General features: G+C 36.1%; 2 protein-coding genes across 7 annotated transcripts; both read left to right on the top strand.

The window, feature by feature from the left end:
- Window positions 1–25936: 25936 nt before the first annotated feature.
- On the top strand, window positions 25937–133417 carry neto1l (neuropilin (NRP) and tolloid (TLL)-like 1, like). Of its 6 annotated transcripts, none has more exons than XR_003672549.1 (14): window positions 25937–26261; window positions 26463–26548; window positions 28476–28532; window positions 28612–28746; window positions 30642–30890; window positions 97162–97203; window positions 97443–97570; window positions 111797–111879; window positions 113207–113352; window positions 121802–121915; window positions 122991–123621; window positions 126321–126395; window positions 132994–133047; window positions 133138–133417. XR_003672549.1 is itself a non-coding variant. In XM_028435047.1 (12 exons), exons 1-11 carry the CDS (start codon window positions 26521–26523, stop codon window positions 133016–133018), a joined length of 1638 nt encoding a protein of 545 aa, XP_028290848.1. In that variant the 5' UTR covers window positions 25937–26520; the 3' UTR covers window positions 133019–133047; window positions 133138–133417. The 6 variants fall into 6 exon arrangements, 4 of the variants coding, with proteins under 4 accessions (XP_028290848.1, XP_028290847.1, XP_028290846.1 ...); XR_003672548.1 differs by having other exon boundaries at window positions 25937–26322; XM_028435047.1 differs by lacking the exon at window positions 126321–126395 and having other exon boundaries at window positions 25937–26548.
- Window positions 133418–135286: 1869 nt separating this feature from the next.
- timm21 (translocase of inner mitochondrial membrane 21) lies at window positions 135287–138863 on the top strand. Its single transcript, XM_028434674.1, has 6 exons — window positions 135287–135728; window positions 137024–137086; window positions 137164–137261; window positions 137371–137444; window positions 138264–138369; window positions 138494–138863. Exons 1-6 carry the CDS (start codon window positions 135422–135424, stop codon window positions 138620–138622), a joined length of 777 nt encoding a protein of 258 aa, XP_028290475.1. The 5' UTR covers window positions 135287–135421; the 3' UTR covers window positions 138623–138863.
- The last annotated feature ends 5316 nt before the right edge of the window (window positions 138864–144179 follow it).

Genomic DNA, 144179 nt, shown 5'->3' with positions numbered 1-144179 from the left:
TCATTCCGTCTTAGTATTTTCCCATAAATATCCGCCGTATTTTAATGTAATAATAATTAAAAGATAAATAAATAAAAACATACCTCTGCCTCTCTAAACTGAACGCCGTCACTAGCCTCGCGAGATTTTCCACCTGAAATGGCCTGGGTGGCGGTTCTCGTGAGATTAGTGCTGACAGCGGGATGGGATGCACATATTTGGACTCGAGTGGACCAGACCTTTCCGTTGACACCTCGTTTGGCCCGAGTATCTGTGCCAAATTTCATTTGTTTATACCAAAGAGAACGATTTATTTTTTACTAATCTGCTGCACCAATATTGTTAAAATAAGCTACAAAGTTACATTTTTTAACATTTTAGGTTGGTGGTGTGACTTTTTGTCAATGAAAAGGTGAACTTTGGCTCTAAATGGGCTGAAAAACAGTGAACCAAGGCCCTGAAACTGTTAGTAAATGAACGGCGTAGTCGATACGCACCACCTCACACATGTTAATGAGCCAACGATGTGTTCACACTCTGTTACTGATTGACTTCCTTGTTCCAGCGTTGGTTCTGAGATAACGTCTGATATTAGGCAAATGAGTTCCTGCTCCAGCGGGCTCTGATCTGATAGTCACGACTGAAGGTTAATGAACGTGTTATTCATTAAGGGGGGGCGGGGGGGGTCTTTTGAAGCATGACACTATGTTTGGTGCGCGTGACCTCTGACCTGTCACATGGTTTTTCCTGCTGAGGCGTGACTCCTGAGAGTGAGATCACACACAGCCAGATGTTTGGGTGGAAAACAGAAACCTCATTAATCAGGGCAGGTTATGTTCTCCTCGGTGTTATTGGTTTACTAGTAATTAGAAATGTGTAGATATTACACCTGTGCTCAAGAAAACCCAAAGTCAAGTTTATTTTTGGAGTATTCAGGGATAAAAACAAAAGAAGGGATAAAAACACACTGATTGAAACTCAAACTTTTTAATCAAGTGTCATGATCTGGTTGTGTCCTTTTTCAGCTTCCAATATCTCAGGAACTACATCACATAGGAAACTGAAATGTGGTATAATAATACAGCTCCACCTACTCTCTCAGAATATAGAAAAATATCTCCTATACATCCTATTTGGTGGACATGTGAAAAACTTATAAACAGTAAATTATTAAAAGACACAAAGTCAAGCTACAATGAGCTCATGTCAAGGATTTTCAATATTCGCGAGTGGTGAAATAACACAAAGTTTGGGTCCAAGATAAAAAATGAAAAAGTTGCAGAAAGAAAAATAGTTTTATATCCCAATAAAGAGTAACCTTTATATGTTAAATTAAATCAGATCATATTTTTTCTTACATTCCCACATGCAGTTATGGGCCAATGAAAATAGCAAAAAGAAAAGTGTTTTTTCATATTTCCAGAGCGTGTCACCCAAGAACCAATGCATATATGTGATGATTTTATTGCACCCACGCTTTAATTAATAATTCCAGGTAATAAACCTGCGTATACAAAGCCTCAGTGGCTTTGATGTGTACATTTAGTAGTGACGTGTGTCTGGTCCACCACCAGAAATAAACCTTTGACCTGAAACTTTTGGTTATTTAAAAAAAAAAAGAAAAAACACTTCTCTGGGAAGCTGTGGATGTGTTTTGATCCTTTTTGTTCAACTTTATGATTTTACAGAACTAAAGCGAACATTGGTGCAAGACATAGTCAGAGGCAGAAGATGCCATTTTTCAAAAAATAATAGGTTTTTCAAAATAAACGAGCTATTGGATGGAAACAAAAACTCTTTCACGGCCCAGTTGTCGCACTAGTGGATTCATATGTTTAGCTCTCATCATCGTTTAAATCCTTCAGTCATCACTGATGAATGGAGAGAGAAATAATCGTTTTTCTGAAATATTCCTACGAAAGGGAATAATGGCCTGAGGCAACGTCACTTATTTGAACAAGCAGCCACAGCTGTGTGTAATTAAACAGATGTAATAGAATGTATGCAGATTAAAATAACTTTTCTGACGTAGAATCACACAGTCTTTGATAAACGTGCAAAGCTAGTGCCGAGTAAAGGAAATATCAGCATCCTGGACTGATTCCTGAACACATTTCAGGTCAAAACCAGCAAATTCTGCTACGTTTGAAATATTTTACACACAAAACTAAATCAGTGAACTGTAGAAGGTTAATGGACTATTTTTGGATCAATTTGATCAACCGCTAAAACCACATTTAAATGCAAATTTTTTTCTCCTCATGAAAATATAATTTCATTGTTAAATATAAATGCTAAATCTAAATGTTAAAAATTAAATCTAATTGTCACATTTAAATATAAATGTTAAATGTAAATAATAAATCAAAAACGAAATGTTACATCTAAATGTTATATTTAAATATAAATGTAAAATCTATAAATATAAATGTAAAATCTAAACATTAATTGTTAAATTGAAACCTAAATGTTAATCTAAATGTTAAATATTTAATCGAAAATGAAACATTACATCTAAATGTTATATTTAAATCTAAATGTAAATTGTAAATATTACATGCTAAATCTAAATGTTAAAAATTAAATGTAAATGAAAAACAATAAATTAAAAAGTGTTATATTTAATTATAAATGCAAAATTTAAATCTAAATGTTAACTTTAAATGGAATTGTTAAATATTAAATTGAAACGTTCCATCTAAATGTTATAAAGGTTTAATATAAATGTTAAATCTAAATGTTATTTGCTGTAAAGCTGGTCAAAAGTAACATAAAAAAAAAAAAATCAGATACGTTTTTTAAACATGGTTTGTTGCTAAATGTGGCCAAAAGATGCTGTTTGTTTTAGCATGCACAACTTTACAATTAGCGCCCCATACAGTGAAATATCGCGATATATTGCCACATCAATTTTTCTTCCACCCCTAGTACACATGCAGTGAACCTTGACCTCAATCTGTTTGTGTGACTATGGCAGTTATAAACAATAACATCAACCCAAAAACCATGAAGTAGAAGAAAAGTTTACATGTGAATTGTTAGATTTTTCCCAATGAAAATGTTACAAACCATCATAACAAAGTTATTAAAAGGAGAATACAGCATTCAATCACAGATAACATGTTGTTTTCCTTTAGTAGCTAGAGAAGCGAGACAATGGAAAGCATCCACCATTAAAGCCTCGGAAGAATTGACTGTATTGTCCTCAGAGCAGAAATATTGATGAATGGTTTAGAAACAGGCTTGTCAGTCGCTCCTTATCTCCGTATGTTTCATTTCCATTCACACAGGCTGTTTTCCATCTGCAAACCATATTTGTCATGTATAAATTGCATTAATAATTACTTGTTGACTGTGTGATCACAATGAATGATTATCAAAAAGCTAAAAAGTACTACCGATACAGTTAATATTCGTGCGCCGTATTCAATTAAGCAGCTAATAAACAAACCTCAGAGGCGTTTTTTAAATGAATCAGTCAATTAGTTATTCAGCAGTCTGGCTCGGAGCGCTGAGTTCATTTCACAATGTATGAATAACGTTGAAGATTTTCATTCAATTCAGTTCAATGGAAAAAACACAACAAGAGGAAGCATTTCCAAGTGGTTTCTATATTGTTGACGTTTGTTTTTTTGTTTTTTTCATACAAACCACGTCATGCTTTCACATGAATACAAATGACATTTTACTGAAGAACAGGTCCCACATCCCCCGTTATTCATCTTTGATTGCGTTGCTGTTTCTGTTGATATGCAGGTCTGAGAAGATGATAAATAACAGGACGGATACAGTATGTAGAGGGGAAGAATGTTGAGTGACGGCTTCAGTTGGTAATTTGTTTTCTGCGTGGCCATCAACACAAGGCAAACAATCATTTCTCTTCTTGTCTTATAGTGTATTCTATAGCTGAGGCAATTTAATCTGATTGTTTTTCCACTTTCTTTCTTTTTTTTTGTGCTCGACATTCAACCGAGTGCAGCCGTTTGTAGAAACCGATGCAGGGATTAGAATTCAAGGAAGTTTCTGCTTTTGTTTCAGCCTCTGGTATTGATCGACTTCCTTCTCTATCAAACACAGTCCTGGAGGCATGTTGAGATCAGGGGTTCTCAACCTTGGGCTCGCCAGATGTCTTTAAGAAATTAAAAATATTGTCTAAACAATTCAAACCCATTTTTACCCTTTTTCTGCAACTACACCAAACTTGCCATATTTTAACCTGTTTTCATCACTTTTTCTTGCCATATTTTTCCCACTTTCAAGACATGTTCAGCACTTATAAACCATTTTTCCACCTAATATCACATGTTGACCCATTATTTCATGCTTTTTTTTTGCCAATTTAACCACGTTCACGATTTGTCAAGCCCATTATTTGCCAGTTTAAACAAATTAGTTCTACTAATTGTTCATATATTGACACTTTAAACTCTTATTTTTTTTACCACTTCTTTTGTCCATTTTTGTCCCACTTTAATTTGCAACTTTTAACCAAGTTTTAAAAATCCCATTTGACCTCCTTTTCCACCATTTTTGGTCATTTTTATCCCATTTTATTTTTGATTAAAACCAGGATTTCCATCTTTAAGATGACTATAATAATAATAAACGTTCCTGGATAACAGTGGATATCATTCAGATGAATAAATAAATGTGGTTATCACAGATTCATAGAACAATGGACCATGGCTCAGGTGGTAGAGGGTCGTCTTCTGATCGAGAGGTTGGGGGTTCCATCCCAGTACCTGACTATGTGTCGAAGTGTCCTTGGGCAAGACACTGAACCCAAAGTTGCTCCCAGTGGTCGACTAGCGCCTTGCATGGCAGTCCTGTCCCACTGGTGTGTGAATGTGAGAGTGATTGGGTGAATGAGCTGATATGTAAAGTGCTTTGAGACTGTTTCAGTGGTGATAAAGCTCTATATAAATCAAGTCCATTTACCATCATTTTACTGACTTTATGGATGGACCCCAAAAATCTCTTCCCTTTATCCCCCTTATAGATGGTCCTGTCTCCACATGACTGTTCTTCAATGTTCATGTCTGTGTTCAACCACCTTCAGCTACAGTGGGGGTCCCCGCTCTCTGGAACCTTTATTTTGGGGGCTGCAGAGCTGAAAAGGTTGAGATCCATTGGTATAGCTGTCTCTGCAACAACACACTTGATCCTAAAACTCTATTTGTTTGTTTGTTTGTCCGTAAGCAGGATTAAGTCAAAAGTACTTCATGGATTTTTACAAAATTTTAACCAAAGATTGGCATTACACCATGGAAGTTGGAAGTTCAGATCAATATATTGATTCTGGATCAGTTCCAAAAATAAAAAGTCATCCATCATCATTGGCCAAATTCCAAAAGTTAGTTTATTTGTTCATAATCGATCTTTATTAAATGTGAATCAGTTATGTTCCCACATTTAGTTTCATCCAGATCTGATCTGGATTGTGCTTTTCATTACAAATTGTCCCCAAAGATTGGGGTGCTCATACATTTGGACTTATTGTATTGTTATTAAAGATGATATAAGCTTCTTCCAAGCCTTTAAAGTGTGAATGATCAATGGTACCATGATTGCTGATATCTGACAAAGAGGATATTTGGCCTTGGCAGATGTTTCCGCTCTGTAAATGCTCCCTTGTCTTCTACACATTCAAAATCATTGGACTTGTATCATCCAGACATGCTGGAGAACCTCCAGGAATTTGGTTTGAGTTGAAGAAATGTTGGATCACATGTAAATGTGAGATAGAAAAATGTGAATCGACTATTCTGCCTGTAAATGAATAGCATTACTCACTGCGAATGACTGCTGTGGAACACTATTCAGGTTTGTGCTCATTAATATGCATATTCACAGTAATTACACCCAGCTCTCACTGGTGATGTGGCATGGAGACACACACACACACACACACACACACACACACACAGGGCTCACATATGCAGCAACTCAAGTCGTCATTCACAAGTCACTGAAACACATGCAGTTTATAGTGATGTGTGAAAAAAAAAAAACCCTTCAGAAAGTCAGAATGCGTGGGTTTTCCCAGCATGTGGTGTATAAAAATGGACTTGGACTTGATTTGATATAGCGCTTTATCCCCACACTGAAGCAGTCTCAAAGCACTTTACATATCAGCTCATTCACCCAATCACTCTCACATTCACACACCAGTGGGACAGGACTGCCATGCAAGGCGCTAGTCGACCACTGGGAGCAACTTAGGGTTCAGTGTCTTGCCCAAGGACACTTCGACACATAGTCAGGTACTGGGATCAAACCCCCAACCTCTCGATCAGAAGACGACCCACTACCACCGGTCGCCCATAACAGATTAGTATACAGCCAGGATCAATGCACTTTGATATCATTGGGGGGGGGGGTAAGATTGAGGTTGATTTCACTTGGCACATTCAGTTAATGACTGAGAATGCAGAATGTCAATTATGATATAAAAGTTCCCATCATTTTAGAATGAAATGAAGTTTAAATCTATAGCGTAAGATAAAGACATAGGGCTCTATTCTCCCATGTGCGTAAGTCCAAAAAGCCACGCAGCTGCGCTGTTTGTGGCTGTGTGCTATTCTCCTCCTGTACTTAAATCAGTCGCTGCGCGCCTTCATCCCAGATACGCACTGTGGGTGGAGCAGCCCTGAAATGTGGGCGTTCCCATTCAAATCTGGCTTTACGCGCATTCTCTGGTGTGCATAAGTCCTTTTTTTCTTACACACTTCTAACCCTGGAATAAGTGCATCGCCCCCATAAGGCGAAACATTATATTGCACTAGAAATATGGACTTAGTTACATTTGTAGCCACATGGATTCGTGCGTCGCGCAGCAGCAGCTGTGATCACTCAGCTGCTGCTGCGTGATTAATTAAAACTCTGACTGACACAGACTTCTGTCCACGTTGGTCACAGTGATTCAACTATTTTCATACTATGTTCAACGTAAAGTCACAGTTTGATCCACTACAGAGTGAAACAAGCTGGTATATGCAGATGAGGATGGACCACAAACTGTTCCCACACATTTTACTGAGGCTCAGGTCACTTTAAACTATTTATATTTGAAACTGTATATTATGGAAGTTAATAGTTCTGTTTCACTCTGGACGCTGTGTGGATGCGTTTTTTCATCATATCTCCATCATCTAACTCTGTCACGTTTTACAGCGATGATGATGATGATGATGATGATGAAGACGATGATCAAGGAAAGAGATTTTAACTGTGACTCAGTCACACTGCAATAATCTGATCAAATCAACCTGTTACATTGTTTATCAATGAAGACGTTTGAAATTAAAAGTGAACTTTATCATTTTCACGGATTTCAATGACATTTACATTTTAAGCTTTGGGAAAACTCCATGTTACGTGATTGTAGACGACCCTAAAAAAAATGACATCGCCTCCTTTCCTTCAACCTGCCTTCATTCACACATACGCGCTTTTTGGCTCCTTACTTGTGGTGGGCGTGTTGTCTCCAGCCGCTTTAAGTAAATAATAGGAGGAAAACACTTAGTTCCTTGTGTAAAATGATGCACGACTATAGGTTCTGCACCTAGAGATGGGTGTCAAATTTGGTTCTTTTTTAGGTACCGACCGAATTCCTAGTCCTGATTCAAGTAAAATTAAACGATACCATATTTTGGTGCCTAAATGCATCTTTGTGACTGTGAGAGAGTGGAAGAGGAGGCAATTTCTTGTATAGTACCTGAACACAACATTGCACGCACAAGAGCATAATGACGACAGTTGGGGTTTATTGATGGTTGATAGAAAAAAGTGTAAAGTATGGCTCTGCTTTTTAATGTTCGCTGCAGACTCTCCTTCACCTCGCGGCTACACGAGCCAAATTAAAAATAAAAAAAACAGGCTCCTCCCACGCACGGTTCTTACGACAAATAGGATTAGAACCAACTAAGCTCTGGCACTAGCACTGAACGAAAACTTGGTTCTTTTTGCTGACAAGGGGTGACGGAAAGATGCTGACTCAGCTTTCAGAGTCGTAGACTCAGGAATCAGACCGGGCTTCGGCCGAGTTATAAATCAGTTCATTTTTGCCGTTACCTCACAGGTTTTCATCTATGTGAACAAATGCAAGTGAAATACTTGCAATATAGAGCTCTGTCACGTAGAGCTGCTTTTTAATTTGTGCAATATTTAAAAAATAATCTAAAAAAAATAACAGCGTAGTTGTCGTTCAGAGTTTTCATGATGTGTGAAACAAATGTTGCTACAATGCAAACAGTTGGATGTTGGTTTGATATATTTGTTAAAGTTGTTTGTTACTCTTATTATGCAAAATTAAAATAGTAAATTAGAAAGTTTTGAAATTTTATTATTTACCATTTATTACCACACAAAAGTACTGAAAATCGGTATCGTTTATTATTACGGATACCGGTTCACAGGTACAGAGTATCAGTTCAAATGTGAAAGGTACTTAGATCTATTACTGTATCAGATGAAACTAAAGATGTTACCTTGCTTTCCTCACAGATTGGGTAAAAAAACCCAAAATAATTTTATTTTCCAAAAGAAAAACAGACAAAGCCTGAATTTGTTAAAGAAGCACATTTATGGTTTTTTGAGTAAAAAAGTATTTTAGAGATGATAAATATTGCTTTTATTCTGTTAGGATATGAGAGAAAAAATATTACTCTGTCTGCTTCTCCAAAACACTGCAACATCCTCTTGGGTAGGACTCACACACACACACACACACACACACACACACACACACACACACACACACACACACACACACACACACACACACACACACACACACACACACACACACACACACACACACACACACACCTTGAAACTCGCCACAAAGACACAGTGACAGTTTGTTGTGACAAAGGCTTTAAACACATGGGAGCAGAAATCTTTACTTTGAGTTTGGTCAGACTGCAACAATAACACTGCAGTGGAACTAAATAATGATGTCTTCCCCTAAAACTAAAAAGTATCAGCAGAAAACGATTTACTTTCAGAAGCTCCACCGGTGCTGGAAGTCTAATTGCATTGTGTTTAATAATTTCAAATAAAGACCAAAAACTAAGTGCATTCCACAGTGTTTTTCTATATTACCATGAATTGTGCTGGATTAGTGGAGGAGGCTGTTTCATAAAGGTCTCGCTGAACAAAGATGTAATGCAATTGTCTTGTGGGGAATGCAGAAGTTGTAATTGAAAGGCAAATTGTTCGTCAGCCCTCAGCGGGGCTTCTTCTTCTGCTGTTTTAAACTCCACCATGATGATGATAGTTTTGTGTATGCTTCCTGAACCCCCACTGCTCCATGGGGTGGTTTTCTCACCCACAAAATGGTTCAATTATCCAGTGAGAGAAATCCATCCACTCCAACCACACACCATTAACTCAGCTGGACTCATGGGGAGGAAGAGTGGACGACTTACAGCCATGAAGTCAATCTGAAAGCACAGCCAATCAACCGTCTCTAAATACAGCATTTTCACCTTCCTGTTGTGATCTTTATCTTTAGTGGAGCAGAAACGTCATGTGTTTATCTAAGTTTCTTCATAACAAACTGGCTAAACATCTTAAAAGGATCTTTTACTTTTTTCTTTTTTTTTTTTAAACAAATGTGGCCTAAAACTTTTTTTTTAAATTAACTTTTAAAAACGGGACTACTTTATAGTTTTAGAGCCTGCGTTCCTTCATCTTGTAATAACGTGATTGATGATGTCACACGGCCCCACTGCCTGTAAGCATCCCATAGATTTCACATTCAGCCTGATTTGTACCTACTGTACCCACGTGCTATGGTTTTTTCCTGCTTTTTGTACTTTACTCTCCTTTAAGGAATTCAGTTCAAAATCTACTTTTTCCCCTCACTTGTTTTTCCCATTTTTCATCTAAATTCAGGGCGCCTCCAATGCCCGTGGCGACCCACAATTCTCCAGTTCTTCTCTCCCATGTTATTTGTGACTCTTTTTCCATGTTTTCTTTAGATGGGATGATACTGAAATGTTTGTACGGCACTTTGTGGTTTTTACCTGTGAAAAGTGCTCTATAAATAAAGTTTACTTACTGACTAAAGATCATTTTTCGGGTCACACAACTGTTTTTATCCTCGTTCTGTAAACAAGAGGTTTACATCGGCATGTTTTACTTTTCCTGATTATTTACAGCATCCGAAAGCAGCACAAATTTGTATTTTGACTGAAAAAGCTGTTAAATGATCTAAAAATCAGGCTGAATGTTTCACTCCATTAGAAAACAATGGGATGTTTACAGGCAGTGGGGCCCTGTGACATCATCAATCATGTGATTTCAAGATGGAGGAACACAGGCTCTAAAACTGTATAGTAGTCCCATTTTTTTAAAAGTTAATTAAATGAATATAGTGCAAAATAACGTGTTTTGTTAGACATAGATCTACAAGTACATTTCAAAGATTTTAGACCTTTTGTAAACACAGTGGAGGATCAGATAATATAGATTTCAATCAAAGGTAATTTGCTCAAAAACTAAATAAGACTAAAGGTTGTAATTGCTGCTTGGAAGTTAGTTTTAATCGCCACTCTCAATGCTACCTTTGTGGACATATTTGGGCATTGCATTGTGGGATGTGGAGTTGCGGAGACAGGAAAAGAACACAAACTTAACTTCTGTTGCTTATTTCCGTATCTGTATTTTTCGGACTATAAGGTGCACCGGATTATAAGGCGCACTATCAGTGAATGGGTCTGACTGGGTCTATTTTCATACTAAGGCGCACCGGGTTGTTGTAGTTGTTATTATTATTATTGTTATTATTGTTATTATTATTATTATTATTATTATTATTATTGTTATTATTATTATTAAGAGCTATTAAGCGAAACAAAATAGTCACATAAGTCAAACTTTATTCAACTCATTACCAATAACTCTCAACATTGTTCAGGTTTAACACATAAAATACATAACAATACACTCACTTTTTCAGTTCAGTATGTTGAAGCACAGTACAGGTATATACAGTATCACTCCACGAGGCGCCTGACTACAGTAGCCCTAAAGCACCAAAAATCCATCAAGAGGTGCAGCTTCAAAGTTTACCAAAGTTCTACGAAAACATTTTGACATATTAATTTCATATATAAGGCGCATCTGACTGTCAATTTTTGAGAAAATTAAAGGATTTTAAGTGCGCCTTATAGTCCGAAAAATACGGTAAGTCATATTTCATAAATTGTCTTTTTTTTTTACCTAATTTTGCCATCAAACACATACAGCTTGTCTTTGAGCCTGTGTTTGCAGCTGAAAGTTAACAATCTAAAGCATTTATCTTAATAAAAACAGTGAAGGACAAAGCTGCTTTGTCACAGTTTAACTCTCGACCGCCCCTTACCAGGTAGTCTCATTAATACTCTGGGCTGATCATTACTGTACACCCACTGGACACACAATAATAGCTCTGTTACATTTAGAAAGATCCTCATATTGATTTTTTTAACTGACAGAGACACAGGGGTCACACTTACTTTGGTGCAAACTTTTCCAAACAACTCACATTCACATTAGCATATGTTCAGCCAGGCGTTTTATTGCTTCAGTTGATCTTTTTTCTCCTTCGCACCGGCAGATGTTCTAGTGGCTATCATCAAAGAGATTTATGCAAGCTGATTACAGCCGGACTCCCTAGAACTACTGGATGAACATATTTGGGCCATAAATGGACCAGGGCAGACGAGTGAATCTGAAAGAAGAGAATATTTGGAGTTTCTGCTCAAAATATTAAAAATGTAAGGACGAAATCCAAGAGAAAAACTTCAAATGCAGGAAAAATGACTACACGTTATGAAATGTCTGGACTCATCTGAAGAGCTTCTCTTTTTCTTTTTCTTTATTGCTGCAGTACCAATATTAATTTGTAGTCTGAGCATCCCTGGCTTTAAATATATATTTCAAATATGGACAAAAGCTTGTCTTTTGGTGCCATTAATTAAGTGTATCTCATCACATTATCTGCATAAAAATGACTTGCATTGCTCCAATTAAAAGAATGAAGGCGATTACTGGTGAACAATTGCATTTTATAATTGTTCGCAGGGTTTATACCTTAAAATAGCGCAGGAAATATCTTAGACAGCAGCAGCCCTGATAAGTTCAACCAATCATTTCCTTCAAGCCTGTCTGAACGATTCATTATAACAGCACAGAAAATGAATCATCTTCCTTTAATAAGTGCGTCACAAATAAAGTGGGTTGTCTATTTATTTATTTTTTTAACAACCTATTCTAGAGTGTAGTTTCAGAATTTTTAAACCCTTTTATGTAACCATGCATTTGTATTTGAGATTAAAGATTACAAGAATGGCAAAGAAAAAACTGTACGGTTATTCTCTCTCTCTTTAAAAGTAAAAAGCAAGCACAGTTCTGTTCTGGACGTTTGGTACAATCATGATTCAGCAATACTAACGTACTACTCATACTAACGTACTACTCATACTAACGTACTACTCATACTAACGTACTACTCACACTAGCGTACTACTCACACTAACGTACTACTCACACTAACGTACTACTCACACTAACGTACTACTTATACTAACGTACTACTCACACTAACGTACTACTCACACTATCGTACTACTCACACTAACGTACTACTCATACTAACGTACTACTTATACTAACGTACTACTCACACTAACGTACTACTCACACTATCGTACTACTCACACTAATGTACTACTCATACTAACGTACTATTCACACTAGCGTACTATTCACACTAGCGTACTACTCACACTAGCGTACTACTCATCCTAGCGTACTACTCATCCTAGCGTACTACTCATACTAACGTACTACTCACACTAACGTACTACTCACACTAACGTACTACTCACACTAACGTACTACTCACACTAGCGTACTACTCATCCTAGCGTACTACTCATCCTAGCGTACTACTCATACTAACGTACTACTCACACTAACGTACTACTCACACTAACGTACTACTCACACTAACGTACAACTCACACTAACGTACTACTCACACCAACGTACTACTCACACCAACGTACTACTCACACTAGCGTACTACTCACACTAGCGTACTACTCACACTAGCGTACTACTCACACTAGCGTACTACTCACACTAGCGTACTACTCACACTAGCGTACTACTCACACTAACGTAATACTCACACTAACGTACTACTCACTCTAACGTACTACTCACACTAGCGTACAACTCACACTAACGTACTACTCATACTAACGTACTACTCATACTAACGTGATATTTAGCCTCTGTGTGCTTCAGGTTTTTGACGCTGTGGGTTCCAAATGCATCTTGGGAAACTTGTAAGTATACTTCAGTGGGAATGCTCACCATCTTAATCATACTTATAGTATATAGTAGACAGTATATGCTCATTTGGTGATGTCGAACTGTGTATCTCTATCTCTTCAAAAGTAAAAAAAATTATCTTCTGAGCTTATATCACAGCGCAGACCAACTCTGCTCAGCCGTGAGTGGCAGGTCCTACAAGAGACGAACATTAATAAAATAAAACAATTTCAACATTAATGATTCCAAGTTTGCACATTTCCAGTTATAAATTAGACAAAGTATGGAAGGCAGCAACAATAATATCCAAGCAATACGTGACAGATACTTAAATGTCCTTTTATTTATTTATTTATTTATTTTTCGATCAGATTTTATTTCATTTGTGGGATTTTGTGGAAAAATTGCAGGATTTTAGAAAAAAAACTTGAGTTCTTTCAACAACAATTTACAACTGAATTATTTGATCATTTACACAATGATTCATGGGCCAAATCAGATGCTCTGAGGGGCCAGATTTGGCTGCCGGGCCTTGAGTTTGACACGTGATATAAAGTAATGCTTTAGTACAGATGGAAACAACGTGTTGAAACAATGAAAATACTGCAAACCGTTGGACACATGTTTGATTGTTTTATTTATATTTTTTTAATTTAATTTTTTTCACACATTTTACATTAAAATGTGTGTTTTTTTTCTCATAAAAGCTAGGATATGTAGAATGAAACAATCCAAAAGTGCCTAATCTATTTTTGTGGCTAATGTCAGTGGAAACATCTCGTTACTTATTTTTGAATTCTTGGTCAATAACACAATTTCAGCTAATGTATGAACTTTTACCTACGAACGGCCAATGATGTATTTTTCTTTATCCTTCAGCAGTTTCTCTGTTGAAAATCCATTTTCAAAATAAACGGGTTGCTTCTGTGTGGCTGAACATTTAGCTGACAAACGCTGTAAACACACGGTCCCAAATGACAGACCTGGCCTGAACAATCAGTCACCATTCACTTTCTGGAAACATTGGGTTTTAAATGCAACCACTTGATTAGATGGAGAATGAATTCAGGACCTCAGAGACCACTGTTGTCGTCACTCTGGCTGTGGGTTGTCAATAATAGACGAACAGATCCAGTCCAAACAAGCAATTAACAAATAACCTTCTCTGTCTCAACAGAGCCAAACACGACAGAGCGAATATCTTCTATTGACGCGTTTAGAGACGTTACATTTCTTTGCTATTCGTAGCAATGATGCATTAAATTACTGAGCTGTGTGTGTGACTAAGCACCACAATAATCAGTTTCCCTGAGAACGCAGAAAGGGAGTATTTACTCTAGTTATAGCTATCTGGGGATGTTTATCTCATGTTTTAGCTTCGCTATGAAGTTGTCCATCCATCGCTGGAAGTTAAAAGGACAAAAATGACAACACATTTTTATTTGTTCGCATTAAAAACAATATTGGCAAAAACTTGTACCTTCCTAATGATGAGTAAATATACGTTAGCGCTAAAAATAATAAACTTCATATCATATAGGGAACTATAGCCTTAGTTAGTTAGGGTGACCATATTTTAATTTCCAATATAGTAGATAAATAACGTATTATTGTCCATAAGGTTTAAAAAGGCATCAAATTTAATGTACACATGTAAAGACCAGCTACAGAAAAGCAGAACAACATTTATTCATCCAGAAATTTCACTTATTTTACCCATAACTTCCTATATCCTTTGTTTTTAAATCCCTCTCTGAACCTTCATGGACGTTTCATCATCCAGGAGGATCTTCATGCTGATGTTTTTTTTTAATTAAATCCACTACATGTTTACATTGAGGTGTTAGCTGCTACATGTTTAGCACTGAGGTGCTAACTGAGGCTAGAAGAGCTCTGGTGATCAACAAACTCTTTCTTGGACAATTTTTACACAACTGGGCTTTAGTTTTCCACTCAATGTGTTTTATTTGAACTAAAATTAACACACACAAAGCATAGCATGGCTTCTTCTCACATTTTCCCATTGTAGTCTGTGCATCAGTATTATGGGATTACTGGGAACTTGTGCGATGAGAGAGGTACCACGCTGTATGGAGTGCAAAAAGAAAAAGTGCGTTAATTTTCTTGTAGTTGATTAATCACGATTAAAGCATTAAAGTCCCGCCCCTAATTTTTAGCTTTGTGATGAAGTTGTCCATCCACAGCTGGAAGTTTAAAGGTCAAAAAAGAAAACTATAGAACTTTGTTAATAAAACTTTTACCTTCCTGATAATATGTAAATGTATGGCAAAGCTGAAACATAATAAACTTCATAATATTGAGTTGTTGGTGTATCTATTAGATCAGTTAAATTTTAAAAAAATATTAACTCCTGTGGTTCTCCTGTTTCTTGTGTTGTGCATCAGTATTATGGATAGTATCGGGAACTCGTGCAATGAGAAAGGTTCCGTGCTTTTTGGAGGCCAAAAAACAATATATATATATATATATATATATATATCATTTTTTTTTTTTTGTGTATTATTTTTCTGTAATTATTTAATTGTAACTAATGCGTTAAAGTCCCAGCTCTAGTAATCATATTTCTACAAGGTATAAAAAGGAGTTTTTCAGTGTTACTGAATACACTTGCAAACTCTCAACTGATGCAGCACAGGTTCTGTTTCTAACTGCATGAGTATACACACACACACACACACACACACACACACACACACACACACACACACTGATAAGTCAAAGTAAGAGTCGGTTTGGGCCTGTGAGGCACCTTTCCTCTCCCCGCAGTCCGCTGCTAGCTAAGCCTCTGTTAATTTCTCTCACCACCTTGGCCACCTCCTCTATAGTCACCATTAATCACCTTCTCCTCCTCCACTTTCCTCTCCTCTACTTCCTATTCTTCCTTTCTTTCTGCTCTCCTCACTTCCTCCACCCCCCCCCCCCCCCCCCCCTCCCCCCCGACAACCTTGTTTTTTTTGTACGTATTTGCAAACATTACGTTCACTCCCTTTTTTTCTACGTCCCAGTGCTGGAGCGTTTGTGTAGAAGCTGCAGTGATTAGATAATGTAATGGTGAGCGCCGCAATAATGTTGACGAAGAATCTCTTATGTACAAATTACACAGATAATGTCTGGGAGCGAGGTCGAGGGTCGCTGCTGCTGATAGTTCCAGGTTTATGATGCATTTTCTAACGGTTAAAAAAAAAGAATGAAAAAGCTAGAGTAAATGTTGACCATTTCACATTAAGCCAGTGTGAGACCAGAGTCCTTGCTGTGCACAATGTAACTGATAGCAAAGGACACTTCCATCAGTTTATCTTCTTCTGTATCAACATTAGCTTTTTACACACCATTACGCAACAAAAAATAGGTTCAAAAATGTGATACTTCATTTTCAGCAAAGTGTAATAAAGCAAACGTCCTAAATAATCTGTATATCTACATATTTTTACACAAGACAGCTTATAAAAAAGGATGTATTTGAACGTTTGGCCATATTGCAAGAGGTAAAATATTTAAACACCATATTGCATGGTTTTGGATGACCTATTATTCACCATCTGCTCTATTTGGTAGTGTGTTCATTTCAGATATCCATTTCATTTTGAACATCGTTGCTGTGATTTATGATTTACGATGAGAAATAGTGCATTTTTCCATGTGCTTCCATGTTTTACAATAAATGACAACGTTGTCCCTATTATTCTGTTGCGTTTAATAGAAAATATCATAGAAAATATCATTATCATTTCAATTCTGAAGCAGTCCAACAAACTCATTTTAGTTTTTCCTACTGTAATGTGTGCCCTCTTTTTTTTTTTGGACAAATGATCTAAAGAAGTCATACATATTCTAAGAATAAATCTAAAGGCACTGGGATAGATGGATTGATACAACTAAAAACTATTTTCTGTGGTTGATCATATTTTTTAACACATTTGTTTTGTCTCCGTGAGGTTGTAATTGTTCATTTTACCTCAACAATTCATTTAAATGATATATTTATTATATGAAATAACATTTTATGAAAAAAAAAAACAATTTCTCCATGTTTTTCGTGCTGTGTCGCCTAAATGTGTGTGAAGCTGCAAGGAAAGAATAGCAATAGGATTTATGTCAATGGGATTAATCACCTTATCCATAACCTATACCCTGAATGAAATGCAGATTTCTGAGGTTCTTTGAATGCAGCATCATTATTTTCCCAAACTTGCCTGTTTTCCAGAGTTTTGGCCTCTGAAAAGTCACTTTCTGTGGAACTCTACAAAAAAGAGTAAAACAAAACAAATCTCCACATTTCTTCTACATAAACAGTGAAAATTATGAATTATAAATTATGTTGCTAATAATCTATATGAATTATTTGTTAATATGGGCCCAGATTTAACCAGAAAAGCAGTCATACCTAAAGGATGGAATGATAATCTAGGTGACAGAAATGTATAAATATTTATAAACAAGCAGATATTTATATTTGGTATTTAATCCAATAATAACCAGGAATAGATAGTCATTTTGTGTGTTTTTTAGTCATTCTGTGTATGTTTGTTATTGTCTTGCTTGTTGGCATTGTGTGTATTTCTGTAGTCTTTTTGTGTATTTTTCCTGTAAAATATGTTTTTTAGAGTCATATTGTGTTTTTGTGCTGCCTCTGGAGTAATTTTTGTGTATTTCTGTTGTCATTTTGCTTGTTTGTGAGTACTGTGGGTTTGCAAAGTCATTTTTTCAGTTTTTCTTCTCTTTCTGTGTACTTTTGTTGTCATATTCTGTAATTTTGTATATTAATATTGTGTATTACTGTTTGTGTGTTTCTGGAACATTTTTTTTGTTTTTCTTTTGTCTTTTCCTGTATTTTCCTGCAATGTTCTAATTCTTTGTATTCTTGCTCTTGTTTTATGTATTTTTCTGTCATTTTGTACATTTACTTTGGGGGCCGCATAAAATTAGACCGAGGGCCGCATGTGGCCCCCTGGGCCTCCAGTTGCCTATGTCTTGTTTTGAGTTTTAATCTCTGCTCTTTGGTTTCTTTCAATCTTCAGCTTCTAATATGTTGTGGTTATCGCCTTTAAAACTGGCTTCAGTCCATGTTTCATAATTAAAAAGTGAGGAAAAAACGTGTTGTTGTGGCAGTCCATCCTCACACCAACGTTGGTGTTATTACACACTGAATGTCACTCCACGGTGTCCATGTCGGCTTCCCACGGAGAAGATAATGAGGTCAAAAGATGAAATGCAAAGTGCTTAAGGGTCTCTTTCACAAAGAGCTCATCATTGCTCCCTCTATCTCAATAGCTTCTTATAAACAGGAAGGGTCCAGTCATTTACTTATTTTTACAATCTACGTTTAAAACATCAAAAAGAAAAAGGAGATAGTGTTGGAGCATAAATGTGTGGAGTAATTAAAGAGACATCTACGCTCATTGGCAGTGCAGCTGCTGCTCTCGGGCTCAGATTAATTGCTGGATGGTTAAAGCCGATGTGATTGAAAGGTGAGATCGAGTGTTGAAAAGATAGCAGAGAGTACGTGTGGTGCAGTTCAAGGAAAAACATAAGCACCATTTAAAATTCCTCACGAGAAAATGAATCAATCACTCATGAGTTCATCAGGTGTGAAATGTGATTTTTTTTTTCTTTTTTTTTTTCCAATCTCGAGTTCAACAGCTGCATCATCAGAGCTTCCTGTTCCAGGTGTTGCAGGTATGAAGGAAAAATCAGCTTCCAAAAGTAGTTTTAGTTTGGTCAAAAGTGAGGGTTTAAAATCCAAGACTGTTGAGTAAATGTCATACTACCGCATACTACTCATACTAACGCATACTACACATACTACCGTATACTACTCATACTACCGCATACTACTCATACTAACGCGTACTACTTATACTAACGTACTACTCATACTAACGCGTACTACTTATACTAACGTACTACTCACACTAACGTACTACTCACACTAACGTACTACTCACGCTAACGTACTACTCACGCTAACGTACTACTCACGCTAGCGTACTACTCACGCTAGCGTACTACTCATGCTAACGTATGCTACTCACACTAACGTATGCTACTCACATTAACGTATGCTACTCACACTCACGTATACTACTCACACTCACGTACTATTCACACTAACATACTACACACAATATGTTCCTGGGGCCAGCTTCAAGCTCAAAATCAAACATCCCATTTTCAAAATAAAAGCATTTCTTCTTGTCTTGCATTAGTTTTTTTTAAACACTTTTGTAAATAGCTCATTTTTCCACATTGAGCTTGTTTAGGGCCGTCGTTTAACAACGAATTCACATTTGATGCAAATCGGAGTTTGTATGTACAAATGGAAGCATTTTATATATTTTTTTCCCCAAATTCACAGCTCTGCTCTGCAAACACCATAAAAGTTACCAAAAATCTATGGATCACTTTCGGTGTCCCACTTCTTTAGATGATCTCCAGTGAAACGCCCTAGGAGAAATGCGTTAAAATACAACATGAGCGAAAATGGCAATTTACAATTTTCAATTCAAGATTCTGGACTTCCTGTGTGTTTTTTGGCGTGGTCTTAATAATATTTTTCACTTGTCTTGTCATGGTCTACTTCTCTGCCAATTTTCATGAATCTACGATGAATTACATTTTTTTGGCAATTCCTATCTCGTAATGCTTTTTTGGCGTACTTGGGGGCAAATTTAAAATTAAATTGGAAATAGCCACTATGAGAGCAAGAGGCCCTTTGCCAGCTCGTGGTGCTCAGGCCTAAATATGGTGAAAAGAGTTTTAAAGTGTCAATAATGGGTCAACATATGCAACATTAGGTGGGAAAAGTTGTGGAAAGGGTTTATAAGTGCTGAAAATGTCTTGAAAGTGTAAAAAATGTGCAGAAAAGGCGTTGGAACTTGATGGAGAAGTTGCAGAAATGGGAGTAATGTAGCAAAAATGCATTAAAAGGAGCAAAAATATCGCAAGAGTTTAGTGTAGTTTCAGAAAAACAGGCAAAAATGGGCTCAAATTGTTAAAAAAAAATTCTTTGTTTCTTGAAGGTGTCTGGAGACCCTTTCCCAATGTCTTGTGACCCCAAGGTTGGGTCAGAACCTTCATATTTGGAGAATCAACAGATATTTAGCCTGAGTGTGATTCAGGTTTTTCTCCTTGTAGTACCCAAATGCATCTTGCGAAATTTGGAATTATACTTCAGTGGGAACGCTGATCATCCTAATCATACTATAGTGTATAGTAGACAGTATATACTCATTGAGTTTGCAGTGTATAGTATATAAGTGAGACATTTCCAACTCAGCCATATCTCATTGCTTCTTTTACAGACACCAAATAGCGCTAGCATTGTAGCGTCCTGTTTATTTTTCTACTAGAGGAACATTATACAGACGAGGCAGGAAAACCATGTGCTAAACTTGATAATTAACATGTCACTGAAGTCTTGAAATATGTTAAAGTGATGTTAAAGTAAGTAATCTGTTGTCAAGTATCAAGTATTCAATGTCAATTACTTGGCCTCTGGTTCAAATCTTTGTGCAAACAACAAGAAAAGTACATTTATAAAAGACAATTTCCTTGACTGCTTTGTTCATTCTTTACAAAATAATCTTTGAATCACTGGTGAATCACCTACGTGGGTAAAAACAAAACAAAACAAAACAAAGAAAGAAATGATTCACAAGACAAGACAAATATCTTCCAGTGCTTTTAGTCTGGAGCTGATGCTCTTTGTCATGTTTATGAAGTGTTGGAGGGCTCAGATAATGTTCATTTAATTACAAAACGGAAAACAACAAAGTACAAAATAAGGATGATCAAAGGCACTAATTATAAACTGGAGACAAAGACTACAGACTGCTTTATTTAATTCCACTTTAGGTCTGGGGGTCTGATTGGACAGGGGAAAACGTGACGTATTCACGTCTATGAGGAAAAATGCAATAAAATGGGAATAAACCGGCCACCTAATTAAGATTTAAGTTTAATTCAGAATTAAATTTGCATTTGGAATAATGTATCTACAAGGTCAGTTTAAAGAAGATTTTACTCTTATTCTAAATTAAAGAGGAATTAAAGCTCCCATGTAAACGTGGCCAATGACCCACATTGTGTGAAAACACTTAAATAGTGAGGGAAGATAATCAGGAGATGAGGAACACCTGTGACGAACGCTATGGCAAGATGTTTTAACTAGGGTTAGGACTTTATTGAATTAATTGGAATTAAGTCATTTCCGAAAAATAACACACTAAGAAAATAATGCAGTTAATCACTTTTTTTTTTTTTTGCACGATTAGATTTTTTTTTTTAATTGAGTCCCACTCCTTGTATTTTCCCATTTCAGATATCAACAACTCCATTCTGGATATGTCCGACATATGCGATTAAATGTTAAAAAGGCTTGCTCTTTTAAATTTTAGAACATGTATCGTAATTGAATTCATTTAATTTGTCATCCTAATAAATAATCTACATTTTTTTTCTTTCTGTAACTGTGAGGGAATACAGTTAACTTTGTTTGTATTCTAATTACTTAATGCTTATTATTTCATATCTGAGATTACTTTGATCACTTTTGTCCAGCAAACTACACTTTTTTTAATTTTCCTTTATGGAATTGAAATTGATTTTTTTTTTTTTTTTTTGAATGTCAGTTTTCTCACATTTTGATTTGGGGATGAAAAAAAATATTTCACTTAGCACTTTTATTAATTCAGTTATTACTTTGAAATTGCCTGAATCTCTCAACATAAACTTATTTTAGAATAGATATAGAAAAGAATGGAGTACAGTATATATTTATTTTGTGTTTTGCAATAAAAAGCTCTCAAGGTTTAAATGAGGTGTCTTTCACACTTTAATCTTCATGGTTGGGGATAGTATTGGGTAGTTTAGGGAGTGTGCAGGGAGCATTATGCATCCTATCACCTCAACTAAAAAGCAGCCTCGGGTCATTTATGGAATCAGCTGATGGAAACATTTTTCCAACCACCTCCAGGAAAGGTGCAGAGCCTGGATAAAGGAGGACTGACTGTCACCTAAGGCTCAGACAGCCAGTGTAGCATCAACAGCATTTACACAATTCCTCCGAGCCTCCAATGACAAATATATTGGATTTAATCCATGTTTTTGGTGCAATGCATCATTAAAAAGTTTAATTTCAGTCCTGATTTACAGCTGTAGCTTTAGTTTAGAACAAGAAGTGTCGTTACAAAGCCAATAACTGGGCAATTATTGCTTTTTCTGCAACTACAACAAACTTTCCATATTTTAATCTATTTTCATCACTTTTTCTTGCCAAATTTTTGCTCCTTTTAATGCATTTTTGCTGCATTACTCTCATTTCTGCCTTTTTTCCATCTAATTTCAAAGACTTTTCTGCATATTTTTAGCATTTTAAAGAAACTTTCACTTATAAACCCTTTCCATCACTTTTCCATCTAATGTCACATATGTTGACCCATTATTGTCACTTTTAACCTCTTTTCAACATATTTCATGCTTATTTTTGCCAATTTAACCATATCCACGATTTGCATGCCCCTTATTCGCCAGTTTAAACTCACTGTTCCTACAATACTGACACTTTGAACCCTTTTTACCACTTATTCTCTCCGTTTTTGGCCACTCCAATTTGCAACTTTTAACCGATTTCTGTGGTTTTAAAAATCCCATTTCACCCCTGTTTACACCATTTTTTGTCTCTTTTTTCTAAATGACTTGATAATATGGTGCAAAAAACCAAACTTCCTGGATAACAGTAGATCTTATTTGTAAAAATAAATAAATGTGGTTATCATAGATTCATAGCAAGCATGCACACAGATCTATGTATTATTTTCCTTCGATAGTCCATAAACGTGCACTTTAAAGTGATTTTATTTTAAAGTGATTTTAAAGTCAGCTTCTTCATCATCTCCTCACAACTGAGACAGTCAAAAGTGGTTAGCGTCCACTACATTTGTTTTTGTGCAAATATTGAAATCCGTTTAGATTCTCATACCTATAATGCATTTAGGTTGTGCAAAAAAAGACCTGTGACATTTAGACTTTGATTCAGCTGTTTTGTTTCCTTTGTAAAGGGTTTGGTTTCAGGAACACTTTAGGCTTCCTGGGAGTTCGTTGAACAACAGCATCTACAGCTTCAGCCTTTCTAAGGAAGGTACAGTGCTGAAAATACACAAATCCAATATTTTCCTTTAAAAGGCAGAAAAACGCTCAAAAAATCAGAATGTCACCTTCACTGTGTTTACGTCTTTAGTGTTGAGCTATGGAGACGAGCTTTTGTTCTTGATGCTCGACATAAATAAACCTTTTTTAGTTATAACCATCACAAGTTGATAATGTTAGGATGTTCACACCAGGTCTCAAATGTCTGTATACTGTAACATTACAAAGCAAAATATGATGTTTTTAGAAATATATATAGAATAATTAATAATACAAATAATACAAACCATTTACGAGCTATAGAATAGTTTGCATACAGCAGTGCATATGTGTCAAACTCAAGACGTAGGGGCCCAAATTCGGCCCTTTGGAGCATCCCATTCGGCCCGCAGGAGGAAGTACAAATGACAGAGAAAAAATTAATTATTGTGTAAATTACCAACCAATTCAGTTATGGTTATCTCTCTGTATCCCGACATTTCAACTTTCATTGCGACATTTTGACTTTGATCTCGACATTTCGACTTTATTCTCGACATTTCCACTTTATCCTTGACATTTCGACTTTATCCTCGACATTTTGACTCTGATCTCGACATTTCGACTTTGATCTTGACTTTGATCTCGACAATTAGACTTTGATCTCGACATTTAGATTTTGATCTCGACATTTTGACTTTGATCTCGACATTTTGACTTTGATCTCGTCATTTTGACTTTGATCTCGACATTTTGACAAAAAATGAAGCCGACAAAAAGTATGATGAATATTTTTAGTCAAGAAAACTAACTTTGATCAAAGAAGCCGAATTGAATCAAATACATATTACTCTTTTACTAGTTTGCAGTTCCCTCTGTTTTCAGGAAGAATGTTGTCATATACAGCATATACACTATATATATATATAGGGATCAAGTCCAAAAGTGCCACTGCAGCAGAAGCAGCTGAAGATGGATATTGTCTTCTGGGTGCCAAAACTATTTTGGGAGCTCGAGCCCCTGAATTGTCCCTGGGCAGCCTGTGATCAGCTTTGTCATCAGGTGTGTGTGTGTGTGTGTGTGTGTGTCAGAGATTGGAAACATTCCTGACTTTAACACCTGGGGAAAGCAATGTGTCTGTGTCACTTTTAGAGGGAATTGCACGTTTTTTTTTTTTTGAGAAAATGGAAACATTTGAAGGTAGGAGTGGACTGAAGGTAACTTTGAAGCAGGTGGCTGTTGTACGGTTCTAGTTTGTCACTGATGGACTTGCAGTAAGGAACAGAGCGGATGTATTGGATGAATTAAAACCAACAAAACGTGCGGTTTTATGCTGCTTTCTTCTATTTTCTTCCACCCGTCAGGTTTATACAAACTGACTGTATATGTCTATGTGGAGCCGAATGTAAAATCCTGGTCACTGTTTCATAGCTGACACAGTTTGAACATTTAGCTCATTTTCCTTTCATTTAAGTCACAATTTCATGTAAAACAGCATGTTCTATATCATTGTTAGAAATGTGTAAACATGAAAAATAAATCTAAACCTAAATGTCAATATAAATATAAATGTTACATTTATATATAATTGTTAAATCAGTTGTCAAGTGTAAAGCTAATTGTTTAGGAACCTAAAAAAGTGTGCAGGTCAGTGTCAGTCAATCACTTTCGATTTAGATATAAATTTAATATGTACATTAACATGTATATTTACATTAAACATGTATATTTACATTAAACATGTATATTTACATTTAACATTTACATTTCGATTTTACATTAATTTATCATTATTACACATTCTTAACAATGGTATAAAACATATTGTGTATGTATATATATGTGTATATATGTTATATGCCAGATTTTTCAAAATTTAGAGTTCTTTTTTAACAATTTCAAATCTGAGCTTTACAAATATTGTGGATTTTAATTATTTATTGTATTTGTAGGGGCTGGGATATCTTTAACTGAATTAGTTGATAATTTACTAAATGTGTTTCCTGTCATATTAACTTTCTGAAGTGGACTGAATTTGATGCTCTAAACGGCCAGATTTGGCCCCCGGGCCTTGAGTTTGTCACACATGTTAGACTAATTAAAAGTAAGAAAATGTACAGTTTTTTGCTGCTTTTAGCAGCTTTATTGTATTGATTCTGACATGTCTCTGTATTTCTTTGTTCATTCCATTTATTTCCTGTGTGTGTGTGTGTGTGTGTGTGTGTGTGTGTGTGTGTGTGTGTGTGTGTGTGTGTGTGTGTGTGTGTGTGTGTGTGTGTGTGTGTGTGTGTGTGTGTGTGTGTGTGTGTGTCCATTCTGCAGCAATAGCACGCACATGTTCACACGCACGCCCTTTCTTCCGCGTGCACGTGTCGGGAGAAGTTTTGAATGCGTGCGTCAGGAGTGTCTGCGTGTGCCAGGGACTGCGGAGAGGGAGGGAGGGAGGGACATTAACCCCAGCTTCTTTCTGCGGGGACTCGACCACTGTTGGACAGGAGCTGCGACACGGAGAGGAAAGGAAACACGAGCGCAACGGATGAAACCCAACCGGAAACGCACTTAAATCTTCGGGCTTTCGCTGCTTTTTTCAAGCACGCGCGGCGCGTCTTTTTCCTGGTGATTTTTACGCACCGCCGCGGAGATGAGCGCCTGGTTTTACGCGCTCTCCGTGGATCCGCTCTCCTGATAGAGGGACTAAACACATCTGTCCATGATGTTTTCCAAAAGAAGATCGCAAAGGTGGAGCGATTAGAGCTGGGCTGATGAAGGGACTATTAATCCGTTCAGTGCACCAAACGCACCAAAGGGTATTAGAAACGTTTGGATGGAAATCGTGTTTGGAGCTGTTTTTGGTTTTATACGAAACTGGTGATTAGTTGTGACGGGATTCTTTCTTTTTTTCCTTCTTCTGATTTTATGTTGGAGAGAAATCATTTTCTTTGGGGGTTTTTTTTCTGAGTGTATTTTTCAGAACTCTCATCTCTGTTGTTTTTTTTTTCTTTTTCAAGTATTCCCAAATCTAAATGGAATTAGTTGAGTCTGAAGCCGTTTGTGAAAGGAACAGACATGGTACATGGACACAGCTTCCATCACGGTAAGACATCCTAATGTTCATCAGCCAAGGCGCTTTGATACAAAACCTAGAACTGGCAACATCTGTTTTATTTGACTTCACATTTAGGTCCAACAGGGGGGAGAAAAAAAGCAGAAAGAAACAAACACATATTTATTTAGAGATTTTATTATGAAAGGAATTTGTGACGCACTGCATTCATTAGCCAGTGAACCCTGGAACAGGTCACAATGTGTGTTTTTTAGTGGTGTCAGTGAAATACGGTTTTCACACTTACGGAAGTGGATTTGGGCCAAATTTGATAGATAAAGTAATTTTGGGCAAATCAAGAATAAAGTTGAAACGTTGAGAATAAAGTCAAAATGTCAAGATTGAACTTTAAATTTCGAGAATAAAGTCAATATCTAGAATATTGTCAAAATGTCGAGAATAAAGTCGAAATGCTGAGATTAAAGTCGGAATGTTAAGAATGAAATTAAAATTTTGAGAATTATTAAGGTCAAAATAACGTGAATAAAGTCAAAATGTCGAGATCAAAGTTGAAATGTCGAGAATAAAGCTGAAATGTTGCGATGAAAGTTGAAATGTTTAGAATTAAATAAATCGAAATGTCGAGATCGAAGTCGAAATGTTGCGATCAAAGTCGAAATGTCGAGATCAAAGTCGAAATGTCGAGATTAAAGTCGAAATGTCGAGATCAAAGTCGAAATGTCGAGATCGAAGTCGAAATGTTGCGATCAAAGTCGAAATGTCGAGATTAAAGTCGAAATGTCGAGATCAAAGTCGAAATGTCGAGATCAAAGTCGAAATGTCAAAAAAAACTCAACATAACATTTTGTGTGAAAAGTCCAAGGTTTGTGAATAAAGTCAAATCTACAGAAGCTGACTAGGGCCAATTCATTATATACTCCAACAGTCTCCATCCAAACTGGTCCTAATATGTTTCCGTAGCTCCTCAATAGTCCTAGATGGGCTGAATGCTCCACCTCTTCATAACTTCTCTTCAAAGTCCTTAAAGAGAAAAGAAGCCTTGTTTATGAGATGAAAAAGAAAGAATCTCTTTGTTATTAAACCCAACTTTGAAGTATAGTTTAACACATTCATCGATACATGGCCATGATCTGATGTTTGTTGTCATATGTTGATTTGGCCCTAGTCAGTTTCTGTTTGACTTTGATAGCAAACCTTAGACTTTTATCACAATATTGTAATTATAATTCATTTTTCAAAATTCTCAACACTTCAGGATTTGCCCCAAATAATTTTCTCCATCAAAATTTTAGCAAATTTGTACATTTTTGTTTGATTTTGAAGCAGAGTGCTCGAAGCCTAGTAAAGCCAGTGTTTTTAAAGTTACATTGCAGCCTTTTAATCGTATCTATACTGCCACCTAGTGGCACGGAGGAATCTGTAATCCAACTTGATTACAAATGGTAACCACCGGTAAAAAGTAGATTTGTCTTTTTTAGAAAATCTTCCACTTTTATCACGATATTGTATTTTTAGTTCATTTTCGAAATTTCGACTTTAATCTCAACATTTCGACTTTATCTTTGATTTGCCCAAAATAATTTTCTCCATCGAAGTTGACCATAATCTCCTTCTGTACATTTTCTATGAAAGGAATAGCTAAATAAGGCAACAAATAATATTTTAAAAGGTTCAGTTTGAAGTTCATGGTTACCAAATAATAGTTGGAGACATGATTCAGTTGTGCTGTACAATGAAATACATAGTAATGTTTTTGGTGGCTGTACGCCTGCTTTAAGGTTACAACTCTAGTCAGATTAGCATAATACTGATGCACCCTACATGAAATCCAAAACCAGACATTTTTGCTGAGTCAAGCCACGAGAACAGAGCGAGTCGAGGTGGGAACAAAAAGAAGAAAAGACATTTGTTCCACAGTGTTCTCTGTAATAACTAAATCATGGCTTTGCTTTCACAGTTGTTGCAAGTCTACTCATACTTGGTTTGTCTGGGGCAACGAAGAAGGATTCAGCAGGTAATCTCCACCAGCTCATCTTCATCTGCTCTCAAAGCTTTAATCTCTTCAATTCTGTTTTGTTGTAACACATTTGTAGTAAAGAACAATTCTGGAGTGAAACCTGCGGGTCAATGTGGAACATGGGTGAAAGAAGCAGAAGGAGGGCTTTTCACTTCCCCCAGCTACCCCAACAAATATCCTCCAGACACAGAGTGTGTTTACATCCTTGAAGGTACGTTATCTTTCCTCCAGCACAGAACCTGTTAAAGAGAACCTGTAAAAACCATTTGTTCTCATCTAAAGCTTCCTGGTGTTTAACCTGAGGGGACAAAGTATCTGCTCAGTGACTCAGTGGTTGAGTGGAAACGGCTTTTAATGGTTACGTTTAACACTTAAATTAGATTACGATGGTTCGTAAGTAAATAGGGAACAAAAATATCCAAGTTTGCAGTGCTAGAACATTTACTCGTATTAAATCTCAATTTTTTTCTAAAACCAGGACAATTTTCCAAAATTATCCCACAGAAATCTGGCAAACTACATTGCAAATTTTGGGAAAATTAGTTGCAAATTCAAGGAATTCTGACCAATTGCTTAAAGTCGCTAGCCCTGATAATATATTATTAGATACATATATTGTGTGTGTGTGCGTGTGCGTGTGCGTGCTTGGATAATAAATAAAGCAGAGAAGCTGATTTTCATCAAGACTTTTAATCCACTTTGTGTTTTAATGAAAGAACATATTTAATTTGACTCTCTTTACATTTTATTTTATTAGATATTTTTCATTGTTGGAATGTCAGTGCGAAATAATTCTTTTTGTAATTTTAATTGTTTAATTCTTTGAAGCATTAATATTAATTTATACAAATGCAATGTTTTCATTTTGTGGTTAGTACATATTCAGAGCCATAATGTGACTAATAATTTTCATAATGATTTTTTTTGGTGTTTCAGTTTTCAGCCTTGGTTTTTTTTTCTTTTTCGGTTTCGGCCAATAATTTTATTTTATGTGCATTTCTATTTACCTATTTACTCAAAAAAGAAAGGACAAAGGCTGAAATTGGCGCTGAAATTTTTATTTTAGTATTCAATGTAAACTCTCTCTTATTGACGTTTTTGGGTAAAGTATCGCTATTCACATTGCATTGTGGGATGTGGAGTCCCGTCATTGGTTGAAGAAGTGTCTACTTCGTTCTTACTATGATATTTTGTTTTTCTTTGCCAGAGGAGGACAGCAATTCACTTTTTGTTCTAATGTGTTAAAATGTCAACAAACGGAGCGTTCACGGTGGAGATGAAAAAAACAAACACTTTAAGCGGAAATTTGAACCTTTATTATGACTTTTTTCCTTTGTCTGCACATGCTGTCAAAGGTCAACACTACAAGAAGTTCAATCTTTTATAGACAGCAATGCATGTTTTGTTATTGCAAATAAATAAATGATTTTATTTTATTGCATAATTGTGACCATCACCAGCCCTCCCTAAGGAAGGGTAAGAAACACTTTATTAAAGGGAGGATATAAAAAAAGAGGGCAGTGAAGGGGAAGGGAACAGGGAGGAGGGAGTCAGGGTAGGATTATGACACCCCTCCTGCTTTATTGCAATAATTCCCCCCCCAAAAAATTGGAACAGACAAATGTCATCAAGACTGCCTTTTTAAAAATATACATAATGATGAAATAAGTCAAAAAGCAAAAAAAGAAAAAAAAAACACCACCTGATACAAATGAGAAAATAAAAGGGGGAAAGCAAAATTTAAAATACATGCATGATCGGAAATGAGGGATAAATAAAGAGGGTCACACATGTTTTGATGCAATTATGTCATTGTGTAGTTCACTTAGTCTATTTTCAGAGTACATTTTATTCATTTATTGCAAGGTCTTTCTAATTTTTTATGTTATTTTATTCTAATCCTAACTCCCTAACCCTGAACCCTACCTAAACCCACTAGATTCCTCCACCTAACCCAACATAGCTCCAAAGGTGTCATAATTTAGCGAACAACACCTAATGACAGCCTTCATGACACGTTATTCATGCTAATGACAGATAATGACAGCGTAACGTCAGCCTTATGTATAAAACTTAAAGTCTAATTGTGTCCATGGTGTCCTCCAGCCCCCCCGAGGCAGTGCATCGATCTACACTTTGAGGAAAACTATTCCATCGAGTCGTCTTGGGAATGTAAATTTGACAACATCGAGGTCCGAGATGGTCCGTTTGGTTTCTCCCCCATGCTTGGACGTTACTGCGGTCAGCAAAGTCCTCCGGACATCAGGAGTAGTGGGCGATACCTGTGGATAAAATTTGTTACCGATGGAGAACTGGAAGCTGTGGGATTTTCAGCCAGTTACAACTTCACTGCAGGTAAGATGGTTTTTTTTTTTTCTCCTATTTGGTAGTGATTTGTTCTGCTGCACAATCCTGCTTTTCAGCTTAAACAGCAAAGCTTTGAAAGAATGAGAATTTCATTGGGAACATTTTATTGATTCCCTGTCTGCACAGCCTCGTTATTTCCACAGATTTGATGCTGCCATGTGGACGCTACAATCGTATACCTCTCTGTTTTCTGTCTATATTTAATGGTGGACAGTAGTTAAAGCATCACACAGGGCTTTAACTTTCCCTATTTGCCTTTTCTCTGGTCCATAGCTGATTACTAAAGCACTAATACAGGGGTGTCAAACTCATTTTGGTTCAGGGGCCAAATATGGACCAGTCGGATCACAAGTCGGATGCAAGTTTTAGGCAGAAAAATGAAAAAAATTCATTATTAATGTGCCCAAATTTGCATTTCTAGTTATAAATTAGACAAAGTATGAAAGGCATCAACAATATCAAAGCAAAACGTGACAGATACTTAAATGACCTTTGATGCATTTAATTTTTTGACCAATTTTTATTTAATTTGGGGAGATTTTGTGGAATATTTTGAGATAAAAGTGTCAAACTCAAGGTTTGTGGACCAAATCCGGCCCATTAGAGCATCAAATATGGCCCGCTTGGGAGAGTAAAAATTATATAAAAAAACATGAAACATTTTGTAAATGACCAATTAACTCCAAATAAAAAACAAAAAAAAATCAAGTAAAATATGGAATATTTGCAGAGCTCAGTTTTCCATCACATGATAGCAGTCATTTTCAATCTCAAATTGGAAGAACTCTTAATTTTTCCAAAATCAAGCAATTTTTTCTCAAATTAATCCACGGAATGTCCCTAAATTCCCAAAATCAGGGAAACTTAACTGAAAGTTCTTCAGGGACTGATTTACTCACATTGTCATTTATTTAGCATTTATATGTGTATATATATTTTAAAACCAGGGCACATTAATGTGAAATTTGCGGACCACTTCAGATCAAACTGATCCGTATTTGACCCCTGAACTAAAATTAGTTTGACGTCTCTGCTCTAAAGGGCCAGATTTGGCCCCCGAGCCTCGAGTTTGACACAGGTGCACTAATACAATTGATGAGAAGAAGAAAAAAGAAGGGCGTAGCTGTGATTTAATATTCCTTTACTCACACTTGAGTGAGTTTAATAACACTGTCAACTCTTAGTGTGTGTGTGTGTGTGTGGCATGCATGTGTCTGTGTGTGTGTGTGTGTGTGTGTGTGTGTGTGTGTGGGATCTAAAAGGCCCAGTGCCAGGAAACATGAAGGGTACGGCACTTTATCACCACCTCCATCACTCATACTGTATCTCTCTGTGTGTGTGTGCGTGTGCGCGTGTGTGTCATGCAGTACATTGACCTTTGCTTCCAAACATAAACCTACATGTTTGGAGTCGTTTTGTTCTTAATGTATTTATTATTATTATGTACAACGCAGTCAAAAGTTTATCTATGATGACGTTTTTAGGGACGTCATGTGTGTATAAATATATGGTTGGAGGGGGGGGGGCGCATACAGGTAAAAATACACAGCAGGGACAGTAGTTCCAAAACACTCTGAAAATAGACACACACACACTTTGAAGAGCCTGACAGGAACACTTCTATATTTTCTGCTCCTGAATGCATGTTTCATGCTGCACTATTCACATCCATTATTCCAACAACCTTACCTAATGTTCTGCTCTTTTCATGCAGTGTCTCCATGTTTGTTTTCACCAAAGCTCATTTTACATTTTTTTAAATGTTGTTCGATTCTCACTTACTTGTTGAGGGTCTCCTTGTTTTCAGTTTCTAAATTCCCCAAATTCTGTTTCATATTTGACTGATTTCTGTCACACTACACCAGTGGTTTCTAACCCTTTTTTTTTTTTTTTTACGTGACCCCATTTTGACATCTGAAACAGCTGGTGACCCCAAAAGACATTTTTTTCTCTCTAGAATTAGGTTTTTTAAATGTGTGTCTTACTGTGTTGCAGATATAGAGTAGCTAGGATTAAGATACACCAGCTCAGATATTTTATCCTGCATTTTATTTCAGCTATATTTATATTTTAGAAAGTGAAATGGAATAGTTGTTGTGTTGTATTTGAAAAAATATTATTTAACTTTTTTTTTTCAATCAATTTCAAGCGACCCCATTTTAATTCCAGGGTCCCCACATGGGGTCACAACCCCAAATTTGAAAAACATTGTTTTTCACTTTAACGTTTCATCATCTTTACATGTTTAGTGTCACTTTACTGCAGTGTTTTTCAACGTTGTCTGGAATTAAAATGGGGTCGCCTGAAATGTTGAGTAATTAATACAAAAAAATTACTGATTACATTATTATTATTATTATTATTAAATGTTTTCATAAAAAGAAAAAATAAGGTCGTTGCATATAAAAGGAAACGTGAACATACACATATCTGCTTTTTATTAGTTTCAGTTTCTCATGCTGAGAGGGACAGATTGTGCTGACTCATGTTTTTGGCTGATTTCCTCTTAACTCTGAGTTTCTCTCTCTCTCTAACCTCCACCTCCACTTCCTGTTTATTGATCAAGACGCTCAATGATAAGCACACGTTTTTTGCTCAAACCGACATTTTCATTTTATGGTGACGCATCGTTGCCTCCGCTCACGTCTATTGTTTATTATTAAACAGTGGTCGCACTTTAAACCTTAGTTTGTGTCCTTTATTATAAAAATACAAATAAATAAATGATAAATAGATAAAGAAAATAATTTGTCTTTTTTATTCCAGCTAATGATTTAACAAAGTGTGAGTTCATTTATATATATATATATATATATATATATATATATGTATATATATAACAGCAGCATCCACAAATTAAATGTTTGCATTATATTTTCACCTAATGTATCTTTTATTATTGTTAATTAAACATTAAAGCAGCTTCATTTCTATATTCAGCACTAGTTCTTCTCATTAAAACTACACAACCACCAGTAGCTTTGTTTCCATTACCCATAGAAATGCGTAAAATCTAAATAGCGTAATAAAAACTAGTAATGGAAACACCCAAATTATAAAAAATTAAAAAAAACTCAAATATCGCAAAAACGTTTTTACGCTTTAATGAGGACGTTTTTCCAGACGTTTCGATATTGAAATGTGTCGCAAAAGTGCTACGGAAACACTTTTTCCACAAATAAACGTCACAGGACGAAACGTACCTGGTCACATGACCACTTCTCTCTGAGTAAACATAACGTGGTACGTGTAAACAGAAGAGGAAACCAGGACATTTCTTAGCGTGATTTCTGCCACATTAGGCGTGAAAGAACAAAGGAATACAGAGTGTTCTAAGGAGGTTCTGAGCGTCTGTTTTCCTACCGTGAAATCTCATGGGATGAGATTTCACGGTACTTGAAAGCGCAATTATACTTTGATCATATTTAGAAATATCGCTTTTATTTTGCCAAATCCTGTAATGGAAACTCAGCTTCAAAATCCACTTTTATCCGATTTTTTATGAAGAAATGTTGAGATATTGTTGAGGCTTGTGCTGATCAATGTCACAATAATTACAAAAAAAATTACTACACTTGAAAAATTGTAAGTTTTTTGTCATTTTTTTTGAGGCAGCAAAAGGAACTCAGTGTTTTAACCTTTTCTAGTTCCTTATATCAAGTATCCATCATTTAAGTTTAACACCTAAATGTGTGGAACATCTTCATTTTTTTTTTGACTGGATTATCTGAACTCTAAAAGTGTGAATATGGCCTCAACTCTGCAAAGTGTGCTCAGTCTCCATCTCTCCTTTAATGAATGGAGTGTAAAAAGTTGCTGCAAAGGGACATTAATCAGCTCCTCGTGAAGTATTTTCTCATTTTAGGAGGAGAGTAGAGGAATAAAGTCTCACACTGCTTCTTTTATTTTCTTGAATCTCTTCATGCACTGATTCAACACCAGTGAATGAAGAACCAAATACAATCTCATCTAATGTGATGTTTTATCAATACTCATACATTTTTTAATGTGTTTGTTCAATGTAACTATAGTTACTATAGTTACGAAGGCACTGAAAACTGAAATAAACAAAAGTTGAGAAGCCTAAAGGTGTGTTCACACCGAACGCGACTTCAGCGACTCCGGCGACTAGATTCCAGTCAAAATTAATGTAAATGACGCGACGTCAAGCGACCTCCCTTCAAGCAGCGTTTCTAGTGACTCAATCGTGCGATCTGAGTCACTGGAAGTCGCTCAAAGTTGAACATTTTTTTACTTTTCAAGCGACTTTGAGTGATGTTGCAACATCCAATCGGCAACGGCTTTCTGCCTACGTCACGTCCCTAGTCGTCACGTCATTGAGGTAGATGCAGCGACAAAAAGCGCAACTATGTTCAAACGACTCATCGCGGGAACGCAACTTAAGGTGGATAATCAATAGCTGTCTGTAAATTTCATCTATAAATGCCTGGTTTTGTGAATCTTACATGTTTGCTTATTGTGAGTTGTGCAGTGGTCCCCAAATAAGTGGGTGTACTCTCAATGTTTGCTCTTTTCTTTTAAACAATCCCAGAAAAACACTAGGTTATAGAAACAATAACGTACAATAATTCTATTTATTTTACTCAAAAAGTAGAATTTGCTCATTGTCACATATAGTTTCTGATCTCCTGGCCTATAGACAAAGAACAGGCAACGATGTATTTTGGTTGAATTATTCCTTAATCTATTCTCTGACCTGTAATTCAGTAGTTTCTTTATCAGATGTCTTTAAACAGCTGAGTTGCAGCAGATAGCGTGGACGAGTGTTCCCCTAGTATCAAGGGTGTAAGAAAAAATTGGTTTGGCGATATATCGTGATATTTCACCACGCGATTATTGCATCAATTCAAAAAGTGTCCAAATTGATTTTTTTTAAATCATGTTCGTAGCACGTAAACGCCTGATCATTAGGTGTCAGTGAACCACATCCAATACATTTTAGCCAGTGGGCGTGCACTGTTGCTGTTCCCACTCAACGGTCTTGAAGCCAAAATACGGCGATTAGGGGCGCTGCCAGTCTGTGCAGTAGGAGGAGCCCTGGTAACATGCCCCGCCCATTTAGCTTCCTGCCCTGATGAGTTATGCAGCCCAGCTACGCCAAGAACATAATTATCTGTGCTGCTGGAAATTCTACCAACGTCTTCTTCAGATCATAGAGGTTAATACAAAACCACCATATATTTACACTCAAATATCTAAACGTACGTATTTAAAAAAGAAGAAAATCACGCGTCTCTGCATTCCTCCACAACGTAACTGCTATTCACAAAGAGAGCTATGCAAGACCCTCTGCTGTCAGTCATCGACATATATGACGTAAAATCCCGTTTTTCAGCCTCAAATAACTTATTTAAAACAAACTTGACAGAAAAATGAGCACTTGAACACAACGTAGGGTGATAATAACTAGTGATCGCAGCAGAGTTTAGGTTTGGGAAGAAAATATGTGACCAGTATTTTAACTTTACACTTTGACCCACATCCCATCTGTTATCACTGAGGAGGCGGGGTTTATGACCTGTACATATATATTTGGACGTTTTTTTGGATCGTTATGATAATTGCGGCATGAAATATTGCGATATATTGCTGAATTAATTTTGTGTATACCTTTGATACACCGTATATGTACCCGTGTATACTATGGTATATGTCAGTGTTTATTGTTAAGCAGTTTAGATAAAACTGTGATTTATTTGAAAAAGAAAATAGCTGATTTTTATTAACTATGATTTGGTTAATAAAAAATGTTGCTTTGCTTAAATTCACTCAATGCTTTGCGTTGAGCAGCACATGGACTGTGCTGCTGCTGCTGCTGCTGCTGCTGCTGCTGCTGCATTGTGACAGGCTGCCTCGTAGTAAATCCATATAATGTGAAATTCCCAGTGAGTGACTCCACTGCAGCAGATTGTGCAGCTTTGGAAATGTCAGAGCATGGATTTTAGCTGCATTCTGCAATTTGGGGTTGGCCTTGGGCGCCTTCACATTTGACCCCCGGGGACTGGTAGATTAAGTGCTGTTTCAGCACCTTCAGCTAAACCTTGAGTAAATAAAAGCTGAGAGTATCTCCTCTGCTGCTTTACTGAGTCAAGACCTGGGGCCTCACGTACAAAAGGTACGTACGCCCAAAAACGTGCATATGTCAAAATCCACAGCAAAATCCTGATGGGCGTGAAAATGTGCGGTCTTTCACATCAAGTACTGAGGTGGCGTACGTACGTTTCTACGTGTTTGATGCTTTAAATTCTAAGGATTTATGAGGCACATGCACTACCAAAATAATACAATGTATTCACACATGAACCACCATCATTTACACATGTTTTGTGTGTTTTTCATGTGTCAGCTGACCTCTGAGCAACACACGCTTACGTCTGAACACTTGAACGCTTTCAGTCCAGCCATCATTAGCAGCCACACACACACACACACACACACACTCTCACTCTCCAACACACTGATCACAGCGACCGACTGGTATCAATAGACTATTCATATGCAGCGCCCCTCATTGGCCAGTTGAGGTCACGTGATAGGTGCGCCACGTGACTTGAAGTTACATCAGTTTTATTTCAGCTCATATTTATTTTTAGCTGCCCTGCTAACCGTTTTATTTTAGCCCTAACCCTATCAATATCCCTAACCCTAAAATGTTTGTTTTTTTCATATATGTATTTGTAAAGGTGGAATTTGCCGTGTTGAATATGTTGAAATGAAAAAATATGTATGACAAAGGCAGGATTTGAACCCACAGCAGGGGAAGGAATAATCCTTGCGTGTGGCACCTTAGACCACTCGACCCTGGCACATTACGAGGCTATTGATACATTTCCATGTCAATAGACACTTCCTTAAATCTATTATCCATTCATTCATTTTCAGAGCCACTTGTTCCTGTTAACCAGCTGTCGGTCTAAAAGCTTTTAAAATCTCTTTTTTTCTGTGTTACTGGTGGTCAGAGAGCAGCTTCTTCTGATCAGCTGAAGGGAATTCCCGGTGCTGACCTCATTTCAATATGATTTGCATATGTAAATGTGGGCGTGGACATACAGTATGTGCGCTCACATTCGCATTGATTCAGATGTTAGGTGCGTGGATCCCGTCCTACGCACAGATTTAAACATCTAAGTTTTTACGAGGGTACGCCTGTGTCTGGATGGAAGTCTTTGTGAATGAAGCCCCTGATGATGAGGCGGATCCAGCTGTGGAATAAGGAATGGATTTTGGAAGTATTTTAATTATTGTCTTCCGTTAAAAAAAAGACTCCATTGTAAAATTCCTATTGGTGTGTCATTTAAGGAACCTCACGATTCGATTAGGATTCAATTATTGAACAATTATCGTGATTTTTGATGTATTTTTTTTTCTCACTTTGTGGCTTTTTCATACTTTTAAACAAGGTATACATGTCTGTATTCATTCATTAAAGTAACCAAACAGATGTCCCTCCATTATTTTGTGTTTATGTCAAATCACAAAATCCAACAGTAATCGTAATACAAAAAAATAAATAAATACAACAACATAAGTATTAATAAATATTAGCTCTTTTAGCTTATTCAGTCTGAATCAACACTAAAGCTTTTGTATTCAGTACAAATAATTGGGCTTCCAAACCAAATCTTCAAAAAGCTGCATAAATCCCACAAGAAACTAAATGTTTTGCTATACATGCACAATCAAAGCAGCTTTAAAAACATATAAAACCTACAACATCAGCTCTCATAACACTTGTGAAATGTGGGTGTCATGTGTCATTTAGGGCTGGGCGATATGGACCAAAATGTATATCTTGATATTTTTTCTCAAAATGACGATACAGGATATAAATCTGGATATTTTTAACTCAGTGTAAGTTGTAATTATTAACAAACAGCTGCACAATTTAAGGGACAGCACGTGTGAGTGAGTTCTGTAGTGTGGCTTGTTTAGATGAAGGTCTGGGTTAGGACGCACTCAGAAATCCATCAAACTGAGCTTTTTATGTTCTGAGAAGTAGAGAAAGCAGCAACTCCTAAAACGAGTATTTTAATACAAAATAAGGTATGAAAAATATTGCCGACATCGTCATTTTTTATATCGCTAAAATATAAAACTCAATATAATGCCCAGCCCTACATGTCACATCACAATTAATCTAACAATCGATGTATTGGCACACTTATAATAACAATAGTTTATTTTATTTAAGTTATTTTGATTTTGTAATTTTAGACTTTTACTATAGAAAAGCTGCAAAAGAAGTTTCCAAAATGAGACAAAAAATATATAGAGGGGGAGGGTCATAATAAAACTGAACTGAGAAGGAAAATTGGAAATTGAATTGTGGAGATTGGCTGGTTGCCCTGGTTCAGGTCGTGACTGTGAGCTTCTGCTCGCTCTTATTCACACCACTGCACACACACATTTACTCCAAATAAAGTTACTGAGCTACACTCGTGAATATCGTTTTGTCCCATCAGTAGAATTTTATTTCATATCTTCACATTTTAATGGCTGATAGTGTCTTGCATGTTGGATTTTTGTTGGACAAGCTACACACACACACACGCACACACACACACACACGTTTTTAATCTAACTTGTGTCTTCTGATGTTTCAATTAGATTTAAATGGACTTACCAAGAGGTGCATTTATCCCATTGCTACTGTGTTTTTGCTGCTGCTTATATCAATATATAATATCATTTTAGAGCAAGTGATTTCAATCGAGTGAGTTGAGATGTTCACTTAAAGCAGCTACTATAATGTTTTCTAGTCCCAAGTAAAATTGTTGTTCTTTTCTGACATACAGTATGTTATGGTTTCCTTTACTCAGACAACTTTTTTCAGGACGTTTACTTTGATCTTCTGACAAGTTGCTTTGATGTGTGCTTATGAGGTCTTTCTGTCCCCGTTTCTGGAGAAGAACCCATAAGAACACATCAAAGCAATCAGCAGACGCCTCTGAGGAAGACTGATCTCCTGACGTTTCCACTGCCAACTGTCAAAGTAAATTTCGGAAAAAAAAAAGTTGTCTGAATAAATCAAACCTTAACATATTTTTATATGTGATGAATCAAACATAATTGACTTAAAAAATAAGGAAAAAGGTGAAAATCGCTGCTTGAAAGTTTGTTTTCTTCTTCATCCTAAACACTGTGTTTGTTGGCATTTTCAGTGGATTTCAGTGGATTAAGTGTTTTCACTTAATTCTAAATAAAGATTTATCTGGGATAACAGCTTTAAGTAACAGGTAGTATGAGGTGGCAGAAATCTATAACCAACAACAAGCTTTAAAAGACTACACTACACTTGCACTTATCAAACAAAAACAAAATTAGCCATATAGTTTGTTTTCTTTTTTAAAATGTTGTCATGAAAGATACCAGAACAAATATGAGTCATTAAACATGGGACGCGATGTTAAACTGCTCAGTTGTGCCAAAAGATGGTAGTCAACATGAGGTTTACCATGTGAGAGTGGCGTGAGAGCTGTGTCTCAGATATGGGGAGGATGTACATTTTGGGACACCTCATCAATAGTGTTCCTTTAAATCAGGGGGTGTTTCAGCCTTTTTAACACTAGGCACCCCCATCAAAGGTGGTCAGCTACAGGGTGATCAAGTCTGAGTTAGCATCCCATAACTGTTTCCCACTCTCTATCTCAGGGCTCGAGACTGCGACCAAATTGGTCGCATATGCAAGTATTTTTTCAGTGTGTGCGATGGAAAATTTCATCTGGTGAGTAGGGCCTTATTTTGAAAATCCAAAAGGAGGAAACGGGAAGTGCGTGCTGAGGCATCCAGGCGTGTGTAGCAACAGAGCGCATGTGGGGTGCACCTAGTGGATGTGAGTCGGGGGGGACGAGGAAGAGCGTATACGCTCGGCGAGGGCCAGTCCTTTGACTGATACTGAGGAGGACATCATCAGAAATCAGCACCGAGGGGCCAGAACTGATGGACTATGATGCCAGGGCAGATGTTCAGCTGTGGTTCTCCCAGGGGAAGAGGGTTAGGAGACCCCACTATAAGAGCTGGACCCTCTGAATTGAATTTCATGGGGTGAAGCAATGCAGATGCTAAGTTGATTATGCTACTGTTAAGTGAATTCAACTCCAGCATTTCAGCAAAATGAAAAAACAGAATACATGTAACCTGTTGTGCTTTGCTGTCATTTAAAACATTTTTGTTCTTTTAAAATGATATATAATAATTGAGTTTTTGTTACAGCCACTTATATCACAAATAAAAGATTAAACGTTAAAGGAAGACGAATGAAACAATAAATGTTAAATAAATCCAAAATTAAGTAAAAGACTGTTAAAAATAAGGATTAGATGCAAACACTTCACAGTAGTAAGAAATAAAGTAAAGTAAGATGTCTATGTCTGATTAAATGAAATTTTGTGCTGGTGCGAACCAACTGTCGCACCAGTGTCACCACTGGAAAAGTTTGTGTCGAGCCCTGTATCTGCAGCTTTAGGCCACTTCACACTCAGTCTGTGCCCTTTGATCTTTTCCTTTGATGTTCTGTGTGGCTGGGTAGAGTCCTCCACTGATTTGACTGCATGGTTGCTTTGTAGGAAGTGCTGGTCAATATGATTCCCTTGCCTCTGCTCCCTCAAACATCCTTAGTTTGATTCTTAGGTTCCAGATTACAGGTTCAATCTGTCGTATTCAGAAACGCGTCCCTCGTGGTGACATTTATGTAATCAGAAGAAAAGTAATAAACAAGAACTATTTGAAAGCCTTGAATATAGTCAAGCTTCTTGTCCTCATACTGTTAGAACTCGTAGTTGTTCGGTTTAGTATCGAGGCGTTCTATTCCACCCCGTCAGTTTTTAAATACAGTAAATGAATGACATTCAGTAGCAGTGACAACATAAGGCAAACACAAGTAACTCCCCTAGCCACAGCTTGTTAAATGTGCTTCAGCTTTTCCATTCTCACACCTCCCTCCCAGCACAAATCAAATAAAAACCCTGTCAAACTTTGTCCCACACATCTACCAACACCTAAGGCAGATGAAGTAAAATTTCATTTTCCATGGTCCAGCAGTGGTAGCTTTTGCACTGAGGAAGAGATAAAAATCCACGGGTGGAAATGTGAAAACGAGAAATCTCCCGTAGCATTTTTGTGGTGTGCGTTCCTTGTGTGCCACTTCCTATAAATCATATAAGGTCTTCTTCCCTCTGGGGTTGTGTTGTCATTAGTGTTCCTACTGAGTGACTTAATGACTTAGATCAGGGCTGCCTGTAGTTGCCCTCATTGCTTTGGTTTAGTCTTTTCTCTGTTGGGGAAACAGTGTAGGTGTGGATTACTCGCTTCATTCCCGTGAGTATTTCTTTGTCCCCTGAGTAACATAATGAAGTGGTAATGTTGCCCTACTTCATGGTTTTAGAGGAATGACAATCTTTTCTTCAAGTGATAATTCTCCTGGTTTAAAGCTGCAACGATTAGTTGACATCATCAATAATGTCGACTACAAAAATGCGTTGACGCGCCGTTTAAATCTTGTCAATTATATGATATGATCAAATCCAGCCCACGGCCACTTCTTGCTTTCTTACCAGGAGATTAGTGACATCACTGTACCGCTGGTAATTCCCCAATCTTTCATTTCTAATCACATGCTAATGTGTTTGTTAGCATGGGTTGGGATTTGTTGCACGAGAAACTGAAATTGAATAGTTGGTATTGAATTTGAAAGTAACAACTTGAAACTGAATTAGTAACTTGAAATTGTATTTTTTTCCGGTTGGAAAAAAATGTGTAAAACTTTCCAGGACTACATTCCAAAAATTCTATATATTTCTGCTTTTCAAAGTCAGATTCACTACACGGAGACACACATCCGGTCCGTTAGGTTGAGCAATCAATCACTGATTTATGGAACTCTTGTTTACGTCTACAAAAACTCCTTTACGACCCGTTGAGGGTGTATCCATATAAATATATATATATGTGTGTGTATTTCTTGAACAATTTTAAAAATACAAACTCACAAAAAAAGAGAATAAATTCTGGGGAGATATTTCATTTAAAGTGTCTATTTGATCTTTGGCTGAGAAAATAAACATATGTACATATAAACTTAAATACATACATACACAGGTGAACATAAACACACACCTAAAATTAAAACATTACATTATTAGCAACATAACTTCCATTAAAATGTACTATTTATTTTCAGGGCTAAATATATATATATATATATGTAATAATGGATTTTATTATAGATATCTATGGTAATAATTGTGACTAGTCGACTAATTAAACAAATAAAGGATAGATTAGTCGAGGACAAAAATGCTGGTAAGTTTACTGTGGATGAAAGGATTGACGTGGAGGAGGTAGACTATAGTGAGATAGATGTGGTGAGTTAGCATTGCAGGCACACGTTCTGCAGCTGTGAAAGAGGTCAGTGGTATCCGGCTTTCCTCACTCATCAGCTAACACTGCCTCTTTTCTTCTGACTCCTCCCTGTGAGGCACAAAGCAACGTGTCACTGATCTCTACCCCCGAATAATCATTGGATTTCACTTCAACTCATGTGGAAACCACTAAAATTTTACCTTCGAGGAAAATACAGTGGGGGTACACTTTAAGATTTGCTAGAAATAACTCAAAATCCATCTGTTTTCTAGTTCAACAATATACATTAACTAAAGCACTGTTTGAATGGTAAATGACTGTTATTAATACTTTTATAAAGTATGCTCTGCTGCAAATGGCAAAAGCATTTCATGGAACTAATAAAAATAATAGAATGAACATGTGCACACTTGCATATTATTAGGCCAGGCTACCGGACTCTAAACACCCTCACTTTGTTGTTGTTGTTGTTGTTGTGTACACTAGTTAAAATCACTACTCCTCTATTATTCTTGAACAGATCAGGCTGAAATTTGGTAGCTATAATCTATGAATGTGTACGCATCAATGCTCGGAGCCTGATTTTTGATTTAGGGCCCAGGGGGGCCCCAAGGAGCCCCCTCCCAAAAAAAAGAAAGTCGATTTCTCATTTATTTACGAGTCAAATATTACGACGGTTGGTGGTACCAAATTATTGGCCCATACTAATATATAAAGGGGGCCCATTACCTTGTACGTGTCACGGGGGTGCCAGGTGGCCCACCCCCCATTTTCAGTCATTTCCAAATGTATGGGAACATAGTTGTGTGATATATTGTTTCAAAGGTGATTCAACATAGATTATGATTATGCCTCGCACAATTTGATTATTGGTCCTTTTTTTTGGCAATTTCCATGAAAGTTGTTTTCTCATTTATTTGTGAGTCAAATATTGCGACAGTTGGTGGTATAGAATCATTAACACAGACCAATATATTACTCTGTATGTGCCACGTGGGCACCAGAGGACCCCCGGGGACCCCATTGTTCAAACGACTTCTCCTCCATTAATGCTCTTTGAACCTGGCTGTAATTTAACATCTCAGAGACCTTTTTTACTTGGAGTCATTTAACTGAATTCTCGGGGAACGTTTCGCGGGCTCGGCTGTAGTTCATCCAAATTACTTTTTTCTTATAACGCTGCATTTGAATTGCATGACGCGTCGCCTACTTTTACTACTATTTAAAGCTGCTGGAGACAAACCTTTTTTTTTTTTAATATCAGAAAAAGATTATTTTTAGGCCTCATTAATCAGTAGATTAAAGATCATTTGTTCGAAAATGATCATTTGCATTTTTTATACATTGGTGGAATGTAACTTATGTGCAATACCCATGACTTTATCTTATTCTATTCTTTTATGTAATATATTGTTTTTTATTCTTGTATGTATTGTTTTTTACTCCACTCCTTTGTCATTGACAGCTGTAGTGTGTTTGTGTCTGCATGGTGGACTTGACTGGAGAAACGTATTTGTCATAATCGAACAAACGGTGTAGGAGGAGTCGACGCGTGACGGATGAAAAAACGGACAGATCGTCAGTAATTAAATGGCCCATTCTCACACTGGTGTAACTTTCTCTGGCCTGTTTTCATGGTCCTTCTCTGTGATCTCACGCTGAGTGTTTCACCAGCTTTTCACTCAGGGGGAAACCAATCAGAGTTTATCGCTCTGGTGGAACTTAACTCACTATCCAGTGAGATAGCTGATATTTATGTCCTGTGGCTGTTTCTAGCTGCTGCTGCTGCTGCTAGCCAATTACAGAGCAGATCAATCAGGGGCTCTGCCTGCCTTGTTTCGTCCGATAGCCTAGCTTAGCTTAGCGCTCTGCAGATGTTGCTGGGGTTGGGGGGCGGGGACAGGGACAGGGACTCGCTCTATTGTAGCGGGAAGTCGTCGCTGATGTGAACTGTGCTGTGTGTTGGGGAGTTTATTTATGACCTGCTAGGAGAAGTGTGCAGTTACTGTGTACTCAGACATTATGTACCCATGCCCTTGTGTGCACACAGTACATACCAGAACATATGGTGGTGTGCACGTTCACTACATTGTGCATCGTGGCTGCTTTCCTGTTCAAACCCCAACGTCCCCCATGTGCTCCACATCCACACACTGGCGCTATCTATTGTGTATTCACATGGTGTTTGCCATATTGCGCGCACACACACACACACACACACACCCTTCTTTGGCACAGTGGCCTGAAGCTTTTTGTTTCATTTGAACCATTAAAGTGGTAGATTGCGTCCGTCACGCTGAGAGCTCCACTCTCTCCATTATCCAGCATTAGACCTGTAGAGAGGAGATTGAGCCGTGTTTTATCCCTGTTCATGTCACAGGTTCAAAGCGTCAGAAACGTCTTGAAGAAATGTTCCAGTGGACGGTTGCTCATTTCTTCTGATTGTCATGGAAATAATAAGGCAGGTTGCTCTTACAGCTTGATGGGCTCTTACTTTAGATTTGCTCAGCTGTACGATATTTAATCTGAGAGCTGATGGATTGATAAAAGGAATGACAAAACGTTCCAGAACACCAAATCTCCTCTTTTCCAGATATTGTCAGTTATCTGGATCAGTGATCCTGATCATGGTATCATCATTATTCACACTTTAAAGGCTTGGAAGACATTTTTATTCCCATTAATGACAATACAGTAGGTCACAATGCAGAGGTGTAGTTTTTTAGATGATTTGTACATTTTAATCTGAACTTTTACTTTTACTCTACTACATTTAAAAGTAAAAAAATACACTTTTACTCTGTTATTTTTGCCACCTTGTTACTTATTACAGATTAAAATATGAATTATAATGAATAAATAATTAATGGGCGTGTCTGGGAGCATGAAAAGAACAACTTCTGGTTCACAGGTAACAGTTGGAATGGGCCAAATTTTACAAACTCGTCAGAATATCTGGTTTTCCCAAGGACCCTGAACGCATCTTGGGAACATGTTAATTTTAAAGAACCGTAACTCCGCTAATATTTGCTCTATCGGTAAAATTCCACCAGTTTCTGAAAGCTCACTTTTATCAACGTTGTTTTGAGTTATTGTATTTGTACTTTTATTTAGTTATTTTTTCAGGTACTTTATACACCTCTGGGCATCCACATTTTTGACGTCCGTCAATTACAAACGGAGAAATTTCACCAGCGATGCGAGGTATGGATATTTTAATGTTTGAAACTGATCCAGAATTGATATATTATTTATCCGGATTTTCTCAAAAAACCTAATGGAATCTTCCACATAGGCAAGTGCTGGCCTGGGGGCCACATGTGGCCCTCGGTCAAATTTTCTACTGCCTCCAAAGTAAGCGCACAAAAGAAGACCAAAAACATGCAAAACAACATTGAATAGGGACGTGCCGATATCAGCCAGAAAACGAATATCGGATCACCGACATCATAACCGATATAATAATTTATTTCTTATTTATTTTATTCAAATGTAGAATACTGTAGATATTATGTTGAAGTTTAAAATGTATGTAACCAATAGGTTAATAATAAATAGGTCAGTTTTTCTCATCCCTACTGTTGCTGACTATTGATCTCTGTTTGAGTGACATCACTTAATCAAACCTTTTCTAACATTCCACACTACAAAATAAGTCATAAAAGTATGTATGATTTGTGGTGTTATCATATCGAATCCATATCGGTATCGGCCAATACTCAAGGCTGCAATATCGGTATCGGATCGGAGGTAAAAAAACAAGTTGCATCGGACATCCCTAACAAATACATTAACAGCAAAATTACAAGCAAAACTGGAGAAAAGTACATAAAAGACACAAAACAATACCAAAAAAAACTCAAACACATAAAATGACAAAATAAATACACTAAATCAGGGGTTCTCAACTGGTCTCACCCTGGGACCCTTTAGTTTGCCGTGATAATTAAATCGCGATCTACTTTTTTTTCTTTTCTTTTTTCAGAATTCAAACAACTAAAACTAAATTTAGTTTTTCAAAAATAGCTGCTGAAAATACACATATATATATATGATCTTTTTAAAACATAAATCTATATATGTTCCTGTTCAACATGCATTTCACAGCATGCGTGTCAAAAGAAAAGTTTCTTTCAAAATAAAAGACATGAGAGAGTAAGTATTTATTTATTTTTGGCCAGCTGCTCTCGACCCACCCAGTACAGGTCCCCGACCCACCAGTTGAGAATCACTGCACTAAATTACTCCAAAACACACAGAACGAGCCAAAAATATACAAAACGACAACAAAAATGCACTAAAATTAAGTTACTAATCCTTTTTCTCTAAATGCTGACATAAATGTTGTTAATGTGGCCCTCAAATTAAACAATCACTTTTTTGTGGCTCCACCCTGATAAAAGTTTTTCATCTCTGTCCTTGCTGGAGAAAATGTATAAATGCACTAAATGTTACATTTTCACTAAGAATACCTTGCTTCAGTCCACCCTGTGTTGCTCTGGAATCCAATATTCCATCTCATCTTTAAGCAAATGTCTAATTCTAAAGGGATCTAAATCACATTTATTGTAATCTAATAGGTAATGGTGAACTTTAGTTGTGCTACGTGGAGAGTGATGTGAACATACAACAATGATGAAGGCCAAGACCATGATGGGATTATGAGATGAGGAATGCCGGTAATCCTTACAACGTTTCAGAGCGATCAGACAAATAAGGTTTGCCAAATCTTTACATAACGTACGCTGAGCGACGACACTTTAGATGGAATGAAGTTCAGCTGAGGTCATCAAGCAGAAGCTCACAGAAACCCAAGAGGAACGATTTATAGGATTTCTGGAGCTCTTCACAGGTTCATTAGTCCATTATTTGTCTTTGGTTCAACATGTTTATATATATATGTTTTAGAGTAGTAGAGTTTCTCCTTTCTCTTATCTTTTACTTAGAAAACTATTGAAAAACATCTATAGATCATAATTATGTGATAAACACATTTTAAATAATCTCATTTTGTGAGTAAGTCCTGAATAGATTCATTTCCTGTCATCTTCTTCCTGATGTGGGACATAAACTGACTCATTTTGTGGGTTTTTGGTGTCATTTTGTTGTTGTTTGTCTGTTCTTTTTACTATAAAGTATATTTTTCTCTCGTTGTGTGTTTTTGATGTCGTTTGGTTGTTTCATGTGTCGTTTTGTATGTTTCTCTGTTATTTTTCTGTATTTTGTTGTGATCTTGTGTGTTTTTCTCGCCTTTTAGTGCGTGTTTGTTATTTTTGTCTCTCTTAGTGTGTGTGTTTTTTGTTTCATTTTGTGTTTTTGGTGTCAGTTCTTTTTATTTTGCAGTATATTTTCCTCTTATTTTGTGTGTTTTTGTTGTTGGTACATTATCCTCTGTGTGTGTGTGTGTGTGTGTGTTGTTGGTATTACTGTATATAAATCATTATGTCGTATTGTACGTTTCTGTGTTTTTGTTGTCGTTTTGTGAGTTGATGGTAATATTTAGTATGATTCTCATTTTAAAGTAAAAATAAACATTATAAAACCCCATATTTTTAGTGCTTGCATTTGTTAATTTTTCCTTCTCTCGCTCTCTCAAGTACCCCCTGTAGTGCCATTGCGTACCCCTAGGGGTACACGTACCCTCATTTGAGAAACACAGTTTTAAGGGATGTTTCTAATGTTGTAATGGTTATTTAATAGTTCATCCCATATGCAGCTCATTCATAACCACAACTGTTTGCTGGTGACGAGTTCTGCTTCTGCCGGTTTCTCCTGGTCCTTATGAAGGATTTTTATCACACCCAGAGGATCCATTAGGTGCGGCCGCAGGCGGCTAAACAGCTCTTTCAGGAATGGCCAGGTTAAATCTGAATGTTTACTGCCTGCTGCCCTAAAGCTTTGACATTTGGTCGTCTGGAAGTGTGAAATGCATTGCTAGGTTATTTTAGACCTCGCTGCTAAGACGACAATGCAATTTTTATACTAAACTAAGTAAATTAGGGTTTTGCTTGTTGCATTTGGGTCATTCCATTATAAAAAAATATATAAAATGTAGAAAATACAAGAGAAATGTGTTCATAATTAACAGTAAAAGGTTTTTAATGCATATTTTATTAGTGAAAAACTAATGAACAACAAATGATTATCATACACAGAGACAAGCTACAATGGCCTCATGTAAAGGGTTTTCAATGTTCACAAGTGGTGAAATAACCCAAAGTTGGGTTCCAAAATTAAATATTAAGAAGTTGCATAAAGAAAATGTGTTTTATATCTCAAGAAAGTGTTTTTTGGGATATTTTGGTGATTAATATTTTAAGTTATGGACAATATAGTGAGAGGTTTTGTCATTTTTCGCTCGTCCTTATTTTTCTTCCATTTTCAGCTTCCAATATCTCAGGAACTACATCACATAGAAAACTGAAATATGGTGTAGTAATACAGCTCTACCTACTCTATCACAATATATGAAATATCTGCTATACATCCTATCTGGTGGAAATGCCAGCCTCTCAAAATTGGTTGGGGTTTCTGGCTCAAACATGTTTGAGCCATTAGCAAACAACTTAGCATATGCCTCAGCTTCCTGTAATTTAGACCATCCAAATCGGAATGTAAAGCAGATTTTTTTCTATATTCTGAGAGAGTAGGTAGTGGTGTATTACTATACCACATTACAGTTTCCTATGTGATGTAGTTCCTGAGATATTGGAAGCTGAAAATGAAGAACGCACACCCTCCTCACAAAGTGTTAATCTGATCAAACTAAAAATGTACAGTGTGACTATTGAATATTTAAGGAACAATTGGTAACATTTTCAATTGATAATGAAATCATCCATTCACGTGTTTTTATGAAGACAATTGTCTCTTGACTACTTAAGCCAATCAAGACCTTCTTCTTCCAGTCTTTGTGGTCAATTAGCGACGTAAGGACCTGGAAATGTCAGGAAGTCAATCACGCGTGTTGGTTGGTCTCCGTTTGGCTCCCGTACGTAAACCAACAGCCTTCTGAACACTCTGCAATGCTGGCATTTCATTTTCCATTTGGCATGCTCGATTAATCTCAGAACTCCTATACAATGCGACGCACGTGGCCACCCACTGCTGCTGGCTCTCATCAGTCCCTGATGCACGGAAAGTGGCAAAAAAACAAAAAAAAACAGCAAGAAGGATTCTGTATTAGCCCAGATGCTGTTAATCATGGCAATAACTAAGTGAGAAAAGAGGAGAACAGGGAATAAAGGCAATGAATGGGCAATTCAGAAAAACTGACACAGATTGTGGATTCAGCCGAACAGTCGAGGCCTGACAACAGATTAAGGCTCCTGCAACGTCCCCTGAAGGCTTTGCCGTAACGTACAGATTCCATGAGAGGACGCTGGCTTTTACCTTGTGGCGTTTAATAATCCTCTGTGCCTAACATGCATACAAATGACGATTCATCTCACGTACTGTACATACACTCATATAAACGCAAATCCTTTTCCTTCTTCAACAGTCTCTAATAGGCTTATAGAGTCTAAGCTCCACATCAACAAACTGATGCAGATGAATGAGGGCACGAGTGTTTGTTCGCTTTTTTTTTTTTTTTTTTTTTTCAACACTGTTGTTTAGCGTCATATCATCCGGGATTGAAATGGAAACCTGTTGACCTTATCTGCTCCCGTACATGCATTACCAATTGTTCTGTTTAATGAAATATCTGTTGTTCTGCTGCTAAAGGGAAAATAAAATACAAAAAAAGTATTCATTCAAGAAGCATGACGATGAACAGACAGGTTTGGTGTTGTATTCAACTCTGGACCAGGTTTCTTTCAAAGTTTTTAGCGCTCATTAAATGGCCCACATCACGTGTCAAACTCATGACCCGGGGGCCAAATTTGGCCCTTTGGAGCATGTAATTCGAAAGTAAAAATGAAAGAGAAAACATGAAATCATGTAATATTTGCAGGTGCTTCCATCACACGATTGCAGTAATATTTTATGTTAAACAGTTGAAAAAACTCAAAATTCCTACAAAATCCTTAAATTTTCCTTAATTAAACAGAAATTGGTCACAAAATCTAGGAAATTTGCAGTGAAGACCCTGTTGGGACTGATATCTGTCACTTAATGCTGGGATATTGTCAGTTTCCTACATATTTTGTCAATAGAGCAATGGAGGGTCCCCGAAAATCTCCAAAATGTCGGCATGAAATGTGTTTCCGTGAGTTTTATGGAACAAATGATATTCTACTTGGTCACATTCTCACTTTAAATGTAGATTATAGTAGAAAAAGATTATTCTTTGGTCCACAAACGGCAGAATGAAGGCGCTCACAATAATTATCAGGCAGAAATACTGTACATATGATCACTTCTTGTTCTCCCAGAAATGTGTATTTTACTGTACAATCTAATATAAATATACAGTACATTAATGCTTCCTTAAGTCTTCAGAAATAATGACAAGATCATAAAACATTTTTGGGGCTGATTCAAATATGTAAGTGAATCATCTTCATTACAGTAAATCCTTATAAATCGTATATCGTTCTAACGAGTGGAAGAGGCCAAACTGTTATATCTTCACCTTAATGTAAAGGTTTATGAATAGGACCAGACTGAAGAGTCGTTCCATCTCTTCAGATATTCATGTAACGGCTGAAATCAAGCGTTATTTCTCTGACATTATTCAACGTGTACAGTTCAACAACACAAATTTACCAAATCTAGCGGCGATTTCAACACTCGGTTAAACATCTTCACAAAATGTGAACACAAGTGGGCTGAGCACGTGAAAAAGCAACTGCAACATGGCTTTTAATGAAGAATTAATGAATGTTGGAAAGCTTTAAAAATTAGAATAAAATAAAGAATACAAGATAAGCTCAAAAACAGGTTCTGAGAGTGGGTGGAGCTGTATTACGAACCACATTTTGGTGATGAATACTGTTTGTGAGGGGTGGTAGTGTCCCCCCCACACCCCAACCTATGGTTTCGACCTCTTTGTGACTGTGTTGTGCTTTGTACACGTACTCCAAGGAGGTTTTTTTTATACTGTCCTCCCCAATTGGGAATTCAGTTTAAAACCTGCCTTTTTCCCCTCACCTCTTCTTTTGTTGTTATCCCATTTATTCCATCTAAATATGGGGCGCCGCCCTTGTGGCGAACCACAGTCCTCCTGCTCCTGTCCTCCCACGTTATCAGGATGAAACTGAAAATGTGCAGTGACAAATAAAGCTGTTCATTCATTCTATTCCTTCAGTTAAGTGAAACATTTCCTCTGAGATCTTTCTGCTTCCATCAAACCTCAATGACATCAATGACTCACACTTATAATCACAGCCGATCGCTACAATGATCTTGTAAATACTCAATGAACTTTTTATTTAGGGGCGTTTAATAAACCCAATCCCCTGATCACTCACACACATTATTACATTTACCTCCTGATGAGCAGCCATGTGAGACGGTTTCAACTCATCACTCTCCTACATGTACAGTAGTGGGCACTTGTGTGTAGATTACTGTGTAATTGTAAATGGCAGATGATGTAGATTTGGTGATTTTTCCTGTGCTTAGGAAGGAAGGAAGGAAGGAAACGAGTGAGTCACAGACCTTTAAAGTGAAAAAGCTTCCTGCTGATAGGACTCACTAATGCAACACACACACACACACACACTTGAAGAAGTCAGAAATGGTGAGTGATACATCAGAGGTTAATATTTGGAGACTTCTAACCAGAGAACAGAGTGTTACCCAGAAGGCATCATCTAAGAGAATTTTTACAGAATCAAACCAATCTCTCTCTGAAATGGAATAAAAAGGGAACCATGTGTGTGTGGCGCGTTCTCTCACAGACAAAACACATTTCTACATCTCACACTATGTATATACAGTATATTGAACGTGAAAAGAAACCTGCTTAGAGCTCAGTATTGTGACTAATCTATTATAAAGTAAGGCTCTAGTTCTTAGGATTCTACACATCCTGTCCGTGCCACCTCTTTACAAACAGTCTGGAGTGAGAAATAATATTTTTTTTTTATATGTGAGGGTTCGCTGAGTAAAAGTCCAGCATGTTCCGCCTGTGTTTGTGAGCAGGGATTAGGAGCAGCATACAGATTTGAGTCCTTCATTTTTTCCCCCCTTCAGCTAAAATCCAGATTGCCTCGGCTGTTGGACGAGATACGCCACGTCTGTGCATCAGGGCAAAGAAAAGAAGCGCTTCCTGTGCTTAAATCCATTTTAAGGGTTCAATATTATATCATCTTAGGCTTTTTAACATATTTATAAAACATTTTGGTGTGATAATTTAATTCATTCTGTGGATTTTACCACAGAAAAGACTCAAGATTTTAATATTTCCATATTTTATGTAACGGCTGGGGTATATTATGATTCTTTCAACTTTAAGGAGTATTTCAGTGTATAAAGTTAAACATGGAATTTTAAAGTATTGTTTTGAATTTTGAATCCATGATAGTAGTGTATATATACAATTTAGTGATATGTTGACCAATTATTAAGGCAGGGGTTCTCAACCTTTGGCTTAGGACCCTATTTGGGATCGCGAGACACTGGATGGGCGTCGCCAGAATATTTTGTTAACAATGAGCCCATTTTTGCTTATTTTTACCCTTTTTCTGCAATGACTCATATATTAAACATTGAATGGGGTCAAAATTCCATGTTTTTTGCTTCTTTTTCTGCACATTTTTTCCACTTTCAAGACATGTTCAGCACTTATAAACCCTTTCCACCACTTTTTCACCTATTGTCACATATATTGACTTATTATTGTCACTTTCAACCTCTTTTCACCATATTTCATGCTTATTTTTGCCAATTTAACCACATTCACAATTTGTCATGCCCATTATTTGCCAGTTTAAACAAGTTACTTTTTAAATTATATTACCCCAACCCCCTCATCTCTGCTACTTTTAGGCCAAAATTGACACTTTAAACCCTCTTTTTTTTTTTACCACTTTTTCTGTCTGTTTTATTCCTTTTCCTCCGTTTTGGTAATTTTTAACTCATTTTAACTTTTACCTTCTTTTAAATGCCAATTAAAACACATTCATGATTTCATCTTCCCATTATGTGCTAGTTTAAACTAATTGTTTGTACTTTTTTTGCCACTTTAATACCAATGTTGACACTTTGAAAACTTTCTATAACTTTTTCTGTGCATTTTTGGCGACTCAACTTTTAACCAGATTCTGTTGTCTACTATTTTTGGTCACTTTTTTTTACCCATTTGAACTTTTAACCTCTTTCCCACCATATTCCATGCTTATTTTTTTGCCTATTTAACCACCTATTATTTGCCAGTTTAAACTAATTGTTCCAATATGAAACCCTTTTTACCACTTTTTCTGTCCGTTTTTACTCACTCTAATTTGCAACTTTTAACCAATTTCTGTGGTTTTTAAAATCCCATTTCTTTTGTGGGGTCCCTGCTCTCTGGCACCTTTATTTTGGGAGTCACATGCTAAACAGGTTGAGAACCACTGCTTACATTACCAGTGCTGGGCTCCTTATGGCCCACTAGGCCTTAGCAATGATAATCTGTGGTTTATGAAGTGAAACGCTGTATTCTTAGGTGTGTGTTCTCCGTACAGCGCTGATTGGGACTCTGGTTTTTCATTTCATTAATGTGATCGGGATTTCATCAGCTGCAGGCAACAGCCTGCCAGGGTTTTTTTTTTTTTTTTTTGGATATATTGAAGGCACGAAACTGTATTTCCATCTTTCCTGACGAACAGATGGGATTATAAAAGTGGCATTAGAGGAAGAGTTTACTTGAGGGGAGGAGAGCAAATCTATCGTTTCTCTCTGTTCCTGCGGTTCAGTGAAACTTGGAGGTGCAGCGAGTTCCCAAACGCGTTATCACTTTGCCACCTTTGTACGAAACCCCCCCACCCCCCCACCCCCCAATCTGTGCTGGAACTCAGGCTGTAGAAAAGCAGCAGTGTTGGCTTGTAGTGGAGTGAGACTTTCACTTTCAGCCTGTTCACTCATTACTACTTCCTATTTATTCATTACTTTCAGCTCGTTACTACCTCCACTGATGTCCCATTAAAAATCCTTTCAATCCCACGCATAAACACACCAGTTCCAGACACAAAAATTAAAGATTGTTCAAAAATATGCATTTTTCTCACCTTTGAACAAATATCTGTAAAGATCTTTTAGTCGGTTGATGCGTGACTGCTTCCACAGATGTGAAAGTAACAGATTATAAGTACTCACGTTACTGTAATTGAGTTGCTTTTATGGGTACTTGTACTGTATTTTTAAATCAGTATTTTTACTTGTACTTAAGTATGTTTTAAAATAAGTAAAATAATTTCTTACATTTCTGCACCCAACAGTTATTGAGGAAACGATCACATGAATAAATAACCGTGTCACAGTTGGAGTGCAGATTGGGACGCATTTTCTTGTCTAAGTCTGACCCAACAGTGGAATTTTCTTCCGTTCTTCCGTAATCAGTAGTTGAATATTGGTAAGTTTCACTCAAATCGCCAGTTTGTGACAAAAAGCTGAGAAAAAAGCCTTTTTCTGAAAAAATCCTGTCAGTGACTTTGAGGCTAATTTTTTTTTGATTTAGTGACACCTCAACATTGGTTTCCTTCTATAAAACAACTAAAACAACACTGAGATCAGGCTTTTGATGGGAAAATTATTATTTTTTTCATCTGGGTCAGAATTGAATGGTTCCCTTACCGTATGTTGCGCCATTTTATCCCTTGTCCATGGTTTCTCCCTTCCCGCTGATGATGCACATCACGGCTAATCTCTCATCCAAAGGTGCACTGCTGTCACTACATCATAGTACAAGGCTGATATTCATTGGAGTGGTCCGTAACAGTGTCTCCTAGCAACCGCCGTTGAAAAACACAATTGACGTATGTTTACATCAATGGCAGTGAATGACTTAACAAACAACTGTTAATGTCAACATCAGATCAGTGCACGGGTAACAAGCGAAAGTGAAACACAAACAGGGGCGCAGTGCACGCAAGAGACCCATCGGATCTATTCACATAATCCATGTTATTGTACAGAAAAAGGAACGTTTCAACAGTGTATTCCTCTGCTCCATTCATCACTGCTGTAGCAGCTGCAGCAGGAATGGAAGAACGCTGCGCGGAAACGACACTGTGACCTAACACGACCACCAGTTCTAAATGTCTGTCTGAACCTGACCCGTCCAGTGCCGTCGGGGTTTGGTCGGGAATCCATCCTATAGTATCAGCTGTAAACAGTTGATACGCTCCCCCACAGCGGCTTGGCTGATGGCTGCAGGTACCTTAACCACCGTGGTGTCACTATGGAGTCTGACTTACACATCCTGCCCTATGCTCCTTTAAATCACAATTCATTTATCTTGATTAGTTTTCATCCAAATCTTAAGAATATTGTCTCCATAAAGAATAAACATTCAGCACTTATCGCACGCATTGTTTTTCCTTTTTGTTGTTGTTGAGTTAATGCTACATAGTTATATTCTCTTACGAGGAGTGACTGCTCAGCACATCACACACAGACACATGATGGATTATTGTGCGTCAGCAGCCATCAACGAGATCAATACATATTACTGTATAGATGCTGGATTTATTTCAGTGTGTAACCTTTGAAGTGTGATACTATAAATAAGAAGAAACGCTCTGACCCTGTCGGTCAGACTCGCTTCAGGTAAAAAAAGAACTGTTTTCCAACGAGTGTCGGAGAGAATGAAGTCGACTGAATGAAAACTCAAATTACACAGCAGTCCTTCATCTTCTCTTGAACCAACAGCATAAAGTCATAAAGTGTACGTTAAGGCAGTGAAAGTGGCTATTTTCTTGCTTCTTTTGCACAATTTAAAACCAAAATGAGGTTTTTATGCAAGAGCAATATCCCTAACCTGTCAAGTGCACTCACAATCACACTGACAGACCTTTATAGGAGGATCTGTCCTTACAACACAAACATATAATCTGTCAAACAATTTAGTCAATTTAGCCTTTGCGCTGCCTGGGTGTTTAATGGATGCTCTGAAAGCAGTCGGCTGCGGAGAGGGGGGAGTTGGGCTTTGATGTTCAATCAAAGCCTGGACTGTTAGAGTATAGAGGCTGACTTTGATAAAACCCTATTTGAGTGTCGTTATCTCTGCCCGATCTCTTTCTCACAAACACATCCCAGTGCTTTGAGGCTCAGAGGAATGTGTTTGAGGGCAAAAAGATCCAAGGTTGGTCCAACGCTGTGTTAAGATCAGCGATAGAAAGGAAATGGAGATGATAGACGGGAGAAAGACTACAGCTAAATTAATCTGAGATAAAAATACAGTATCTGGTCATGACACGAGGATGTGTTACAATTGATTTACATGTGCAATTTCAGGCTTTGAAAGCCATGGTAGATAAGTATGAAAAGTAAAGATAGGTAGGCCTGAGATGCAGCGCTATCAACAGCTTCAAGAAATAATTAAAGATTTTTAACCGTCTTCAATTTGACCCCATTCAATGTTTATCATTCATATTTCATGACTTTTCATATTCATATGTATTGGAGATCGAAGTAAACTTCCAGAAAAAGTAGGATATAACAGTTGAATAAATTAAACCTTAAAGGTAGGGTACGTAATTTTCTCCAGATAAATTTTTTAAGCGGCAAAAAAGTTTCCGAAATGAGGCGACAGTAAATGAAAGTCCTTTGTGCATTTTTGCTTACTATTGTATGTATTTGGATGGTAGTTATGCACAGGCTCAATATAAGCATTGGTGATGCATGACAAAAACTAATGTGAGAAGGACACTGTTTGACTGTACTATATGAATAATAATAAATACGTATGATGTGATTTGTACGGTATGATTGTATGAATCAAAACAAGTAAAAAAAAAAAAATATTTCGATTAAGGTGATATTGTCATTTTCTATATCGCCAAAATGGAAAACTCGATAAATCTTGAATCCAGATATATTGCCCAGCTCTTGTTGCTCTTGTTTTGTTTTGTTGCAGATCTCAGTAACATCATCATCTTCATCAGAAAACGACAGACCGCCACAAATTTACATCATTCCTGTGTCACATTAAAATCACAATGCAGCTACGCGGGTGCTAGCTAAGCACAATCCCAATAGCTGGTGTGGGAGTAGCTCACGTGCACGGTACTGTGCACACCTTGACTCTAACGTCATTGATTGCTACTCTCTATTTTTTGCTGAGACAGATGCTGTCTCTCCCTGGACGGCACTAAAGCACTCGACTGGTGGCTGCTTTCTAGGTGGAGAGCTATCCTTCATCTACACACACACACACACACACACACACACACACACACACACACACACACACACACACACACACACACACACACACACACACACAGGTCCTCTCCTCATTCCTACTAATCACCTGCCCCTCTCATCAGGATGGAGACAGCTTGCTGTTCTTTATGTTTGTCGTTGTCACCCATCTTCCTCTTCCTCTTCCTCTTCCTCTTCCTCTCCTTTCTGTCAGATGCCCTTTCCTCCATTTCCCATCATCCCAGTAGTTTTCACGACTAGTTTAATAGGATGTTTTCTTTCACCTTCCACAGCTGTTCCTTCCCAATCTGCTCCAACCTCTTCTTTTTCCATTTCCCAAACCCTCCCCCCTGCGCTGTCGCTCGTCACTTGTTGTATTTTGGTAATTGAAAATTGCCAAATACATTGTTATCGTACGAGTAGGGTTGGGTATCGGTTAGTTTTTATCCGATACCGGTGCCTACGCTGTGTTTTTGAAATGGTTCCGGTGCTTAAACAGGTACTTAGAAAAATGAAAGCGCACACACTTTGTCAAAAAAAAACAATACCCTTTTATTTTCAGGGCCTAATTGAACACAATATTAATTTAAATATTATATATACAAGTAACACATGGAAATAATAAAAAAACAACATTGAAAAATATCAAATAATAATAATAATAATAATACATTTTTTTTGTATAGTGCTTTTACAGTGCTCAAAGACACTTTACAGGGATAAACAATAAGTAAAAATACAGAGGCATAGACTTAAAAATCAAACAATACTGTATCAAACAATATAATACTGGAGATGAATATTGTTATATCATGATTTCTCATGAATAGCCTCTATAAAAAAGGTCTGGTCCATCCCATGTAGACGGTGCCAGGAAAACAGTCATTCTCTCTAAACATTTCCCCACTATTATAATAAATCTTATAATTCACAACATTACTGAATTCAACTAAATTAAATAAACATTATCTTTAAAAAAGATTCAAGAAAGAAAAGAGTCACTGGTAAGAATAACTCACAGACCAAATTTGAAATAAGTAGATTTTGAAGGGTTTTTAATTCTTCTCTGTGGAATTGAATATGTTTTTTTTTTAAATATTTATGAACAATATCATCATGAATCATGAATTAAAAGTCCTGCGTCCAGGGTCCTGGGTTACGAAAATCACAAATGTAAGGGTATATGTAATATATATTATGAATATATTACCAAAACCAACTGCAAGCAAACCACATAAAAATGATGTTAATCATGTAGATATGTTCCAGTGTCAGACAGTATTCTACTAACAGACCACGCCCCCATACTACTGCTAGACTATGAGTTGGTACATTTTCAACAGGAAAGAGGTAAACTGATAATGATGCTCATTTCTTTGTCATCATTACCATGGATACCAGATTTCAACTTGTAAATACATCATGCAAACAAAAACTATTTGAGAAATTACATCATGCTAAAGTGTAACAAAATAGACAGTGTAATTGTGGCTTTTCTTCTCATTTAATGCACCAAAAACCACCATATAACATCATTTTTGATACATTTTCCAGGGGGGGCATGCTCCCCGACCCCCCCCGAGGTGTCACACGTCATCGGTGCACAATGGCAGCAACTCGCTGTGAGTTTTAGCCTTCTACTTTTGTTTTTTAAGCCTACTACTTTCTATTTTTTTCTGTACATTTCTGATATATAAGGCTTTTTATGGACCCCTCCTCTGGAATAAAAGGTATCCATCTGTCTACAGCTTTTCACTTTTTTGTCCTTTGTTTTTTAAAGATAAATGATCAAACTGCAGTAAAACACAACAGTACGTTGTAAGCTGAGTTAAGTGTGGTCCCCTAAAGGCTTCCTTGTTTTCTAACAAGTGAACTGTGACCTGTTGAGTGATTTGCTGGTGGAAGCCACAGTTTGAGGAGCTTAAGCAGCTGTAATCTGTTGGTCTGGCTCAGTACGTGTGCTGTGTCGGGCTCAAGTGGGGAGTCATTTCACATTTTCATTGGCATCCTTCAAAAATACATAGAACTATTTTCAACTTGGCAAATGTGGAATAACACACGGAGGATAATGAATGATCAGAGTGGGTGTCAGAAGTGGTTCTGGTTGAAGCCCTGAGGCAGTGGTGGTGGTGGTGGGGGGGTGGATTGGATGGATCTCGGTGTGGTTATTTATTCATGCTTAAATCTGGCCGACGTGGAGCAATGACTGTGTTGTGGTGCAGCTTTCCTGCTGCTTAGACCCGTAGAGCATGGACTGGGACTCAAGCTAGCTCTTGGCTAGCTTCCTGTTGCCTTCTTGTGCTGGTGGCAGGCGAGGGTCCGGCTGCCAAGTAGGTTTTATCCTTGCTTAGAGCTGTATTTATCATGTAAAGGAAGGAAAGTGCAAATCTGCTGTGGAAAAAGGCAGAATAAATTCTATTCAAATTTGAGTTGGAGACAAAAAGTCACAAGTATTTTGGGGATTTGAATGTTTGTGTGCAAGTGGTTCTCAACCTTTTTAGCCTCTGACCCCCAAAATAAAGGTGCCTGAAATTGTGGAGTCAACTACATGTATTTATTTATCTAAATAATATCCACTGTTAACCAGGAAGGTTGTTATTATTTGTACCATAGTATATAGTCATCATAGATGTAAATCCTTGTTTTAATCAGAAATAAACTGGGTTAAAAGTGGCCATAAATAGTGGAAAATGTGCTGAAATGAGATTTTAAAAACTACAGTTTGTGGTTTTCAGAGTTTTTTTCTATTCTAGTTTGTGTTTTGTGTGATTTTAAGTCCATTGTGTTTATACAGTATGTCAAAAAAAAAAAAATCAATGAACTATACATTTACATAGAGGAAGTCGTGCCAAACAAGGCAATTATGGTGAGATATAAAGGTAAACTCAAAAGTATTCAAAAATGGCCTCCAGAGGGTTAAAAGTTGGAAATTAGAGTGGGCAAAAAAACAGACAGAAAAAGTGGTAGAAAAGGGTTTGAAGTGTCAATATTGGAACAATTAAGAGCATGAAAAATTGTGAATGTGGTTAAATTAGCCAAAATAATCATGAAATATGGTGAAAAGAGGTTAAAAGTGACAGTAGTATTAGGTGGAAATGTTGTGGAAAATGTTTATAAGTGCTGAACATGTCTAGTGCAGAAAGGGCATTGGAATTTGATGGAGAAGTGGCAGAATGGGAGTAATGTAGCAAAAATGCATTAAAAGGAGCATAAATATGGAAAGAAAAATTGATAAAAATTGGTTAAAATATGGCAAGTTTGGTGTAGTTGAAGAAAAAGGGTGGAAATAAGCAAAAATGGGCTCAAATTGTTAAAAAACAAACAAAGTATTTTTAAAGGACTGTATAATTATCACATCTATGAACTCTGGTTCATCTCACTTACACACACAAATAATTAGCTTCAGATCAAAAATAATGTCGTTATCTGAACACGAGCAAGCAAATTAAACTTTGGGATTCATTTATTAAATGAAGACTTTTTGTCCGAAATAGAATTTTCTATTTTTTACTGCACAATAACTCAATTTCTATTTAAATATGCCATTATTAAAGGATTATCATAAGAGAACGAATATTCATCTTTGTGCCAAAATTAAAATGTCAGCTAAAAATAAAATAACCGTTTGGCATTGAACATAATTTAGAAGAAAACGACCTAAGTTTGTTTTTAACTCCTCAAGAAAGTCGAACCAATCAGGTCGTCGTCTCTGTTTGGTCACCAGTGGCGTTTGAGAGGAAACAGATTGTTTAAAAAAGCAAAGAGACATCAAGGATTAAAAAATGCAAAGTGGAAAAATCTAAAGTCCTTCACACTGACTGGGGAGTTGTTCACACACTAAGGCAGTGAGAGGCAACGAGTGGAAAGAGGAAGTGTGTAATTACATCATGAGTGCCATCAGATAAAGGAAATATAAATGTCATTTCAAAAATAAATGTGAGTGTTGAGCTCCAGGATAGTTTGACACAGTTATTATTTTCTGATTTGTGAACGACACTCCATTACAGCTGTGTTTCCAAAGTCTAACGCTAAGAAGTGTCTCTGGCTATGTTCGAAATATCACACTCACACACTACTCATACTAAGTCTGTGTAGTGTGTGTACATTAGATAGTAGGAAAAGATTAAGTATGCGAGAAATACCCAAATGTATACTATACAGTAGGGGTGTCAAATGATTTAATTTTTCGCATGACTTTCATAATTAACTCATGATTAATCACTAATTAATCCCATATTTTGTATCTGTCCTGATTGTACATTAAAATGATATTTTTCAACTTTATAATACTATAATAAATATAGGAGTGGACCAATGTGCTTACATTATGCAAAAATATTTATTATTGCAAAATTTAAAACTCAGCCCAACAGGAATAATTAAATGGAATGAATTAACATGAATTCATAATGGAATATTTGTGTCCAACTCAACATTTGGAAAGAATTATTAAACATCCAGTTTTCAAAGAGCTTAAAATCAATAATTGATCATTCTGCATCACAGCAGAGACATGTTCAATTCATCATCTAAGCCTCAAAGCTAATAGCACACAATATGATTGTGCCTAACCACCTCACATGGATAGAAATAAAACATAACACAAAACACAAAATCATCCCTGACTACAAAGTAGACTCAACATAGGGTGTTACAAAAAAACAAAAACAAAGAAATCGTGCCATTAACATCTCTCATATTGTATTCATCATAGTCTGTGTAATCCTGCCTTATCCTTTACATCCTATTCTTGATTAAATGAACCAAAGCAAAGAGCTACTACTGTATATACTGTATGTGGGTTGTACACATGACTTTGGTTTCTTAGCACTGTGCCAGTTGCTCAAACACACAAGCATGTTTACATTTTCAGACGACAGGAAAGCTCTCTTCTTCTGAACATCATGTCCAGACAGTGAAAGTACTGTAACCTCTCGCATGGTACACATGTAGCAGGTGTTGCCAAGTACTTAATTGCACTTTGAAGCTGAACTTTCCATCCAAAAGCCCTTTTTTTGTGTCCATAGCTCCACGCTGCTCTACCGTTATCCACAAACACGTTGCTACCTGAATTGCCAACCACGCACGAGGCCGCACGGATGTTCTTCTTCTTCGTGGTCTTTATCGGTGGTCGGCCTCCACCATTTGGAGCATTACCGCCTTCTACTGACACGAAGTGTGGGGAACAACTCCTGCAAGTTGGCCAACGGGGCGTACGTTAATCACGCGTGTAAAAAAATAGTGGCGTTAATGGGAATTTGCGTTAACGTGTTAATAACACGTCAATTTTGACAGCCCTATTATATAGGGACATTTTTTAAGTATGCACGGTGGGCACACTAGTCATACTCAATTGTCCCATGATGCACTGTGAGTGGAATGTAAAAACGCCCTGGGACCGGCTTCAAACTAAAAATCCAACATCCCCTTTTCAAAATAAAAGCATCTCTTCTTGTCTTCCATTACTTTCTTTTTAACTCTTTTGTAAATAGGGCTCTTGTTTTGAAGTTAACAGGAAGTTTAGTCAGTTGCACATTTGAAGGGTGTCCAAAAATCTAACCCTGTGTAGCGTATAGTACGGAGTGTGACATTTCAAACACAGCCATGGTCTCGAATAGTGTTGTGTTGAGTACAACACTGCGCTCATTATTACATTCCTATCCTACAAGATGCTAGCACAATTTCCAAGGAGTGTTTCCTCTCCTTGTAAAAGACTAAAGGCACCAATATTTGAAACCCCCCCAACTTTCAAACTCAAGGACAATCCATTCTGACACTTTTCCATGTCCCAGATGACTCAAGATTTAAGACTTGGTACTCTCTAAATAGGTCATTACCGGGCTTACACACACACACAGAGAGAAACAATCCCATGCACACACACATTTAGCAGATATGGTTCATTTTAGACTAGAATTAACTTGTAGTCTGTGCAGAAGCAGGAGGAATGTGTCCGATTTCAGAAAGCCAAAAGGCTGCCACACATGCTTCAAAATATTAGAGCCTGAATTCTTTACCCGAACCCGACCGATGGGCCGGGTTTGTGTCAGGCTTCATTTTGATAGTTATACCATGGGTTTGGGCTGCGTTTGGACGTTACGGTAAATAAGGTAATGTGTTTTGATTAGCGCAAGAAAGAATCACAAATAGATGCTGACTCACCTCAGATACATGCACGAACGCGGATGTGAATGGTGTCTGGTTGAAAAGGGTTTGGGCTTAAAGAAACTTCTTTTTTTGGCTCAATTAAAGCTCTTCTCCTGCCGCTGCTCTTGCTTCAGTCAAGTGTGTCTGAACCAGAAACGTAAAGTCTAAACAAGCGGCACAAAAACAGTCCCAGCACCCCCTATTGTTTAATTAAGGAATTGAATCACATACTTTGCTCAATCCATTTTAATCCCCTTTTATTTGGATTGATTTTTAGTCAGCAGTTGTTAGTTTCCATCGTAGAGCACACTATCATGTAGTAGTTTCCTGTAAAAATTCAGTGAAATCCTACCTTTCCCACAATCCTTGTTACATTTAATTGGGGTCGAATGTTTTGTGTAACATCAGCATGGAGAGGAAAGTCTTTGCGGTTGTAAGATTTTAGCTTTACGCGCACTTGCCTCACCAATGCCCTGTTTTGAGTCTACATGGACCTCTGCGCGGTCCGTTCAACATACTTTCCACCCAAGCATGATTGGGCCTTTAGTATGTCAAGATCTACTCCTGTAGAGGATGCTCACACAATGTGGTTCCCTCTTAGCAGAGGCGTACGGTGGCTCAGAAGTGTCAGGTGAATGCATTTACAGAAACGAACACAAATGCAAACAGGTCACAACACAAATGCAAACCGGCCACAACGGAAGTGTTTCCGACGGACCGCTATTACAGTTGGACGGGTATTATGATATGATAGCCTAATATGAAAAATATAAGAGTATCCTAATCAACTTTCACTTACTTTCTTACGCGTTTCGATGTCTTCTTCTTGTTCTTCTCTGTTCTGGTGGGTTAAAAACATCCGCCAGAAACGTGTCCATCTGTAATACTGAACACAAATGCAAAATGGCCACAACGGAAGTGTTTCCAGGTTTTCCAGGGACCCTGAATGCACCTCAAGGAGCTGATTAATTGAAAAAAACGTAACTTTGCTCTCGGAGAAATTCCACCAGTTTCTGAAAGCTAATGAGTTACTCTTTACATTTTACTCACAAGTGACGGAATAATTGAAGATGCAGCTTTGATTAAAAATACCAAATACTAGTGAATTTATTTGTAAACGAAGACTCCTGGATGATAAAAACCTTCATGGATAGAGGTTTAGAAAGGGATTTAAAAACAAAGGTGGAAACCTAGCCGAGAGGAAGTTATGGTAAGTTTTGAGTTTTTTGTTATAGTTATAATTTCTAGGAGAATATGTTTCCAATAGTTGTAATAATTGCGAGATTTTAAGAAGGTATACATGAGTTTTTTTTTGTTTTTTTTTTTTTTAAGAACAGATTTTTTTTAAGTCTTTGTATTAAATATATGATTTAATTTTTAAACCTTATGGACAATAACAACTTATTTATTCATTACATTTCATTTCACCGTTACAAGGTAGACTCAAGAAAACATTGCATACTTTGAGTTAAGTGTCCTCTTTCTCACCCTAATCTTGACTCATGAGTGACACGGATGTCACAGCATCAGCATTTTTGCTATGAAATATGAGTTCCATGTTAAAACAACATAATTGTCCTTTGTCTGATCCCATCCTGTCATCGATCTCATGAGTCCAAGATTTCTGACCTTTACCATGACAGACAGAAAACTGAGACAACATTCCCGCAAACCTAAACAAAAGCTGATAATGTCAAACACGTGAACTCTAGACTCCAGAGTCCGGATGTTATACAGTCACAAACACAACGTCTGCCCAACAGTCAACTCGACGGCTGAAACTGGTGATAGCGTGTCATGCAACAGTGAAATGACTGTCAACTATAACAATGACGGGCAAAGGCGAGAAGATGAAGGTCTGGGAGAGAGAAAGTAGAGGCTTTGGTTCTCTGTTCTGCATCATGGGGTTGAAAGCACATACAGAGAGAGGTTGACAGGACAGGAAAAGCAAAGGTTGGCATGTTGACAGCTGCAATCTCTCTTCCAGTCTCCTCCTCACACACACACACACACACACAGGCTCATCAGTATGCATGTGTATACATAAACTCAGTGGAGCCCATTTTAGTACAAAAGAAGCATCTGATGTCTTTGCATCTGGCCTTTCTGAAACCTTCGAAGAACACTTGTGGCTTTTTCTTTAGACTCACACAAAACACTGCCACCTTGACACGTCAGAAGTTTGCTGAAGGTTGGAAAGTGTCAAGAGAAAGCAATTTATCAAGACAAAATGCACAGAATTGACTACAGCTTCCTAGAAAACATATAGGCATGCATACTTTGAGTTAGAATACCAGAGTAAAGATCTCAAATGTGGGAATTCAGACATTTTGGGTGAATGAATGGGATTATTCTGTTACTTTTACAGTTGAGTCACGTACATGTACAGTCATTTCCTTTTTTTTATCTGGCAGGATGGTCAGCGTATTTCCTGTTTAGCCATATTGTGTCCTAAAGCACGCCTCACACAAACCAGATTCTGTTGGATCAGACTGGACCAATAATACTGGGAGGTCTGCTGATGGGCAAAGATTTTTTTCAGCTGCCATGAATCTGACTATACAATATGATTCATGATATGCATATCACAATGCGATATATCCCGATACTAAACAATATGATATCAATAATATCAAAAGTACAAAATGGTATGAAATACAATTTATTTAATTTTTTTTAAACTTGCGAGAACACGTAAATGGTAATGAACAGTTTTTCTTCTACAGTAGATTTTGATTCTGTTAAATTCTTATAAAACACTAACCACATACATCTATAAAAGTGCCCAGTATGTTATATGAAAATAAAGGTCAATCAACATCCTAAAAATCTAAAATGCATTGAGGAGTGAGGTAGTTTAACAAGGTCTGATGGTGCGTTCACTGACACCCAGTGACCGGGCGTTTACATGCTATGCAGATGTTAGCACAATTCTGTTAAAATAAATGATACTTGAAACATGAAAAGATAGATTTGGATATTTTTTGGATATGATAATTGCGCAGTGAAATGTTGCGATAGATCGTCAAATGATTTTTTCTTCCACCCTTTAAACCAACAGTTTTCTGGTACCGCTCTGGTTTTCATTCAGTTTGTGGTTGTTTCTACTAATGAAAAGCCTGATCAATTTTTAGTTTTGCTGCGTGATGCTACGGTCCAAGCAGTGTCCAAATAAACTGGTGACTGACTATCAATTGGATTGCTACAAACAGTAGATATTAGAAAATTTCCAATTAGACTTCTACAAAAATAACTGCACAGCTGATGTTTTCATACCTAGCGCTTCCAACGACAGCCGTCAACAGACGGAAGTTGATCACAAGAAACGAGGAGCGCCAGTAGCTACATTACAACAGTTCCGTTTCCTTTACCTCAGATACAGTATGTTCCAACCATTTGTTGTGATCTCCAAACTTTATTTTTGATTCATTCATGTATTCATAACTTTTTATTTCACCAGTGCACCAGTCATGTGACTTAATGCATTGCTCCTATTGGCCAACAAGCTATTCTGTCTGGAGCATGCTCTAGTTCTCCTCGTCTGTTTTGAATGGTTTCTTCTTCTGCCATCTTGTTCGGTTTAGTTGTTTATTATTTTTAGATTGCTTGTTAGCTTTAGTATTTCATTTTCTTTTGCCTCTTAGTTTTGTACAGTCTAATGTGAGGCCTTTAGGAAATGAAATCTTAGTTCCATCGCAAGAGATACCTGTACGTAATATAAATTGGGGCTTGTCCGGGATCTCTTTGTTTTCTTAATTGGTTAATTAATTAGATTGATTAACTTGACTGGCTACATAGTGGTTTGAATGACTTTTTGTGTTGCCACCAGTCGCTGCTGACGAGGTTTTTTCCTTTGTTCTTTCACTGTTTCCCCCTGTAGTTACTCAGCTACTCTACTACTCTAGCCTTTGCTGTTCTCTCTCTCTCTTTTTCCATTATGGATTTTGAAATAGAGAAATTTATTGCTGCGCTTTCTGTAGAGCAACATCTTAGTTGTTCTCAGAAACAGTTGCTGTTGGTTGCCGACCATTATTCAGGTCAGCTTGTCGAGTTTGGACGCATATTAACTTGAAATCATTCATTAGAGGTCAAATGTCCCGTAACTGTGGAAGGAACATGATTTTAAAATGATCTGTCATTAATTATCTTTGTTTGATCACATAATCAGACAATATTCTACAGTTCATCTGTAAGGAAAGGAAAGGAAAAGTCTGACATCAAAATGACTATGTAGTGTGTTCACATTGGATAGTATGAAAAGATTGAGTACGTGAGAAATACCTGGGTGTATAATATATGGTAGGGTGGGGCGATATGAACCAAAACACATATCTCGATATTTTTTCTCAAAATGACAATATATGATATAAATATTTTGAATTAAAATGAACTTAGACCAGGCAGAAAAACAATTCTGTGTTAAATGTGCTGATGCAAAATGCCACACTGGCTCATTTATTAACAGCTGTACAATTTGTGCCATTTTTGGCTTTTTTCGCTATAAGGGACAGCATGTGTGAGTGAGTGAGTGAGTTCTGTAGTGTGGCTTGTTTAGGGGAAGGTCTGGGTTAGAACGCACTCAGAAATCCATCCAACTGTGCTTTTCCTGCTGTTCTGAGAAGTAGCAATAGCATCGACCCCTAAAACAAGTACTTTAATACAAAACGAGCTATAAAAAAATATATATATATATATAAAATATATAGATATAGATATATTTCGATATATTGCCCAGCCCTACTATATGGGGACATTTTTTAATATCCACAGTTGGCACACTAGTCATACTCAACTGTCCCATGATGCATTGCGATCTGAATGGTAAAAATCAAACATCCCTTTTTCAAAATAAAAGCTTCTCTTCTTGTCTTCCATTAGTTTCTAACTCTTTTGTGAATAGGACTCTTGTTTTGAAGTTAACAGGACATTTCGTCACAATGGCACAATGGACGGTCTCTGAAAATCACCAAAATGTGTGAATGAAATGTTTCTGTGAGTTTTATGGATCAAATGAGCACATGTTGATATTCTACTTGGTCTCTTTCTCACTTCAAATGTTTTCAGGAATTTCAAAGTAAAGGTGGAGAATCAACAGAGATATTTATCCTCAGTGTGAACAAGGGTTTTAATGCTGTAGGTTCCAAATGCATCGTGGGAAACTTGGAAGTATACTACAGTGGGAACGCTCACCATCGTATTCGTACTTAAAATATATAGTATACAGTATATACTCATATCCTCCAGGGAGCTGCTGCAGGGTCACTGCTTTCTCTTTCTATTGGACAGTAACTGACACTGAAATAAAGGGAAGAAGGAAACAGGATATGAATAAGATCCGAACACATTAATGCATTACACCTACCCCCCCGACCCCCACCCCCCTTTTCTTCCTGGAGCACTGCATGCAGCATTCTAAGCACAAGGGACACATATAGATTAGCCCTCAAGGGCAGTGGAGCACAGAGCCGATTGCTACTGACTCATAAGAGACTGACTCGGCATGTCTGTTCTGCTTTGGCTTCGATCAGGAATATTAATCAGATTCTACACTCGACACACTTTCTGGATCCGCATGGAAGTAAAGTTCTCACCTGTGATTAAAAGGTAGAACACACAGTAGTCTGGTAGACCTATCTACCAATAAGGTTGATTTATTAAGCCAGGCTATCTGACTTCTTCTTCTCCTTCTCCTCCTCTACACTAGTTAAAATCACTACTCTTTGTTATTCGTGAACGATCAGGCTGAAATTTGGTAGCTATAATCTATGGATGTGTACGCATCGACACTGTGAGCCCAATTTTCAATTTTGGGCCCAGCAAAAGAAAAAAAAAAAAAAAATGAAAGTTGATTTCTCATTCGTCAAATATTACGATGGTTGGTGGTACCGAATCATTGACACATACCAACATATAAATGGGGCCCATTACTCCATATGTGCCATGAGGGCCTCATTTTTTTTACTCTGTGGAATCCAGTCATTTGACTGAATTTTTGGGAATGTGGTACGTGCTATTCGACGTAGAGACATTCCGCGGGCCCGGCCGTAGTTCATCCCAACATGTTGTTACACGTGTCTGCGATCCACAAACTGGTCATGTGTTTATCAGTTGTTGAATTCTATCTGGTTATTGTGAAAAGATAAGATAGTTCCTGATTCCCAAAACTAAAAAAACTCATTTTTTAGTAAAAGAGAGATCAGTGCAACCCCAAAACTGAAATATAATCAGAATGTTATTTTGTAAATTACATTCTAACTAATTTCAGCACAAGAACATACAATATATGCAAGGAAATCTTCTTGCAATTGCAGAATAAAAATGAATAAAAGTAAAAGGACAATGAAATAACTTAAATGCATTTAATCTTCTAATGGGTTCATAAATGTGTGATATGAATAATAGTCTTGGTTCCATGGTGTGTGTTTTTTAAGGTGCATTGTATACGCAACAGCTTTCATTATCACAAACACAAAAGTATCTACATTAAAGTGTGATCCAAATCACCTAAGATGATTAAAAATAGTGATTTGATAGAAATGTGATATCTGAGACCTCACAGAAACAGCTGAACAGCTGGCGTATTGGGTCATTAATGTGTTAATTGCTCACATTCAGATTTTAATGATATATTATATTGCCTGGTGTAAAGCAATGCACCAGAAAGAAATGAAGATCTGTTCTCACCTTGGATTTGCCCTTTAGTTTTTTTTAAAGGTGGCAATTAGGTGTTTTTTGTCCAAAATAATGAGCCTTTTCTATTAATAGGTGTATTAAAATGAACAAAGCAGTTATATCACCCAATCAAACATCTGGACACTCAAAGTAATTCATGCAAATGTTGAGTGTGCACACACAGCTGCGTAATACCAAGTGTGCTAATGTATGGATGTGCTTCATGTATGCGAGTTCATGCATTGGCTCTGCCTGCGGGATCTCTTAACTGCATTTTGATCGACCGTGGCACGTGTAAGAACCTCATGCTTCAGCGTCTCTATGAAATCTGTCAGCGCTGACAGCGATCCGTCATGTGCTGGTCTGATGGTGTCATGAAATCTGCTGTGAGACTCTGGAGTGTTCGTGCCTCGGCTGAGGGTAAGAGATCTACACTAGATTGTGTGCGACACAAGTGTGTATGAGAGGAAAAAGTGGACATTTTTTTTTGTCACTTGTCATCTTGTTTGTAGAATTTGCAACCCTCCAGAAACCAGTGCTTCTCGTCCCACATCAGTGTCTGAACGGTCAAAGAACACACTCCTCAGCCTTGTGGAAAACCTTCCTAGAAGATTTAAAGCAGTAGCTGCAAAGGGTGAAGCAACACCATGTTTAATCTCCTAGTTCAGGGGTCTGCAACCTCCGGCTCTGGAGCCTCATGTGGCTCTTTGACTCTTTTGCAATGGCTCACTATAGCTTTAAAAAAAAAAAAACTTGAAATAGAGTTATCTTCTAACAGAGGGTATTAATGATTGATGATTTTGACACCAAATAAAATCATGATATAACGATTTGTCGACCTACGTAAAAGTAAATCACATTGTGCAGTAACTCTGTCACCTTCCTACTTCACCTCCTGAAACATCTACAGACCATTACCTGTCCCTGCACCTGTGGTCAACCTTAAGTTTTAAATCCCTGGTGAGATAATTAAATCAACTAAAACACTATTCTGAAAATAAATGTACATTTTTATTGTGTGCGGACAGATTAATTGAACTGTCAACATGTCGGCTTGTTTCTAGCCCTTCAAATACATTATCGAAAAAAAATATTCTTTACATAACATTATCCAATATAATTTTACCTGTATAGAATGTTATACACTGTTATCTGCATTAAAAAGGTTTTTTTTTTCGGCTCCGGAAGGACTTTAATCCAAGTGAGATGAGGCAAAATGGCTCTTTTGAGAGTAAAGGTTGCAGACCTCTGTCCTAGTTAAACGTCCCATAGTATGCATTTTTCACCAATCTCCATTTGTTCTAAGAACCCCAAAAACATAGTATTTGTGGTTTATTTTCCCAAATTCGCCTGTTTTCCAGATTTGTAGGCTCTGAAAAGTCACTTTCTGACCAATGGGCTGTTTGCTGCCTGCCTATGCATATTCATGAGTGGGCGTGTCTAAACACTGACTTGCTTGCCAGGCTCCTGCATGACTCGCTCTGAGGCAGATCAGTGATCAGCCAAAAAACTGCACATTACAGTAAAACACCTGGAGATTCTTCTCCTCCTCATCTTTATTAAATACAGGAATAGTGCATTTAAGGTGATAATCACTTGTTTATCACCTCAACCGTTGCGTCGCATTGAGTCACAAACACGTCAGATCAAGTCAAAGGCGATACGATGTCTGCTCCTTGTGTGCCTACACTGCAGTGTTCACTGTGGAGGCGTGGCACCGGCAGCAGTACTTCCTGGAGGGGGCGGTTCATAATGCTAATGACGTCACTAGCATTATGAACCGCTCGTTTTTCAGAAGAGGGTGGAGCAGCAGCTCAGAGAGCAGGATTATTGAGGATTTCTCACAGATGCAGAAAGGAATCCCAATAATACTTTGTTTTTAATAAGGAATGAACATTGTAACACGGTTAAAAACTGGAAAAAGAGGATTTACATGATATAGGAACTTTAAAGAATAGGATTTCACTTAAATTCATGTGTGTGAGAGAGAATTCAGGGGAGAGAATCCTTTTGGCAATACAATGTATATCTGTGTCTGTGAAAGGCTGCATTTGCTCTGCAGGCAAAAGTGTCCCGACATATATAAGTTGGGGGTCAAGTGACCAGGTCAGATTTTTTAGAAGCAGTGTGAACATATAAATCTGATCAGTGCTTCATTTTTAAATCATCAGGTCCCGGAACAAACACCGTGTGTTGTTTCAGCAGTAAGACAGACACAAATTGTGTCACGGAATACATTTTTTAAAATGCCTTTTGCTCAATAACTGGACCAATAATATCACCTGAACACAAACAACCAGTTAACCTAAATGTATAATAAAAGAATGATGAATCAGCATTAAAGAAGCACAAACAATTGCCCGTGACGGAGCCTCCGTCTCTCACTCTGAGTGACAGCTGTCAAATCTGCCATGTTTCAGCACCAAGGACAGCGCTAAATCACCGCTAATGTCAAACAAAAACCCACAGAAACAAACAGAGAAATTATTTTAAAGCAAAATCTCACTTTAGACGCCGCGTGGGGGCGTGGCCTGACTTTCCCCTCTCTTCCTCACTCACTCTCAGTTTTTACATTCAGTTTTGTGTTTACTATGACATTTCCAGTGATTTCAGCTCAATAAAAGACGCAGCTGTCCAAATATAATACTTTAATCAAAACACCTAAAAGCAAATAAGATGCTGAATAACAAAATAAAAAAAAAAAAAACTAGGTGCTGGATGAAATCAAATAAGGGCCGGTCAGAATCTGGGAGGTGCTGGATTTTGCTCCTGCAGGATCCGGCACATGTTAAGCTCTGAATCTGATTTCTTCAAATCAGATTTAGACCACTTTCATATGTGGTCCTGAATCAAATTTGTTGGTCAAAAATCAGTCCAACTCTGACACAGTTTGATCTTTTAGATTCATTGACATACACTTGTATCATCCGTCTCCAGGCAACCATAGCAACATTGCTTCACACTGCTGTTATATATTCTTTTTACAATAGTTATTTATTTGTATGTTGTAATGACCTTGGTTTGTAACCTTGCTTTGCTTCACTGAGGCTGGAACGTTGCTTTACGTCTGACTTATTATCTCTGTGTTTAGGCACCAGGATTTTATACTATTGGCGATGGATGGAATGAACATGATCTATGATGTAGATAAAAGAGAATATTTCACTCCCTCTACAACAGCCAATGAAGTCATGGTTATGGTATATTGGATTTGGCGCTTGACTGCCTGTCTATTTTGAATAGTTTCCTCTGCACAATTTGCTGACTGGTGTAAATCATAATATTATTATGTGAGTACTGTGCACCACGCGGGGGGATTTGCTGCTAAATGTTTTGGAAATACAGAGGTGGGAACGGCTGAAAGAGGTTTAGTTATGAGCGTGTGTGTGTGTGTGTGTGTGTGTGTGTGGGGGGGGGGGGGGGGTTGTGGATCTGATTCAAAACGATCAAACCTAGCTTTGTTTTATTTAGAATAATGATGCAAATGAGGGAATTAAATCCTGTTTAGTTTGATTAAATGTGGTTTGAACAGCCTTGTGTGGTCAATTACAATTATAATCTCATAATTGATAGTTAATTGAAATATTGGTGTAATAGTAATTTTGCTGTTATCTTTCAGATGATTGACTTTGTAATTGTAATTAGCATGGGAATTATTTTAGAATTGTAATTTACAATTTAATTAAACGCAAAACTGTGGAACCACGTTACAGTTTTATGTCTCACACTTACAGTATGTAGTTAATAATTATTAAATTATGTCTCAGGTCAAGTTTTCCTGTCACTTCTCTTGAGGATAATTTTACCGTTTACCGCTATACTGACAGAACGAATGCTCACCAAAAATATTAAAACCAATATTTTCATTGATTAGGAAGCCTAACAAGGTAATCAAAAGATGAAAAATAAATTAAATGATAGATAATATGTATTAGTGTATTTTACAGCTGATTTAAGATATTGGTCAAAACTGACCCGTTAGCATTAGAGATGCTAACAGAAAGCTAACACAAGAGGAAGGTTACGTTTTATGTATTATTTATTAAAGGGCTCAGTAATTGAGATTAATTGTAAATTACCTTTAGTCTTTGACCAATTTTGACAATTAAGATCAAAATCCAAATATCTCCAAGAATTCTGAAAATTTCTGTTTGTACTTTTGTGATTTGTAACTTTTGTAAAAAAAAAAAAAAAAAAAAAAGTTATATCAATATATATTTTGTTCAAAAATTGTTTGTTTCAGCTCTGCATCTTCAGGCTGGGCGATGTGGACCAAAACTCATATCTCAATATTTTTTTCTCAGAATGACGATATACGATATAAATCTCAATATTTTTAACTCAATAAAATCTGACAATGAAAGACAATTCTGGGTTAAATTTGGAGATGAAAAATGCTACACAGGCACATGTATTAACCAACAGTTGCACAATATGTGCCACTTTTGGCTTTTTCTCCTCTAAGGGACAGCACGTGTGAGTGAGTTCTGTAGTGGGGCTTGTTTAGATGAAGGTCTGTGTTAGGACACGATCAATAATCCATCTAACTGTGCTTTTCATGTTCTGAGAAGTAGAAACAACTCCTCAAGCATCTTATTTTAATACAAAATAAGCTATAAAAAATGTACATATTGGTTTAGGCGATATTGTAAAATAAAAAACTATATATTTTAGAAACTTCTAATAATTTTGCGATTAATCTGTTTTACACAGAAGCAGTGATTTATAGAACTGTGCCTTTGATGCTGTTCTGAGAAATAACGAATACAGTGACTCCTGAAAACGAGCATTTTAATACAAAATCAGCTGTAAAATATATATCTCAGAAATATGTAAAAAATTGGAAAGAAGACTGTACTCTAAGAATAATTTTTGTACTGTGTGATTATATAAATCAAAACGAGGTTAAAAAAAATATATCTATACATATCTTGATAAAAGGCAGCGATATTGTCATTTTCTATATCGCCAAAATAGAAAACTTGATTCATTTTGAATCACGATATATTGCCCAGCCCTAGTTGTCATTGACTTACAGGGAAAATAACAATTTTGATATTATTTGTACTTGGTAACAATGCTGGTCAACATAATCAAAATTAAGTTGTAGCTGAACATGGATAATTGAAGATGTAATTGTAATTTAAAAATGTAATTAATCCCAACCCTCAGACTGTTTCTAATACGGTGTGAAAAGTCATTCCCACAGAGATTATTTTCCAGTGCCTGCATCACACACAGGATGCGTTTCCTTTGTGTTTCATGCAGCTGAACTCTGGCCGATTCCCAGTAGACGGAAGGTCAAAGTGAAGCAGATCAAAAGTAGTGGGTTTGTGCACGTTTGTGCACGTGGTGATCCTGCAGGCTCTCTTTATCCCTCCCTGTGTCGTTCACATGGCCCTTAAAAGATTTGTTGTAGGAAAGGCCAGTGTCAGGGATAACAGTAGCTCACTGATCCAACCTGCAAACGCTGGACAGTACACGGGTTCTCCATGAAGGAGAAATCCTCCAGAGGTCCAGTCAGCCCCCAGCATCCATCCATCCATCCATCCATAGGTTGGATGTTATACAGGGAGTGCGAGCTCAGGTGACTTTGAGGCTGATCTGTGGGTTTGGAGCTTTGAAAAAGACTAGCGTTACACTACAAAAGACTAACTTCATGCTTTGCAGTGTTGGGAAAACCTAAATCCCATTGGGTAACACTTTGCACCATTTGTCATGATTTTATAACACATGTTACAAGATGAAATGTAATTAGTGTAATGTGGTCTGGGAAGGTGTAATGTAGACTAGATTATGTTTGAGTGTGTATAAGGGAAGAGATAACTCAATTAACATAAATATTGTTTTTAATTAGGAAAATAACCAAACCTTTCCGCTGACACCTTGTTTGTCCCCATCCAAGCATTTTTTAGTTATATTTTTGGTGGCCATCTTTAAAAATGGCTGCCATATTTATTTTTGAGTGGCCTTTTTCCAAAATCGTGGCCCTTAGAGCGTATCTGTGCCAAATTTCATGCTTTTGTACCAAAGTGAATCAATGAGAGAACCAATCCCAGAAAATCAGCTACTGACGTCTGCCCCCCTGTGTGCACCGAGAACAATTTCACAACAGAGATCCTGGAGACACACACGGACATATGACGTTTATATCAGCATCAGTTGTCTGCACACACACATTAAAATATATTTACCTTTAACCATTTTCACCTATACTTAACTTACATTTTAAAAGCATGAATGATACACAGCAATGCCATGCATCCAGATTACAAACGAAGTCAATGGAAAGACGTGGCCCAGAGGCCAAATCTTTCCTGTGCGGCGGTGCAGTCCGATCCGCGCGTCAAAGGTGTTGGCCGTGCGTGCACGCTCACAATTTTTTATCATATCCACACACCCGCAAGAGTTGAATATATTGAACTCCTGCGACTGTTTCGCATGACGAAAGCCAATCAGAGTCTTTGTTGACAATGACATGAGGCCGTCAACACGTACACCAGTCTGTTCACCCATTCAACCATAGAGTAGAAGCTGTGTGTGACCACCTGGAGCTGTAGGACACGCCCTTTATAACCAGGACTGGACTAGGAAGGATTTGGTGTGGAGGAGAATCAGCGATGAGGAGGTGGTGGTAGCAGGTAAAAGTTCTCTCTGTAGCACTGAGCTAGCATAGCATTAGTCGCTAATCACACCGGCTTTTTTCACTGATGGTTTATGTTTATGAGAGGAGAAAAAGGAGCACAGCTCTTCGCTTCAGCAGCAGTGAAACTCACCGAGATGGATGTGTCGCTGGTGGGCGGGGCTTTGCTTCAAACGCGCAAATGAAGTGAATGGGGACATTTTTTGATCCTACAAAACGCTTTGTGCGGCAGACGCGTCCGGCGCCACAGAAGACGCACTCGGTGTGAACGCAGCATCAATAATTCCATGATCATTTTCTGCAAAAAAAGATGTAAAAGGTTAAAATTGCTGCTCAAAAGTTTGTGCTGGTTTTCACTGTAAACACTTGGTTTAATGACATTGTTGCATCCCACAATGCAAAGCATTAAACTTTCCTGACAGTGTCAACAAGCAGTGTTTACGGTGGTGATCAGAACAAACTTTCGAGCTGCAAATTTAACCTTTTATATCTTTTTTTTCTGATCAAATGAGCTTCAAGTTACCTCCACTGTTTTCATCTCATTTATCTCTAGTCTTAAATTAACCCATGGAGGTTATTTCATCAATGATCTCTAATCTTTAAAGAACTAAGTCAATAACCCATTAGCCACAACATTATAATGTGGAATGTCTGCTGTCTAAGACAAAATTGCCTACTTGCATTTAATTGGCTCAAATACATTATCCATTTATTTTATTTTATTGAAAACAGTTTTGTAATAAGTCTGTCAGCAGGACGTTTTACTCAAAATAACCAATAATAGTCATAATAGTACAGAAATTGTTTGAGGAACACAGGAAACATGCTTAACTCTGAATTTCCAAGAGTTGATGCTTTGATGGACAATGAGTGGCAAAATGAAACGTTACATAATAAAAGGCAAACAGTTAAAATCTTTGGTGGGACCAACGTATTCTGTGCCTCCTACTGGAACAAACGGCAGGAAGGTAAAATGATGTATTTTTTTAATGTGCTTTTCCTTTGCTCTCACTGCTTAGTCATGCACAATGTGCCACTTTCCTTTGCTCTCTAATATCTACCCCAGAAGCACAAATTAAAAGCAGTACTGTTACTGTAGCACTGGTGGTGTTATTATTTTTTTTTCTAAACAAACACCAATGTGGAGAGTGTTTTTATTGAGAGTGACGACTGCGATCATTATGAAAACTGTGGATTTTATCACCTCCCCCCATCTTTGCTCCTGCAGAGCCACACAGCTGCACTGGTGCAATATGCTTCAGGTGACTATTAATCCTATTATGGTCCTTCTCAATAATCCATCCATCTAAAGACACGAAAGTAAAACCATGCAATCAGCCTCCATCACTTTATTGGTTTTTACAACCAATATTATTTGATTACATTCATTTCAATAATTCCTAAAACTGTTACCTCACAATTTGTAGTACTCTTTTTCCTCAGTTCCCTTTAGCTTGTTTTGGCTTTGAGCTGAAGTGAGACCGTGTGGCGTTTATCACCCTACTGGGTCAAACTGAAGCTGGTTTTTGGCACACGAGAGTCTGTGAACCATTGATTTCCCCCCCCCAGCCCCTGTGGAACAGATGCAGAGCTGCAGTAAAACCCTAAACAGGAGTCTGCTACACCTTACAGTGCAGTGGCAGTAAAAAAAAACATTATCACAGTCAAGCTGTCAGATTCTATTTGTTGACGGCGGGGGAGGAAAGGCTATTGTTTGCACTTCGACAGAAGTATCTAACGTCCTTTCTCTCTGAGTTGCTCTTCATAACTAAAAGGAATCCTCCACAGTTTTTACAAATGTGGCCTAAAACCTTTGAAATGTACTTATTAGTAGATCTATATCTAACAAAACACATTATTCTGCACCATATTCGTTTTATTAACTTTTTAAAATGGGACTACTTTACAGTTTTAGAGCCTGTGTTCCTCCATCTTGAAATCACATGATTGATGATGTCACACGGCCCTACTGCCTGTAAACATCCCGTTGTTTTCTATTGGAGTGAAACATTCAGCTTTTACAGCTTTTAGCAGCTTTTTCTGTCAAAATGCCCATTTGTGTTGCTTTTGGTTGCTTTAAATCAGGTGTCAAACTCAAGGCCCGGGGGCCAAATCCGACCCTTTGGGGCAAAAGGGTAAAAAAGTAAAAATTGTGTAGATGAAATTCAACAATAGTTGCAGGGCTCCACAGTTTTTCCGGTGCTTATATCACATCATTGCAGTAATTTTTTGTGTTGAACAGTTGAAAAATCTCCAAAATATTACAAAGTTCTTCAATTTTCCTCAAATTATGACATAAAATTTCCCTAAATTAAATAGAAATGGGTCACAAAATCTAGGGAATTTAAAGTGAAGATCCTGTTGGGACTAATATCTGTCACTTATTGCTTGGATGTTGTCAATTTCTTATATATTTTGTATTTTATGTATACGTAGAAGTGCAAACTAGGACACAATAATGTTGAAATGACTCTAATCTATGGCCGTTTTGGGATCAAACTCAAAAGTTCCAACTTTCCTAAGGGACCTTTACTTTCCCTTAAACAGTGCGCTGACACGCTCTGGTGGCTGAAGTTAGTGAGTAAATCACAGACTGTTAAAGACACACAAACCCCAAGAATACTCGCTAACTTCAGCTACCAGAGCGTGTCAGTGCACTGTTTAAGGGAAAGTAAAGGTCCCTTAGAAGAGCTCTTCTTCTCTGCTTCATTGTCTACTACCAAATTGAAGAGTTGGAAATGTCGCCCCCTGTGGTCATAGATTATGTTTTTATCCTCTTTCTGTAAACAAAAGAGGTTTACATCGACATCTTTAACTTTTCCTGAATATTTAGAGCATTTAAAAGCAGCACAAGTTGTTTATTGATCTAAAAAGCTGCTAAATGATCGAAAAATCAGGCTGAATGTTTCACTCCAATAGAAAACAATGAACGTTTACAGGCAGTGGGGCTGTGTGACATCATCAATCATGTGACTTCAAGATGGAGGAACACATGCTCTAAAACTGTGTCATTTTTAAAATATAATAAAATGAATAGGGTGCAAAATAATGTGTTTTGTTGGACACAGTTCTACTAATGAGTACATTTCAAAGGTTTTAGGTCACATTTGTAAAAAAAAAAAAAAAAAAACGGTGAAGGATCCCTTTAAGACTCTCCGTGTGCAGTAATGAGTGGCAGCGTAGGGATGTTGTGTTGATTTATTGCTTGGTTGCCCAGTGTGAAGGTGTCTGTCAGTTGTGTTTCACTGGAATAGAAACATCTGTGATTCCTTGGGACAACTAAGTTCTCCAAAACGCAGTGCACCACAATCACACGCGTCACCCAACAACACAGATACACACAATCGTTTTCACATTTAGGACCAAAGACTCTTTGCCAGCTGCAATGCATCATAACCTAATTAGTTTTTTTTTCAAGATAAGAAAAGAAAAAAGAAATGAATTGTTGCCCTAACCGTCTAACTTATCACAGACTACATCTGAACTTGCTTATCCTGATCAGAGTTGGGTAATACCAAAGCTTATCCAGCTTCTTTAAGGCACAAAGAAAGGTGTATCCTGAATATAGTCGGTGCAGAGCAATTTCCTCTTTGGCTTACAGATACACAATCACAACCACACACAGACAGAATTCACATTCTGCCTCGGAATTGTTGAAACCTGAACAGAATTCCCCTGGAAACCACCCGTTTACATTTTTAATGGAAAATGTCATATAGTGGTTTTGCACAGCTTGGAAATTCATACTGTATCTTTTTGGGATTTTGCTTCTTACACTCCTGGTTAATCTGGTCCCTTACAATATTATAACATCAGTCAAAATGTGGCAGCATGCTCAGTTGAACAAGTTTTTGTGAAAGCATCTGTACCAGGAGTGGCAAACTCGTTTTAGTTCAGTGACGGAAAAATGAGACCTGTCAACGTTTTTCAGTTTGCACTTCCATGTATATGTAAAGAATGTAAGACACCGACAATATCTAAACAATAAGTGACATTTATCAGAATATTCACTTAGATTTCCTTGATTTTGCGTCGATCGCAGAGGCATTACTATTTTAGTTGATCCATAACTGCATGTGGGAACGTAAGCAACAGTCTGATCTCTGTTTTAATTTATAGTGTAAAGATTACTCTTTCTTGGGATATAAAACATTTTGTTTTTGTTTTTCACTCATGACATAACAAACAAAAAAATTGGAAAAAGTAGAAAACGAGAAATTTGTTCATCATTAATATCATGATATATTATCAGAATCAATCAGAATTAGAAAAAACTTTATTGATCTCAGAGGGGTAATTAGAACGGCAAAGAGCGGCATATTGAATAACAACACTACTAATAATAATTCATTATTAATACAAAATGGAAATGTGCGAATGAAAGTTTAGATGCAAAAATATTAAAAATTATAACATAATAATGATAATTAATACAAATATATAAAAGTATATATACACATATGTAAACAGATTTTTTTTTATTATTGTTTGTTAGTTTTTCACTAGTGTGATGTGTGAAGTTGATCTGAAAAGAAACATGGTACGACTGCACTGCCTTTTGAGTGTTTAAAATGTAATGAATGTGATTATAAGGAAGACTCCACACACACACACACACACACACACACATATAAATATATATAATGCACCTATGTGGGGACAGCGATCACGACAAGCATCATAGCAGTGTGAGCGTGTCCTGCTGCTGTTAACATGTGATCAAGGGAAGAGAGAAATATACGTAACATAATTCTACGACTGCAGACAATCTCACAGCCATAAACAGATTTAGAAAATCCATCACTTTGAACCAAGATGCAAAAATTGGGGAGTCAAACTTATTTCCAGAGAAAGAACTCCCTGCTGTTCTCTCCAACAAAAGTACTTTTATTTACTGTAATATAAAGTATGGAAATTGAAAAACAGAGGAAATTAAAGGGGATGTTTTACCTTCTCTGAAGCCCTTATCCCATTGATATGTGTTTTATGCAATACTGTGATAACCATTCATGAAATTTGATCAATGAAAATCATAACTAAAGGGCTAAACGTATTATTTAACCAAAAAAAAGTCTCTTAGTTCATTAACATTCAGGATTCAACCCAAATTAACTCCTGAGAGCAGACGATAGATGTTTCACCATTAAGAGAGCACTTGTCCACCACCACAAATAGGATTGAATTAATCATGTTTTTAAGTGTTACTCAGTATAGCTGTGGCCTGGGAGGTTGGATTATGACCACAATCATACACCAAAAAAACACTTTCTGAAACTTTAATGAAAGGATAACACTATCAATATGTTCTTCAATGCTTAAGTAGATTTTTTCTAGATGCTTTGATGTTTGTTAGACTTTGAGGCTTTGGATGAAGAACTTTTGGCTATCATGTAGGTGTCTGCATGTGGGGCAAAGTGCCTTATCTGAGTGTTTAAGTACTTGGGAATGGGTCTTAAAGTTCTTGGTCTCGTCTCGGACTCGGACTGACCAGACTCTGGATTTTCTCTAGAGACCAGCACTAATTTGCTATTCTTCAGCTTAATTTTTGGTACTGTTTCTGATTCATTAATGTTGTAGTTTGACTTTAAGCGTTTTGCGTTAGCTGAGTAGTGATTGTTCAAGCTCTTTGTAAATCTTTTCCAGTGGTTATGTGTCAGACAACTGCAAATACTGGGACATCAGTCCATCTTCTTTCTCGTCAGTAATACTTCTAAACACTTACTTTAAGCTACATTCATCTGATTTTCAGATATTTAATTTAAGTCTGGACTTATCAGTGGATTTGAAATACATACATCAAGGTGGGAGATTTCTTTTATGCAAGAATTAAGTTGAACAAATGATCAAGATTTGAGATTTTTGCATCTTGTACACCTCATTTTTGTCTGTCAAATGTGTTTAAATGAAAAGTACTGGTAATATTAAAGAGATAACTCTCTTTAACTGTTTAACCTTGTCATTGTTTTAAAAATATATTTTTATTACCTTAGTTTTCTCTCGGTTTTGGTTTTGATTCAGTCTTGACTCTATAAAGTCTTGGTCTTGGTACATTATAGTCTAGAAATCGCATACTAACATACTACTCGTCCTAAGTCAGAAGTCAAAATGAGTATGTAGTGCGTTCACATTAGATAGTATGAAAAGATAGAGTACGTAAGAAATAGTAGGATGTATACTATATGGGGACATTTTTTAAGTATGCACGGTGGACACACTCAACCGTCCCATGATGCATTGTGAGCGGAATGTAAAATAGTCCTGGGACCAGCTTCAAGCTAAAAATCATCAAACATCCCCTTTTCAAAATAAAAGAATCTCTTCTTGTCCTCCATTAGTTTAGCGCTTTTGTAAATAGTGCTCTTGTTTTGAAGTGGACAGGAAGTTTTGTCAGTAGCACAATGGAGGGTCTCTGAAAATCTCAGATTTGATTGATCAAATGAGCACATGTTGATATTCTACTTGGTCACTTTCTCACTTCAAATGTTTTCAGAACTTTCAAAGTAAAGGTGGAGAATCAACAGAGATATTTATCCTCAGTGTGAACAAGGTTTTTGTCCTTGTAGGTTCCAAATGCATCTTGGGAAACTTGGAAGTATACTTCTGTTGGAACGCTCATCCTCTGGACCTAACCATACTTATAGTATATAGTAGACAGTATATATAGTCATTGAGTTTGTAGTGGATAGTATGGAGTATGTCATTTCAAACACAGTCTTGGTCTTGGTAAAGTCTTGGACGTGAGTACACTACCATCTCCATTGAATATCCAAACATGGTCTCACCACTTCAAAGCCGCTCCATCAGCTCCTTGAAAGCTGGTGTCCATCAAAGATCTGTCAGAGCTTCATGAGATACTGTTTTATAAGATCTACATGGTCCTATCTTTCTTGTTGGGATGTCCTTGACTTTAACACCATACCCCTGTCTGCCCCTAGCAGCCTCCTCATGAAGATCAATAATGCATCACGTGAATCATTAGCTCACACATATAGTCCTGGGATCACACAGTTCTTGTAATCTATATCCCTCTGAAATTGCTGAAACGACTCGTCTTTGCAGCACAGACAGAATATTTTTTTTTCAAACCCATATTTCTCGATACTGAATACTTCCACGTGGACATTGCGGGCGGATTGTGAGTGCTTGGCTCAAGGGCACTCAAACCATTGATGGTTGAGGTGAAAAGGGGAGATTACTCAGGAACGTTTTTCCTTGGAGGCAAAATTTAATGTTCTCGAGCCATATTTCACAGTTGGAGGTCAAGGGCGAGCTCCCCGTACAAATGAGAGGCAGTGAATTAAACTCTTTCTTGGGGGATAGATGGCTGAAGAACTGCATGTCATATGATTGTGTGCACCTTAAGTGTTTCCTAACCTCGACATATTAGCCCTTACAAATCTAGTTGGATCACAGATGTGTCCGTAGGGTGCGTTGAATGCTAATAAGTCCGTGCTAACTAACTGTGACATTAGAGCTTGTTGAATTACTGCATTCCAGAAAAAGAAGTCCCTTTAGTGTGCTGGATTTATCAGTCGTGGGCCAACAAAACCAAAATGAATTTGTTTGCACTCAAATTTGAAATGGTTAAACCAGGGGTCACCAACACGATGCCCGCGGGCCCCAGGTAGCCCGCATGGACCATGTGAGGGGCCCTCAGGAGCTCTAGTCACCAATGAGCTTCATCTAAAATCTGATTTACTTTCCAGGATTTAAACTCACAAAGATAAATACATATGACAGATGTCGTTAGTACTTATTAGAGTCAAATACTGCTACACCTGATAATGTTTTAGTAATAAATTAACCGTCTTTAATTGTTCATTTTCACAGTGCTGCAGATTTGGTGTATGGTCAGTTATTTATAACAATATGCTGTACAAAGTCACATTTTTTTTGTAAAATATGACATAATTTTAACATTTTACAAATGTGACATGTAATACGATTGGTTAAAAGTTGTTTGTTAAAATAGGAAGATGATTATTTGCAATCAAATGGAATGAAAATGAAACAAATCCAATAATTAGGAGAAATAAAGTGTTTCATGTAAAAACTTAAACATTTCCTGCTAGCCTTCCTTATTATTGCTGGTAGCCCTTTGGAATATTCAGTACTTATGACGTACCTCACAGTTACAGAAAGGTTGGTGACCCCTGCGTTAAAACATAACTGGGTTTATGTTTAGCTTTTTTTTTTAACAAAATAAAAGCTATATCTCTAAATGTCGACAAAGTATGTCGTTGTACTTTGAACGTGTTTCTATTGAAGGTTGTTTTGGAGCCTGGTCACGCTGGTGAATTCTCAGACGGACGCTCCAAACCTCCTTATAACATTCTGTATTCCTTTGTTGTTTCACGTCTAATGTTTCACGAATCATTTTTAGGTTTAATGCTAAGAAATGTCTGTGTCTCCATGTTTCCATGGAGAGAAGTGGTCATGTGACCAGGTACGTCACGTTCTGTGACATGTTTGCGACACATTTCAATATTGAAACGTCTGAAAAACCTTCTCATGAAAGCGTAAAAACTTTTTAGCAATATTTAAGTTTTTCTTTCAAAAATCAGGTCTTTCCGTTCCAGTTTTCATGCATTTTGCGCATTTTTAAGGGTATTGGTAACCAAGTTTGGGGTCAATTACACTTTTAGACTTCCTAATCAATGAAAATATTGGTATTAATATTTTTGGTAAAAAATGATAATTAGTTACAGTGATGTTATGGCATAATTTTAATTGTAATTTTAATTGAAAAAAATTATGTTGCCATTGTAATTATAATTTAATTGTAATTGAGTTCAGAAAATGTACTTTGTAATTGTAATTTATTTAAAACTGTCATTTACAATTTAATTAAATGTAAACCTGTAGAACCATGTTACAGTTCTATGTCTCACACATACTGTACGTAGTTAACAATTATTAAAATATGTTTCAGATAAAGTACAAGGTAACCAATAGATAAAAAAAACTAATCAGATGATTGATCATATTTTTTTAGTGTATTTTGTAGCTTATTTATAACTGACCTGTTATCATAAGAGATGCTAACAGAAAGCTAACACATGAGAATGGATAGGTTTTATGGGCTTATTTATTTATGGTTCAGTAATTGTGATTCATTGTATTTGAACTTTAGTAATTGAGAATGTAATTGTAATTGACTTAAAGGGAGGGGGTAAATAACAAATCTAATTGAAATTGGAAAAAATGCTGGTTGAGTTGAAATTGAACATGGATAATTGAAGACGTAATTGTAATTGAAAAATGTAACCCTGATGGAAACATCCAGCCCCGCCCCCACGGCTCTAATGCTGATCAAACACCGATAAATGTTTTCTACTCTGACTTTCACTCTGTCTTTACCTTTTCCTCTTCTCTCCGTCAAAGCTGTAACCAGTGTGATTAATGGGAGCCATTCATTAACTTGATTAACCAGTTCAGCACAGATTATTAATGAGAAGCTTATTTAAATGCCACGACTGAGCAGCTGAGCAGAATCAAGGCCTGTGGGAGATTGAGTTTGTGTGTGTGTGTGTGTGTGTGCGTACATGTTTGGTCTCTAGTCTCTGACACTCAAAAATGCCGAGCTCCTGTCCTGACTGATCTATCCACTCCTGAGGCAGCTTCAAACACTGAAGTCATTTAGAGCAACGAAGCCTGACGTTCAATTACAAGCGAGTTAATTTCCCTCATTCATAAAATTTTATTTATACCTCCATTAAGAACGATTCTACGCTCCATAAATTTCTATAGATACAGATTTTACATCCAGGTTTTATTAGTTCTCCATCTTTTAAAATTGGGGTACTCAATTTTTTTCTTTAATTAAAAAAAAAAAAAAAAAAAAATCGCATTAGCGTCATATAATATATCGTAAAAGTAATGATTTCTGAAAAAAACTGTACGTCTGCGTGCTGTCTGTGCCTTATAATTAATTAATTTAGTTAATAAAACCCCCGGAAGACAAAATGTTGACGGTCACCCCCTCCAGCTCCATTCACAGGATTTAGAGAAAGGAGGGGTGAGCAGAGCCCATGAAGGAGCCTCCTCATTGGCTGCCGCGATATATAGTGAAGCGTGTGCACGGTGCAAACTTGTTTTCAGTCTTGGACTAACTTTGGATGTGGCTGTTTTCCTTCTAAACAGATAATCTAATGTGTGCATCCTTTTGTGTGTCCACGACCAATAGTGCACGTTCCGCTCTCGTGCACAATTTCATGCACTTCCGTGAGATGAGGAGACTGGGAGGGATTATCAGAGTGGGGGGCGGGATTAATGGTTCAAATTGAGCCATGTCCCTCTGTCATGGTTCAAGAATCAGGTAGTGCAGCTTTAAATACCAGTGTCTCTGTATACTGTACTCTGTTGTCTTCACAATTTTCTGCAACAATTCCAGCTTTGAAGCTCACTTTAATTTTGGGTTTCACCTTTCTAAAACATTCATCATCAACTCGGTCGCACACAGACTGAATGGCCACTGGTGTCCGTGCCAATGTCCTTCAATCTCAGACCAAAAACAATCATAAATTAAACATCCAAAGAAAGAGAAAAAATAAGCTGTAACCAAAGCCATTTTGTGAGTGAAATAAAGATGGAAAATAAACCATTTGGTATTTTAAAGGGATCCTCCATTGTTTTTATAAATGTGGCCTAAAACCTTTGAAATGTATTTACTGTATTAGTAGATCTACTGTATGTCTAACAAAACACATTATTTTGCACCATATTTGTTTTATTAACTTTTGAAAATGGGACTACTTTACAGTTTTACAGCCTGTGTTCCTCCATCTTGAAATCATGTGATTGATGATGTCACAGGGCCCCACTGCCTGTAAACATCCCATTGTTTTTTATTGGAGTGAAACATTCAACCTGATTTTTACATCATTTAGTAGATTTTTAGGTCAACATGACGTTTTGTGCTGCTTTCGGTTGCTCTAAAAAAACCATGAAAAGTTAAAGATGTTAATGTAAACCTCTTTTGTCTGCAGAAAGGAAGGTTTTTGTGAACCACAGGTGGCGACAGTTCCAACTCTGTGGTTTGGTAGTAGACAATGAAGCAGAGAAGATGAGCTCTGCTAAGGAACCTTTACTCCCCCCTTAAACGGTGCACAGTTGACGCTTTGATGGCTGAAATTAGCAAGTAATTCAGTGGTTCCCAATCTTTTTTGGATCGTGACTCCATTTTGATATCACAGTTTTCTGCCGACCCCAAAGACATTTTTTTTTATATAATTATTTTTTGATGATGTTTGTTTTTCTGTGTTGAGTTGCACCCACTTAGGTATTTTTATCTTGCATTTTATTTGAAGTACATTCATATTTGAGAAAGTGAAAGTATAGAATACAGTTGTTTAAGATTGTGTGTTGTGTTTTAATTGGAAAAAGATTAACAATTAAAAAATTTAAAATATATATTTAATTGGTAATATTTTTTTTTTTTACCAATTACTAGACATTTCAGACGACCACCATTTGAATTTCAGACGACCCTACATGGGGTCACGACCCCAAGATTGGAAGTAAATCATGGACTGTTGAAGGACTCACACCCAAAAGGACTTGGGGAGTAAAGCCCCCTTAGGAGAGCTCTTCTTCTCTGCTTCATTGTCTACTACCAAACTGCAGAGCTGGAACAGTCGTCCCCTGCGGTCACAGATTTTTTCGGTAAAACAATAGAGGGTTTCGTCAACATCTGTATTACATATACACATTTAGAGCAACTAAAAGCAGCACAAGTTGGCATTTTGACTGAAAAAGCTGCAATATGATCTAAAAAGCCGTTAAATGATGTAAAAAAAAACTGCTAAATGATCTAAAAATCAGGTTTCAATCCAATATAAAACAATGGGACGTTTACAGGCAGTGGGGCCGTGTGACATCATCAATCACATGATTTCAAGATGGAGGAACACAGGCTCTAAAAAGTAGTTCCATTTTTAAAAGGTAATAAAACAAATATGATGTAAAATAATGTGCTTTGTTAGTCATAAATCTACTAATAAGTCTGAATCAGAATCAGAAAAATACTTTATTTATCCCTGAAGGGTAATTAGAAATGTAGGCCACATTTGTAAAAGATAGTAAATAATTTATTTATAATTTTTGTTTGTTTGTTTATAAAGCACTTTTTGCAGATAAAATCACAAAGTACAGAGCTGTGGTGAAAATACAACTAGTGCAACATCATAATAGAATAAGATTATTGTCAGTTCTTTCTTTCTTTCTTTCTTTCTTTCTTTCTTTCTTTCTTTCTTTCTTTCTTTCTTTCTTTCTTTCTTTCTTTCTTTCTTTCTTCACTGCAGTGAAACACACTCTGGGAACGCTCCCAGCATCTATATTTACTTGTCGTAACTGTAACAGATGAATCACCATGACTGAGGATCTTTAAAGAATTATGCTAAAATATGGATGTTAAAGACTCAAAGCTGATGTTATGTACTCCGTCCTAGTAGTTTACGACTCCATATGATGATTCGTTCTATCTCTTCTGCTCCATTTATCTGAAGCCGTTTAGTTTTCCTTTGCAGTTTTATCTAAGTTATGCATTTTTGTTTTTATACTCAGTATTTTTTGGGTCAGGATTAAATGTCGGAGGAATTCTGCTACTTAAGCAACTCAGTGTCTGCAGTTTCCAGTGCATGTCAGGCAGTGTTTACAGTGAGGTGCAAAAGCTAAATACTGTAAACCCCAGAAGATTTAATTTGTAGAGTAAGTGTAGCCATTCATGATTATGCGGTGAATTTAGGTGTACTATAGACTTTTACGCAGAGCACTATATACGAGCTGCAGTGGATAAAATGGCATATTTCCTGAGGGAGCCATTTTTGGCCACAGTAGTGTAGGTTCAGATATAGAATAATCTGGAACAACACGAGCCTGCTTTTATGTTCCCCTTATAATCAAACAATGCCGTAACGCTGAATCTCCCACTTTATAAATAACAGAGTTAAATCATCTGCCGTGGAAAGAGTACACATACTTTATACAGTTCATCAATCACTTTATCAATCCAGGTAATAGACTGAATCCGTTAATCGAGGAGGACAGAGAAGGAGAGCAGGTGATGGATGATATGAGAGATGGAAAGCATCTGATCGTAAGTCTGAAGCTGGGGGGGGGGTCATAAAACTGGTCAAGGGTCTCCCATGTGACATTTAAAAGCATAGCAGCCTCTTACCCAGGACGTTTAAAGAATAGCCCTTTATTAAAAGTGCAAGAGGTGCTGTGGTGTTTGCGTACGTTTGTGTGTTTGTGTGTGTGTTTGTGTTAGTGTGTGTGTTTGTGTGTGTGTTTGTTTGTGTTCGTGTGTGTGTTTGTGTGTGCGTTTGTTTGTGTGTTTGTATTAGTGTGTGTGTTTGTGTGTGTGTTTGTTTGTGTGTTTGTGTTAGTGTGTGTGTCCAGCTTCTTGTTGCATTTTTAAAATAGTGTGTGTTTGTGTTGTGCGTTATGGAGATTTTTGAGGTATTTTTTTCCTTAAAATTGCATGAAATTAATGGAAAATTGCTGTTCACTATTTATTTTATTACATATAAAAAATGGTTTCTATAAATAAATTGGTAACATGACCTTTTCCTATTTCTCAGCACTTTTAGGATTTCACGACCAGTTTCTGCGAGTGTTACGAGGGCTTTTCAAAAGTTATGACTGAGGCTACTGATTTTTTTGTATCAAGTTTTTATTATTTTCTATAACTTTGCATTGGCAAGTCAATTTCCACTCCACCCCAAAAACTGATTACTATTCACAACAATTTACTAATATATGGTTAATTTCCATTACAGTGTAAAGGTCTAGTGCAGAGAATATTACACAGAGTATCAGTGTTTGTGGAAGTTTTTAAAAATCCCCAAATAAATGGTACTCCTCCTTCAACAATCTTCTCAATGAAGGAGTATTCGTGACTTTTGCTACATATACTGTTGTCACGTGTTGTGATTTATAAATTTGTATGTGGAAAGGCCACCAGAGGGCACAAAAACCAACAATAATGTTCACCGCTATCATTTTAAACCGTACCTGTAGTGAGTTTTACTTGCAAGCTCCATAAGATCATATATGATAGTAGAGGTTTCGTTCGGGACCAAGACTACAAATTAGCGTTATAAACGATAAAGGGTTATATTGTTCAGTTCTCACCACATGTCAAGACCTCACATTTAAAACCCTAAAAACTAGAGTTTAGATTTAGACATGTAAACAGAAGTTTGGGTCCAAAATAAAAATTAAGAAGTCTTAGTTTTATACCCCCAGAAAAGGTCATTTTTTTCATCTATAAATTAAAACAGATCAAATTTTTTTCTTACATTCCCACATGCAGTTATGAGCCAATGAATATAGTATTTTAAAAAAGTATTTTTTTGGATTTCAAAAGCATGTCACCCTAGAACCAATGCATATATGTGACTAATCATTAGTGATGTGAACAGTCTATGTTCATAGCTCTAAGCTGATCACATTACAGGGAGACATATGCTAAGTAGTTTACTGAAGGACCAAATATGTTCCAGACCCAAACACACACTCACTTTTTACCTATTTAGAGGAGCTGACATGTCCACCACATAGGATGTATAACAGATATTTTAGTGTATTCTGAGAGAGTAGGAGGAGCTATATTACTATACCATATTACAGTTTCCTATGTGATGGAGTTCCTGAGATATTGGAAGCTGAAAATGGAAGAATGGGCAAAAATCAACATCCCTCCCCCTCATTTAATTGTTCATATCTCAAAAATCATTCTTCTGATCAAACAAAAAAAATGTCCAGTGTGACTATTGAATAATCACTGAACAATTGGTAAAAATTTCTAAATTTTTTGAGACCGAAGTGCATTGACCGTTTGCTGAAATGACGTGGAATGACCCACTTGTAATTTATACCATTTTTCTTAATCTCGTGCTGATACAAATAATACAGCAAGTGAATAAATCAGTGGTTTTTAATGCTAGCTGTGATTCATATGAGAGAAACAGTATTTGTTGCTTTTTGTTTAATAAACACGTCTTTGGAGACGAACTGGGTGGGTGGATTTGTTTGAAGTTTACAAGCTAAGTGACGCCTTTCCCAACAGACAAAGAGAAACAAAATAAACCACATTACTGTCCAAGTCCAGCAGAGCCACTTCTAAAATGCCTTCTATTCCCCATTCAGCCTTTTACAGTTGAGTCATTTGAGTTTTAGCTGAAAGCGACAATTAATCAGCGGGGAAGTGTAGTCAAGAACTCACGAGTGCACTTTAAACACGTCTCCTGGCTGTTCCTGTGTTCACATGAAGGTTGTCCTAGAATTCAGCTTTAAAACGACAAAACGAAAGGGTTTTGTGCACTTGTGGGACATTAGTCACAGTTCTACATTGAAATAATGTTTTCTTTACACCGGAACATGAGGTTCAGCTCCATACCTTTGTCAAATATCTTTTTTTTATTAATATTTGTTGTTTTTAATCAAGTCATCACACAGTCTCTTTTTGGGTTGTCTTGCTAAGCCAGGGGTGTCAAACTCATTTTAGTTCAAGGACCATTTCAATCACAAGTGGGCTGCAGGTTTATTTCATTTCATGTATTTATTTATTTGACATGACATATTAATCAATGTGTCAGCAAACGGTGTCATAACGTAAGTGTGCCGGATTTAGCACAATGGCTGTTGAACAATAACATGTCCCATATCCTGTTTACTATAATAAAAACAGTCAGGAGTTAAAAGAGCCCAAGAAAAGATTACAATATAATACAAAGTATTATCCGTGGGTGCATGACTGCTTTTTTAACCAGTTTTTGAGAATTTAGGCGGAACAACAAACAATTGCATTATTCAAATGTGCACTTCACGTTATAAATCAAACATATAGTATAGTGTGGAAGGCAACCATAAGCACTCAGCAAGACTTGTATTTGCAAGTCGAATACGTATTTGGCAATTTGAAAAAAATGGCAACAATGACAACTGTATCTGGATTTGTTGACAGGTTTGTTCTTTTTACTAATTAAATTGAAAGTAATAATAGAAAAAAACAGAAGACTGACCTTGACCTTAAATTTGACCTTGATCGAAGGTCAAGGTGACTTATTGAAAATAAATGTTGTTCAATGGTACCAGTTTGTTTTGACCTTGGCCATGACATTTTGGCTCCAAAAAAGGTCGACAGCACATCCTTGACATTGTCCCTATGAGATGACATACTGTACGTGTCATTAGTGCTGCATTAACAGCCTAGGAGGAGTTCCAGGACAAATGAAAAATTATAAGAACTCCAACGAGAACAATGTATTTGGCAATTTTCAATTGCCATATACAATAAGTGACAGATATTTAAATATCCTTTGATTTGTTTGTTTTTTTATTGAATTTGGGGAGATTCTGGGGAATAATTTGAGAAATATTGCAGGAATTTGGAAAAATCTAGAGTTCTTTCAACAACAATTTACCACTGAATTATTTGGTAATGTACACAATGATTCATATTTTTTCTGTCATCTGTTTTATTTACACTGGTTCAGCTCCATAATTATGTCAAATATCTATTTTCCTTTATATTAGTTGTTTTTATTGAGTCATCACACTATCTATTGTTGGAGATTTTGTGGAATAATTTGAGAAATATTGCAGGATCTAGAATTGTTGAGTTCTTTCAAGGACTATTTACAACTGGATTAAATTATTATTATTATTATTATTGTGAATTATTACACAATTATTCATGTTTTCTCCTGCGGACCAAATCGGATGCTCTGAAAGGCCGGAAGTGGCCCCCGGGCCCTGAGTTTGACACGTGTCTCCTAAGCCAGGGAACATTCAGTGAGTTCTTTGTCTCGGTCTTGATAGAAAAACCCAAACAAGTGAAATCCTCAGAGATAAAAGGCAATCAGCACAAAAAGCATTGGTTGATTTTAGAGTCTTTCACTGGTGACACGATGTTCCTTTTTGGGCAACAACAAAAAAGAAGGATTTTTTCTTGCTTCTTCACATTCTTTTTTGAAGTAAAGGAAAATGTTTTTTAAAAAATGCTCTCAGTGGTTTTAAGCATCCCATTTTCCCGCAGATGTGATATTGATTTTGAATTGTTTATTTCAAAAGTCATTTCCAGGATTGTCTGCTTGAAATGCCGTTGCTCTGTATTGCAACTCCTGAACACAATTGCAATCATTTTCTGTCATATGTGACGTTGGATCTTTGGGGAAAAGATGAGACTCTGGGAGGGGGAGGTGGGGGGGAGTAAATCACCACCGTAGACACAGGCTTGTTGATGTAATTTATTGCAATGTTATGCTGAAAAAAACAGAAACGTAAAACCTTTTACCTTCAGATGACTTTTGTAAAATTACCTTCTATTCACTTTGCATGTCATATAGCTTGGATTATGTTTTTCTTATTTTCAATATAAATCCTTGCTTTGGTTTAGAAGTAAATGCCTTTTTTTTGACACATTTAGTGTTTTTGTTCATCTTTTTTCAAGCTAATCCTCCTAAAACCTGCTTTGTTTTGACACCACAGATGTGTCTCAGATGCATTATCTGCTCTGTGTAGATTGAAAAACATGTGGTACACTAATCCAGGGGTTCACAACCTTTGGGTCAGGACCCCATTTGAGGTCGCGAGACACTGTGAGGGTGGCTTCAAGAAACTAAGAATGTTTTCTGACCAATTTCAGCCCGTTTTTGCTTATTTTTACCCTTTTTCTGCCACGACACCAAAACTTGCTATATTTTAACCTATTTTCATCACTTTTTCTTGCCATATTTTTTCTCCTTTTAATGCATTTTTGCTACATTACTGACATTTTTGTAATTTCTCCAACAAATGTCAATGCCTTTTCTGCACATTTTTTCCACTTTCAAGACATTTTCAACACTTATAAACCATTTCCACCACTTTTCCACCTAATGTCACTTATGTTGACCAATGATTGTCACTTTTAACCTCGTTTCACCATATTTCATGCTTATTTTTTGGCAATTTAACCACACTCACGATTTGTCATGCCCATTATTTTCCAGTTTAAACTCATTTTCCCCTCAGCAGAAAAAACTTGCAATGCTAACAATCATAGCTTTACTTTGCCTCAGTTTAATTAGTAAATATAGTTATGCTCTTTTCTTCCTAAATAATGTGTACGAGCTCATGTAAATGTGAATCTATTCATGCTATCTTAGCCACATGGGTATGCTAGCTAGCTTCATCACTGCATGATGTAGTTATAAACGTCTATGTTGTGTTGTATTTGCCCCAAACACCCCATTCATTCTTACAAAACACCAAAGATAAATTCATTAGCCTTGTTAGAGCCCAATATAATAATGACCGGAAATGTAACAAATTGTTATAAAAAATTGTAATAAAATAATGTAACTAAAGTGCTGAACCCAAAACATAAAATACATTTTTTTGGGGGTTCATTATTACATTATGGGGCAGGCAATATATTTTTCCCTTGACAGTGTAATCATTTTATTACATCATAGAGTGAGTTATTGATTTATGGATTAAAGAGCGTATTGCTTTAATATAGTGTGTAGTATCATACTGCGTTATTTTTTGTGTGCATTTTTTATTGTAATAAAATTATTACTCTATTAGGGGAAAAATATTTTCCCTACAGCCTGCCCTATAATCAATCAATCAATCAATCTTTATTTGTATAGCGCCAAATCATAACCAATGGTATCTCAAGGCACTTTACAGTAGAGCAGTCTTAAGGACGGACTCTTCATTTTATGGATACACACATATGCATATATACGTATATACACATACATATGTATCCCACACCCAACATGAATTCATCTAGTAATAACAGTAAAGTTTTAATGTTTTGGGCTCAGCATGTTACATTATTGACCAGTTGTAATTTTGGGTTTTATTACATTTTTATTATAACAACATTTCAGGTCTTGTTACATTTCGGGCTCTAACAAGCTTTAGTACAAAGGCCTGTGTGAAGTATTGGTCACTGTTTCCTTTTTTTGTTTTAGCCTAGCATGAAACTGATTTTACCCCAAAGATAAGAGACATGAGGCTATTGAGGTTTCTTTTTGCTATACAGGGATGTGTTTGCCTTTGTGAGATTTGGGGTTTTGTAAAGCATTAAAAATAAATGTTTTTTCTTCTCTGCGCTCTCTTCAGATCCGGACTTTGCCGACTTGGGAGTACCCCCACCTCTGCCCTGTAGGTATACTCCTTTGCTCTCTTTCTGTCTCTGTTTCTTCCTCTTGTCTTTCTCTTCACTATTTTTCATCATCCTGTTTAATCACTGAGGCATTCTGAGACACTTTCTTCTGTTTTTAGTGTTTTCCATCGCTACATGCCATATTTTGTCGCTCCGTTACCTTTTTCCCCCCGTTTGCTTGTTTATCTGTTTGCATGCATTTTGTTTGTATGTGTTTATGCAAATGTGTGTTTTTCAGCGTGTCAGTATGACATGGTTGGTCCAGACGGTATCGTTGAGTCTCATCAGATTACCAGAGATGGGAAAGCTGGTGCTACGGAGGCGGTCGACTGTAAATGGTACATCCGCGCTCCGCCACGCTCAAAGGTGAGAGAAACCAAGCAAACACAGCACATACCCACAACAAATAACGTTTTTCAAAGCTTCCACATGACCTACATGGCAGTTTTTTTTTCTTCATTAGATTGAAATAGGACCCTTAGTGGTTACAAATTATGTCAAATTTTTGAAAATATATGATACTGAGTGCCAATAAATAATGTTTTAATACAGAAATCCGTAGTCCAACCCCCAAAAACAGAGATTTACATCAAATATAAAGCCAATTCTCAATAGGGAAGGCTACAAAGGCAGAAATAATTCAAGTAATGTACGGACATGAAATGAAGCAAGTTTGGTGATAATAATAATAATAAACAATAGGCCAAAGGTACACATGTTTTTGTTAAAAAAAAAGTTCAGGTGGAAGCCCACTTTGCCACAACTGTGCCATTTAAGTTTTCCACAAGTTTGGGAGCAAGTGTGTAACTATAATATGTCAGTCAAATTGATTTCAATCAGTATTAGTTTAATCTTTGACCACTAGATGTTTCAATTTGGTTCAAAATACTCACATATTAACCAATTGTTATTTTGGTTTCTGCTGTGCCATGCGTAATGCTATTTTTGATGTTATGCTTGGGTTTAATTCAGCAGTGCTTTGACCAATCAGAATGCTTGACACGGTGTTGTAAAGCTCAGAACCTGTAGAAATTAGTGAAATAAAACATTATGGGAGTGGGCCAATCAGTGCTGGATAAGGGAGGGAACTACTATTTCACGCACGAGCCCATTTCTCGACTGAAGAACGCCTCGATATCAGTAATGGTGGTATCTATCTATCTATCTATCTATCTATCTATCTATCTATCTCTCTCTCTATCTATCTATCTATCTATCTATCTATCTATCTATCTATCTATCTATCTATCTATCTATCTATCTATCTCTCTATATCTCTATATCTCTATATCTCTATCTATCTCTCTATCTCTCTATCTATCTCTCTATCTCTCTATCTATCTCTCTATCTCTCTATCTATCTATCTCTCTATCTCTCTATTTGTCTGACAACACGATTTGGATTTATTGAAATACCATTTGTCATTATTGCTGATTTTTCTGGTTTTGTGGCGTTGTTTTGGAACGTAACATATCCGACCTGTATATCAGTAGATTCAGCTCGGCCTGTAGTTTCACATAGTATCTTGTTATCGAGCTCTGTAATTATTTTGTGACTCACAGCCGTGAGAAAACCCGAGTTTGCCGCGTTGTCGACTCTTCCCTCTTTGAAAATAATGGGCCGGTGTGTGTGCTGTGGTCTGACTCCGGTGTTGGTTCGAGGGTTAGTGGAGTTTTTAAGGATTACAGAGAGTTGTAAAGGTTAAAAAAACTGTAAACCGCTAGTTATTTGTTTCCCTTCATAAACGTACAACTCGTAAAGAGCTGCTTTTGCTTTTCTACGTGTGTTTGTTGGCAGCCGTCAGCAGGCCTTAATGTGAATATTTATGGGTTTTGGGGCGTCTCGTTGCCCTGTTAGGGTCACACACTCAGGCAGGAAGGGTTTCTTAGGGTCAGGGCCATGTTTTTAATCAGAGCGCTACAGCCAGGAGGAATGGAGGAATGGAGGTAGAAAGAAGAATGAGTATGGGCCAAACGTTGCCATGTAGTTGAACCTAAGGTCAGCATTAGCCATTATTTATTTTGACTGTCAGCGTTAGCGTACATACAATCACAAACATGCAGCCGGTATTTAGCATGTTCTAACCGCAAATATACACCAACTAGCATGTCTGCCTACCTTTCCATCAAAACAACTACGTCAATGGGTTCCTGAAAGCTTGAAGGAGGAAATTTGATTTTAATGGTTTTATCAGGTGATGATGGTGGAAACTGTAACTGGTAATGCCTGTAATGTAATTACATTAATGTTTAGTTTAGCTTAATATGGCAAATCGCTATTACAGGAAGTCTTTTTAGTCCCCTGCTTAGCGTCCCAGGAAAATGTTGTCTTCCTGGTCTTTGCAGGTTTTTACTGTTTTTTTGACATACAGTACGTGTGTGGAAGTCAGTGATTGACTGTCGTAGAAATATAGAATAAGATAGGAAATGGAACAGACTGCAGATACTGGGAATAGGTTTTTGTTAGTAAGTGTGGGTGTTGTTTTTAACAAAAGGAGGCATTGATGTGTGATTACAGAATCTCTCCTGGTCAGTTTTCATTCTCATTCACCAAGGTCTCTGCTAGCTAGTGTTATGACTACCGCTATCAGCCACATACAAAACCCTGAGAGCACAGAACAACATCACATTCATTGAGGAACACACACTGAAAGCTTGTTTACCTCAGAATCCCAGACCAGTCTGTTCCCTCAAAACCTTTGGACCAAATAACCACATCTGTCCACATCTGACCAGCAACCCTAAAGCTGGAAAACGTCTCATTCATCCAAAACCGCCACAACACAATGAAATTACAATTATTTATTGTGAGGAGAATTTGAGTACGTGACAATAAAGACAGATGCAGATTTCAGTGTTATTTTTTGATTTATTATGGATATTATGGTCTTATTTAGTATTCATATTAGAGAGAGAGTAAGGTGGATGTGTAGGAGTGGAGATTAATGCACATATGAGGACAATGTTACAGTGGTTGGATATGTTTATGGGCAAATTTTTCATTAGTGGCACATTTGGGATGTTGAAAAGTAGCTCACTTAATGTTCTATGTTGTTGTTTAACATGGGATTGAATGATGAACGTCTATCCACTCCATTACCACAACAAGGTTCTGTAAGTGCTGTTTTTTTTAATTTATTTTAATACACATAAAGATTTTTTGAAAGTTTCCAAAAAAAAGCATCAACATAGCTTAGTTAAATTTAAGTGTGTGTGCTTTGTGAACAATGCAATCATAATATGATTTATTCATATATTACACATTATGTTAGCACGCAGTGATGGAAATAATCAACACTATTTAGTTGTTTAAGCTAATTTATTGTTTTCATTGATTCGGTCATAAACCAAAATACGTTTAAATTGGAAAAACGTTGATTCTAGTAGATTAACTGAGATTAATGAATTACAAAGTATCTAAATAATTAGATTAATAATATATGTAACTGCAGTTTCGTTGAATAATTGTGTGTGTTTAACTCACTCCATCAAGTGAAATACAGACAAATAATTGTTTTTCTAACTGAGCTCATGTTATGGTTAAATGATGTTATTATTTCTCTGCTTGGCAGCAGAATGGGTTTGTGCATGCATATTAGCAAAGACACTGGCTTGTATTTATCACCAATGAAAATTATGATTAGGTTTTTTGTTCTAAGAATGCTGGACCCTACACACGCACACACACACACACACACACACACACACACACACACACTGGCCCCTATATAACTGACTGATAACACTGGTGCAAATGTGAATTATAGTCACAGCGTTTGCTCTTATCTTTCACATTCTTCCAGTCGCATATTCGTGCTTTTGTTAACGTTGTGAAACGTCCTTCATATTCAGCAGCTTTAAAACCCCAAGGCCACGGGATTCATAAATGGCACCAAATCACTAACAGGCTTTTTCTGCTCCTTGTCAACACTTATGTCAAGCCATTATAAAATGTGCTACTTTTAAAAAATATTTATAGAAATAAATAAGTAAATAAATAAAAGAGGGTCTGACAGTGAAAAGTGCCATCGATTCTGCTGTGTGGTTGAAATAAAACTATAAATAAATATACAGTATATGTAACTACTGCAGTGCATACGTCAGTACATTTTACTGCACATACGTCAGTTTTGTGTGAATCTCATATTATGGGGTGGCAAATGTACAATAGCAGACATATTTTGAACATTTGGCTCATTTTTCTTTCATTTGAGACAGAAGTTAATGTAAAACAGCATGTTCTATATCATTGTTAAAAATGTGTACACATTAAAAAAAAATCTAAATGTAAAAGTAAGATATAAGTATTAAATGTAAATCTAAATGTTGAATGTACCGGTAAATCTCATCTAAATGCTAACTCTAAATGTGAAAGTTAAATATAAATATAAAATGTAACATTTACATTTAGATTTGTTTTTCATGTGTACACATTTCTAACTAGAGCACTCGGAGAGCGCAGACCTCCGCCAAGTCGCTCATTTCCCCCCATATTGTGATTTAAAGAGTACAGCACGCACTTCCCTACCACTACTACATTACCCATAAACCACCACGCTTAAAGGAGCAGGCACATACACCCATATTGTGATTACTACCAGTGGTATTTTCTTATTTTTGGTAATCCAGAACATCACCAAAATTGTATCACCTCTTCCTTCTCCCATTATCCACTTTTCCTGAAAATTTCATCCAAATCCGTTCTTAACTTCTCAAGTTATCGTGCCTACAGACAGACAGACAGACAGACAGACAGACAGACAGACAGACAGACAGACAGACAGACAGACAGAGAGACAGACGAAGGGTAAAACATAACCTTCCGCTCTGCGCTTCGCGCTTGGTGGTGGTAACAATGATATAGAACATGTTGTTTTACATGAATTTCTGTCTCAAATGAAAGGAAAATGAGCTAAATTTTCAAAATATGTCGGCTACAAAAAATGAGTTTTTATATTGTATATGTAGTGTAGGGGTGTGAATTTTTTTATTTAATTATATATTGCAATTTTTTTGGGTACCGATTTTAAATAGATTTTTTTAATCGTCTTAAAAAAAACATATATATATATATATATATATATATATATATATATATATATATATACGTATAGTTATTTTTGTTTTTTGTTTTTGATATTTAATCAATAGCTTTCTTATCATATTTTTCACATTTCAGCTCCTGTTCCTACATAAAAACCTGGAAAGTTGTGCCACTTCCACACCTCCACTCCAGTAGATGGCGCCGTAGATATAATGATGATAATAATAATAATAATTATAATTTTAATAATAAATAGGATGTTTTGAAGCAAATAGTTTTAAGTCAATTTGTCCTCTGAATGATCAATATCTTCTGATGAACATAAACAGCAACTGGATTTTTCATCTCTACGTTTCATTTTGATATTAACTGGGTAGAATATCTGAATATATATGGTGATATTGCGTTATTGCGATAATATTGTATCGTACTGTAGCATCCTTGCCAATGCTCAGCCCTAACGCGGTGCTGGCAGTAGATGTGTGTAAGTGTCAGTATGATGAATTTAACTTGACTTGGTGTCATATTTCTTCCTGAACACGTGCAACAGGACAACTTAAACTTATGAGCTCAGAGCTGACAGTCATCGCTGTGATGGACACGACAGCGAATTCATTTTTCAGTACGAATGGAGTCTAAAAACTCTCACGTCAGCTGTTCAAACATACTGTACATCTGTCCTTCACTGCTTTGGTTCTGTAAATAATAAGCGTGTCATGAATGTGCCTACTTCAGGTTGCACCAATTCTAACACTATTCCTGTTGTCATTTTGTGTGTTTTTGTATCTATTTCAGTTATTTTTTTATTTTTTTTTCAAACTTAGTTTTTATTAATTTCAGTCAACACAGTACAGTAAAAAGATGTAATGTTTCTCTACTACACAACCATTTTTTTTAATTTGTAAACTTCAGGTAAAATAAAGAATAAAAAACAATGCAGACAAAAACAAAGAGGCAACAAAGTATAGCAACACATAAAACAACAACAACCAGACAAGCACCCAACAGGTTAAACCAGAAAATATTAATAAATGATAAAAAGTTTGCAATAGACAACATTGTAGTTGGTCTTTAAGACTCATACAATGACATGTATACATATCCATCATATATTGATAATAACATATAAATTCCCTATAGAGTCATGTATAAAGATACAAGGGTAAACAAAAATCCTAAGAACCAATGACAAACAGTAGAAACAAAAGGAAGTACACCATAAATCATCTCCACAGTTCCCAGGAGAACAGGTACAGTACATGGTATCAGAGGAGACATTACCTACGTACATACTGTAACTACAGGTAAAACAGGTCTCCATCTCACAATGAATATGTCTTAATAAGAATGTCATTTCCTCCATATGATGATGTCTTGGACTTTTTGAACCCAGATGTTATAGTTATGGGGTCTGGTTTCAACCACCTTAAAGTGACACACCTGAGGGCTGCTGTGAGCTGTATATTCAACAGACTGTTCCTGGCTCTGTCGTTAATGCCGTTGGGTGTTACATGTTGAGAAGCACCACTGGGGGGTCTTATGGAATGATCTGTTGGAAAACTACTTTCAATGCCTCAAACACTTTCCCCCAGAATTCACTCAAACTTGGGACATGTCCAGAATATGTGAGTGTGGTTAGCCACATGTGTCCCACACTTCCTCCAGCAGGAGCTAGCATGTGTTTGTCCTGTTTTCAACATTATTTATGGAGTTCTAAAGAAACAAATAATCATCTTCCATATGCATATACATAATATTTTTGTGTATTTTTTGTCGTCTTGTGCAACTTTTAGTCAATTGTATGTATTTCTGTTGTCATTTGATATATTTTTGTGTAATTTTGTACATTTTTCAAGTCACTATGTATTTTCGATAATATTCTTGTTATGTTATTTTTCAAATTTTGTGTATTTCTATTGTCTTTTTGTGTGTTGATGGTGTCATTTTGTAAATATTTCAGTTATTTTTGTGTATCTTTTAGTCAATTTCATGTGTTTCTGTTGTCATTTGAAGTATTTTTGTGTAAATTTTGGTCATTTTGTATATTTTTTGAGTCATTTTATGTATTTTCTATACTACTCTTGTCATTTTTGTGTATTTTTACTTACTACTAATTTGTGTATTCCTGTTGTCATTTTGTGTGTTTTTGTTTTCATTTTGTACATTTTTCAGTTCTTTTTGTTATTTTTAGTCATCTTTTGCAACTTTTACTCGATTTTATGTATTTCTGTTGTCATTTTATTTATTTTTGTCTAATTTTTGGTAATTTTGTCCATTTTCCGAGACATTTTAAGTATTTTCTATAATGTTCTTTTTTGTGTGTGTATTTTTAGTGGTATTGTCCATTCATTTTTGCAAGTTTTGTGTATTTCTGTTGTCATTTTGTGTGTTTTTTGTGTGTCATTTTGTAAAAATCAGTTATTTTTGTGTGTTTTTAGTCATCTTTTGCAACTTTTACTCGATTTCATGTATTTCTGTTGTCATTTAATGTCATTTTGTACATTTTTTGAGTCATTTTATGTTTTTAAAAAGAAAAGCATGTTTCTGAGACATGCATGAATGTGCCTACGTGAGCTTGCAGTACGTGTGCATTAAGGCATTTGTTTTCTTACGCTGATACAGTGCTGCGCTGTACAAATTGTGCCAGAAACGGCAGATCAAGACATCCTATACCGGAGGCTCTAATTAGACTGCAAAGAAGCACTCCAGAGAGAAAAGAGGAGTGGAGGGTAATAGGAAAATAGGCAATATAGGGAGAGATTTACTTAATAATGCAGTTCATCCAAACGTATTTTGAGGGGGATTCAGGGTGAGAAGATGGCATGATGAGGAGGTTAAAGGTAAGATAAAGAAGACAGTGTCTGAATATAGTAGCAGAGAAGCAGGAATAATTACCCTATCATACTGTATGTTGCTGCCAGGATGACAATGCTGCACCAATTCTAATACTATTACATACAAGAATGTGTCGTTTTTAGCTTTTCTCATAAGTGAATTCTTAAAAATCACCAAGAAAAAGTTAAACATTTATGGCAAGCCATTTAATCAGTAAGGCTTACGAGTTGCAGTTTAAGTTTAGAATAACAATTATAGATATCTACAATTCAATTTCCACCTGTTAAAAAACTATTGTAACTAGTGAAAATGTATTTTCCGATTTCAGATATCAATAATTGCATTTATATGTGGGACATATTTTGTAAACATTTCAGTTATTGTGTATTTTTAGTCATCTTGTGTAACTTTTAGTTAATTTTATGTATTTCTGTTGTCATTTGATATATTTTTGTGTATTTTCTGGTAATTTTGTACATTTTTCGAGTCATTTTATATATTTTGTTATTGTTATTTTTGTGTATTTTTAGATGTATTGTTTTTTAATAATAATAAATAATAATGCATCAATTTTATATAGCGTTTTTTTGGACACTCAAAGTTGCTTTACAGCCGCTTTGCTAATTTTGTGTATTTCTGTTTTGTAAATATTTTACTTATTTTTGGTTATTTTTAGTCGTCTTGTGCAACCTATAGTCGATTTTATGTTTATTTTCATATATTTTTGTGTATTTTTTGGTAATTTTGTAACTGTTTTGGTATTTTTGTAAATGTTTTGGTAATTTTGTATTTTCTATCATTTATTTGTTAATTTTTTACTAATTTTTGTTGTAATGTTGACTGTTTTTGTTGTCATTTTGTAAATATTTCAGTTATTTTTGGTTATTTTTAGTCATCTTGTTCAACTTTTACTCAATTTTATGTGTTTCTATTGTCATTTGATATATGTTTGTGTATTTTCTGGTAATTTTGTAAATTTTTATGTGTTTTCTATGATATTCTTGTTGTGTTTGTGCATTTTCTACGCGATGTAGAACGAAAATACACAAAATGACAAGAGAAATACACAAAATTAACAAAAAACTGACAATTTTTGTCTACTTCTCTTTTCATTTTTTAAATTTTTGTTCTTTTTTTATGTTTCTGGTATTTTGTTGTTCTTTTGTGTATATCTTTGTAATTTTATGGTTTTTAAAAAGCTAGTGATGAAAACATAGACATTCATTTAGTTTGTGATGAACAGCGAACACAGAGAGAACAGGGTGAATACATTTGTCCTCCGTCAGTGATAAACTCTACATCGTTATTGGGCTCCACAATCGATGCAGACGCTGCCTTTTTTCCTGCTGGAGCCAATCTCTCACCTTGTAAATTGGTAATTGTATCGGTGTGATCCAGTGGCGTCATTCAGCTTTATGACGATATCTGTGCAACATTTGTTTCTCATCTGTAGTCACATAGTTTACTGAAAAAAAAAAAAAAAAAAAACATCAAAAGCTTTCATCTGTGTCTTTTTCTGCTGTGTGTTTTGTCGCATAATGAGGTCTTTTGTCAGCACAAGGAAAAGGAAAAGCTGCATTGGTCAGACGGTGATTTTCTGTGGGCATTTAGATCAAAGATGGAAAACACAACAGTTGTATAGCTGTAGCTTATATTCCAGAAAAATACCAACATTTAACCACAATGGTTGTTTTTTTCCTATTTATTTATAACTGTGCTTCCATGCAGTGTTGGGGTCAATTATAATTGCAATTGCAAATTTAATAATGAAATACAATTATGACATAATTAGAATTGTTATTGTAATTGAAAAAAATCTGCTCCTGTTGTAATTGAGTTCAGATAATTTACTTTAAAAACTGTTTTTTTTAATTTATTTATAATGAAAAATGTTACGTTTCACCTGTTAGTTCAATAAATTTGAAAATGTGTTATTTGTCAGAATTGAAAGTGGGGAATACCCAAAAAAGGTTGAAAACTACTGTGTTAAACTGTCAGCACAACCAAAATGGCTTCGCTTTAATCCATCTTTTAATTTCCTCCTAACTCCCTCTCCCTTGTTTCTCCTCCCCCTCATTAACAATGCAACACTGTCGTCTCTTTTTAAATTTTCTCCTCTAATAAAGTTTATCTTACTCTTCCTTAGGGACGGTTGGTGATGGTCATAACTCGGCAGTATAATAAATGTATTTATTCATTTTTACAAAAATAAACCAAGCATAGCTACACTAAAAGATCACAATATATATAGCAGAGGTGGGTAACTTTTATCACAGCAGGGCCAGAAAAAGGAATTTTCTGATCTTAATGACCAATCTGAGCATTAATACAGGGATGAACCACACGTTCATATGTTTTTTGTGTAATTTATGGTTTTGTTAAATTTTTTGTGGTTGTTTTTTGTACTTTCTGATGTTTTCTTGTGTGTTTTTACCGTCTTTTAATGTGTTTCTGAAGTCATTTGGTGTGTTTCCCTCTCATTTGCTTTGTTTTTTTGTTTTTTGTTTTTTTTTTATTGTTTTGTATGTTATGAGCCAATTTGTTTGTATTTGTTGTCATTTTTTGTTTTAGTTTTCTGTGTTTTTGTTGTCATTTTGTAATTTTAGATTTTTCTCGTATTTTTATTTTAGTCGTCTCCATGTTCCAACGCTCCTGAATCTGATGAAGTGTCGTCATGCTGACGCTAATGAGCCTCCCAGCTGTGTCAGAGGATTAGTGGCCCTTCAGGACTGGGGTTGACAGCTATTGAAATATTTCAATGCTTGTAAATGCTTTTTAATTATTTTAAGACCAATTACATCAGTAAGAGGAAAAAGGTGCTTGACCTTGGTCATTGTTGCTGCTAATGTATTTTTAGTTTATATTAAAAAATGCAGTATAATGTCTCATACTTTGTCCCCCCCTTTGTCCAACTACAACGTTTTACTTAGAAAACTATTTAAAAACAACCATAGATCATAATGATAGAATGAATGATAGATAACACACATTTTAAAGAATCTCATTTTGTAAATAAGTGGAAAGAAACTGTATTCAAATTATGAATAAAAAGTTTCTGCATTTTATTTAAAGCTCCAGTATCATGCTATTTTTCACACATCTCCATTTGTTCGAAGAACCCCAAAAACATAGTATTTGAGGTTTATTTTCCCAAACTCGGCTGTTTTCCAGAGTTTTAGCCTCTGAAAAGTACATTTCATGACTCTTCTATGAAGAGGCTGTTTTGGGGCCTTCATGCATATTCATGAGTGGGCGTGTCTGTAGGCGCAGACTTCATGCCTCGCTCTTGGAGAAAGAGATCAGTGATCAGCCATTTTTTTTTTGTTTGCTATCCATATCCTCTTGTTATTGTTTTCAACCAAAAAACTGCACGTTACAATAAAACACATGGCTATTCAAGAGGCTATTGTGATTGTGAGTCCGACATACGCTGCTTCAGCAGCGGAATCGGTCAGCTGTTTTAGCTTTTTCAAACACTCGTTTCAAACTCTACATCGCTTTCTTGTCGTCCTCACATAGTCTAACCACATGGATAGTCAATTTAGGGTGATAATGATTTGTTTTGTCCAACTGCTGCGTCGCATTGGGTCACAAACACGTCAGATCATGTCAAAGGTGATACGAGGCGGTGTAACGGCTACTAAAAGTGGAACTGATTGTGATCGGATTATTTATTTACTGGATATTCAACATAATGAACGTAAATACTGTATATTATCTGTGGATAAAGGGACTAGTGGTTAAGGCAGTATAGAAATGCAGTTATTTAAGCTTGTGTGTTGTTTTAATTTAAAAAAGAATAAGAATAAAACATTTTCAAAGATCTATTTGAATTTTTCAGAAATTTCAGGTTACCCCATTTAAACTCCAGGTGACCCCAAGGTTGAAAGACACTGATTTAGTGACTCCTGAATAGATTTATTTCTATAGTTTTTATCATTTCTGGTGGTAACAAGACTGACACTTTATTTGTTAATTTTCCACTCTCAAGTGCCATCGTGTACCCCAAGGAGTACGCATACCCCCATTTGAGAAACACTGCTCTAGGTTTTTCCAACATTTTAAAGACATTAACGCCCTATCTCCTAATAAATTTTGTGATATTGGTAGTGATTGAAATAAATTGAAATGAACACGTAACGCTACGGAAAAGTAGCAGAAAATGTGTCTTGTTTTGCTGTGAAATTAAACAAAATTGATTTTTTTTTTTCTTCATCTTTTATGTATGCCCATGTTCGTCAGACCTTTAGGGGTTCTGCCTCATTTCTCTCTGCCCTCTGATCTATCTCAGCAGTCATGTTGGCGATGCTAAGCAGCATCCATTATCTCGCTTTATCTGCAGCCCTTCGTCTTTGGAAAAGACTCCTGTTTTCCTGTCACACTTCAGGAGTGGCTCACTCATTATGTGTAATGATGGCGAGTTGTGTGTGTGTGTGTGTGTGTGTGTGCGCAGTGGACCACAACCTTAACTGTGATTGGGTGATCTAAGCTGATGAATGAGTGTCACACATTGAGAAGGAGGCAGTTGTGGGAGTGTAGAACATCTGCTGAGACGAGTCAAGGTGAAGAGCAAGGTGGCGATTTCAGTCCAAATAATGACTTTATGTACATAAATTTATGTCACGTGGAAATTGGTTGAAATACATAATACATGACTCTACTTTGAATTTTTTATTTAAAGATCCACTTCAAGTTTAATCCCCCGATTATCCTTGTGGTCAATTTGACCCCATTTAATGTTTATTGTTCAAAAAATGATAGTTGACTTTTATATATATATATAATTCCTTCTGTTTACAGTAATGTCACATTCATGGTTGGGGTCAATTACATTTTTCAGTTACAATTAAATTTTCAATAACCCATGTTCAGCTGAAATTAAATTAAGATTACAGTGACCACCCTTTTTTTAATTACAATTAAATTACAATTGTTTTTTATCCTCAGAAACTCAATTACAATTACGTTCTCAATTACTAAATTTCAATTACAATCAAGCACAATTACTGAGCTTGAAATAAATAACCTAATGCAAGTTAACCTTCTTCTTAAATCAGCTGTAAAATAAACTAAAAACATATATCTATAATCTAATATTTCCTATCTATTGGTTACCTTGTCAGGCTTCCTAATCAATGATAATATAGGTTCTAATATTTTTGGTGTGAGCATCGGAGCCTTTTTTGCTGTCATTATGGCCCGAGATTACATTTTTTCTTAAATGGTAAAATGTGAGAAAGCTTGATATGAAACATATTTTAATAATTGTTAACGACATATGTGTAGAACTGTACATAGAACAGTTTTGCGTTAAATTATAATTGACAATTTTCATAGAATTTTTATGGCAGTTACATTTACAAAGTCAATTATCTAAACTCAATTACAATTTAATTATGATTACAACAGCAACACATTTTTAAAATTACAATTAGAATTACACCATAATTGTAATGAATTATTAAATACGCAATTACAGTTATAATTGACCCCAACCCTGGTCACATGACTATTGTCTTTGCACTTAAATTTATTTATTTTCTTTATTTTTTATGTATTGAAAACTGTACTGTAAAAGCTTTAATTTGTATTTAATTATACTTGTGTTTTAACTTAATCCTCATATTATTCTTGAGGTCAATTTGACCCCATTCAATGCTTATCATTCAAACATTAATAGTTGACTTCTTCCAGTTTGATGATTACAATTGATTAAGCACAGAATTATTAAGATGATTATTTTTTCAATGTGCGTACATTGGTGTTCCTCTGTAGTCAATTTGACCCCAAGCTGTTTTAGCTGTGAAACCTGTCTGTCTGTGTGAAACCCATGTGTGACCTTACATTCACACACCCGCAGGTGCAGAGTTGATGCATGACATAGAACAGCTCTTTCACAGTAAAAGTGACATAGAGGAGACTTTATAGTGAATAATCCCAAATATGTTACAAAAAGGAGATAAAAAACAAGTAAATAAAGGTGATTATGAGAGGAAAATGAGAATAAGATCAATTATGTGAGGGTCATGAATGTTCACCCCAAATTAGAAAAGATTTGCATGAAAGATTTTTAAACTAACTCTAAAACTGAAAGTTTGACTTGATGGTGGCGCTGCAGGAAAGGTCAAATGTCATATCATCACCACAACCAATAGGGTTGCTCATTAATGTTGTCAGTAAATTTGAGAAGATTTGGATGAAAACTATTCAGGATAAATTAATTCTAATTTAAAATGATGGTGGCGCTAGAGAACAGCTCAATGTTTCATTATCAAAGGCTTATTTATGGATTCAACAGATAAACAAAGTGTCTGACGCAAAAACTTGGTCAACAACTTTCTGAAAGTCATTTTTTTTTTTCTTGAGGCAAATATCCCTGGGGTCAGATTGACCCCAGGGTAAAATGTGTCAGTAATATTTGAGGATAATAGGAGGATTTAATAAGGTGTAGGTTTTGATGAATCCAAAGCTAATAGACTGGGCTGCTCTTTGTGGAATGGTTTTCTCTTCTCACTGCACTTCTGTCAGTCTCATTTCATTACTGGTGCAGCTGGGATAGTATCCAGTAAAAAATGCTCAGGCAATAATTGGGTGAAGGCTGAAATTTCCTTTTCTGGTTTCTCATTTGCTTTTTTCCCACTTCTATTCCTCACCATAGTCCCACGTTCTACTTCTCTTCAGTCGATCTCTTCTTTCTTCTTTGTTTTTCTCAGATCTACCTACGATTTCTCGACTACGAGATGGCCAATTCCAACGAATGCAAGCGCAACTTTGTGGCAGTGTACGACGGCGGCAGGTAAGGATTCTAACAGTATTACAAAGGCTGGTCATGATTGCTAGTAAATACAAATGCTTAACACATGGTTCCCGAATTGGGGGGCACGACATCAATATTGGTGCAAGAATTTTATTATTACTGTTTTAAAATATGGGATTTATTCAGAGAACTTATTTTTCAGGAAATTTACGTTTTACATTTATTTGTTCACCTTTCATGTGTGTTTTAATTACATGATTCCTTCCTCATTTAATAATAAAGGATAAACCTTATTCTTGGTCTTAATAAAGTTATTGTTCTGTCTCATTATTAAAGAGATTGAACTCCAGCCTGGCTCATTGGAGTTTAATGGTGATTTATTTTATATAAAGGGGAGTGAACCTTGGCATAAAATCTTAACATCGTAATTAACTTAATCATTAATATTATTAATGAAAACTTCATCTAACCCCTACATATTGGCACCCCAGATGGGACCTAATCAATGCAAACTTATGACCCGCGTTTACTGGGAATTCCTGTGAAAATGTTACAATAGTCTGAGTTTTCAATCACAGTTTGGTAAAGTTTGTCTCCTCCATCACCTTGATGTGTCCTTGACTTCCGTGTAGTAATTCCAGAAAGTTCACTCTGTCTTCTTCTCGAATACTATGTAACGGTTTCATTTATTCAGACATGAATGAAACAAAATGAACTTGCTGGAAACTAAACTGTAATTGACAGTTTTATCAGAATTTTCATGCCTATTGCAACTACAAAGTCAATTACAATTTAATTACGATTACAACAGCAATAGATTTTTTTTTTTCAATTACAATTACAATTATAACTAGACAAGACCTGTTTTGGCAATTGAAGAATCTGGATTCTTGGAGCATCTGGATTTGTTGACAAGTTTGTTCTTTTTACTAATTAAAGTGAAAATTATAATGCAGGAAAAACAGAAGACTGACCTTGACCTTAAATGACCTTGAGCGAAGGTCATGATATGGAAAATTTTGGTTTTTAACACTTGACCTTGACATTTTGGCTCCAGAAAATTAATTAGAACTGCTACGAGAACAATGTATATTATGTCATAATTGTAATTATCAATTACGCAATTGCAATTATAATTTACCCCAACCCGGCTTCCCATATGCTTTAAATACAAAGAACTAAATTAAAACCCAAATTTATCCAAAGATTTTCAGATACCAGAACAATGATTAAAAAGCCTTTGAGAGATAAAAGTGTATTTGATTCATTATCTCCAATAACGTGCATTGGCTGTAAAATATCCAGCTGTAATCATGTAAAGATTGTATCTGTGGGTTCAATAATGATTTCACTTGTCTCATCTTAGTTCAGTGGAAGACCTGAAGAGCAAGTTTTGCTCCACGGTGGCCAATGACCTGATGCTGGTTTCCACACTGGGGGTCATTAGAATGTGGGCGGATGAGGCCAGTCGCAGGAGCCGCTTCAGGATCCTTTTCACGACCTACCAAGAACGTAAGAAAGACCAGACTGTGAATGATGTAGCCCCATACATACCTTTATGTACTTTTATTCCACAGTTTTTATATTATTAACTCGCTCTCTGCCATTGATGTAAATATACGTCAGTTGTGTTTTTCAACGACGGTTGCTCGGAGACCGATACCACGTTTTTGCAATTTTTTCTCAAAGAATCAATGCTCCAACGGGGAAAAAATGATCTAAATCTCTGTCAGACTTGCTGTTTACACCGTCAGCTATGGTGAGTTTGTCCGTCTTGACCTTTGACCTTATGCGCAAGAACTGAACCAGAGCGAGAAAAGGCTTATTAGAGGCAGATTTATGGCCATTTAAAACTGATTAACCAGTGATTGTGAACGTCACTATGTTTTAAGTCCAACACAGGTGTAGCAATTGAATAATTTGACTGGTTTTGGTGTCACAGAAAAAAAATGAAATATGAATATAAATACCTTTAATAGTATAATAAATTTTGACCTGCCAGTCCATATGTGGCCCATTAAAAAACAAATATACATTCCATATGCTTCAAATTCAAACTTAAATTTTCAACCTTGAAACACTTAAAAAAAAAAACACACATTCAGCCTTTTTCTGAATTTTGCTACAAAGCGGATTGTCCGTCTTTTTACTTCAGCAGCTGAAAATGAAGACAGACCTCTGACTTTCTGTCAAATGAGAGTGAAAGACATGTTTTTGTCAGAAACTATGATTTGTGTAAACATCAAGTTTCCAATTAGAGTTAGAATTGAATATTGTTTGATTTTGACAGCTTTTGAGAGGATTATTTTAATTCTACCTCATTGGTCTGTAGTGTAATCTAGTTTATAAATTCAGCTGTATGCTTTAAAGATTAGTTGAATAAATGTCATTTATTTGACCAATTAGAGTTTAATTTAAATCCAACACACTACTGGTGTCAGAACAATCCAGATTTTTTTGGATCTGAATTATGGAAAACACAAACTGAGGGTTTGATCTGGATTAAAACCTAGATTGGATTACGTGATCTAATCCAATTTTGGTTTTGAACAACCCATTTTTAATATTTGGTGCAATCCATTATCCAAGATCTGATCAGATTACACATTGGAACAACTGGCCCAATGTGTAACGTTCTACTCATACATGTTGTCGTTTGATAGTCTTATGACAAAGCGACAACATGCGAAAAGCAGCATTAAAATGCTAAATTTAACATTTGGATGATATCATAGTGTAAGATATTTTGTGGGCTCACTATTTATATTTAGGGTGTGTTGTTGCATTTAGCATTTACATGAAATTAGCATCAAATACACTTTAAAAGCTTTCTTTGCGCTCATTATGTATAAGATGAGGTCTGAAGCCTGAGTGCACGTGGCTGTATACATGTGCACGTGTAACACATTCACTGATACAAAGTGAGTCTTTTGTTGCAAGAAAAACACATTGAATTGAATATTTTTCGATAAGCATGAAATGGCGTCTCACACTGTCACATTGATCGTGTATTGGCTCCATAAGCGTGTTTTGATCAGCATAGTAACAGCACAGTTGTTTGCGCCCCCTTTTTTGTTGCATGTTTTTTAGCAATTCCAGCCATGACGTGTTGTTGCCGGGGCAACGCTGCTGCCCAAGTCACTCAGGCGATCTCCAGTCAGACCTGAGCCTCCAGAGTAGCATCCACCACAGCATTAATGCACCAACCCTGTCAACACTGGGTAGTGGAGAAGATGTTGGGTTGGGAGGGTTTTATTTATCATGGACTACCATTACCTATAGATCTCTGACATGTGTAGAACATGAGGTGGGACTTAAATGTAAGATTTGGTCAAAATGTGGTATAATGTAAGACAGTAGATGTTTAAATCTGGAAAGGAAATCTTTACTTAACCTCAATGGATGGAAAAGATGAGCGAGTAAAGCAAAAACACCCAAATATTTAAGCCAGGACCCAATATGACAAAAAAAGTGTTGTTCTTTTCACGTTATTACAGCTAATTATCTTATAAAGACCTGATTCCTTTGTCATCTTTGATTTAAGTGTGCACAACAGTCATTTTTTATTTAAATGAAGGGCGGTTTCAGTACATTTTGATTGAAATGAAAATTTCTTGGCCGGAAACCAAAACACCGAAATAAATGACATGCAAATTATGAGAACCATTGCATTTATGGCTCTGAATGTGTACTAACCTCATTACAATAAAAGCATTGCAATCATATGAAATAATATTAAGGCTTCAAATAATAATTAGATTTAAAAAAAAAAATATGGACGTATTTATTTTGCACAATATGAAATAATAAATAATGTACAAGCTAGGGTGGATCGCAATATAATGTGATAAAGAAATGATTGATATATTGAACATCTGTACCAAAACTTGGGCCAATGTAACATCAGTAAAGGTTGGCACACTTTTTCACAATTTTTATTGCTCAAGCAAAGAATGCATAATTTTCACAGATATCTGAAAATGTAACGATATAAAGGGAAGTATGGTCATTAACCATTTCTCCCTGTATTTATCGTAAATGTGTAAGAACATTAGAACAGTTTAAACATTATTCCTGTAAATAGAAAACACGTCAACATTGCGCTAAAGTGTGCCACCCCTTTTTATGTAATAGCCATGTTTCAACCCATAGAGGGTCACTCTGACATTTGTACAACAAAATATGACTCAAATATCAAGAGTTGGAGAAAAATCAATCAACGACTTTAAAAAACAACAAAAAACTGAAACATAAAACACATTTTGTATCAGGGTATAACAGCTCTATGACAGGAGATTTGGATTTGTGATTATTATTATTATTAATATTAATATTAACATCAATATCAATATCAATATCAATATTAATTTTAATATTAATATTAATATTAGTTATTTTAAATTATTTAAAATTTTAGATTTGTGATTAGCATCTTTGGCTGAACCTGAAACCTTACAGTATTAAATGTACCAAATACCAGTTATTTTCCTATTATGGTTCTTCCTATTATGTGTACATGACTAAAGTGTTAAAAATGAATATTGTTCCAGTTGATCCTTGAAAAGTAAACATGAAAAAACATAAAAAGGTTTGTAACTGGCCACAAGAAATCTGTTTTTTTCCAACAAATCCCTGGATATTAACGACTTTAAAAGGTTTTTCTTTTTAAAAAACGAAGTCTTTGAATAGACACGTTTTATTATTGTCATCAAAACAACAGGCACTTGAAATTCAAAGCCAAACTCCAAGTATGAAAGGGAAAGTGCTCCACCAAAGCAAAGCCTTTCTTTTTTTTTTATATAAAAAAAAGAAAAGCGAGAAATCTAGAGGTCATTTTTATGTTCCTCGAAGAATAACTGCAGTGACTCATTTATTATTTCCTCTTCTTACAATGACGTGAATACGCTGTGTTATGACTGCTCACCTCATACAGATCTTACACTTTACAGGGCTATTTTTTTTTACGATAAATGTTCCCCTGGTCACAGTGGTTACAAAGATGTTCAGTGTTTGTTCACAGCTGCTGGTTCCCAGTGGAACCAGTGCCTCTTAAAGAACCATTCACAGCTGATTTTTCCCAGTGGAACCAGTGCCTCTTGAAGAAAGATTCACAGCTGCTGGCGACTCTCAACAAGTCACTGTGGTGGGGAGGGCTTTGGTCCCAAATGTAAACATTAGTTCACGACACATTATCTGTATCCTGGCATTTCTAGGTCGAGAAATCCATCCAATGAGGTGCAATGTGCTTGTGTGTAAAAAGGCCACTCCCTCCTTTATCCAGCTCTGATTGGCCAGAGCTAAAGCCCACCCCCATAGTGTTTGATATCACCAATTTCTACAGGTTCTGACCTTTACAACGCTGTGTCAAGGATTCTGATTGGTCAAAGCATTGCTGAACTAGACACATAGCATGACGCATGGCACAGCACAAATTGCACCATCTATTAGTCAAAAATGAAACTAATAATGATTGGAATCAATTTGACTGACATTACAGTTGCACACTTCTTCCCAAACTTGTGCCAAATCTGGCACAGTTGTGGCAAAGTGGGATTCTGCCTGAACTTTTTTGTACAAAAATGTTTATCTTTAGCCTATTGTTTATTATTATTATCACCAAACTTGCTGCAGTTGATGTCCATACTGTATGTTAGTCCAATAATTTCATTCTTTATAGCCTTCCTTATTGAGAATTGGCTTTATATTTGATTTACATACAGGTTTTTTTTGGCGGACTAGAGATTTCTGTATTTGAAACATGATTTAATCTGACAAAATATTTAGCCATGTAGCTTATGTAGAAGTTTAGAAAAATGTTATTTGTTTTGGGATTTTTGGAGAAAAGAGTCTGGGGGTTAACGGTTACTGAATCCTTTCCACCAGTTCCATTTTCTCCCACTCTGCACTGGTTCACACTGCTAAAATCACTCATTTGAAACTGAAAAAAAGGGGGGAAATAAATTAATTGTACAGCATTACATAGAGACTCAGTGCTAGTGGGCCGCTGCTGGGTTGAGAGTGAGCCAATTTGATTTTTGGGAATGTGGCCAGGCTCCTCAAAAACATGGGCTGTCATCTGAAAAACATACTTTCCTGTGGCTCTCACACACAAACACACACAGGTGTTGAAGCAGTAAAATGTACTGCTGCTGCTGTTGAACATGCACAACCACATCCTTTCTAGTTTTGCTATTACAACTCCACGTTTTTTTTGAAGTTCTCAGAACTTTTTTTTCCCCGATTTCTGCACTCGACTAGTATGTAACACCCAACCAAAATCAGCTTCTTTCTTATTTTTTAATTCCTGCTACTTTCACAAAGTGAAAAAAAAAAAAAAAAGTTCACAGATTTTGCAAGATATGTAGCGGCTTTTAAACGGATCACGTTTCACATTAACACCTGCCAACATTTTTAAATGATATTCAGCACAATTTAACAGGATTTGTGGAAGAATCACTAGGACGAGCAATTTTGTAAAAGGCATATAAAAGTTCTTCCACTGAGAAAAATCTGTGACCCTGGTTGTTAATAATAATAATAATAATAATAATAATAATAATAATAATAGTAAAATTCATTTATTAACTATAAAGGTGCTTATTTGTGGCAGGAGAAGATGAATTCACACAACATGGTCAAGGCAGGTTTAAGCTACTTAATAGAGAAACATCATGACCCAATCCAGTCCTATAGTTTAGAACAGAGATTCTCAACCTTGGGGTCTTGAGACACTGGGAGGGGGTCATCAAAGGCCTTCAGGAAACTAGGAATATTTTTTGAACAATTTGAGCCAATATTTGCTTATTTTTACCCTTTTTCTGCAACTACACCAAACTTGTCCTATTTCAACCTATTTTCGTCACTTTTTCTTTCCAAATTTTTGCTTCTTTTAGTCATTTTTGCCACATTACACACTTTTCCATCAAATTTCACTGCTTTTTTTCCACATTTTATTTCACTTTCAAGACAATTTCAGCACTTATAAACCCTTTCCACCACATTCCCATCTAATGTCACATATGTTGACCCATTATTGTGACTTTTAACCTCTTTTCATGCCATTTTAATGTTTATCTTTTGCCAGTTCAACCACATTAACAATTTGTTATGCCCATTATTTGCCATTTTGAACCAACTGTTCCAATATTGACACTTTGAACCCTTTTTACCACTTTTTCTGTCCGTTTTCTGTGGTTTTTAAAGTCCTATTTCACCTCTTTTTCCACAATTTTTGGCCACTATTTCCGATTAAAAGAAGGATTCACATCTTTAAAATGACTATATACTATGGTGGAAATAATACTAAACATTCCTGGATAACAGTGGATATTATTCAGATGAATAAATAAATGTGGTTATCACAGATTCATAGAACAATGGACCAATATTTTGCTGACTTTATGGATGGACCTTCAGGTACAGTGGGTGTCCCCAGTCTCTGGAACCTTTATTTTGGGGGTCGTGGGCCGAAAAGGTTGAGAACACTGGTTTAGAGCATCCAATTTAGCCCACAGGAGAAAACAAAAGTCATTGTGTAAACTACCATTTAATGCAGTTGTAGATATCTCAGACCCTCCAAAGAGACTCTGGCTTTTAAAATAAGCAGCAGTGAGCGCCCTCTGCTGGCTGATGCCATAAAGGACAAACATGTCTAAGATTAGAATGTACTGTGTGAAAGGGTGTAAAATGAGGGGATAAAATTCCAGCAGTGTGATTGCAGTAAGTCATTTTTGTTGTGTTTATTATTATTTATATGAAAAGTTAACTGGGACCAAAACAGCAATAGATCAGAGCAGTAACACTGTCAGTGCTACTGGTAGGTTGATTGTGTGACGAGTGTGAAATATAGAGGTCAAAGACACATGAGACATGCAACGTGTAATTTACGGAGCCAGACATTTGTCACGTTTAATTGGTAAATGAGTATCTTTAGAAACAAGCTGGAAGTGAACATTAATGAAGTGAGATTTAGTGTCATTGGTTGAAGAAGTGCAACATTGTGTAATATTTAATGACATTTATTTACCAGGGTCTTGTTTTTGTAGCAGTTTGTCGTTGTTTTTTTTGTTTTTTTTTGTGCAGTGTAGCAGAAATTAGCATTAGCAGGATTTTGATCATTGTCATGCAAAGCAAACATCTACTTTTCCTTTGTTTAAAACCATTAAAATGAATTATTTCAGATTATAATTTGTGTGTTTAACAATATATTTTATAAATCATTGGAAAATTGATGTTTGTTGGCACAAATGTTGAAAAGAATTGTGTGTTAAATCCCCCCTTTGTGTACAAGCTGGTTTCAGCACCATGGACAGGGACAAAACAGCTGCTTAGTTGTGCATTTCCTGTTATTGGATAAACTCTATTTCTATGATCTATAATATCCTTAAAATGATTCAAAGTGTTTGGAATTGTCTTTTTTTGTTTGCATTTTTTTACTTTTTTTGACCCTGATGACATGGTGAAGCTAGTAAAGCATCAGCTGATTACTTATTATTCTCTTTAACTCATCAGGTGAAAAATCTGATGTGCCACAATAGTTGGTTATTCTTATAAAATAGTTTTATTTACCTTTGAGTTATTAGCTGACGAAAGAAACGACCCTGTTAAGAAGTATTTTCTGCTTCCTGTATCACGACTCATCACTTTTTCTTACCATATTTTTGCTCCTTTTAATGCATTTTTGCTACATTGCTCCCATTTCTGACACTTTCCTATCAAATTTCAATGCCTTTTCTGCGCATTTTTTCCACTTTCAAGACAAGTCCAGCACTTTTAAACCATTTCCACCACTTTTACACCTAATGTCACATATGTCGACCCATTATTGTCACTTTTAATGTCTTTTCACCATATTTCATGCTTATTTTTGCCCATTTAACAATTAGTCATGCCCATTATTTGCCAGTTTAAAATAATTGTTGCAATATTGACACTTTGAACCCTTTTTTAGAACTTTTTCTGTCTGTTTTTTTCTGTGGTTTCTAAAATCCCATTTCACCACTTTTTGTCAGTTTTAACCCGTTTTATTTGTGATTAAAACAAGGATTTACATCTTTAAGATGATAATTTACTATGGCGCAAATAATAATAAACTTCCTGGATAACAGTGGATATTTTTGACTAGTTTGAGTCAATTTTTGCTTATTTTTACCCTTTTTCTATGACACTAAACTTGTCATATTTTAACCTGTTTTCATCACTTTTTCTTGCCATATTTTTGCCCCTTTTAATGCATTTTTGTTACATTACTCCCATTTCTGATACTTCTCCATCAAATTTCAATGCCTTTCTACACATTTTTCCCACTTTCAAGACATTTTCAACACTTAAGTAAAGTAATTGTTCCAATATTGACACGTTGAACCCTTTCTACCAGTTTTAGGCCACTCTAATTTCAAACTTTTAACCAATTTCTGTGTTGTTTAAAATCCCATTTCACCACCTTTTCCACCATTTTTGGTCACTTTTAACCAGAGGTGTAAAGAGTACTGACATATCCTACTCGCTAGAATATTTTATTATTCTCATAAAATAGTTTTATTTACCTTTGAGTTAAAGCTGATGAAAAAGCCGACCCTGCTATTTCCGTATCCCCATTGCTCAGTGTAACTGACACGAGTCGAACACGATGAATTGACAATTCAGCTTCCTCATGCATTAGTGTGATTGGCTGCTGAGTTCAAGGTCACCTTGGCCTTGTATTCTATAGCTCCACTGTTACAGATATATGACGACGGAGGCTGTAATATTTCTGCGCTGTTTTACAACCCTGTCCCGCTGACGGATGACTCTGCATCACGCTGTCGTCACAGGACGGGAAAAACGTGTGTGTTGTGCGTCAGCAGTAGATGAAAGTTTGAATTGTTGAATTTAATTTAACATGAGATGTGGGTTTAAGACGGTAATTTATATTTTTAGATAACATAAAGTTCTTAATACCGCGTGTTCTCTTCTCTTCCAGCTCCATGTGATCCAGATGCCTTTTTTTGTCACAGCAACATGTGCATCAATAACACATTAGTGTGTAACGGCATGCAGAACTGTGTCTATCCATGGGATGAAAACCAGTGTAAAGGTAAGATTATGAATGTCAACACAACTACACCTAATAGTATTCTGTTAAAACGCTATTATCACGTGTGAAGAAAAGTCATTTCAGCACCATGGACAGCTAAGCTGCTAGGTAAACCACTCAGGTTGTTTGGTGCACGTTTAAGTCCATTTCCTGCTATTAGATATATGCTAAATTTACTAAAAAAATCCAAACTCTAAGCTAGGAACATTAGCAAACTTTTCTTACATCTTTATTTGATATGTTTTTAGAAAAATATATTTTTTTGTTTAATTTATCATGGTGTTAAATAAAGAAAAGTTCAAACGGAAGAAAATGTATGTTAAAAAAAAATATTGACAATTTAAATAAAACAATAACAATCTGTATTTTGACTAATCTGTTTTTTTTTCTAATTTCTTTAATTTATATGAACAATTTCTGAATATACACAGTACACAAACACATATCCATCCATTCTTTTTCCAACCCTTTTGTTAGTTTTTAGGGTCACGGGTAGTCATTTCTATTTGCAAGATATTTAAGAACTACTTCTGTTTTTGTACCATTTGTAACTGATTACAGTGATCTGAAGCGAACAGATCAACACGTTCCCCTTAAAATGTGCAAAACCTAAATAGCTCAATAAAATCTGGGATTGGAAACACCTGAATTTAAAAAAACACTCAAATATTGCTAAAAGGTTTTTACGCTTTCATGAGGAGGTTTTCAGATGTTTCTATATTGAAATATGTTGCAAAAGCGCTATGGAAACACTTTTTCCGCAAATAAACGTCACAGAACGTGATGCACTAACCCTAACTCTACTTAAAAATGTATTAGTGCCACATTAGACGTGAAACAACAAAGGAATGCAGAGTGTTTAAGGAGGTTTGGAGCGTTCATCTTCCTCACGGGACCAGATTTCACCAGAGTTATAAATCTCCATAACAGCCTTCAATGGAAACATGTTCAAAGTACAGTTATACTTTGTCAAATATCGCTTTTATTTTGCAAAGATCTGTAATGGAAACCCAGCTCGTGTTGATATCGCACTGATATTAAATATCATTAACAGCTGCTGTTTCTCCTTCTGCAGAGAAAAGTAACGCCAGTATCTTGGACAACCTGAACAACACCAACGGGACCATCATTGGCGTCACGTGTTGCATCGTCCTCCTCCTCCTCATCGTCTCCGTCATCGTCCAGATCAAACAACCTCGTAAGAAGTACATTCTACGGAGGGAGGACTTCGACCCCACCATGTTCCAGGAGGTGTTCGAACCCCCCCACTATGAGCTGTGTACTCTACGTAGTGCGGCCGCGCCCACGGCGGCCTCCGCCGACCTGGTGGACCTGGCCGAAGACTTCGAGAACTACCACGCCCTCCGCCGTGCCTCCTCACGCTGCGTCCACGACCACCACTGTGGCTCCGCCTCCAACCCGGGCTCGGCGCACCTATCCCAGCTGTCGCTCAGCGGACGCGGGAGCCGGAGCAACCTGAGCGCGTGCGACCGCTCGGCCGCCGCCACGCTGCTGGCCGACCTCCCCCAGCCGCCCATGTCGGTGCGACCCCTGCTGCCGAACGCGGGGAACCGCAGGAGCATCCTGGTCATGAAGCACAGCTACTCACAGGAAGCAGCGGACAACGGGTGCGACATGGACGACGACATGGAGGAAGTTCCCACCACCAGCCACCGACTTTCACGCCACGAAAAGGCAGTACAGCGGTCAGTATCTTTAGATTTCTGATGAGGGGAAGAACTCAAACACTAGAGGTCACTGTGGGAATGTTGGGACACCAGTGGGATTTGTTCTTCACCTTTGTGTTCCTTTCATTTTAGCTTCTTTCTTCCTCTTTTTTTTTCAGATCTTCCTTTTTTTGACCATTCAAATTGGGCTAAACTACAAAAGGGCTAAATTACAACATATGGAAATGTCCTCTTCATGCATGCTAGTCAAGCTTTTCCTGATGAGTCCATGTCCTTTTTCATTTTGGATAGCTTCCTTATTTAAAGGGATTTTCCTCTTTTTTTTGTTTTTTTTTGTTTTACAAATATGGCCTAAAACCTTTGAAATGTAATTATTAGTAGATTTATGTCCAATAAAACACATTGTTTTGCACCATACTTTTAAAAATGGGACCACTTAGAGCCTGTTTTCCTCCATTTTGAAATCATGTGATTGATGATGTCACACGGCACCACTGCCTGTAAACATCCCATTGTTTTCTATTGAAGTAAAACAGCCTGATTTTTAAATGATTAACTCGCTAACTTTAGGCATCAGAGCGTGTCAGTGCACTGTTTAAGGTCGCTTAGGAGAGCTCTTCTTCTCTGATTCATTGTTTTCTACCAAACCACAGAGTTAGAACTGTCACCGCCTTGCAGTTTCATATTTTCTCTGATCACAACTGTTTTTATCCTCTTTCTGTAAACAAAAGAGGTTTACATCGACATCTTTAACTGTTCCTGATTATTTAGAGCAACCAAAACTAGCACAAGTTGTCATTTTGACTAAAAAAGCTGCTAAAATGATCTAAAAATCAGGCTGAATGTTTTACACCAATAGAAAACAATGAGATGTTTACAGGCAGTGGGGCCGTGTGACATCATCAATCATGTGATTTCAAGATGGTGGAACACAGGCTCTAAAACTATAAAGTAGTCCCATTTTTAAAAGTTAATAAAACAAATATGGTCCAAAATATTGTGTTTTAGATCTTTTAATAAGTACATTTAGAAGGTTTTAGGCCACATTTGTAAAGACAGTGGAGGATCTCTTTAACACACCTGAATGTGATGAATGGTTTGCTGTCAGGCATATTGACGAGCTGCATGATTGCACCAGTGTTAATTTTGACAGAAAATGTTGAAAAAGTGATGAGAGTAGGTTAAAGTTTGGTGTAGTTGCAGAATTGTTTTGAAAAAATCAGCAAAAATGAGCTCAAATTGTTAAAAAACAAAGGCATCTGGCCACACCCTCCCAGTATCTCCTGGTTCAATTATTGCTATATAGTCAGTGTTTCAATTTGTGGTATTTTGTTGTAAAAATTGTCTCAGTGATTGCCCTCTATGGGCTGAAACCAGTCGAATTTTGTTATTGGCCACATGCGGCCCTCGGCCTAATTTTATGCGGCCCCCAAAGTAAATATACAAAATGACAGAAAAATCCACAAAACAAGAATAAGAATACATTAAAAAATACAAAGAATTACAACATTATAGGAAAATACAGTAAAAGAGAAGAGAAAAACACAGAAAATACTCCAAAAACACACAAAACTGTTACAAAAATGAACAAAATAACAGTAATACACAAAATTACTCAGAAAAATTACACAGAAAATGGCTCCGCAAACTCACAGTATTAACAAACAAGCAAAACAACAACAGAAATACACTAAAAATGACAAAAAAAAACCACAAAATGACAGCACAAATACAGAATATGACTGCAAAAAACATGTATTTTACAAGAAAAATACACAAAAGGACTACAGAAATACACAAAATGCCTCATAATGAGTATGACAACAACAAACATACACAGAATGAGAGAAAAACACGCAAAATGTCTATTAAAACTCTTTGTTCTTTCCTGTATTAATGCTCAGATCGCTCATTATTCTAAATGCTAAATCAATGTTAATCATGTGACCCTCTGATTAAACAAACACATTTGTGGCCCTGCTGTGATAAAAGTTGCCTACCTCTGCCATAGATTGTTATATGGAAATGTTGTAGCATATATTTTTATTATTTACTGCTCCTGGATCCCCGCCCATAATATGAGATATATATATTTTTTAAATGTATGCCCTAGTGGCAGGTCAGACAAAACCAGGAGTTTAGTTTATATACAAAAAATAATAATAATTTACTTGACGAAAACTATGATGAACATTTTTAGTCAACAAAATTAACACTGGAATGCAGGTGCATCAGATTTGCAAAAATAAAAAAATAAAAAAGTGTCTGGAAGGAACAGGAAGGAAGATCTTTTTAGTCAAAGTTGATTTCTAGCTGAGATTCTATAAACTCCACTAGGCTTTGAGCTTTGACTGATATTCTAACAAACGTAGACCTCATTAAAGCAGATCTGTGAATCTTGAACCGGTGCCTCGTGTCACTGAGATGAAATGATCACAAATCATATTTTCATCATCCCACTTTCTGTTTACAAATCTGTCACTGAGGATATTTTTCTGCAGAAATGCTTCAACGTTTTCTTGCATGATGTTTTCTATGTCTTTAGTCACGCTGCAGATGTTCTCCTCTGCATCGGCGTGCATGCAAGGCTCTCAGAGCACTGATGAAGTTTATTACTGTCATGTAGCACAATATGCATTCTGCATTCTGACCTATGCAAAGAAAAAAGAAAAGACAAAGAACGTTTGATATTAAATGAAAGAGCCGTGACATTTCAGGTTCTGCCTCATTGGCTCTTTGAGCAAACATGAATCAGAGTACAACACAACTAGGGTCTAAGAGACAATCTCAAGGTAAGAACCCTTATCAACAATCAACATCTCTGTATGTGGTTGTGTAGCCATCCTTTGCACACTTTTCCTTTTCTGTGAATTTTGTGCAGGTTTTTTTTTTCTGTGTTTACTTGTTTTTCTTTTGTTTTTCTTTATGTTTTCTGTGTTTTTTTTTTTTGTTTTTTTTTTATTTCATTAAGATGGTTTTCTTGCTTGCGGCCATCTTTGCCCACGTCAGTGAGTTTCTTTGAAATGTTTGTGTTGATATCTATTGTTTGCATACGTTGTATATTTCAGTGGAAACTTTTCTACTTTTTTTTATTATTATTATTTAGCATTAAAACGTGTTTAAAAGCACAATGACATGTGAACACACACTTTCAAATGTGAAATTCCACAGTATGTTTGCATGGTCTGTGTCTGACCTGTGCTAGTTTCATTTTTAGTTTAGGATTTGGTTCATTGTACAGTGCAGTATTATATGCTGGTGAAACATTTCAGTGTATTTGCTCCATGATTGTGCACTCATGAAGCTGCACAAAAAACTAAACTGTGTCGTTTGTTACCTTAAGACCACATTTAATCAGTAAATGATTTACTCTCCTATTATTCTCATATCACTAACACATTTTACCCTTGGGGTCAATCTGACCCCAGGGATATTTGCCTCCAGAAAAGGATTTTCAGAAAATTGTTGAGAGTTTTTTGTGTCAGACACTTTGTTTATTTGTTAAACACATAAATAAGCCTTGATCATGAAACCTGGACCTGTTCTCTAGCGCCACCATCAGGTCAAACTTTTAAATGGATTTTCCACTGTAAAACCTTTGAAATGTCCTTATTAGAAGATCTATGTCTAACAAAAAGCATTATTTTTGCATCATATTTGCTTTACTAACTTTTAAAAATGGGACTACTTTACCGTTTGAGAGCGCCGCCATGTTGAATCGCCCCTTTCAGCCCATTGAGTTCTATAGGAGGTGATGATTCAGGATCATTTAGCAGCTTTTTCAGTCAAAATGACATTTTGTGTTGCTCTAAAAATCAGCAGCAGTGGATCCTGGTTTTCTGTATTTACATGCACAGAGCTCTTCTTCTCTTCTTCATGGCGTCTACGAAACAGCAGAGTTGAAACTGTCGCCCCCTGCGTCACAGATTTTGTTTAACAGATATTGGTAAACAGCTTTTAAAATTTTTACTAATTTTCAGAGCAACTCAAAGCAGCACAAGTGGTAATTTTGACGACTGACGTCATCAATAACGTCATTTCAACATGGTGGTACACAGGCTCTAAAATGGTAAAGTACTCCCATTTTTAAAAGTTAATAAAACAAATATGGTGCAAAATAATGTGTTTAGTTAGACATAGATCTACTAATAAGTACATTTCAAAGGTTTTAGGCCTCATTAGTAAAAACAGTGGAGGATCCCTTTAAATTAGAATGAATAGTTTTCAACCAAATCTTCTCAAATTTACTGACAACATTAATAACCACAAGAGTATGAACCCTATTGATTGTGGTGATTTCATGACCTTTGACCTTTCCTGCAGTGCCCCCATCGGGTAAAAAAATAGCAATAATTAATGTATCTTGAAAATATTTTAACTAAATCTTTTCTGATTTAGGGTGCACATTCACGACTCTCACAGAATGAACCATAATGATTGATGTTTGTGACCCCCCTTTCCTCTCATGAACATATTTATTTACATCATATTTGGGGTTATTCACAATAAAGTCCTCTGTCTCAGACACATTCTCCTCTACGTCACTTTTACTGTGAAAGAGCTGTTCCAAAACCTCATTGACAGGAAACCTTTTACCTAGAGAACATTTCCCCCCATGTCATGTCAGATAAAACAGATTGGGGTCAAATTGACCCCAGGGGAACACTAATGTATGCAATATGTGTTCAGCACATTGGAAAATTATCATGATGATGTTATGCTTAATCAATTGTACCCTTTAAATTAAGCAAAGTCATGAAATATAAAGCAAACACAAGAAAAGTCAACTATTGTTTTTTGAATGATACACATTGCATGGTGTCAAATTGACCCCAAGAATAATATGAGGATTAACTTAAAACACACAGTGTGTAATTAAATACAAATTAAAGCTTTTACAGTACTGTTTTCAATTTATTTTCCCCCGAAGAAGAAAGTCCAAAGACAATAGTAATGCGACATTACTGTAAACTTAAGATATATATATATATGATCATTCTTTTTAATGACAAACATTGCATGGGGTCAAATGGACCCCAAGGATAATAGGAGGATTAGAAACATTATTCCAGTCAAAACTTGCAGCTTCATGTATGCATCAGATTGGGTTGTCACGTCAAAAGTGCTACCATGTTTTGTACTTTATTGTGAAAAATGTGCTGTCCTGATGTGTGTGTGTGTGTGTGTGTGTGTGTGTGCGTGTGCGTGTGTGTGTGTGTGCGTGTCTGCTTATGCTCTACATTGTGTTGCATTGTCTCCATCATGTAGACTTCTTGAGAATAGTGCAATCCTGGATCAGTACAAACGGGCTTCACTGACATATGAAAACGCAGAGCGGAGATTTACACCAGCATGATGCTGATGATGCTGATGATGCTGATGATGCTGATGATACTGATGATGCTGATGATGATAATGATGATGATGATGAAGGGACGCTTTGACGAAAAAAAGGGACGCTGATTGTGTATTCATGTGCAAAGACGAACAGAACGGTTCCTTTGGTCACCTTTGTGCTGCTCTACACACAACCCACGTGTCTTTGGACCCTTTACAAACAATTAATGAAATTACATCATTATCAGTTACTTATTTATGATAAATTTACTGTGATTCCATTTGATTTTTTGTTGATTTTTAAAAAAAATAATAATTTTAACGCATGTTATTTATTTAAGGACTTTTAACCCATGGTAGATGCTTGAGGTAGTAATACTTGAATTTAGAGAAAGTTTCATCTAAATCCCACTGATTACTAACTTAATTGAATTTATAGCCAGAAATCAGGGTTGAGGTCAGTTACATTTTTAAACTATTTGCAAGGTGAATACGTATTTGGGAATTGAAAAATGTGCCAAAAATAACAACCTGTATCTGGATTTGTCTAGATTTTACTAATTAAATTGAAATTAATAATGCAGGAAAAACAGAAGACTGACCTTGACCTTAAATATGACCTTGAGCCAGGATCAATGTCACACATTGAAAGGAAATGTTGTTCAATGGTACCAGTCTGAGTACTGTATCTGAATTTGTGGCCATGTTATAGGGAAAAAGTTTCATTATTTTTTGTTTTGGCTGAGTTTTTCGTCCTGAGAGTGTTGAGGTCTCACTTTGTTCACTTTTCTGAGAAGTTTTTTTACCTTAAATATGACCTTGAACAAAGATCAAGGTCACACATTTAAAGAAAATGTTGTTCAATGGTACCTGTGGCCAAGTTATAGGGGGAAAAAAAAATTTAGTTTTTATTTTTGTGACGTCATGAACTTTGACCCCTACAATGTTATCGTAGGAGTTCTTATTTTTTTTCTTCCACAACTCTTTTATCCTGGAACTCCTCCTAGGCTATTAATGTAGCATTAATGACACGTATGTCATCTCTTAGGGGTCATGTCAAGGATGTGCAGTCGACCTTTTTTGGAGCAAAATGTCAAGGTCAAGGTCGCGTCAAGTGTTAAAAAACAAAATTTTCCATATCTCTACAAATATTTATCGTACAAGTTTGATGCTTACATTTATGAAAAGACTTGTACCATTGAACAACATTTCCTTTCAGTATTTGACCTTGACCTTTACTCAGCGTCATCTTTAAGGTCAAGGTCAGTCTTCTGTTTTTCCTGCATTATTACTTTTCATTTTATTAGTAAACAGAACAACATAAAGGGACATTACTCAACAACAAAATACGCACAATAAGATGTATTTCAAATGAACAATTTTATTTGACAATTTTTTCAAATTGCCAAATACGTATTTGCCTCGCGAACACAGGTCTTGCCGAGTTAGTTTTTGTGTTTTTTCCTATTCTCTTCAGTACTTGTGTATTTCTAGAAGTCCAATAAACAGACAGAAGCAATATGATGAAACTGGTTGATTAAGAAATGGGGGTGGGATTAAATACGTCTTTCTTTTTCCCACTCCCTTTTGAGCAGACATATTATTACAATTATTTGTGTACATTAATCTTATCTGTTATTTTTAACATATCTGACTTTTTGTTCCTTTTGTTTTTTGTTGACTTTTCTCTGTTCGAGAAAAACCAATGGATTGAAAAATGAAAAAGACTCAACGTAATCGTAGTTGAGTTGCAATCGAACGTGGATAATTGAAGATGTAATTGTAGTTTAAAAATGTAATTGACTTCAACCTTGGGCAGAATAGTTTTAATTTTTCCTGATAATTGCCACATGGAGGCTTGTGCATGCTTCTGCAAACATTGTCCTACTAACATAGAATCATTTAAAGCTCCCATCCACTAACAAAAGAAGAAATTGCATGTTGTTGCCGAACTGAACCATTTAACGTAAAAGGATTTTCAACCATAATTTGAATAATTTCAGTTCATTAACTTTCCACAGGCGTAATTTAACTCTTTTACCGTCCAAACTTATGATCTTTGTATGAAAACACTTTTCTACTGAGGCTATGAAGGCTACGTTTTTAACTAATTCAGGGCTGGTTTTACTGATGCTTTATAGAATAAACACAACAGGTCATCGTCACGTGTGTGTTTCCAGTTTGTCTGCAAACGCCTGTTTTTTATTCCTCTTTTTTCTTATCTTGCATGTTTGTGATGATTTATTTCCTTCAGACAAAACATTCAAACAATACATGTTTGTTTCGCTGAGCTGGGGAATAAAACAAGCCGCAGAATCAGATCATCAAGGCTGTTTGACGGACAAGTTAATTGAATTTTTTTATGTCTCGGCCCCATTGAGATTTAATGGTGATATGTTGAAGAGAAGCTTAGCATTTTAATAGCTTTTCCTGTGTGTTGGCTGCTTTTTAGACAAAGCTCAGTGAAAAAAACACACCGTGGGTTTTTATCTGATTGTTTGGTGTGTTATTTTGTTTTTGTTTCTATATTACAGATACTATAAATGATCTTTGATTCTATATTGATTTTGTTGCAATTGTCGTGTCTAGAAAAAGTGATGCATTGTGATGAAATCTAATTCAAACTTTATTATCACACCAAAATTAGAAGCAACACACATCAGTGCGCGAACAGACACTTGAATAAATAAAGCAGAAATACATGTATTTCATAAATTGTATGATGTACAAAAATTTAACCAGTTGGAAGGAATATGAAGCCCAACATAAGACAACAAAATAACTCCCAAAAACAACAGAAAAAATGTCAACAAAAGTACACAAAAATATTACAAAAAATACACTGAATGACTGATAAAACACACAAGATGACATGAGACAAAAACAAGACAAGTTGACTGAATGTCAACAAAATGACACAAACTGACAATTATTCGTGCAAAACAATAGAAAGTACATGAAATGACTCTAAATACGCACAAATCTGAGACAAAAAATCAGGAAATGACAGAAAAACACACAAAACGACAACAGAAACATACAAAATAATAAACACAAAAAATGACTCATAAATCAGAATAACATATACTTCATTTTTTCAGGGGGAAATTGCTTCTTTATTTTTACAGATGCTCCAGAAATATTTTGAATTTTAAAAAAAACGGCAAAGCTTAGAAAGAAAGAAAAGAAAAAAAAAAAAAAAACATGTAAAATTAAATAAAATACTGTTAATTAAATAGGGATTAAATACAAATGAATAAATACAATACAGATAAATATAAGTATAATACATAGTGAGCCATCTGTAAAATATGCAGAATGACAACAAAAAATTACCCCAAATGACTAAAAAGACCAAAAACACACAAAATCCTTTGTTCTTTTCTATCTTAAAGCTGTCTGTATTTGGCCCATGAACCAAAATTAGTTTGACACCCCTGTTTTAGGGTGTTTTTAAAAAAAAAAAAAAAAAATAATGTATTGGCTAAATCTAATTTTCATGTAAAAGTTCACGAGTGTTGATGAAATGTTTTTTTTTCTTTAGAGCACATATTTCAAACTCAAGGCCTGGGGGCCAAATCTGGCCTTTTAGAGAATCAAATTTGGCCCACAAGAGAAAGTAGAAAAATAGAGCCAGTTTTAGCCAGTTAAGGTCATATTAATGCACGCATACAGGATGAGTCGCTGGCGACGCGGTAGGTGCTAAATTAACCCCAGTAATGGAGAAGCTGTGGAATTTATGCAACAGGCTATTTAGAAAAAAATAATAATAATAATAAATCACAACCACATTATAAACTAAATCCATTCCTGTGTTCTGTTTGTTTTCTCTGTATAATGTCACGTGTGTATGATTTTCATTATGTCTCTGACTTTATTTTGTTTTCTCAAACACACTCTGACATTTATTCCTGAATAAAGCGTTGTTTTCCTTTCTTTTTCTTCTGTGCACTGATCTTTATTTCTTTTATATGTTGTCAATGCATGAGTTGGTCCCATACTTACTGTAACTTTTGTTTGTTCTTCCCTTCTTGTAATAAAACACGTCTAAAGTCACAACTCATCTCCCAGTTTATAGGTGAAGGCAGACGTGCTACTACTAATTAAGTAAGTCTGAACAAAAAAAAGTAAATTACATGAAAAAGTGCAGCACATGAATTAATATAGTGTTTTTTTTATTTATTTATTTCTCTGCAGATTCACCCCCGACAGATGCTTCGTTCCTCTGCATCTGGCCACTTTTTGCTGCCTTTGAATGGATTTTAATGTGGGTTTCAACTTTTTTTTTTTTTTTTTTCTTGTAGCTTTTGGACACTAAAGGCGTCACCTCCAGTTTGGATTGATAAACCAGGGGATTATCAATAATCGTGGACACTTCTGACAGTTTTTGTTACATTGTAAAAGTACCTTTAATGTCAAGTGTCTGTTAAAGGTTAAAAAAAAAGGACTAAATTATTGGTTTATCGATCATTTTCATGTACCGATTTCACACTGTTTCTAATTGAATGTCATATTTCTAACAGGAAAAAATATCAGGTTGGTTTTTATATCCAAACATTTCCAGTGATGAGAAAAAAAAAAAAAAAAAAATCCTCTTCTTTATTGTTTTCATCTCATTTTCTTTCCACCGTCAGGCATTGTAGCAAATTTTTAAAACATTGTTGCCCCTTTATTTGGTCACATTGATAATGCTGGACCCAATGTTTTCAATAAACTAATGTTTACTGACATTTGTGGTTTCATTAGCTGCTCTGATCACCTCATTCAACTGATTTAGAATCCAAAATAGACGCTTTTGTAACAGTTTGAAGCTGCAAATTATTCCTGCTATAATAGCAATACAAAAAAAAGATTTCAAAACATAATTTTGTGTAGAATTTACCGTATTTAATAATATATTTTTACAAATGATAATGAAATGTAAGATAATCAAGCCCAGATCCAGACTCTGGACCTGTTCTGTTTCTTAAAAGGAAAATACGTATCAAAAGGAGTAAAAATGTATTTGTGTGATGTTCTCAATCTTGGGGTCAGAACCCCATTTAAGGTCGTGAGACACTGAGAAGGGCCCAATTTTTCTTATTTTTTACCATTTTTCCACAACTACACCAAATTTGCCATATTTTAACCTATTTTCCTCACTTTTTCTTGCCATATTTTTGCTCCTTTTAATGTATTTTTGCTACATTACTCCCATTTCTAACACTTTTCCATCTAATTTCAATGCCTTTTCTGCACATTTTTTTCATTTTTTTCCACCTAATGTCACATATGTTGACCATTATTGTCACTTTTAACCTCTTTTCACAATATTTCATACTTATATTTGCCAATTTAACTGATCCGAATATCTACTCAAGTAAAAAGTACAGGCTCTGAAATGTATTCAAAAGTACTTTTAAAAGTAAAAGTATTTCTGTTGCACGATTCACTGACTGCAAAGTTATTAAACACAGGATCATTTATGTGATATGTGCTTTAGTAATGTTATTGTTTGAGCGAACACTAGCTGTCTAGTATCCTAATATACCTCACTATACTGTATAGTCCTTTAGGCATTTGTTTTGTACACTTAAGGTTAACACATCACACTTCTGAACATCATGTGCACCCCTGGTTATGACATAAGGCTCTTATGTCATAACCAGGGGTGCACACAAGTTTGATGTATACTTATAGGCTGTATATATAAAGTAACGAGCCTTTTTTGGGAAATGTAAGGAGTAGAACGTATCGATATTTTTGTTAAAAATGTAACGAAGTAAAAGTAAAAAGTCGACAGAGAAATAAATAGTTCTAAAAGTACAAAGTACCTTAAAAATCTACCTAAGTAAGTAACAAAGTATTTGTTCTTCGTTACTTGCCATCTCTGGCGGCTGGAGGAAGAAACGAGTGAGAATTACTGAATTTTTTTGGGGTTTTTTTTTGCTTAAGCGAGGGGTTCCTGAGGAAAGTCTTCTCTTAATGGTCAAAAATCAAGACAAAACAAAAGATAAGGACAAAAAATAATAATAACAAATCAGACAAAAAAAGAAGAAGAAGATTAAGACAAAGAAGAAAAAAATGTGTTCTACAATTTTCAACTTCCACTACTGGATCTGTTTTTTTTGTTTTGTTTTGTTTTTTCCTCTTCTGTAGTTGGATGTATTTGTTACTCCTTACACAAAAGAGTAAAGTACATGTAATTATTATCATGAGGACATCATGTTCAAGATAGTGATAAATATTGGTTAATTAAACTGATAAAACATTATTAGTTAAAGTATTTAACCAGATATTAGTTAAAAAGCAGTTTTTTTTAATTATTATTATTTCTGTACTTGCCCTTTAAGAGTGGTGACGACATCACTGTGCGCCTCGGATTTGCTGAGCACTGGTGTGATTTGACTTTAGCGTTCTTAATATATCTATAGAAGTATTTAACCTAAATATTAAACCAATGTGATTTAGTTGTGAGTAGTTTAGTTGCTTTAAGCCGCTAATGTTCAGCTGTAGAATGTTTTACGCTCATGTTTCCAAAGTCGTGCAAAGAAATGTGTTGTTCAGACTCCCCCAGGTCAGCCCGTTCATCCAGCCTCACAGAGCCGTGTTCCTCACACCCTCACCCGCCTACAGCGGCACACGGGCGGACACTGCTCCGCCTTTTCTCTGCGGCTTCACACAGATACACGGACGACGTGGATTTTCTCTGTGTTTGACAAACAGAAATAAAATCAACTCTGAGGACAAAGACAAAGCTGTGTTTAGGTACCAGACTGGGAGTCCGAAACCGTCGGCGGCGCAGAAAGGTGAGCAAATCTAACGCTCGCATGTGAAAAAGATCCAGTTTCGGCTGTTTATGGACTTTTTTTTTTTTTTGAATGAAGTTTGTTTTTATAAATACAGATACTGGACCTGTTTTGTTTCTTAAAATGAGTAAATATGTGTTTGTGTGATCGTAATAACTCGGTGGTTCTTAACCTTGGGGTCAGGACCACATTTAGGGTCGCGAGACACCTGAAAGGGGTCGCTGGATACATTAAAAAGCTAAAAAAAAATATTTTTACAATTTCAGCCCATTTTTTATTTACTTTTTAAAGTTTTTTCTGCAACTACACCAAATTTGCCATATTTTAACCTATTTTCATTACTTTTTTGTCATGTTTTTTGCTCCTTTTAATGCATTTTTGCAAAATTACTCCCATTTCTGACACTTCTCCATCACTTACAATGTCTTTTCTGCACATTTTTTCCACTTTCAAGACATTTTTCACCTAATGTCACATATGTTGCCCCATTATTGTCACTTTTAACCTCTTTTTTACCAAATGTAATATCACATTCACAACATATCATGTCTGTTATTTGTCAATTTAAACTAATTGTTCCAATATTGACACTTTGAACCCTTTTTACCACTTTTTCTGTCTTTTTTTAACCACTCTAATTTTCAACTTTTAATCAATTCCTGTCGTTTTTTAAAATCCCATTTCTCCACCTTTTGCACCATTTCTTTGTCACTTTTAACCCACTTTAGTTTTTCTTTACATACTTTCATGTGCTCTGCTTTGTGTGTAATGAATATTGTCACTCTGACTATGAAGCCCTTTGTTCTACATTAAATTGTGAACAAATGTTGACTTCAAATTTGAATAATTTTGGTTTTATCATTGTACATTTTTAATTACAGCAAGTTCAGTTTTCTTCTTTAAAATCATATGTTATGGTTGCATTTTATTTAGACAACTTTTACAATTTACAGTGCTTTGAACTTCACTTTGATCTACTTGTTTCGAATGCCAACTGTCAGTCTTCCTCAGAGGCGTCTGCTGATCGCTTGAATGTGTCCTTGTGAGTCCTTTCTGGGCGTGGCCAACTTGACAGTTATGTCAGGAGATAAAATAATTTTCAAAGTATTTTTTCCTGAAAAAAGTGGTCTCGATAAATGAAACCGTAACATATTTTAACAATGCATGTTTTTTCACGGGTTGGGGACTGATTTGTTGCCTGATTTTGATTATTGCTGTTACTGTTTAGGAACCGCCGTATTATTATATATTAAATAATTTAAACACGTGCTGCTGTTTATTTGAATGTGTTTCAGTGAAAGAAGCTGGCAGAGACTTTACCTACCTGATAGTAGTGCTGGTCGGCTTTGGTGTTACAGGTGAATTAAATAACTACAGGTTATTTCTTTATGTTTACACAGATGATTAATGCTGCTGTGTGTGTGTGTGTGTCTAGGTGCTCTGCTCTATGTGGTTTTCCAGGAGCTCTTTTCTTCATCCAGTCCAAACAAAGTCTACGGTAAAGCGTTTGAGAAAGTCCGGTCCCATCCAGAGGTGAGCGTGATATTAATTAAAGTCCGTTTTATGACGGAAACTAAAGCACAACATGTTAATGATGGCATATGTTGGGGTTTGTTTTATTTATTTTTTGGTTAAACTGCAGGTTATCGGTGCGTTTGGTGAGCCACTCAAGTGTTATGGTGAAACCACCCGTCGAGGAAGAAGACAGCAAGTCAGGTGAACAAAACACTGTGTCAGCACATTAATGCGTAATTAATTGTGATTAATTAATTACAGAAAAATAAGGCATTTAATTGTTTTTTTTGGGGGGGGGTGGGTGGGTTTGCACTCCAATGAGTATACACTGTCTACTATAGACTATAAGTATGATTAGTAATATCTCTGCTGATTCTACACCTTTACTTTGAAAGTTCTGAAACCATTGGAAGTGAGAAAGTGACCAAAAGTAGAATATCAACGTGTGTTCATTTGATCCATAAAACTCACGGAAACACATTTTATTTGACATTTCAGAGATTTTCAGAAACCCTCTATTGCTCTACTGACTAAACTTCCTGTTAACTTCAAAATAAGAGTCTTATTTTACAAAACTAATGGAAGACAAGAAGAGATGCTTTTATTTTGAAAAGGGGATGTTTGATTTTTAGTTTGAAGACAGTCCCAGGACCATTTTATTTTACATTCCACTCACAATGCATCATGGGACGGTTGAGTATGACTAGTGTGCTTACTTAAAAATGTCTTTTATATAGTATACATCCAGGTATTTCTCGCATACTCAATCTTTCCATACTATCTAATGGGATTTTGTTGTTTAAGCTCATTTATTGTTTTTTTTTTTTTTCCATTAATATACCAAAATCTATTTAAATTGAGAAGAAAAATTGTTCTCGTGTTTAATATTATTATGCGATTAATTTTCTTAATCATGTCCCGCCTCTACTTCACATACTGTATATCATGTGCTGTGGTAATGCTGAAGGATTATTGGCTGTGTTTTTTATGAATGATTTTGTGCATGTATTTCCTCTTCAGTCACATGGAGTACATGAAGGACGGGATGAAACACATGAGACTCAAGTTTTACATCGAAGGCTCGGAGCCCGGCCTCAAAGGAACCGTGCACTCAGAGTCTAAAGAGGTTCGTATGGCAACAAAGTCGTAGAAACTTTGTGTTTTTTAGTTTCAACTGTAGAAACCAAGAGGTGGAATGCTCATCTTTAGTTGTCAACAGTTGCAATGACCTTTGAATTATTGTTTCACAGAATCCTGAAAGTGGAAAATATGAGTTTCGTTATATAATCATCAACATGGACACGTACCCCAGACGGACCATCGTAGTCGAAGACAACAGATACCAAGACAACCAATCAGCGGAGACGTCATTTCACTGACTTTACATCAGTTTTTAATATTGTTTTGGTGAATTTTAGGTATTTCCTATTCGTGTTATTGTGACAGATGGTGAGGAGATTACACATTGGATTATAGGTTTATTTTTCTTGTTTTTTTGACAGGTGTTGAATTATTAAATGATTCAGTAAAACATTAAAAGACACAAATGGACAAAAGCGTATCTATATATCAGTAATGATCCATTGATAAATTAAATAAATTCCTGTGGCTTGAATAGAATTTTGGTCATCGTTTTTTTTTTGGTCATGTGCTACATAAATAGACCACGACATAACCAGTAAAACTCAATGTGGGAATGTAGTGGTTCTCAACCTTTTAATCTGAATAACATCCACTATTATCCAGGAAGTTTATTATTATTTGGGCCATAGTATATGTTAATCTTAAAGATGTGAATCAGAAAGAAAATGGTTTAAAAGTGACCAGAAAATGTGGTGAAATGAGGTTTTAAAAAACACAGAAATTGGAGAACTGCAAAAAACAAACAGAAAAAGTGTTAAAAAGGTTCAAAATATCAATATTGGCTTAAAAGTGCCAGAAATGATGATAATGTAATTTTAAAAGTAGGAACAATTAGTTCAAATTGGCAAATAATGAATGTGGTTAAAATTGGCAAAAAATTAAGCATGAAATATGGTGAAAAGAGGTTAAACAGTGACAATAAAAGTAAAATAAGGAGGAACTGAAAACGTTCAGTTCCTCCTTATTTTACTGACTGTAGCTTGCATTAACGCACAGTGGCCACTAGAGGGAAGCACGTATTTAAGGTGATTCAATGTTTTTCTTTTTATTTGTATAAATATTTCTCCTTATGTCGCTTTTGCTACGTTCATGAACCTCGGATTTTTGTTTGCAAGATTTATTTATTTTTTTTAATTCTTTTTGTCAATTCTTAAGATGTATTCTAAAATTATCTCTTTTTTTCTTAAAATGATTGTTTTTTATTTTATTGCATTCATCCTATTTAAAATAGAAAACAAATTTTGCTCTTCTCAATTAACAAAATTACTTATAAAGGTTCTAAAGATTTTATAAAGCAGGCGACAAATAAGCAAACACTTTAAATGATCAATGTTTTCTTTTTTTGGGGGGGGGGGGGGTTTTTACATACTTGTTTATATGCATAAAATAAAAATCTAATAATTTAACACTGATTTGAGATTTAGTTTGGCAGTTTTACTGTGATTTAAATCCTCTTTCACAATTAACCTCTGTCAAGTACTTGCAATAATATTCAAAAATATCATTTAAAAATGTAAAAATTTAAATTGTTGCTACATTTGGAGAGAGTAAAAAATCTATCAAAAATCAAACAGAGATGTATTTAAAAAAAATTATATTGCTGGTATATTGCACTATATTTTATTCATTTATTATTTATTTATTATATATATATTTTTAAATGATTAAATATATTTTTTTTTATATTTGATAGTGGAAAATATCGAATACAGTTGTTTAAAATTGTGTTGTCTTAAATTCGAAAATAAAAATTTTAAAAACCTAATAAATCAGTAACTTTTTTTTTTAATTAATTAATTACGAGACATTTCAGGCTACCCTGTTGAAATTCCCGGCGACCCCACATGGGGTCACGACCCCAAGGTTGGAAAAACCCTGCATTAACCCAACCTGTCCTTGAAAGAACCCGACAAATATTTAAAAGCTGCAAAAATCTGCAAAAGCAAATCAAATCCATACAATATTTGTAAAAGCTGCACAACTTTGTTACAAAATAAAAGTGTTTTGTAATGAAAAAACTGAACGAGGAAAGGCTAATTCGATCAATCAATAATATAATTTCAACATTACCTAAAAACTGTTTAGTTTTTTTCAAATACTCTTGAACGCATCACGGAGATGAGCCCCGCCCACTGTAGAGTGCGTTCAGGGGCGTGTTCTAGCTAGTTAGCCTTAGCTACGGCGGCTTTGGTTTCAGTGTACGGGCCGTTTAATTAGCCAATATCTTGTTTATTAGCTCCAGTCTTGTGTCCGTAGAGTATGTTGATGAAACAGACGTGTTACAGACGCCGTTTACATCGCGGTATGGGTAAATAAGCAAAAGCTAACGGTTTTGTTGTTGTTTTTGTGGTCTGCTACACGTTAGCTTAGCTCAATTAGCTTATTTGGCTACTGCTCACAACAAACGTGGAAAATGGCTCAGCTGTGGAGCTAAATGAAGACACGGGGGTGTTGTGTTAAAGTAAGTTCAGCTTCACTTTGTTTTGTCTGCTTTAAAGAGTCGTTGTGTTGATTTAAAAAGACTACATATGCATCATATGTTCATTTTTTGTAGGTGCCAATAATATAAATGTTTTCAGAAAACGTTGAGTTTTGACCAGGAAGCAGCAGTGGTTGAGCTCTCACTACAATGGAGCTGTACTGGTACATGTAAGTATCACTTTGTTACATTTATATATCAAACTCATGAAATCTAAATATTATCTGCTGGCAAATAAATAAATTCTGGTGCATAGTGTATATTTTATGGCTTGGTTTAACAGTCTGAGAAAAAAAACATGCATTACAGAAAAATACACCAAACAACAACAAAAATATGAAAATGACTCAAAATACACAAAACGAAATAGTTATATAAAAAATACACAAAATGCACTAAACTACACCAAAAAATGACTCCAGAATCACACTACAATGGCAAGAAAAAAATATAGTTATACAAAAAAAATGCACTAAAACACAACAGAAAGATACTAAAATACACATAATGACTCCAAAAAACATACCTTACAGAAAAATACACCAAACGAAAAAAATATATAAAAAATGAGTGAAAAAAACAACACATTTATCATGCACATGTCACATAGAATTAAACCCTGGAAATCAAACACATTATTTTACTTTGTGCAGACCCTCGCGACCCTGAACAGGAATAAGTGGGTCTGAAAATGAATGAATGAATTAATATTTTACTTTGCACCCACAAATAAACCCCTTTATAACACTACAAAGTATGTACACCTCTTTGTACCTCCAACCTTCAAACACATACTCATTTGGTCATAATTTACCACTCTACTTAAGCTCCTCCCACTATATGAATACATATTTCCGACGGGCACTGTACTAGCTTGTTTAAATTCACAACAACTTTGGGACATGTTTATCATCATAGTGGTTTTAGATTTCTTACCATAGATTTCTTTAGCTTTGTGTAGTAAATGTTTTTATTCATGCAGGCTTTGTACTAGTTTTATCCCCTTGTTGATACTTGTTTTGAAGTGTAGTACTTTGTACATGTTGATGTTCCAAATGTGTTAATTAGGCATGTGTTACCGTTTTTCTCCTCAATAATATATCATTATTTTTGCTGCATGGTCACCTGACCTTTTGTTGTAAATAAGCCCGTCTGAAAGTGCGTGAGAAAAAAAAACTGGTTTCTTTAAAGTGTTCTTGTTAGGTTAAGTTTAGATTTTTGCGTTTCCTCAGATGAGTGTGTGTAAGAAATCAATAATTCTGCACAGTTGGATGAAATAATATTTATACTATCAGGTAAGTTGAATCATAGAGACAGGACGGACAGGACAGCAGCTATTTAGGATTGTGTCTGCACATTTATGTCATAATTTATGTGAAACTGTGAGTTTTTAGCACTGGTCGCCTCTGTTAGATTAGAGGTAAAACATCTTTGGGGAAATCCCTAAAAGGTCATATTGACTTAGAGACTATTTGTGTTGAGAGCCTCAGTGCCAGGAGTTTCTTTTTGCATCCAGAATAAAACATTTATTACACGTTACTTTAAAACATGTATTAGATGTTACACAAAACATTTATTACACGTTGCCTTAAAACATTTATTACATGTTGCCTTAAAACATTTAGTACGCGTTACTTTAAAACATTTAGTACACGTTACTTTAAAACATTTATTTAAATGTTACCTTAAAACATGTATAACATGTTACCTTAAAACATTTATTACACGTTGCCTTAAAACATTTATTACACGTTACTTTAAAACATTTATTACACGTTACTTTAAAACATTTATTACACGTTACTTTAAAACATTTAGTACACGTTACTTTAAAACATTTATTACACGTTACTTTAAAACATTTAGTACACGTTACTTTAAAACATTTAGTACACGTTACTTTAAAACATTTAGTACACGTTACTTTAAAACATTTAGTACACGTTACTTTAAAACATTTAGTACACGTTACTTTAAAACATTTAGTACACGTTACTTTAAAACATTTATTTAAATGTTACCTTAAAACATGTATAACATGTTGCCTTAAAACATTTATTACACGTTGCCTTAAAACATTTATTACATGTTACTTTAAAACATTTAGTACGCGTTACTTTAAAACATTTAGTACACGTTACTTTAAAACATTTATTTAAATGTTACCTTAAAACATGTATAACATGTTACCTTAAAACATTTATTTACACGTTGACTTTAGCTTTACTGCCACTTCTTGGACACAATTTTCTGCTACTTTAAACTATTTTTTTTTTGTCTCTTTGCAGAGTTGTCATCATATTCATCGTGATAAAGATCTTCTTCTATGTGTGCTGGTACCGGTCGAGACAGAGACAGCTGGCAGCCTACCTTAGCAACCCACGCAACGCTCAGATCGTCATCGTCGGGGGGAGGGCCTATCTGCATCAGATGTGTGAGAGACAGAGTGTAAGTACACTGCTTGGAAACCAACATTTGTTCCATGCTAAATGAACAAAACATCTGTGGATGTTTTGTTCATTTGTTTTGCTTTTTCCAAATGAAAAAACAAAAGTGACAAGAATGAGTGTTTTCATGCATTGTGAGCCTGAAGCGTGGCACTCAGTGAGACTAATGAGGTGATGTTTGTGTTACATTTTTCTTAAGAAGTTGTTTGCGCTCACATTCTCTCATGGGCTTGTGTTTTTTTTTTCCCCAAGACTGTGTGAAAAGTAAATACGACTTTTTTCTTATTGATAAAATGGAAAAGCTTAAAGGAGCTCCTCTACTGCAAAGACACCTGTCTTTAGTTTCCTGTTTGTGTGGTTTGACCCCGGCAAATGAGACGTGACACTGAAAACCGTATCTTAAAGTGTGTGCGTGACATTTAAAACAGTTTTCAAACCAACAGTCATGTGGAGACAGGACCATCTATAAGGGAGAGTAATGGGAAGAGATTTTTGGGGTCCATCCATAAAGTCAGTAAAATGATGGTCCATTGTTCTATGAATCTGTGATAACCACATTTATTTATTCATCTGAATAATATCCACTGTTATCCAGGAACGTTAGTATTATTATTATTATAGTCATCTTAAAGATGGAAATCCTGGTTTTAATCACTAATAAAATGGGTTAAAAGTGACCAAAATGGTGGAAAAGGGGGTGAAATGGGATTTTAAAAACCACAGAAATTGGTTAAAAGAGTGAGGAAAAACAGACAGAAAAAGTAGTAAAATTTGTTAAAGGTGTCAAAATTGAAACAATCAGTTTAATAAGAATGCGGTAAAATTGGCAGAAATAAGCATGAAATATGGTGAAAAGATGTTGACAAT

The sequence above is a fragment of the Gouania willdenowi genome, chromosome 20, assembly GCF_900634775.1.
Source record: "Gouania willdenowi chromosome 20, fGouWil2.1, whole genome shotgun sequence".
Classification (NCBI taxonomy): Eukaryota; Metazoa; Chordata; class Actinopteri; order Blenniiformes; family Gobiesocidae; genus Gouania; species Gouania willdenowi.
This window is presented reverse-complemented; position numbering and strand designations above follow the sequence as displayed.

Excerpts from the sequence above, each read along its gene's own strand:
- neto1l (XM_028435046.1), top strand. The coding sequence starts at position 26,521 with ATGGTACATGGACACAGCTTCCATCACG. Across the intron at positions 28,533-28,611 it reads AACGAAGAAGGATTCAGCAG|TAAAGAACAATTCTGGAGTG; the intron begins GTAATCTCCACC and ends ACACATTTGTAG. Across the intron at positions 97,571-111,796 it reads GCGCTCCGCCACGCTCAAAG|ATCTACCTACGATTTCTCGA; the intron begins GTGAGAGAAACC and ends TGTTTTTCTCAG.
- timm21 (XM_028434674.1), top strand. The coding sequence starts at position 135,422 with ATGTTCAGCTGTAGAATGTTTTACGCTCATGTTTCCAAAGTCGTGCAA. Across the intron at positions 137,445-138,263 it reads GGAAGAAGACAGCAAGTCAG|TCACATGGAGTACATGAAGG; the intron begins GTGAACAAAACA and ends TTTCCTCTTCAG. Across the intron at positions 138,370-138,493 it reads TGCACTCAGAGTCTAAAGAG|AATCCTGAAAGTGGAAAATA; the intron begins GTTCGTATGGCA and ends ATTGTTTCACAG.